This window comes from Parus major, chromosome 1A (genome assembly GCF_001522545.3).
Source record: "Parus major isolate Abel chromosome 1A, Parus_major1.1, whole genome shotgun sequence".
Lineage (NCBI taxonomy): Eukaryota > Metazoa > Chordata > Aves > Passeriformes > Paridae > Parus > Parus major.
In genome coordinates, this window is record NC_031773.1 from 18654200 (window position 1) to 18791321 (window position 137122).

General features: G+C 38.5%; 4 protein-coding genes and 1 long non-coding RNA gene across 8 annotated transcripts in view; all 5 read right to left on the bottom strand.

Moving 5' to 3' along the window:
- Window positions 1–10007: 10007 nt before the first annotated feature.
- On the bottom strand, window positions 10008–50744 carry TUBGCP6 (tubulin gamma complex associated protein 6). The gene is made up of 45 exons (XM_033514236.1): window positions 50645–50744; window positions 50215–50287; window positions 49229–49363; window positions 48773–48869; window positions 48040–48137; window positions 47859–47963; window positions 47603–47671; window positions 46839–46965; window positions 46296–46361; window positions 45871–45930; window positions 45407–45496; window positions 44024–44130; window positions 42367–42434; window positions 41613–41883; window positions 40880–40970; window positions 39442–39527; window positions 38936–38989; window positions 38234–38318; window positions 37596–37781; window positions 35672–35831; window positions 32280–33091; window positions 30594–30757; window positions 29003–29213; window positions 28322–28495; window positions 27177–27298; window positions 26781–26856; window positions 26219–26328; window positions 24334–24425; window positions 24102–24241; window positions 22308–22457; window positions 21590–21671; window positions 21424–21512; window positions 21134–21249; window positions 20395–20533; window positions 20198–20314; window positions 18636–19953; window positions 18158–18213; window positions 17719–17905; window positions 17285–17453; window positions 15882–16023; window positions 14711–14905; window positions 14321–14453; window positions 13879–14092; window positions 12632–12831; window positions 10008–10811 (listed from the first exon to the last, which is right to left on the bottom strand). The coding sequence occupies exons 2-45, from the start codon at window positions 50277–50279 to the stop codon at window positions 10720–10722; spliced, it is 7320 nt and encodes a 2439-aa protein (XP_033370127.1). The 5' UTR covers window positions 50280–50287; window positions 50645–50744; the 3' UTR covers window positions 10008–10719.
- A 544-nt stretch (window positions 50745–51288) lies between these two features.
- Window positions 51289–68749, bottom strand: LOC107204410 (secreted frizzled-related protein 2-like). 3 transcript variants are annotated; one of them, XM_015627469.3, is made up of 6 exons: window positions 67611–68749; window positions 63321–63393; window positions 55086–55322; window positions 54398–54567; window positions 53418–53510; window positions 51290–52369 (listed from the first exon to the last, which is right to left on the bottom strand). In XM_015627469.3, the coding sequence occupies exons 3-6, from the start codon at window positions 55262–55264 to the stop codon at window positions 52059–52061; spliced, it is 753 nt and encodes a 250-aa protein (XP_015482955.1). In that variant the 5' UTR covers window positions 55265–55322; window positions 63321–63393; window positions 67611–68749; the 3' UTR covers window positions 51290–52058. The 3 variants fall into 3 exon arrangements, with proteins under 3 accessions (XP_033370179.1, XP_015482955.1, XP_018862173.1); XM_019006628.2 differs by lacking the exon at window positions 67611–68749 and having other exon boundaries at window positions 63321–63628; XM_033514288.1 differs by lacking the exons at window positions 63321–63393; window positions 67611–68749 and having other exon boundaries at window positions 51289–52369; window positions 55086–61305.
- A 1251-nt stretch (window positions 68750–70000) lies between these two features.
- MAPK12 (mitogen-activated protein kinase 12) lies at window positions 70001–99141 on the bottom strand. The gene is given in 14 exon segments (XM_015627465.3): window positions 70001–71437; window positions 72219–72392; window positions 73912–73990; window positions 74731–74810; window positions 75406–75477; window positions 76109–76223; window positions 79206–79253; window positions 80759–80781; window positions 80784–80823; window positions 80921–80950; window positions 87021–87132; window positions 88426–88484; window positions 98115–98244; window positions 98934–99141. Coding segments are annotated over 14 exon segments (1149 nt in total). The 5' UTR covers window positions 99050–99141; the 3' UTR covers window positions 70001–71366.
- Window positions 99142–107093: 7952 nt separating this feature from the next.
- Window positions 107094–137122, bottom strand: part of MAPK11 (mitogen-activated protein kinase 11) — a 30441-nt gene continuing 412 nt past the window's right edge. Inside the window, exons 2-12 of one of the 2 annotated variants that reach the window (XM_015627466.3) lie at window positions 124255–124384; window positions 123261–123319; window positions 122055–122166; window positions 119795–119824; window positions 119563–119610; window positions 117132–117246; window positions 116937–117008; window positions 115277–115356; window positions 112414–112492; window positions 110878–111051; window positions 107094–107767 (exon numbers count right to left, since the gene is read on the bottom strand). In XM_015627466.3, coding sequence (XP_015482952.1) covers window positions 107694–107767; window positions 110878–111051; window positions 112414–112492; window positions 115277–115356; window positions 116937–117008; window positions 117132–117246; window positions 119563–119610; window positions 119795–119824; window positions 122055–122166; window positions 123261–123319; window positions 124255–124384 — 973 coding nt within the window. In that variant the 3' untranslated portion in view covers window positions 107094–107693. The remainder of the gene's footprint in view (window positions 107768–110877; window positions 111052–112413; window positions 112493–115276; window positions 115357–116936; window positions 117009–117131; window positions 117247–119562; window positions 119611–119794; window positions 119825–122054; window positions 122167–123260; window positions 123320–124254; window positions 124385–137122) is intronic. The other variant, XM_015627467.3, reaches the window with a different exon arrangement.
- LOC117244410 lies at window positions 110071–110871 on the bottom strand. Its single transcript, XR_004497433.1, has 2 exons — window positions 110761–110871; window positions 110071–110594 (listed from the first exon to the last, which is right to left on the bottom strand). It is a non-coding gene; the product is annotated as an uncharacterized LOC117244410 (long non-coding RNA).

Consider the following 137122-nt stretch of genomic DNA (forward strand, 5'->3'; position numbering starts at 1 on the left):
AACTTGCTTGCAAGTTACTTAGAATGTTTCAGTTGAGGTTTCAGGGGAAGGTTGGTTGCCCTTACTGTCACATCATCAAAAGAAAGTTGTTCTGCAGTTAGTTATGTAGCTTTCTGAACTTCTTTTTGAAGGACTGTGTCACTAGTTCAGACATCTGAAAGGTTTGGTTTAATGCAAAGGCCTCTCTTTCCAAAGAGATCGCTGTCCCACACTGTGACTTACGTGTCCTCAAGGAAATCCTTCTACCCCTATGCAAACTTGTTTTCAGCTTGGGTTGAACTGTGGTTTTTTAAGTCTGCCTCAATATGAGCTGTCAGCACACAGGGTGAACAGTTGGACTGTTGCTTATCCATCTGTACTAATAGTCAGTTTGTCCTCCTCACTGTCACAGGACATAGGGCATGCTTTGCATGTAAATATTCACTCTGTCTTGGAGCTGGAGGAATTGATGATCTCTGACAACCACAGCATTTCCTGTGCAATTTTGGAGTCCTTACAGAAAAGGACAAGCTAGGTATATTACCTAGCCCGTGGATGAATGGTGTAGTTGAAAGAGGTCTTTTGGAAATAATCCATTTTTGTGGGAATTTGAGGCTTTCATTGAGAATTATCCTTCCTTTAAAATTGGGTTACTGGAACCAAACCATTTAATGGAAACTAGCAGAAAGTCAGTGCTGGGTTAAACAGGACAGCATCAGGTAGGGGAAGTGTTGGCAATTTGAAATACACTTGAAACATCCCCTTGCAGAACCTGTGGTCTCCTACAGTGCGTCTGGTCAACAAGGGAGTAACAGAGGGAAGAGAAGTTGCTTCAAACTGATCAACACAACTGTGCTGATTTTGTTTCTCAGTTTGTATCTTTTCTGTTGATATGCAGAGGGGAAGAGAGTTTTATAGGAGCTCTGTCCAAGCTTTTTGCTTAACAAAATGGTGTAAAAAGTAATGATTCCTAGCCATGCCTAAGGGATCAAGTCTTTTTAACAGCACTGTGATAATAATTTGGGGGGGTTGAGTAGGTCTCTATTAAAAGTGGTATAGAGAAGGAGAATAATATTATCACTGTGTGTTTGAACATACAAGCATTTTAATTAACTACCAAATTACTTATTATATTGCCAAAATCATGGAAAGAGATACTTTGGAATAATTTACTAGCAGTTACCTTACCCTTAAAAGGGAAAATGAATGTTATAGTGAGAAATGCAAATACAGTGGTATTTGCTACTTTGCAAATATTCTTTGCTTATATGTTGATCAGGTGCAAGAGGCCTAGTAGGGTTGGAATGATTAACGCAGCCCCTTGCTGTGGCTGCTTTGATGTGCTGCTCAGTAAAGTTTTATGTGTAATAGATGTTCACCTACAGGTAGAAACTCAGAAGGTTTTCACATGTTCCAGCTGCACTGACGTCTAACTGCTCGGTTCCCCAGGGCATGCAGTAATATCAGTGCTTTGTTTGGAGAAACATGGTGATACACAAGTGGAATGCTTGTGCTCTTCCAGCACACTCATTTCAGCAGGTGGGTCATAGTTTGATCTCTGATGATAGTTTTTTCTGTTCTTGTTCCTGGAGCAGTGTGGAAGCAGGAGGTTCTTCAGCACAATTAGGCCAAATTTTGTCAAGAATAGAATGTTATCACTTAGTTCTTCAGAGAGAAAGGAGTACAGCTTATATAGCACTTGGGAATCTAAATACTTGAATCATAATTTGCTTCTTGATTTTTACTGGTTGTATTTGCAATAGGCTCTGAAAATAATATTTATTACTGGTCAAATATTCTGCTTATGTAAAACCCATGGAGTTGTGCTCAAAATGAAATGATGACTCTTCTTACCAAAAGCTTTCTGTGGAAGTACTTGATTAGACTTAGCCTGTGGCTAAACTGAAGAGAGAGCCTCCTGGAGATGAATCTCTGGGTAGTTTCAGATGATAGTGGGACTCCTTTCATGACTTGGTAAGATTTCACTATAACTCTGCTTCCTGAGCTTGTAAGCCTACAGTTGCTGAATGTTTGTCAGCTCTTGCTTTGGAATGTTGTGTGGGTTGTTTGAGGGGGTTTTTGTTTGTTTGTGGGAAGTTTTCTTCTTGAGAAGACTGAGCTAGAACAGAGGCTAGACAGAATTAAGAATAAAGTAGGTATTTATTGAAAGGCCTGAAAGAATACACCTTGAGCAGTACAAGAGCCTGGCCAGGGCTACACCCAAGATGTACCCAAAATGGTCACAAAAATGAATTACTGGTCATGAGGTCTCACATTTTTATAAATTTTGGTCCGTCTTCATATTGGGGTTAATTGTATAATTACAGCTTCAGATTATAAACTCCCGTCTTCCTTGTTTTCTCTCTTCAGTCCAACATTGTTTATACTTTTGGGCCTGAAACTTGTACCGATGTTCCTTGGTATCAAGCTAGAAAAGGAATTGCTTTGTCTGCCTACTCTGTGAAGAGAGCTCACTAACACTTCATATGAAGCTCAAAACTACATACCTAGGCAGCACAGAATATGAAAAATATGAAAGCTAAAACTTAAGGCATCAGGATGGGTTTGGATATTTTTTCCAAATAAGTGCTACAGCTTTGATTATGTTATTCAAATTAATAAAAATTGCAATTTTAATATTGTTGTTCATGCCTGTTTCCTCAAAGTTTTACTGTTAACCATGCTGTTTGCAGATATGAACAGGTGTCACATCCAGTGTATGATCATACAGTCTGAATTCTAAGTAGTGCTGCCACTACCTTGCTTACATGGCTACGTCTTGTCATTTGGCTTTTTGCTTCCTGCGTTGGCAGTGGGAGGTTTTTAGTGTGCAGTGATAATTCTCAGTTCCTTTTACCTGTGTACAAATGTTGCATTTGGTCCTGCCACTTCCCCTTAACACCTCTGTTTTCCCTCACCCTGACATCAGCTGTGGAGCTGAAGGATACAGCTACCCTGTGTGGTACAGGTACCATGCCATATAAATCAAAGAACACGAGGAGCTGTGATAAAGCTCCAGACAGACATGACTATAGACTGCACCATTTTTGTTCATGCAATTCTTGCAGCAGATGCCTAATTAACAGGGGAGCAGAAAATCAGGGGGAGAAGTCAGGTTTTTCTAAGCTAAGTGTTCAAAATCTCTTTGTACTCCTTAGATAAAAGACACATCAGCAAGGCTTGATTCTAAGCAAGAAATTTTCACATTCAAGTCTAAAATGGAAAGCTAGCAGAAAAGAAAATCCCATGCTTAGCTCAGGGAGCTGAAAATAATTGCTTGAAAGCTGTCAAGACCTAGAAACAGTTGCATCTTTTCTTAAAACACACATAACATAATGACACGTTACCTTGTTTAAGTTCTTTAGTAATTTTTTTCCATCCAGTTCCTGTAATACCTAGAATTAAACAGAAAATGTACAGTTAAGATATATTACCCAAATGTAACTGAAAACACCTGAAACACTCTTAAGCCCCACAGATACTGTGATAGAACTTAAAAATATCATCCCAAATAGAGATGATGGTCTATGATAGCCAAGAAAACGCTGAAGGCCTTTGACCACATGAGCTATGTGCAAAGGCTGAGAGAGAGCTGTGACTGTTTCTTTCCTGGAGTAGGGGAAGCTCAGCGTGGCCTTATCTGTTAACTACCTGGAATAAAAAGATGGAGACAAACTCTTCTCAGTGGTGCCATGTAAAAGAAGAAAAGGGATGGGTGCAAGTCAAAATGGAGAAAACTTCATTTTCAACATAAGGATTTTTTTGTGTTAAACTGTGTCTCCTAAAGGAGAGCCACCACCCAGTGGTACTGCATTGGAATAGCCTTCATCTTGGCAAACAGGACAGAGGAGCTGACAGAAGTTGAAAGAACAATGAGAAGGACCACCCCCCACCACACTCCACAAATTCCAAAACCAAGTTTTTTCAATCATGTACAAGCAGCAGTAAAATCCTGGGGAAAAGGGGGGGCCCTAGAATATGAATTGAGACACAGTTGCAGAAGGAAGCAGGAAATCTAATGCCTAGAACAAAAAATGACCTAAACATGACTAATCCTAAGCAAAGCTGTTGTAGTCAAGGTGTTGGATGAAACCACTTTCCCTGGCTTGTGAAGCCTTCACAATGACCAGAAGATCCATAGGACCCTCTGCAATGTGTGCAGGTGAATCAAGAGAAGAAAAAGGTCTTGTTTGCCTCTTATTTATTCCAGTAAGATTTTTGTGCTTCCTATCCCTGCCAGAGGAAAGAGAAATAGGTGGAAATAATGCCAACACCTGGATTTCTGAACAGGAAATGAAAAAGCCTTTGAATGAAAATACACCTTTGAGGACTCTGACAGTGTCCCCACTGTTCTCCTGGCCCCCAGCCCTCTGGAGAAGGTATCACTGCTGACTAGCCCAAACCTCCTGGGCAGGCACCTCTCACTGCTTAGCTCTTCAGGCAGTAACATACCGGGTGACTTGCAGCAGTCACTATCTCTGTCATTCTGGTTCAGGAAGTGATGTTGACTTTCTGCTTACCCAGGATGCTTCTTGAGCACAGGGTAATTTGGATCCTCTGAGACTCCATGAGATGACACTAAAGGTCTAGGAGCTCAACTTCAGAGCAGCACTGCTATTCCACACACAACTGCTCTTGCTACCCAGAACTTTTTGACTGTCAGAACAGGCAAGGGCAGTAAAGAGCCTTCTCCTCTAGTTTGACCAAGTTCCATTAGAAGAGATGGAATCCATACATACGGTGCCATCTTACAGAAGCTGAACTACCACAGAAGCCATAACTTCACAAATACGTAAAGCACAGAAGTACTCAACAGAAGTCACTCTTTCACTCAGGGAAACCAGCAACTTCAAAGCATTTCCAGCTTTAGGCCCATGTGAATGCATCAGTAAGTTTCAATCAAAACCTAGCAGCATAGACAAAATATTTCCAGTAGCACTCAAGGTTAAACAGTATGGGCTACAATCCTTGTCACATACCTGACTGCAGAGAGGAGGGAGAAGATTTTTTTATTAAGGAGCTGAAGAAGAAAGAAAAGCAGCCTTGAGTTCAGAGGTTTTCAGGGAGACACAAGAACATGTCATGGCCTACACATAGATGTGGCAAAAAAACCCTAGCAGTTGAAAGACAACTAAAACACAAGAGGTCAGTTGGAAAATGAAATGGTGCAGGGAGCTGACAATCCTTTTCTTACATTATGTAGGGAAACTGGATTAATAAATCCACCAATTCACCCTGGTTGCAGCTAGCAGAGTTCACTATTCTTTTCCGTGTCAAGACACCCACATTCATTTGCAGCAGCCTTTGGCACAGCAGTTAGAATGGAAGCTTGACAGTTTGTAAATATAACAACTGCCCTGAGTCCCAAAATCTTCTTGCAACACTTGCAACAGACAGACATTCCCTGCCTCAAGCTATACACTAAGGCCCTAGTTTTCAAATTCTGCTACACAAATCACTAACAGTACTTCCTATTTATGATGCAGAGAAGCAAGACCAGGTTCTAAGACTTTCCTGAATACATTAAACATTGAGTGATTTGAGGCTACAGACCATGATAATTAGTCTCAGTTCCCCAATTGGTGATTTCAGGAAGATGTCTCACAACAGAATGTGTAGCTCCATTAAGGAAGACAGAGGATAAATTCACAGCAGGAAATCTGAGTCCCAGACACCAGCTTTCTACTTTGATTGAGAGAAATCTGGCATGCTGAGATTTCCAGTTTTCTAAGAGAACCTGGTTGAAATGGTAAGAAATGTGTAAGTTTTCTGTGGATTTAGCAGTCTTTTACTCACCCTTATTCAAGGAAAAAAAACTCTAGAATATGATTCAGTATTAGAGTTCAAAGGGAATCCCAAGAAGACAAACTGTGTATAGTGAAAAGTGAATTATCCTCAGCTCCTCTGATGACAACAAACTAAAAGTCCATAGCTTGTAATCAAGGTCAGCGAGACCTTCAGGGGACTCAGTTGTACCAACAAAACTGCAGTAAGAAGGAGAAATGCTGATATATAAGGAAGCCCCAAAACTAAGAAGCAAAAACCCATGAGACATCAGTAAATGAAGACTGGGGAAATGTCATACATAATGGTTCAACAACTTTCTTGAACGTATGCACAAGGCTGTGAGACACATGCTCTGGAAAGAATCTCTATGGGATATAAAGAATGTTCAGTGAAAACAGGCAGGAGTAGCTTTTCTCATCCCCAGTACACTTGAATATCATGCCCTATTAACCAAAACAGGATTTTTGACTGCCTTCCCACTTCTCTTGACAGTATCAGTACATTACAAAGTTCGACTATCACATGCAGTGGTTTTCAAAATATCTTCAGCTATAATTGACAACTACAGTTGTAACAAGAGCCCTAGTTTACTGGTTACAGTACAAAACTAAACAAAAACCAGCAAAAAAAGCTTAATCCAAGCCACAGATGTAAGCCACATATGTAAGCACCTTAATTGAGCTAAAATCAACCACTGTCTGGAGGTATTGAGAAATTCCAATGCTCTCACTGAATTCTGCAGAGACCACAGGCAGTCCTCTTCACTGTTTCATGAGACAAGATACACAGCAAGTGGCCAAAGGAAAAGGAGTTCTGCACAGCAAAAGATCTGGGGAGTATAATTTTTGTTTCAGTCTGATGATGACAGCCAGGTATTTGTCACAAAGAGCTTGGCATCAATATACCCTGTGGATTTTCCACCAGTTAACTTGATGAATACCTTAAATGAAACACATCACAGTCCCCAAAGCAGCATCTGATGTTATGAAGGGTCTAAAGCAGACAATAGTTACACCAGTGTATTGCTGTCAAATCCTTACTTTTTGGAGTACTGTGTTTGACTTGCTGTAGTAGCATGGGAAAACTCTCAAAAACAGATGGATGGGGAGAGGCTTTTTGAGCAGCCTCTATTCAGAAAAATACAGGAACTGAGCTCCCTTGGCTCTCCAGAAAACCTTATCTTAAAATTTTTCCACAGAAACAGGTAACTAGGTTCAGGAGTCACTTAAAGGAAAATTTATGACCAGCTTACCAAGGCAGAGGCTAGCAGATGTTTCCAGAGGGCTTCAAAGCTATTTTTTTTTTTTGCTGGGCAGTAGCTCCCATTCTGGTCTTTTCAAGTCCAAGGCTTAAAATAAAATACATGTCTGCATTTTTGCCAGAAATCTACCAGAGCATCAATTCCAAAAAGATAGTGCAAAATAAAAACAAGAGCATCCTTCAAAATCATAATCATTTGCTATGATGCAACAAGGTTGTGTATCCATCTCGTGGTTTCCACCCAACCCTTCCAAGTGACAGACACCCCGCCCCACCGTGTTGTTATTTTACCACTGCATGAGTTCTTGCAGTTGGTTTATAGCAGTTTTAATTGCCAAACATACCATCAGCAGGTTCTGCAATTCCCAGGCAAAAGCTGTTGCTTCTCTTTGCATATGATTCCTGACAGTCTTCTAGCCACAAATGCAATGGTCAGACTGAAGATGGTTTTCTTCTTTCTCCCACAACTGTAAAATCACAGTAAGAATCGACAATCTTCAGGCGAGCTTTTATACAGAGGAGTCAGCTGCTGCCTGAGGAGTCACATGCTGCAGATACCTGCCCTCTGCCCAAGGAACTGTAATCATCTCAAGTACCTTCAAAGCTTTGCTTCTGCTAGCAGATGAACACAAGCTGTGTTACTTCACCATCTTTTACAGCAGCCTCTCCCATCCCTCCACAGATTTCCTAGGGCACAGTTCTAAGCACTGACACTGCTGCTCTGACCCTTTTGGTGACTTAGGATGCTTTTTGTACTCACTCGTTGGTTCCTCCATGGAAACATGAATTTAAAAGTTCATATTTCAGTAGTTTTCACAAGTCCCTATCAAGGATCAGATTTTAAATTATTTTTGTTTTAGAACGCCCAGGCCTTCATACCTCAGTTCTCGGAAAAAACAGTGACATGTGGTCCCTGACTCAGAAAGTAGCTTACAGTACCCTTGCAGGAAAACCGTTTAAGCATGGCAAATTAAAGCAGGGACAGAGAGGGGGGGAAATGCAGACAAAGTTACGAAAGCATTCAGACGGGTGCGGCACGGAACGGCTCAGCACGGCGGGCCGCGGCAGGGCACGGCTCGGCTCGGCACGGGGGCGGGCGCGTAGCCACACTTGTGTGGCTGAAGGAGGCTGTTCGTGGTGCTGAAGGAGGTGACGCTCCTCGGCTCGGCTCGGCTCGGCTCGGCTCGGCTCGGCTCGGCTCGGCTCGGCTCGGCTCGGCTCGGCTCGGCTCGGCTCGGCTCGGCTCCACGTGAATCCCCCGCTGGTCGCGGGCTGCGGCTCCGCCCTCCCCGGCACAGCCGCTCCGCCCGGGGCGCGGTGCCGCGGGATTTCGGGGCAGAGGAAGCGCTGTGGGTAAAGGCTGAGGCTGTGGCAGTGGGGAGCGGGAGCGAGGAGCGGGACAAAGAGAGGGGCACCGGCGCGGGCCAGGTGTGTTTAATGCGGTCTCCCCCAGGGTGCGGAGCCTCCATCCCCGTCCCGCCTTCCGCGGGCGGCGGGGTCCCCCGCCACAGGATCGATGACACAGGATAAGATTCCCGACGCTCTCTGTCCCGTCCCCGGTTTTGGCTCGCGGCTCGGATGCCGGGTGGCGGAGCTCCCGTTTCTCCCCCGACACCGGGGAGGTTTCGGCAGCGCGGAGCCAGGGCCGTCCCGGAGGGTAAGGGACACAGCCGGGAGCAGCTCGCCGCAAGGCTCGGGAAGTTTGCTCCGCTCCCAGAGGCTCTGCCCACCACACGAGCGCTGCACAGGGACGCCCCACGCCAGGCGGGAGCGCCCGGGCCGGCCCCGCGGAGCCGCGGGAGCGCAGCCCCGGCGGGGCCGCTCCGCCCGCCCGGGAGCGCCCGCTCAGCCTCGGTGAGAAGGTTCCACCTCGAGGGCGCTGCCCGCAACTGCACCCGCGGCGCCGGCCCCGCACGGCTCGGCCCGGCCCGGCTCGGCCCCGGCCGTGCCACCGGGCTCCAAACCCCACGGGCAGGATGGCTGGTTCGTCAGGCTCCTGACATCAACCAGATCTTTTCCAGCTTCCCATTTCATGCTAGTCTGGACTACTTTCCTTAAAAGGAATAACATTTTTCTTTGCTTTGCCCAGGGCTGTCTCATCATTGAGAACATCACTGCTGGAAGGACGAATTCCAGGAGTTCTCAAATATTTCCAACCGGTGCTTCCATGATCATCTTTGTTGTGTGTTACTGCTTGCCGCAGGACTCAGACAATGCTCGATGGTCTTTCTACAGTAACAGCCTATCACCAAGCAACAAGGTCACAAGCATCAGACACTGCTCCCAAAGACGCTGGGAGGGAAGTCCGGTGGCTTCAGGACAAGACATCAGTTTGCACCAGAAGCCAAGCCTGCACATACATACCCAGTCCTATAATTTCCTGAAGAACAAGTCAGATAAAAATACAGGTCTCTGCCTCCCTGGGCAACAAAACAGCTCAGCCTGCAAGCCACTTGTTCTTGCTATCCCCTTTTCTGTAGAACAAAAGGCAGACAGTTAATGAAATATGGCACAGATAAAGAAACAGCATAGAAGATGTGTTGCAACTGTGCATTACCATGTTTTGACACTGACTTTGGAATCAGAGCAGAAACATTCAGGTCAGCTTCACAGTTGGTATATTCTGTCTCTAAGACTTATTTCTCCTTCAGAAAAAGGCATCATAAACCTATCTATACATCATAACATAATCTTAGTCAATAGTCTATAGTCCTGGTAACATGTTTGGCAGGCCTGTAGCTTTAAATAACTGTCCCCCCATCAGACAATGATCTCATCGTGAATATATCCACATTTTAACCAACCATGACTTCAGAATCTCAAAACCAACATCTTTCAAAGCTGACTGCCTCTCTGTAACATTCTCATATTATGACATTGAAAGTTCAATTGTCTCTTCCCACAATATAAGGGAAAAAAACAAAGGGGGAAATGAAAATTACGCAAATATGATCCTTGAGTTGAAAGCAGTAGTTGGAATATATTGGGAAATACAGCTTTATTTTGCCTTAGTGATGCTGAATTTGTTTTAGGTGTTTTAAATAATCACCACAAAATAAGATGCATAGTTTAAATTAAGGATAAAGAAACTCAGTTTGGCACAAGTGTTCCAGCAATCACCAAGTGCTTGGATAGTCAAATATCGTATCTCCTGGCAGACCACCTTGGCACTCTTCCACTGTGACTAAGAGTCTTAAAGAAATTAGTTATATTTAGATTAAGAATGAATATCAGTTTGAAAATAAACCACATCAAATAACAGCTACTAATATCTCTGGGAACATTTGTACCTCATATTCATCTCTCAACAGTTTTAGAAAGTATCTGTTAATTTATTTCACATACATGTATTTACATTGAAGGAAATTCACACCACTGAAAATACAACATTTACACATTCACAGATATACAGTTTTGCAGTCTCTCCTGTGTTAAGACCAGGCACTCAGTTCTTCCACCTCTGCAATAATGACAATATCAATTTTTACCAGATCAAACAACTGGCAGGTTTAGTGGGTTTTAGGTATCATGCTCTGTATATGGTGGTTATACTCTTCAAGCTTTAAGATGGCAGATTATTTCACTGAAGAAAAATGCCTCCTGTGTGGCATTTGCATAAGCTTCTATAAATCACAAGTGCATACATATAGTTTCTGTTTTACTGGGTTATCAGTGATCCTTACTCTACAGAGTTCAGTTATCCTTGTAGTAGTTATTAAAGTTAATTCGCAGCAGAAAATCCTCCAAATGTGGTTGGTATCCTCTATTTACAAGCTTTGTTACCACTGGAAGAAAATAAAAAAAATAAAGTAAGCTTCAACTAAGATTAATATTGTTAATTCATCCATGACAGCATCTGTGCCTATTAAAAAAAAACAAAAACAAAAACAAAACCAGAGAGGAAAAAAACAACACAAAAAAACCCCATAATGCAGAAATCTGAGAACAATAAACAACAGATGTATATTTTAACATAAGAAAACTCCAGTATTTCTTTCTGGAATTATAAAACATTTCAAATAAATGCAAAAGAAAGACTGTGAGTCAGTTCTCAGTGAAAGTGCATTATTCTAACAAAGCATTTCCCTATCAAGTTGCTTTCAGACAAACATAGAAATCATATAATCTTTCACAGTAAGATGGTGTGTTCCTATCAAAATTTCAACTGACCAGGAAGCATGTTTAGGTCCTCAGGGAACCTAAGGAAAGAAGCAGCTCTGCTGAAGTTTTCTTGAGCAAAGTCCATTGTGGGAGAGAAAACCAAAGAGAAATTCCTAGGACAAACCCCTCACACTCTATGAACGAACAAACTGGCTGCTCTAAGCATTCTTAATTGCAGAGTTAAAAAGCCAATAGAAACTCCCTAAGCTCACAAACATCCCATGCACTAATATCAAGGGAATTAGCAAGCAGCAGCAGCATGCAAGGAAGAAGGGGAGGTGTATTATTGCAAGTTAGGGCATGAGCCAAAGCCATTGAAGTCCAGACAACTTTGTATTGGCTTTCAATGGATTCTGGATCAACCCATTGTGGAAAGAGAGCATTTTACAATACATGGTGACTGAAGGTTCAAGTGGAGATGAACAAGCACATATTTGTTTTTGTAGTGCTTAATAAAGAGGGTGTAAAAAACTGGGTCACTCATCATATTTCCTTACGGAATGGTCTATTAATCTCTGTCCATGAAGCAACCATAGATCTCGTAGTATGGGCTTAGGTGGCTCCCACAGGTGTTCTGACTTCCTGTAGAATTTGGAAGCAGCCATTCTAACTCATCCTGAAATATCTGTTTTTGGTCCTTTGATACCATTTTTGGACACCCTTAAAGAATAAAAAGGGCAGCTCATTTCCTGATTAATATAGTCTGAACTAGAAAATATTCTAGAAAAATAGATCTAAGAAAAGCAGTTGCACCTCTTTCAGGAATTCAAGATTTTCTAAAAAGAAGGAACCCAGACCCCACAAACCACCTTTATATTAGAGGAAGGATAAGTAATGTACTAAACACAAGCAAGATCTGAAAGACAAACAGAAAGTAACCATTTCAGCACATTATAGCCTAAACTGACAGTGAGATGAAATTTTATTATGGTAAAGGAAAAAGCATTTGGCAAATGATCCATGTAGTTGAAAAACTTGCCTGGAGCATGTGGTGGGAGGCTCTCTGAGCTTTAGTCCAACAAGGGGAATCGGAATTTCCAAATTTCATACCAATGGCAAAACTCAACTATTGCATATATATCTAAAATTACTTCTCCATGGTATCTAACTATCTTTCATTGCTGCCAATAAAAAGTTCCAGAACTCAATTCCAGAGAAAAGAAAAAAAAATGTATGCACATAAGTACAGCTAAATAGCAAATACTTATTTTTGTAAACGAGCAAAAACAGTCAGTTTTGAAATATCTGTTAGATTTCTTTTGTGGACATCTTAATTGACATATATGCAGATCTTGGCAAACCAAAATAGTGCAGTTTTTATTTGGGAACTACATTTTCAGCGCTCCCTAAGTATACAAATCTTCCTACTTTTACATTATACTACCAAAACATTCCAATTGCCAGTTGACCTTTTCTTCTATCTAGAATTTATGCAATTTCTTACCTTTGAATAAGAAATGGGAGTAATACTTGAAGGTATTGTATGACTGCTGCATCAGACCAAAGTTGGGATGAACAGCCATTTGCTTCCCTGCATCGAAGCTCCACGACTGAGAGATGAGCTGGCTGCGGAACTTTAAAATAAGGCTGAAGATGCTATGGATGATGTTCATCACAGGGGCTGCCTTCTCTGTCAACAGACCCCTAACAGAACAAAAACAACTTCAGGAATTAGTTGATGTAATTTACTGGTTCTAAGACTACAAATACAAAGGAATCACAATCCTTTAGGTTAAAGATAATTGCTTTAAAAAAATCTCCAAGACTCCAGCCAACAGATTTTAAACAAGGTGCCTAAATCTAACACAGTTTACTTGCACTTCCAAGAAACTTTTCCCTAGATTATATGATTTCTAGAATCACATCTGCCTTTGCAAAAGAGATGACATTTAACAAAATGCTCTGAGTTTCCTTAAACTTTAATTGCCTCTCATCTTACCACCTGCTATCCAAACAGCAGCTCTAGGCAAGTCTTTTCTGATTAAAACTCAAAGAGAGACATGAGAGATTTCTTGTTTATAACTTCTATTCCTTAACATCTCCCTCTATCTCACCACTTCATTATTTCAGTGTACACTCTTCAAGAAGAAACCAAATAAACTCTAGTTCCTTTCCTTTTAGTCACACCACCCCTCTGCCTCACATAGCCTGTGATTCCTAAAAGCCAGGTGTCTCTTGCACTGCTCATAAAGTTAGACAGAGGCATCTTTTTGTCCTTTCCAAGTCCAGCCTTGGTCACTGCACATATATTAAAAGCACATACATTGTACAGGAGATGCATTTTACATCCTTTAGCAAGGCTTACTGTGCACACTACTCATGATGAATGAAATAGAAGTAATTTACAAAGGATGAAGTGAAAGAAAAAGAACTGTGGCATGTGTGCCCTTAGTTTAGGGCTCTTAGTTTAGAGCTGTTCTGAGTAGACTGGAAGCTTGCAGAGGCATGGAGAACAGGAGCAGGATATAACTCAAGGAGTCCAGGGAAATGAAAAGGATGGATAACTGAGAGAAAGTATCAAAGTATAGACCTTGTAAGATGCCATGAACTTTGGTTCCTGCATAAGAATACTTTCATATGTAAAGACTACTTAATGTATAATGTAAAAGTCAATTTTGCACAAATACATCAGGCTAGGACTGGCCACTCCCTTAACATATATTTCAAGTAAAAGTAAGTATGGTAGCTTGCCTGAAGATTGCTTTGTTGAGGTATTCAGCATGTGTTCTATGAATTTCTTCTAGGTTGCCCACAGAAGACAGTTTGTTTCCAAATTCACACCATGTAACATGAAGAATCTGATTAGCAATATAACCTTGAATTACTTTCACAAAATGCTGCATCTCATGTTTATATAACTGGAGCTGTCGAAACTGAACAGAATTCGATGCACGACTCACCAAAGCTGAAAATAGAAGCAGAAATGTATTACCAGCCACAGAGACCACCCAAAATGAGAATTTTTAAAGGAATGAAGGTTTTTGTTAGTAGAGTCTGTTTAAAATGCCAATGAAGATTTTTAAGAGAACTGTGGCTTTTGAAGTTTGACATGATTGTATATAAGCAATTGTCTAGTAGAGGGTGCTGAAGGCATTTTAAATAGGTTGCTCTCTCATTCACAGGCCACACTTACCAGTGCGTTTTAAGTGAAACCAAACATCCTTGAGAGTCCACACCATGTGCTTCAGCTGAAGCAAAAAGGAGAAAATCTTGTTGTATTTATTCATGCAGCTCTCAGTAATGACAATATTCAGAGGCCAGTCAACCTGTAAGAAGTAACAGTGCTGATCATACTACATTTTTTTAGAAATTATAACATTATTTAAAGACAAGTATTTTAACAATTATTATGTATTTTAATAATGCAATGCAATGGTCAGGCTAAGTAAATCCTGCAGTTTCCATTACACATCATTTTACCCCATTCTTAGACACTGCATTCTTATTAACATATTCACTTTACCATTGTACATAAGAACCATGGCATAACTGCAGTATTCCACCTTGTTCCAAACCTTCTTACCTTGTACCTGAGCTCTAAGCAACTCAGAGCATCTGGAGCATTGGGCTTGAACATTTCTGGGAGATACTTGAGGGCAAAAGAAAGATTGGAAGCAAGCTGGGTGTCACCATGAAGACTGTACTGTAGCGCTTTATTTAGGATAGAATTAAGAACCAGTGGATTCAGCAATTCACCAGGTGTTTGTCCTGATCCAAGCTAGGGATAAAAAAAAAATCCTAATTACACCATATTAATAAAGTCTTGGCTCTTGAAGATAGGTGAATTAAAGCACAATGGTAAAGTGGTGACCATCCTGCCTTGATTAGAAGCTTTTACTTCTGCCATAGGGATGCATGAACAGCATAAGAAGCAACTTCTGAACTATTTTCTGTTCAAGCATGAAGGTAATCTTATACCTACACTGATTTATTTTCGTATGTCATATGTGGTTCAGGAGCTACTACAAGTTCTTCCTGCAGGGGATAGAGTCTTTAGAAAGCCAAGGACCCAACAAATTTATCTGACTTGAATCTGCCTATCTCATCACCTCAGCACTCTCAGAGGTTTACAAATAAAGCTATTTGTCAAGTCTAAATCCCCAAGTGCTTTCCCTAGTTGGGTCTAAAGCATTTTCAAGAATCATAGAAAAGCATTAACTCTCCTACAGCTGCCTATCTCTATGGGCAATCATCTATTTCAACCCAGGCTATCTCTCCTACCTTGCTGTCTTTCCCATGAACACATTAGTAAGTAATGAAAATACTGCCTCATCAGAGGGCCCAGAACTCTCTTCACATGCCCTCTCCTCTGCTCTCCATTTGACGATATTTAAGGTAAGAGTAGGTAGCTTGTAACACAGGTCTTTCTGCTGGATTTTAGCAAACAGCAACAGGTTCTTCCAGCCTTACTGCCAGCAGACAGGAGGGGACAGCAATAGTGCAGCAGTTTTCATAGGAAAGACTGAAGTACCCTTCCATGAGTGCTCTTCTGTCCAAGACCGTTTTTCTCCATCCTTACAACATTAATGGAGTTCCTTGCTACAGGCTTCTCAACACAGTACAAAAGAGGGAAAACTCCACAAGCCAGGATTCTAATTCATACCATTCCCCCTCATTCCCATCCAAATCAATGCAGAGGCATCAAGGTAAAGCAGACAACACGAACACTGGGGTTAAGACAACAAAGCAAATACCTTCTCAAACAACAGGTCACTGAGTGACTGAGCAAACTCCCCATCTTCCATTAACAAAAAGTGTCTCAATGCTTCAAAATGCTTCTCTACATTCAGCTCCACAAAGTAGTAATCAACTATTGCTTTGTTCACAAGAGAAACACTAAGAGTAAAAACACAGAAAAGTTATTATACTTACATGCAACCCCCTCCTTACTGTTAACATTCAGCTGTGGCTACATCAGATTAATGCTCCAGTACTTAACTCTTAGACTTAACTCTTAGACATTATTCATACAGGCAAAAAACATGAGACAAAAAAAACTTCATCCATTATATACCAGAGTTAAAACCTACCACTTCAGGTAATTAGGTTCTGAAAAATACTGAGGAAGTATTTTAAGACTGGCTACATACAATGTTATTTAGAATATGCTGCTGGACCTGGAGCAACACTTTATCAATAGCCTTCTTATCTCTGTCACCTACGCAAATTAAAAGACTATTAAAGTGCCAGTGAGAATATACCAATTGAAAAATCTCTGTCACCAAATATTAAGGGCAGATCTATACTGGAGTCTACAGTACTGTGTAGGTATTCACCCTAGCTTTAAATAATTAAACTTGCCTATCAGGGATAGGGAAATTCTGGCAGCACAAAAACTTAGGCTCAGTTTGCTAAATGTGTGAATTTATAAACAAATCATTCTGGTAGCCAACCAGATGTTAAAAATTAAGTTAGACAATAACATCTTTCTACATTGCACCAAATTTTGAGCATAGCATATGGAAACTTACAGGAGAACAGATTCTAAAAAAAGTGTCTGTGAGTAATTGTTTTTCATGACAAAAGCAAATCTTGCACAAAGTAACAAAAACTTTTATTTAAAATATTGTTAGATATACTAATTAAACTGTCCAACATATATGTGATTTCCTTATATATCCCAATAGTAACAAGAACAGCTTCTATTATACCTCCAATCAGCCTTGAAGCTGGAGTTCCCATAGAAATATGAACTATAATCTGATCAGTATGAGATTTCAAGTAATCAAAAGGGTTTTTTTTCTCCCTTAGATTTTCCTCTTTCAAATATAAACTAGCACACATATTATAAACAATACACCTTCTTTTTAAAAGAATAATTAAACTAATGGTGTCAAAATCACTGCTGCATAATCTACAAGACTTCCCTCTGAGCATTTATATTCCAAACAGCATTCAAATTTTTAATTTGCACATAACTGAGTTTATGTTATTATTTATCACGCAGGTCTGAACTTTTTAATTAGTAATGGACCACTTACTGAATTACTTCTAGGAGCTAAGAGCAAATTTAAGAGATCTATGTACAACCCCTGTCTCAAAATAGAATACAACATTAATTGCAAAATTAATGTCAAAATTCTTAACAAATACTCACTGAGATACAAGTGGAGCAGTAATAGAACGTTTCATCAGCACTGGCAGAGACAAGAGCTCACTCAGCTGTACAGCAGTTTCATCTGTTGCAGACTGCACCATAGGATCCACAGGAAATGTGTACGATCTTGGTATCACGTGATGCAAGAGATGAGAAACTGGTGGTTCTGCTACATTTAAAAATACACAAACATTGTAAATTACTATATTTAAGAAGCTTAATAATATTTTCCTACTGAACTATACAAACACCTCTAGATTAGAAAATCATAACATGTCAAAATGTATTTCTCATCTTTGTGCCTAGGAGCAAACTGCTTGGCTATCGCAGTTCATAACATAATTGGTAATTTACTGTTAAGTCATGGCATTCAGTTTTCTTGTTCAAATTTATCACATCTTCTACTGATCTACTGTTCCAACAGTTCTACTCACACATCAAATCATAACTATCTTGATACTTTTCAATACAATACTGATCCGATAAGGCTTTCAAATAAGCTTGTTCTTTCTTCCATGTATCTTCCTCTTTGCCTTCATCCTCCTTGAGAGCATTAGCTTCAGAAGATAAAGTTTCTTGAGGCACAGTATCTTGTGGAATGGCTTTTTCAGGTTCTTCTCTCTATAATTCATAAAATTTTAAGAGAGATGTTGACTTTGTCTGCTCAGGCTTAATGTGTTTCTACAGGTAATTGCCTAGCTGTTCCAAATGAAAAGAGAAGAGCGTACTCATCTGTGTGTATCATATATGTAAAAATAAGATGACTTCACAGTGACTACTACATTAGGAGAGGAATTTATTACCTTAACTACCAGTGTGTTCAGTTCTTCAAAAGATAAATCAGTCCACTCAACAACCACTTTTGTTTCTTACCTGTAAGCTCTGTGAGGAATCTGAAGAAGGGTCCTTATTGACAATATCTGCAATTACTGTAAAAACAATTAAAGACAGAATTTACTTAGACCTACTTATAATACTTGGTTCATACCTCAGATCTGCTCCTAAAGTTCTTCAGAATTCCTGTATAAATTATCACAGAAACAACCACACCAATAACAGTACCTCCCCATAGTCACACCCAGGCAGTTTTAAGCCTCTATTTAAGGACCCTAAAGGTCCTGTTTCACAAAGTTTCAGGCTAGAACTTTTTTAATGCTCTATTTCTTGAATATGGAAGACAAGTGTAAGCTCAAATTCTTTTCTCTGAATTCTAGCACTATATGAAAAGTAATGCAAGGAATTAAGTGGAATAAGTTAGGAAGAAAGTACCCATTTAGAAAATAAACATTCAAGAGTTACATTTACAAGCCCTTAAACAAATGCTGACTGAATAAACCTAATTTTATTTTACCTTCTTGTTTCTTTTCTATTGCATTATCCTTTTTTTCATCTTTAATAGCATCAGGAAAGTCTGTAACACTGTCAGATATCTGTGACTGTGGCAAAGTCTCTTCCTTAACTTGCAGTGGTTTTGCTTCCTTTCTGCTCCCTTCAGCAGGAGATAACTCTTCACTGTAGAGAAGTGTCTGGATTGTGGAGTCAGATGAAGAACCCGAAATGGTTTTACGATGAGGTATGGGATCATTTTCTGTAGATGGAGCCCACTTCCCTATTTGGATGCTCGACTGGGATGCATGTCCAAATGGGCTCCAACGGGATTTCAAAGGCTCTGTATCTGAAACCAGTTCTCCGATTTTGATGTGTGACTGTGAAGCGTGCCCATGGACGTTCCAACGAGGTCTGGCTGAGACCACCTCTGACACATTTTCACCAACCTTGATATTGGAATCAGATGCATGACCATGGCTGCTCCATCGAGGCCTTGTAGGAGCTACATTTGACACATACTCTCCAATCTTAATGTTGGCTTCAGAAGCATGTCCATGGATGTTCCACCTGGGCCTTGAGGTCTCTATCTCTGAAGCATATTCCCCAATTTTAATATGAGCTTCAGAAACATGCCCATGAACATTCCATCGGGGTCGTCTAGATTCAACTTCAGAAGTATAGCTGCTGCTTTTTATATGGGAATCTGAGGAATGCCCATAAGCACTTGAATGTGGCTGGTAAGTGTCCACTTGATGTACATATTCTCCCACTCTAATGCTGGCATCAGATGCATATCCATGAATATTCCACTGAGGCCTTCTGTCATCCTCATCAAATACATTTTCCCCAACTCCAACATGTCCCTGCCAAGCTGCAGATGGTCTGAGAACTGTATTAAAATCATACTCGCTTTGCTGATGAAATGGTGCATTGTCTTCTGATGCTCCCCTCAAGACAGGCTGACTTTCACTCACTTGCAAGGTCTCAGAAAGATCTGAGTTAATATTTTGGAAAGCTTCATCTAGCAAAGATCCTTGCATCCCAACAGCAACATCTCTTGCATGTTCATCTTGTGACTTTGATAAGAAATCTTCTATATTCACATTGGATTCACGCAAGGACTCAGCACTGTATAGAGAACTGCATGCTTTCTCTGAATTTTGGAGACTGCTTTCAGATCCTATTGCTTTAGGCTGAAAATGCTCATCAGCATTATTATTTTCTGGCTCTGGCATGGGCAGTGCTTTGTCAGCAGCAGCAGCAGCAGCATATCCCTGCTCAGGCTCAGATTCTATTCTGGCAACTGTCTCATTAGATTGCAGAGGTTTCACAAAAGACACCTAAAAAAGAAATAATTATTAGACTGTATAGCTGGTCACATATCAACCTACTAATTAAGGTATCACTTTATTACAGGATTAAAAATTCTCAAATTTTTTCTGATGCACTATAAATGATAACTACGCACTTCACTGTTACTGTGAACATTGTGTTTACTGAACCAAAATGAACCATGAAGTTAAGTTTCCCCTTTAGGGAAACTTGGAACAGCAACTTGAAGTTTATGTAAGAAAATAAACTCACTTCTGAAGGTGGATCTTTGTCAACAGGGTTTTTATCCAAAGCCAACTGGCACTGTTTAAAAGGAATAATATCTAATTTTCTCCTGTAGTTTTCATCTGGAAGTTTTTCAAGCATTTCCTACAAGTGAAAAAAAGACAAAAGTCTTTAAGTACCAAGTATCAAATCTTCTACATTACTTAAATCTTTTTAGGAGGTACCTCAATGTGTTTTTGATCTTCTAACAGAAACTTAAGACGGGCTGTTTCCAACTTGTGGCGCTGGATTTTCCATAACGTTCTTTGTTCCCTACGGGCTGCATCATCAGAGAGTTTGCTGTAATGGTCAATTAATTCCTGCCTAAATAAAGGTAAAAAGAAAGCTAAGTTACAGATTTTTGCACACTGATTTTCATCTTCCCTTCTAAAGAATAAGACTTTTTAACACTTCAGAAGTGAGAATTGGTTCTTAAAATGTAGAAGTCAGAGGCTTCAGTCACAGAGAATAAACAGGTAGAAAACAGAGGACTGTAGTTTTAGTCAACATGTATTTCTGTAACTACTTTTAGTAGGCCACTCATTTGGCTTTAGTAATTTTAGATGAAACAGAAGAAAGTGAAATATCTAACTCAAACTGCTTTTTATTTCTGCATGTGACCATTTTTGCTGTGGGCTCTGCTTTTAAATTGTAAGATGCAGTCAAACTTTTTACCTGAAATTTTGATGACAACAAAACTCAAACTGGATAGTGTTGGCACAATTATGTGGGTCACAGATTTTTCGGCCACTAACCATTTGTAACAATAGTGCTCACAGATTACCAAAATCCTTGCATCCATCTTCTAACTGCAACCGTTACCCTTGAACTGTCTGCAAACTACTAGTACCATAAATTTTAGCATAAAATAATTCTTTCCTGAGGTCTTTATGATGGTTTTGAAGACTTCTCAGATACATTTACCTTGCCTTTTTTTCCAGTTCTTCTTCTAAAGCTTTCAGTCTTTTTTCTCTCTCTCTCAGCTCTCGGGCATAGCTGAAATCATCATCAATCTCCTCCTGCCTTATGGCAAGACGACGCTGCATAAATATTTAACACTTGTAAATGCCATTCTCAACACCGGCTGTAACACACACATCTACAAGAAGCTCTTATTTGTACACCATGAACTACTAATTCAACTTCAGTACAACATATCCTTTCATTTATTTTCCAGAGAAATACGGTTTTCCTCTAGAAACACAGAGAGATACCTCTTGGTCCTTTGCAAACTGTTCTTTCAGCTTCTGAAACTGTTCCCGTTTCTTTGCATCCAAAGCCATTCGTTCTGATACTTGCTTGTCTGTATTAAAATAAAGATACTGTTAGCTTACATTAAAAAATCCACTAGAAAACACATAAAATTCCACTATAACTTACCACTAATGGCTTTTAGTACTTTGCTAGCAGTTTCCCGAGCATGAACTATTAATTCTTGTTTGGCTATTTCCATGCGCAAATCCTAAAAAAAACCCGAAACAAAACCAAAAAGCCAAGGTGGAATTTTTTCTATTATTTTAGACTTGAAATACACTGTTGCAAAGACAGACACACATTTTATAATGGTTATTAATCAATTAATACCAAAAAATATGAATAAAACAAATAAGTAAATGCAAAATCTACAAACTAGTATAAAGTTAATACTCCAGATTTTAAAACAAACCAAATCCATCTGATATATACACTAAATTGATGGAATCTGTAGGCCAGAAGTCTCTTTGTAGCTAAAATGTTCAGAAAAAACAATTAGCTATGGAAACGACAAATAGTCTTATCTGGTTACTAATCAGCTTATCTAATTTGTTAAATTAGAATCTAGCAGTCTTTTCAGTAGGAGGACAAATCTCCTAATGCAAAGAACTAAGATTGAAATCTAACACTCATTTAATATATGAAAAGGCCAAAAAATGCCAACACACCATCTATACTTTTAAAAGCTATATTAAGTAAGTTTATTTACTGCAATTAAAAATGCAATTAACCCATGAAAAACTTCTGACTATAAATACAAATTCTTTAGGGGTTATAACAAAAATGAAAATTGACTCTAGTTAAAAAAAATCATAATGAGGTATTTATTCCTTTATCCATTTACCTTTTCCTCCTTGCTTATGGAACTGTATCGGGCAATTCTTTCCATTCGACCTACATACACTGCACAATCTCTCTCTATTTCTTTCAGTTCTTCAAGTGAAAAAATAACTGAAATCCGGGGAACAGGTATATCTGACCAACATATATAATGCTGAAAAATGAGAAATTTCCTTTTACATACATTTTTAAAAGTAAAATTTTATATTATGAATTCACATTGTACGTTTTTTTTTAACTTAGTTGTGCTTCAAAACACTGACACAAACCTCGATACAGGATCTAAAGCTTACATTAGTATCATCTTTTGGCATTTATATAATTCAAAGTAGGAGACAAAGGTACAATGGTCCATGGCTTGGATCACAGGTCAAATTGTTAAGAGTTCTGTCTTTGCTGCTGAAAATCTAATATATACATTTATACTAATCATGTTCTAAGATGTCTCAAATTTTCCTTTTCTAAAAACATCCAAATTAAGTGAGCAACTGATCAAATTAAATGAATGACTCAATGCTGAATGCATCTCTCCTGTCAAAAGTTAGGTTTTGTTCATTTACATCCCCACAGATCCCCACTCAGTAGGAACTCTCTAAGACAGAACTAACACCCCTACTGGAGAGAGCTCCACACACAACAAGACTCTCAAAACCACTGCAAGTGCACACCACAGAGAACCTGTTCTTTGACTATTCCTTGTCTTCATACTCTGCCTCAACATCCCTAAATCGCTTAAGCTATTCTATTCAGTGCAGAAAACAGGTAACTGAGCTTGTAGAAAAAAACCAAATGAGTGCACAAGCACACTGACACTGGATTCCCCCAGTCTACTTGTAAAAGCCATAAGATGGAAGCCCAGGGCTGTATTCCTGGGAATGTACTGGCCTAAGCAGAAGGGAAGACCCAGCTCTTAAGGGCATTATCAGAAAGGGAAATGTGCCTGGCACTCCCAGACCTGGGTGCCATATGGCCTGGGGGAAGATACTGCATTAGTGAGGTGCAAAGCTGAACTTCTCACGGAACTGATGGGTGACACTTTTATGAAGAGTCTAGTACTACTGGCACACCTGAGTCATGGTCTAGAAATGGTTATCAGAGCAGACTGATATTATTTGAGCAGACTGATAGCAGAGGGACATTTCACTTGAGATATTAGGCTTATACCTGACACTACACAGCTCATAACAAGCTGCTCTGCTCTCTGAGACTGAGCAGCTCTGATCTTACAGAGAATACTAGCTACCTGGGAATGTCTATAGACTTTAGAACCTCTCTGGTTGTTTTATTTTATATAGAGAGAAGAGGGAAAAAACAAAGTAGTTAAACCTGTTTTTCTTATCAAGGACAAGAATCATTCTGCAAAATACCAATAAATAGAACTGTTTAAGCACTTCTTGAAAATGCAGTGATCCAGCTGGAAGAACTATGCAGAACTGAGTCACAGTCTGATAAGTGAGGCAGCTTTAAACCAAAAAGGAGTAGTGCAAGAAGTGGAAGGAACTTGCTTGAATGCCTAAAACATTCCTGCTTTCAGTATAAAGAAAATAAATACAGCATGTGCATTGTATACAATAAATCTGATGGTGTTAAAATGTATATTTCTGCAGTGAGGTGGTAACAAGTAGAGTGGATAATCAGCTCACAAGTATCTGAGAGCAAGTAATTAATTGCCTTGCATGATCCTACTTATACAATACTGGATTTTGATAAAGAAGTGAACTTGCTAAAAACCTAGACTCTTGATCTAGAGAGACATGATTTTCTCAATGTAATAGGAAGGAAGCAACCCAAAACTTACCCTAGGACAGCACAATTTCAGCAAGTTTATGGTTTTCCCACATATGTACACATCATTAGCAATATGTTTAAGAAATACAGGGACACAGTCTTCCACTTCTTTTGAAATCAAAACATAACCATGAGTCCAATAATGTTTATCTATGTAACAAAAAGATGGAAGTATATACTTTAGTTATTTAATTAACAGCACAAATTATATAAATTAGAAATGCTCCATATATATACTGTACCTCTGAAACAAAGATAATCCTCATTCACCTGAATCATAAATTCTCCATAAACATCTCTGAATACACCACTGTATACCCAATCATAGATAAATCTGAAAAAAATAAAAATTTACAATATTGAAAATCAATCCTCTTGCATTCTTTCCTTTATTATAACCAAGGAGTTAGTATGTTCTTTAAAATCCCAAAAGACACAAGCTATAGGCAGGATAAAAAAGCCATCAACTAAGTCCTGTGACACTGACATTTAAATATACAGGAGATTGTGGCTCAATATTTTCTTAAACTATATTTAATAGAATATTTCAGCGATGATTAGTTTTGATACAAGAACAGTGCCTCAATTAAAACATTTTTTTTCTACATATCAATTTACTAAATATATATAAAAATGTATAGAAAACTTTGCAGCACATCAAGGGTACAACATGAGAAAAGCAGAAAGGATTTGTTTTAAACAGACATAATTTCAGCAGGAAGAAACTATAAGAGTATAAAACAAAGATGCAATACCAAGCACTTTTTCCCCAAACCCAGAGGCATTTTTAATATACATGCAATGATGAGAACTACTATTTTAGCATATTTATTCATGCTTTTGCATATTTTCTCTGTGTGAGCCAAACTTCTGAAAAAAAAAAAAAACCTCACTATTTTTATACAACACAATTTGAGACTGTAGATAAAAAGGCTCAGAGGTCCAGGAAGATTTTTTTTTTAATTTTTACTTAACACTGTGCAACAAAGAGGGAGCATTTAACATAGCAACCACTGCTCAACCTCAAGGTTCTGAGTTAAGAACTTTTAAATTACAAAATCTGATGCCTCTATGATTTATTTGAGCAACAACTTGTATTGTTTAATTTCTTTCAGGTTAATAAATGAGTGGGAAACACTTTTTGCAAATAAAGAGGCTTCCTTCCAGGGTAGTCCTGATCATGTATAATTGATGCTTCAATGGGTATCTGTAGCAAATTTAGGAATCAATGCAGCAATCAAGATTTTTTTAGGTTCCATGTGATGCCCTTGGTATTTCAGAAATCTGACATCCTTCCATAAATAGCAGGGTAAGAGCTGTGAAGATGTTTCAGTGAGGCTTCTGCTAAATATGAAATTAAATTTCTCTGAAGATCATTTAGAAGGAAGAAAACACAAAAAGAATGGCCATGGGAGGAATCTTAAATTTAGAGCATTTTGACAGACCTTTGTTTTCTCTTCTAAGTATTTTTACATCCATTATTTAACATTGCAAACAGATGATGGGCTACACCTATAATTCCTGTAAATAGCTATTTAAAAAATTGCCCATACCTTCAGATGTCTATAAACTACTAATTTCTAAATTGATGTACACTGCCTAACAAAACTGTTACAATCCAAGGAACTCAACTTTTAATCACTCCTATTATCAGTTAGTTACATGTACTCAATGAACAACAGATATTTTATTCATTTTTTCTTACTAAAAAGCCCAAAACAAAAAGACAGTGGAAAAAAGCATGAACTTTCCCAGTTTGTACAACAAAAGAAGCTTGTTCATTTCCAGTTTCAGGATTTTAACTGAGGTACAAGAAAAGACAAAAAAAAAAAAAAAAAAAGTAGTTTATCCAAATCATATATTCCAGTATGAATTTCCATGACCAGCAGCAAGAAATAAGTCTTATTTTACATATATTTATTTACTAATCTAGCCACACATAACACCTTACATTGTTACTGAGCTAAGAGGAACAGCTAAATTAACTAATTTTAATATATACTGCATATACAGATGTATTTCTTTTCTGAAAATATTAAAAGCCATTGTTAAACACGCAGAGGTTCTCACCAGATTACCAATTCATAACTCTTAAACTCAATAATGCAGAGAACAGTATGGACACACCTTGTGTATGGTTCACAGCTTGTCTTCAACAAAGACAGAAGAACTGGATAATGCTCATTGCTACAATTGTTGAGGGCCTCTTTGTACAGATATGAAAGCAATTTAACACCCTAAACAATGAAAAATATTTTAGCATTAGGCACCAAACTTCACAACAACTTTAACAAAAGTACATGGCTTTACATATTTCACTAGACACAGAAGGCTGGATTCATCTCACTTCCTCCATCTATTTGCAGTTAAGATCACTTTACCTGAGCAAATTACCTCAAGCTCACTTTATCATCTCTAGAGTGAAACAGATATGTTTAGAGTTGGATTCACATGACTAGAAGGATTATTTGAGCCCTCTGCTTATTTTAGGATTGGAAAACACTGGACGGATTTCCAAATTTTCAAATATCTGGAGAAAGGACTATAGTGTTCTAATTGGAGATCCAGAATCATAGCTTTGCTAGCAGGGAGACCAACACTAAGTATTTAATATAAAATCCAACATTATTTGAAGAAGATTAACACTACAACCCAAAACAAACATAAAAACATCAAACAAAAAAATCACCGTAGGAAATGAAGCACCAGCTCCACCACTGATCCCCAGTGCTGTTGTTCCTATGCCACACAGTTCAGCTAAATACCTAAAAAACAGTATTAAAACATACATAAAAATTTCAACCAGAAGTCTCCAAGATCAGTGATGAACTTTGCTGAATTTGAATATTGTTCAACAATTATACTAGATCTGCTGAAGGATAAGAGGGATAACAAAGAAACTGAGTATAAAGACCTTGTATATTTTTCCTAGAATAGCCTGGATACAAAAAAAAATAATCTGTAAAACAGAGGAAAAATACTAGTACATTAAGTAAGAATGCCCATGTAAAATGGCCTTTTTAGTGTATATGAAGAGCATTTTTTCTGCTATGAAAAGCTTAAACATTTAATACCATTCTCTTACCTCAGCTGACGACCTAATTTCCTGAATAAAAAGCTGATTGTTAGAAGACTTAAAGTAGGAGGTGTTGACAAAACACAGGCTCGGTAATATTGAAGATACTTTCTCAGTCCACTTGTGAATGCCTGGTATGAACAGAAAATATTTAAAGTCTTACTGTGAAAGTTGTTAACAGTCTATCAATGTCTCTCATCAGTTGCATCAGCATGAAAACAAACCTCTTAGTAAAATAAATGGCATATGCAGGTAAGAGGGACTTTCACACCAAAATAAGGGGCAAGTGAGGGCCCATGCAACTTCAGACATTCCAATGAACCAGATGACTCCTCTATACTCTTCACACATCCAGTGCACAGAGCCTATGTGCACACAGTGAAATAAAGCATCTTGGTTTAGCTTCTTTGATTTGTCCTTTGAGGAGCTCCTCATTCTCTATAACACCAACCCAGGGTAACCTGTTTCCTTACTTTTATGCCTAAACTGGATACTGCAAAAAACTGTTATAGAACTTTATCTAACAGAGAGACCTTCTTAACAGAATTCGAGTAACATTGCTGTAAATCAAATATTCAGAATGAGTACATTTTCATAACTAATCCTAACTTAATTCTATGCATTAAGAAGAGATTAAATCACCAGGTATTACAGAGTGTACATACAGCTCAACATAATATACAGAGGACTGACATGGAAAATTTGCACTTAATTTTGAACCAAGGAGAAGTAATTAAAGCTATTCAATACCATATTTCTCTACTTCAGTTTTAATTTTTGAAAAATATATATAGAGTGTACTAAGAAAGTTCTTGTATTTTAATTTTATACATCTTTCTGGATAAATTTGTAATGTTTTTAAAGCATTTAAAGATTGTAATTCTTTAGTCCACAACAGAAGAATATGACTAAACAAATCACACTTTGGGTAACAAAGAGATTTTACTATATGTTTCAGAGCAAACCCTCAGCAGAGGGAGCTGTGATTTAAATACAGTGGCACTGTTCCTTGCTGACTTGGGATGGACCATTACACTGAAAATACTTTGCAGTTTTGCAGAATGTGAAGTTCCAGCTTTACATTAAATCAGTCACCTTTTCTACCTCAGATAATTGGTCCATTAAATCTAGTTGATTTAATACAACTGCTTTACCTGAAACACAAGTCCTTTGCTGTATGAGGAATCCAAAACTGGCTGAAGAGAAAAACGACTTAGCCGTGTGTAATAGGTTCCATACTCTGCAACTTCCGAGAGCAAGTTATGCATTGTCTCTGGTGATGTTCCAGATACATACACCCCCTCCTTTATCACAAATGACTGAGCAGACTAAAAGGATATAGGGAGGAAAAAAAAGGCAGATTAAACTATTTCAGAGCTGTATTCTGATTTAAAATAGCAAATATTTACACACAAAAATAACAGCAGACAAATTCTCAGTTCAGATACTCAGATGACTGAGACTATATAGCTAGGACAGTGAGAAAAATATTGAATTGTAGCAAAATTGTAGGAGTAAGAATGATGTCTTCAGAAAGACTCATTATCCAATCTGTTAAAGAAAATACAATCTACAAAATTATTTACACATCTATTTTCAAGTACTCATAAACCTACTTTCCCTTTAGAGAACTACAAATACTCTTAGCCTATTCCAGTAACATAATTATTGCAATATATAAATACTGCCTTGTTGACATTAGGCAACATTCAAGTTCTTAACACTAGCCACAACTGCAAGATCTCAGCTGAAATAAATGTACTGAAGAGGAAACCTCTGTGAAGAAAAAGAACAAAAAGACTTGACTAAGAAGTGCAGAATAAAATCTTCCCTACCTGATTGAGTGAAAATGTAGTGGATACCACACCAATGAGGACATTCAAGACATCCTTAACCAGTTCAGGTTCTTTCACCAGCACAAGCTGAGGAAGCTGAAGTACAGTATTAGTAAAGAGTTGTAACTCCCCTTCTCGAAGTTTATAAAATTTGTCAAAAGCTTCTCTTCCAGCTTCAGTAAGATATGGTTCCTCTTTTTTACCAGGTGGGCTGTGTCAGAATAAACACAACATTATGAGGTGATTATATGAAAAGAAGGAAATACATCTCATACAGGAAGAAAAAAGCATTTCACGGTTTTGTACAGATAGAATTCCTCGCAGAAAAGTTACTTGTAATATACTTGCAATGTACATTTTTAAGGGAATGGGCATACAGTTAATGAAACCATAGCTCAAACTCAGTACAGAGAAGAAGTATGTAGATAATCTGAACATCAGTTCAGAAACAGAATCCTTGACAGAGAACTGCCAGCTGCTTTTATGGCCTTCCCTGGTGCAGTTTTCACACTAGGAAAATGACGCCAATACATTTCCACGGTTCATTTAATGCTAATAGTCAAATAAGTTAAGGAGAAATATGCTCAAAGTGCTAGAATGAACTTCTACTAACACATTTTACCTCTTCACAGTGAAGATTACTATCCCCTCCAAAACAATTTCTATTTCCAATTCTTCCAAACATTCTGAATTCTAGTAGCAGGTATTACACAAAATGACTCTTAGACCCTTACAGTCTAAATAGTAGCAAGAAAAACTGTCTTGTTCTAGGAAAAAAGCTCAAGTGGGCTACAGTGACTTTGAAAAATTAGAACAGGGAACTTCTGAGTTTCTGAGCTTCTAAGGCTCAGAGATGAAAAAACACTGTTTAACCATGCAACAGAACACCACTAGATTATTATTTAAAATTACAGAAAACATACAGAGCAAAGCTTCTCCAAGAATCAGGGACACCACTGTCCATCTGAAATATCAGGATACCTGCTATACCTGCTTTTTCTTCTACTTTCCATTTTGGGGGAGCCAGGAACCCTTAATAGGACTGCAGAGAGCTTTCTCTCAGGAGATGCATCTTCTACTCAAGAGCCAAAAAACCTACAAGTCTAACTAGACCACCAAGAAATCTGTTCTAATTTTCTGGCTTGTCTACAGGATAGGGAAAGGAATACAATACTCTACAATACTGGGAGATATTTGTTTAATTCTTCTACTGCTCTACAATTACCCCTTTCTCTTTTGAAACTGCAAATATGGAATAATTTTAGACTGAGACAAATCACATAGCATATACGAAGTCAAAATCATTAGAAAAATGCTGCATTTCATACACACAGTATTTTCCTAATCCCTTTGTTTCTTGACAAAGATGATTTTATCTTTTCCTATGAAACTGCTGCACTCTAATAAGCAGTTTGTTGAAACCACAAAACCTTTATTCCTTTATCCCTATGAATGCAGTGTACTGAAATCTGTGAATTAAACATGCTCATTTCACTATTAGTACTGAGATCATGTGGAACTAAGATGAAATGCACCTTCACACATTTGCATATAGTGCACAGTAAGTTTACCAGTAAGATCAGACACATACTACCCAATTCTTTCCCAACATCTTCGTTTGCTGGGTCCATATGTAAGCACTGCATCCCATAAGTCTATGTCTGGAGTCATGCTCGGCTCTGACTGAGAATCAGGAGTCAGATTGGATGCTGACTGGAATCCCTCATCTTCTGACTGGTCTATACTTTGAGGAACCTGTCAAAAAGAGTTCAAATGTCAGACATGAAAACATTTTCCTGAAGACACATTTGCTAATGAAAAAGATGTTTTGCTCTAATTTGTGACCAAGTTACTCTATGTGACCCAACCCCTCCCACCTACCCTCCCTTTATATCAATTTTAAGTTTTTACTGTAGGCACTCTTTTCATTTGATGAGTCTTTACAGGTATTATTGCCCGTACATAAAAAGCAAATCACCTTCAAAGTAATATACTATGCTTAAAAAGCAAATCACCTTCAAAGTAATATACTATGCTTGTTGGTGTTAAACTTGAAACTTTGTTGTTTGGCAAGCACATAGTTCTACAAATTGAGAATCTCAGGTATGGACATTCAACAATATGTAGCATCAATAAAATCATACTGCTCTGCCATTTGTTCCAGGCAAATGATCTAGGCCCTTAATCTTCAAATTTGTAATAATTTTGTTAACTATGACTAACATTGTTTGTTCCCTAATTCATATGCAGAAAATCTGTAAGTGTCCAAACAGTGTATATGCCACATCCTCAACTCCCACTCAACAGGAGCCGTATGTGCAGAATTGTCCTCAATTTTAGTAAAAGACAATCATACCCATGTAAAAAGCAGCATCATCCTCAAGAAATTATAAATTTTCCAGAGTGATGGAAAAAGTTCAGCACCATCTCAAAAAGGTTCTGCCTCCTCTAGGTTACATTTACATCCACATGTGAACTGAATGGCATGGGGTTTTTCTATTTAGTGTGTTTGCCTTCAAGTTTCAATTCACACCCTGAATTAATGGAATTGCAAGATCTATCCATATGTTAAGTAAATGGAACAAGATGAGGATCTAAGGGTAGGCTATAAATAAGCCTACCTACACACAGTAAAAATGGAAAGAAAGAAGAAAAACTCTGAAAGTGTATCTAGTATTTCTGTGAGAATATACCAGCAAAAAAATTAAACAGAATGGATGGCAAAAGGGGAAAAAAGATACCGTAGAAACTGTGCACACTGAAAAGGTAAAAGGACAATAGGAACTAGGCCATTCAATGTGAAAAAAAAAAAACCAGAAAAAATGCTTTAAGATATAAAAAGCCAAGACAACAATACAGCAGGTTAGGTAATGCAATGTGAACAGCAAAGCACATATATTCAGACAGGGATGCTTAAGCAGTCAGTCTAAGCACTGACAAGTAAGCAACAATGCAGAGGAGTTCAACAGACAAAGCAGGCAAAAATGCAAGCAAAAGGTTGCTAGGGTGGGGAAGGTATAGATATAGCTGATGGATTAAATTCATAAATCCTATGGCCCATGATGGGCTGTGACACAGCTACAGGGCTAGACCAAGGTTTTTGTCATTATACATCTCCAAAAAGCTTATCTGGTTTTCTGTAAAGGAAAGGATCCCTTAAATTCCAGCGCTGTATGCTTCTATCACCAATTAAACTATTACCTTGGTTTTAAACTATAGCTTCAAAGTGGCACGTGAAAGCATGCATACACTTGTTAATCCAAAACAAATACCGTACTTTAATTGCAAGTCCAGACAGATCTGCATTGTCAGGCACTGGTGGTAAATCCAACTTGATGTCCATATCATACGTACGGCTGTGGACAAGCGCACCGAAGAGTGAGACGCGCGTTTCCTTCTCAAACTTGTCCCCAGCAGGACAGCCCTGTGAGAACAGCCCTATGGCAGGGAGTCCAGTGCCAGGTGCAGCCTCCATTATCTGAAGTGTCTGCTGAATCGTGTCATTGAACTGACACTCTTCGTTTGTTATCAGAGACTGTATGTCAGCTTCAAACACACTTACATCATAATAATCATATCCCTGGTATTTGACATTCCTCCCAACATATTTGTTGTTCAGAAAATAGTCCTTTTTTTGTGGTACCAGCTGAGGAGGACCTGTTCCAGCAAGCTGTACTAAGAGATCTAAGACAGAATTAACTTCAGTAAATGGTAAACATTCAGCTGCTTCCAGCTCCTCCACAAGATTCTCCAGTCTATCTGCTTGAGCACCTAGGCCAGCAACTCTCAAGTTGAAAGACAGCATCAAAATTTTGTTCTTCACTGGGAGTCTGGAAACATTCGATTGCAGCTTACGAGCCTCATCTTGAAAAAGGTTCATGAACAGGGCATTATAAGCAACCCTTTTCAGATTTTGCTTAGCCCTCCTCTTGCTGATCTTCTGCCTGCCTAAGTGAACCTTCCATGGCAAACCTGTCAAGTGTGCTTCACACAAGTCATTGAACAACTGTGTAATGCTCTCCATTTCAAATGAAACTGTCGGGTTTGGGCAGTTACAGTCTGGATATCTGATTTCATGGGAAGGAAGACCTGAAAAATATCAGGAAAAGGAAGAAGCTCATAAGATGTATATGAAATTGCTAAGTATGCTTTAACTTGAACTGAGACAGCCCAAAAGAAAAGAGAACTGGCCTCCCACATATTTAGGACATGAGCTATAAAAAACCCACTTTAACTTTTATCACCAGTGAAGTGATGGTGCAGGAAGCTTAATTCCAGATGCCAAATTTTACTCGGTAGACTGAAATAAAAGTGGTAAGGTTGTCCTGGTCCAATCCCAGATTCCTGCGGGAACATCCTCTACCTTTTTCCGGAGATAACCATCACCTCCCTCCCCACGCGATATTGTTTGTCTTCAGCCGCGGGCGAGAGGACGTGGGCAAGACGCGGGTGGTGATGGTGACCGGAGGCTGGGCTGGAGGGCCATCCCCGGTGCACTCCGCAGCACCAAGGAGAGGCGGGATGTCGGCTCCCCCGGAGGAGCTGACGGCGGCGGGGCTCACCCGGAGCGAACTGCTGGGCCCGAGCACGGCGCGCCAACCCCCCCCGAGCCCCCGCCACCAGCGGCGCCCCGCGTGAGCCGCCCCCCGCCCTTCCCGCCCTTCCCGCCGCCGCCCGGGCCGTACCTGCGGCGCTCCCCGGGACAGCGGGAGCGGGACGGCGCCACCGCCTCCTCCCGGCGCCGCCGACGTCACCCGAGCGCGACCGGGCCCGCCCCGCCCCGTCGCGCGGGGCCGCCCTCAGGCCCGGAGCTGCCGCAGAGCGGCCTCAGCGCCGGCAGCAGCGCACGGAAACAGCCCCGTGCGCTGGTCGGGAATTTTAATCTGTTCCTGCGCTGCCCACCCGAAATGGTGGTGCCACTCAGCTGACAAATACATAACAACACGCTAGTGCCGGAAAGCAATGAAGCACGCTGCTTCATTGAGCTGCGGGCGGCAACTGCAGCCTTGTGACGGTCTTTTTAAACGAAATTGCCTAGAGTACGCTCTTTCCCCTCTTAATTCATCTTTTAATAAAGGCTTACAAAAATACATATCAAAATGCAACATTTCTGTGATTCAAACACTATAAATTCCATTAACCAGGGCAGGGAGAGGGGAAAGCCGAGCTGTTTCTCAGAAAATGCTTTTTCATTGAAAAGGCTGAGTTAAAAAAATAAAAGGGGGAGGGTGAGGCGGCGTTTAGGGGAGACAACGCGAGAGGGGAGAATGGCAAAATTTCCTGTTAGGAAACAAATTTCCTGACAGGAAAAATACCGAAGCTAAAGTTTGGCCATTGAGTTTCCAATTTAAATACCTTTTTGGATTTCAAAGGTCAGTTTAAAGAAACTCTAAACTGAAACAGAACATCTTCATGTTCCTCAGCTCTTCTTTGTGAAAAATCTTTCACATAGCTTTTATTTCCTTTTGAAAGAGATTTTAATTTCAACATGTTCAAGGATGGGTATCATTTCCCCACCAGTAATATCAGAAAACCAAAACAAATGAGAAGGGAAGCACTTTGAACAATTAAAAAAGACAACTGCAAAGACAGATTTATTTATTTATTGCACATGATATAAAGTTGAACACAGTAGGAACACCAGTATAAACATCATTTGAAGTGTCTGAAATCAAAAGGGCAAATTATTGAAGTTACAATAACAGAAAAGTGCCCTCGAAAATGATCCGTAAATCATACCTGGAATACTACAAAACAAGGTATATATATCATGGCTGTTGCCTTGGGATATTTGTTTAATTTTGAGAATTTATATGATGTGGCCTTAGGTCACTACTAAGTCACTGGAGATTTGCAGTTTTTATTTGTTGTATAGACAATTTATGCTTGAAAAGAGGGCTGAGTGAAGTCCTCATATTTTCCTATTTCTCTTCTTTGTAAAATGATTTTGAAGTGAAATCAATTTATTTAAATCCCCTCCTTCACTGAAAAGAACAGCAGTAAGAAAACCAGTCATTAATCAAGCACATACAACAATTCCTGACCACAAAAGAATATTTTTATTGGAACCAGACCCCTGGAATCGGGCATTTCCTCTGAAAGAGAGAATGGCATTTTCTTTTAGAGATGCCCACTTTTATAATTGCTTTTTTTTTTGGTGAAAAACGAGTCATTCAGCAAAAAAACATTTCTAGACAACTATGCTTGAAAATATAGGTACCTGCCTGGTCTGATTCCTATACAAATGCTGTGCCTGATCTTCAGCTCTTTGTGACTGTACTTGCAGCATGACTAATCATTACTGAGTTATTTGTGGACAAGTTAAACATATAAAAATATCACCTGGTTTAGCAGTATATTCAGAAAACACATCAGCCATCAGAGGCAGGGCACATCTTGTTATCCATTCTTTAAGCACATACTTTGGTAATTTCATTCAAAAATTTTGGAGGAACAGTATTCTAAGTCCCAAGGGTACAGTTGTTATGCTATGAAATTTGGTGCTTTCCAGCTCAAGTGGCAGAATTAGAAGTATTCATAACTGTATTTCACCAGTTTCACATTAGATCAGTTTGGTCCCACTGACTTACAGGACCCTGCTGTATTTACATGTCATCTTTTTGGAAACTTACAGTATGTAAGAGTTAAAGATAAAATCAGACAGCTTACCTGAACACTGAAGCATTTTCCATTCCTGCTGAAACTGGTCTCTTAATGCTTTTATTTTATTTACTTTTTCTTGGGTAGGAGGTACATAAATTCCAAAGGGAGGTGTAGAAGCACCCAGTAAGGCTTTGGCTACACTTTGCATTAAACTTATCTCTGTGTCCTAATGGGAAGAAAAAATACCTCTGTGAACCAAGCTCTCTATGTTTCAGTGATACATGAAATATTTTAAAACAAGCTTTTGTAATTAAATTTCTAGCATCAGTAGCAAGAATGAGCAACCTCCCATTTTTGAATAAAAATGTGTTCAAATAGAGGTTTTTACTGAAAAATGTAACTTAATTTTTATCTGTTGTAAAACTTGTTTCTTTCAAATGGAGAAACAATCTCACTTTTCCCTTTATGACTGAAAAAAAAATAATGCTGAGTTAAGGACAGAAAATATTATGAGGTTAAGGGGAATATGGAGCTTGCTTACTTTATGCATCATTTACTTTCTGTGAGAGAAAACTAGTAATATAGTTTGCTTATTCAAGAAATTTACTCTTTTGGACTTCTCACAGTCTAAAGCAGCCTAATTTCCTTTCAGAAACTGTATTTGAAATATTGTGCTATATGAAGATGATATTTATAAGACTGTAACACTTTTGTTTTTAAGAGATATAAGCATTTTTTCAAGTTTTCTAAAAAGTCATGCCCGTGCATTAGAAAATCATGATCCTGTTGTGGAGCTACCTGCAGAGTGCTGATATAGAAGTATCAATCATTTTAAACATGTATGCCTAATATTCTTTTATTGTCTGAGTTTACACTTCAGAATATCACCAAATCTCTCCATTTCATACTCCTAATTAGTAGTGTGCAAATACATTTTTTATGGATACTGCATATCAATGTACAAATTATTTTAGCTTAGACAATTTATGTATCAGCATTGTAAATTAAAACAACAATATGAGAAAACTACAGAAAAAATTAAGTCAAAATCCACTTAATTGGCAGCTTAATGAATAGCATGGCTTTAATTGGGTATTTGCTAGGAAACATTAAAATAAGCATACGTGAACAATTTTTTGTTTCTCATTGTAGAACTAGAAGGCACAAAAATAATCAAAAGTTACTGTTTCACAAATCACACAGAGAAACTGTGTTACAACCACAGGACGCTGGAGAGGCCCAGAGTGTAAGTTGAGTTCTTTATGTGATTAGACAAATTCATGGAAGATGCACTCACTGACACTGATCATTGCTCTGGATACAGCCTCCAACTGTAAATTTTGGCATCCTTAATGTTGTACCATATGGAGAAAGTTAGCCTAGGAAAAGTCCCTATATTCTTTTATTTTCTTTCCCCGTGCTCTCTACCTAAAAAAATAAAGCTGGGTACTCTGGCCCTCAATTAAGTATTATCCCAAGTAAGTTCACTTGAAGGATATGTGCCCGTCTGATTTATGTTCTGCAGGCTGAAAGTTGTGTGTGACAAAGTACAGCACTGGGGAGAGGAGAGAAAATTTAGAGGTCTGTTATGAACAGGACAATGGGCTGCTTGCAATCACATTTGATGGAAAGAGGCCAGACAATTTAACAGACGGGAAGTTCCACTTTTCAGAGATAACTGAGCTGTGGATCCCAGATAAAAACGGAATTTGTGGCAAACTGACAGAACATCTATGATCCATAGATAACCATGAGCTTGCTTTCATGCCTCGGCTTCTCCATTGTGCAGGCTGCAATAGTTGCCTACAGCTTGGTGTGCAACTGTGTCTTGTCTTGTTCTCAGGACAGAAAGAAAATCAGGCAGTTTGTGCTGTGAACTCAGGGGTACCAAAGACAGGATAAATACAGCCATTTTTTTCTACTGGACAGCTTGAAGAAGTTCATACAAGCGTCTCTGCCACAAGTACCACAGCTTAGCACCACTTCTTACCTCAATCACAGCAAAAATTCGAGACTCAGCTAACCCTTGCAGTAAAGCAACAAGGAGAGAAATCCCACTTATTCCAAGGCTCCTGTTTGGTCCAACAGCTATAACTGTTAAGTTTGGTTGGTAACTATATGCTACAGGAAGAATGAATCCAAGTACAGCAGAAAAGAAATCATTTCCTTCAGCATCCTTTAACAACAACAACAACAACAAATTGGTTAGCACAAATATAAAGCCCTAAATTTCCAGATATAAAACAAAACAGAAAGGTGACTCTCAAAAAGCTTTTGATTGTCCTGGGAAACAGGATACTGATCTATTTTCCCAATAGTTATATTTTTTATATTAAACATGCAGGATTATTCATCTTTTCCTCAGTGTCTTTGCAGTGTAACTCTGCCTTGCTGAAGATGAGCTGCAGTAATTTTGGAAGGTTTCCTCAAACCTATGTATTCTAATACACTCTAAAGCTCTGTGAAGGAGAAGTAACCTGGCAAGGACACGAACAGGAAAAAAATTCAAAGACCCAAAGTGGAGTAAGGAGTGTAATTATCAATGTAATTTTATAAATTTCTAAATATATTCTATTATTTGTGTTTTAAAAAAATTCTCCTATGCTGTTTCCAGAAAGTGAATCTTACCTCTTTCCAGTTTAGAGAAATATAGTGTTTGCAGCTGCTCTTTTCAGACTGTTCTTTCTCACAGATGTTTATGATAAGCATTCTTCTGTAAATAAAAACCTCACTTGAGTATTTATTCAATTATTTCCCAATGGGATAAAAATGGGATATCTTCTTTCATCATTCTTTAAATACTAATTCATAATGCAGGAGGAAATAACTATTTGCATTAGTACATTCCAAAATGTAAACAATTAAAACTGAAATATTTTTATGGTATTTTTAAAAAGATGATTAAAGACTATTGGCAAATTACTTTTAAGAAAAAGGGGAAGTGGGAAAAAATGATATATAAGTAAAGAAGACTTTCAATAAGGAACTCTACATCAGCAATATGTGCCTCCTGCAGTTATAGGGGAGATAGGTCCTATTTAATTAATAATTGCCTTATTTATCATATTGTACTTTCAATAACCATCTAAATTTCAATTAATACAGAAGGATTATACTTTAAACCTACTACCAAATGCATGAAATATCATTAGAGACAATAATTTATCTTTGAAGATGTATTTGGGGATGCTTTGTATTATGTCTCAAGCTAAACTTAATAAATGTCAGCTCATGACCGATTCCTTAGTGCAGATCTCATCACACATGCAGACACCTATGAACATTTAAAAACCCTTGGAACTCTAGCCCTAAAGTTAAGGGAGACCTCACCCATCTTCTGTGTTTGGTATCATCTGCATGTCTCCAACAAATACACAAAGCACTCTGCAGGAAACAAAAATTTACATACATTTACAAGTAATTTCTTTTCAGCTAGAACTATTTGTAGATTAGAAGCATTAAACAGAATGTATATTGAATTTGGTCCATTAAAAGTAGAAATAAAACACATTTAGGACAGCTCAAGGGAACCCCATTTTTCCATCAAATACTAGGAAGGAAAAACAAAAAACAAGAAATTGTCCCCAGGCCAAAGCCAATTGAAATGTGACAAAGAAAGTGCAGGCTAGCACAGCCATCATCCTTACAAATTTTTTCCATTTGGAAAGGCAAAAGGTTGTTGCTGGCATACACACTGTTACCTGGATTACAGGTGGAAAATGCTACATGTGTGGGCATGCTATATGTTTCAAAATCAAGGTGCTGTATTTGCCACACTTTGTATTTGATTTTAACATGTTGTCAACGGGCTCTAAACACAAAACATACATATTCACCTTTGTAATCCAAAATGAACAGAATGTCTTAGTGCAACAGCAGCAGAAAGACCAGCTGTGGGTGTTGCTGCAATTCCATTACACACCTACAAAACACATTTTTCATTCAGAAGCAATGCTGTAAAAGATCATGTAATTTTTTAAGTGTCACATCTGTATTAATTAATTTTCTACAGAAAGGCCATATTTTATTACTATGCCATAAACTATACTATTATTTCAAAAGCATAGTGTTATACCAGAAGGCAACTGTAAAAATAGCTTTTCCAGGGGAAGGCCATGTTTACTGGGTCTCTAGATAGTCTGCAAACTGTGCAGAAAAATATACCCTATGAAAAGGAGGTTGTTCCTGAATATTCTGTCTCTTTAACCTAGGAAAGCCATTCTTTTCTGGAAAATACAACTGTTGTATTACTCAGTCAACCCTTCAGTGTTCATCTGTGGTGTGTGCTTTGAGCTCTACCTAAAAGCTAAGCAAAAAGATAAGCTTCCCCTCCACATTCCTCCTCTTTGTCAGCACTAAAAGTTAACTGACATCTGCCTTTCATTAAAAGTTCTGCTTCTTTTTACCAGTAACCATTTTTTAAAATCTATTTTTTTATGTCTATTTATAGGTTCTCCTGGAGCTGTGTGCAGTTTATGTCAGAAATTTGTGGCCAGGATCTTCATATGTGACTTCCAAGAGCAAGATGTCTTAGAAGAAAGAGGCCATTGTGGCAGCTACTCTTCCTTGCACGCCAAGCACCTTAAAGAGGGGTTTTCACTCAAAGGAAGAGTGACTCATTATGATATAGCATTTTTAATTTGTTTCCACTTCTTCTTCTATGTTCATCCAAGTTTTTATACATAAATAGGAAGATGAACCCTCTAAGCCTGCCCTCTCTTCATTCCTGACCCTTCAAGAATCAAATACTGAACTAGAATTACTCTGTTCAGAATCAGAGCATAGAGCAGAGCTGTTGAAAACACCACTAAAGAGTATGTGCATGCACATGTAAGTCAAAATTTACTGTGTAAACTTTGCACATTGAGACAGGAAAAATATGGACATTTCTTCAGATTTCTTGCTGTTGCTTACCGGTGCTTGATACAGCAACTTGTGTTCCCTTTAACTGGAGGACTTAATGCCTGGCTCCCCCCATAAGTCTGAGAGCAATAAGAAGGTTCTTAGGGATGTATATTCTGTGACTACCTAGAGAAAGTCTGGACAATGAGCTGCCCAAAGACAATTAGAAAGATGGATAAGGTTTAACAGCTATCCCTAAATAGTAATTTTCTCATCTTGCATGCTCACTCTCATAGCTAAACACATTCTATCTGAGATCTGTGGACTTGGGAGATAAATAATGTAGTATTTGGACAACAATATAGTAGAAGCAAAAAGACAGAAGAATCTGATTCTACCCCTACCCCCAAGACCAAGGGAATATATTATTACCTCCTTCTTCAGTATTTTATCTAGGATCACAAACATACTGCCAAGAGAGAGCAAAGTTTCATCCTCTTTCACGAGGTCTGCATAAAAGCCACTGTAAAATAAATTATATGAAGAAAAACTAGGTTAGAGGCAATACTGTCTTCAAAAAGGATGCTGATAGAAGTGCTGTGCAGTTAGTATTAATGGGGTACATTTTGTACTAGTGCTACACATTGATTCTCAGAAACCTGCTCTAGCAGGAGGATGACAACACCACTGCTTGACAGTCTTCGGCTCCCTAAACCTGTCTCCATTCTGCACTAGAAGGAAAACAAAAATGTCTGATGATATTCAGGAAACAGAGCTCTGTCAAAATTAAATGAAGACAAGACAAAACATTGAGTTTCTCAAATCAGAGCGGTTTGGCATTTTTTTCTCTGTACTCTCTGAGTACAGAGCTTTAAGACAGCTTCCTAGCAAAACCTCTTTCTAAATTCATACATTCACATTAGCTGTCCTATCTCTATTGAACGAGTTCTAGAGTAAAAGTATTCTTTTTTCTTTCTTTCTTTATTTATTTAAAGGATTTCAGGCTATGAGTGCTATACAACACAAATATCTTTATAAAGGAAGAAATTCTGGCTGTAACTGAGTAGACTAAGGCCAAAAAGATGACCATGGCAGACACAGAGCTAGATGAGGTCTGTACAGAGACCTCTCATGCTCTGTGGAAAATAAAATAAATAGGACCAACCTGACAAGAGCTTTTACTTCACTTTTGTCCATTTCCTTCACAAGCTGAACATGTTCAGGGAGAAAGTGTTCTGAACCTTCTGAGCCAGCTGTTGCTGTTTTGATGGGAGGCACTGGAAATAGAATATTTTTCATGTGCAATTCCAAAAACCTTTCTACTTTGACAGTGTTGTTACTGTTAGTTATCTTAGATTCAAGTTCTGTGGAGGGACTTGAATTAGTCTTCTTTAGTAAGTGTGATTTGGTGCTCAAATTTTGTAAAAATGATGTATCTAGAGAAAAAGAAAGAGGAGTTTCACAGGTATTAGTTTCTAAGCAATGTGTTAATATTTGCCTATATTTATTCACAAAATAGAATACATCTGCATTCATAGTATGCATATTTACTCCCATGCACTAGCTACAATGTTTCCAAACACAGATGTTATTTTTTCAGTGCTACTACATTTGTTTTAATCTAGTGAAAGGTCATATATTGTAATAAAGCTTATGTCCATATTTTTGACACAGAAAACAGCACCCTCAAAGAAAGATATCGAGGTGCTACTTTTTGGCATAGTGTTTGCCAGCTTCAGAAAGTTCTTTTCAGACCAGCTGATACACGACCTCGAATGAAGCCTCATACTTCTTCATCAGTGACTTGATGAGTAACTGCTTGTTCAATTAGTTTAATCCATTGAAATTAATTGTAATAATTTTCTATTTCTGTATAAATCCATTTATGAATAACATTTGCTTGAATGAAGAGAAACTACCTTCATAAGCCAACCATTTCCAGTAGGGTTTATGTGCTGCTCTCACATTTTGAATAGATTCAACAGCACTAAAAAATAAACCAGATTAACAGTATCAGCAATGATGAAAATCATAAGAGGAATCATAATTTACCTCAACAAAAAAGCAAAACAAAAAAATTCAACTGAAAATTAACAAACTTTGATCTCTTCCAAGAATGCAAAACAGAATGAGAGTCAATGGCACATTGCTTGAAAAGATGAGAGAGTCAAAAAGGATAAGTGAAGAACACATACAGCAGGTACACACATTTACATGAGTGAAATCCCAGCCCTGCTGTTGGAGGAAGCACACCTGTATAAGTTCAGGAAAAAATTCTCCTGTCAATGTCTTGTCAAGAGATTTTATCTACGCAATGTAAAGATTTCATCAGACTGACTCAAAAGCAAGACAATCTGTTCAGGAACTAAGCAAATCACATACCCTGCTATTATTTGTGTTGAAGTCTCCTTTTTGTTATCACTGGTGTTTGCAGCACTATGGGCAAACGGTCCCATTGCATTAGCTATCATACAAACATAACTCAGGTCGTATTAAATCCAGAAGAAATTCCGTGTACTTGCAGATTACTTGTAAGGTGTTCAGGAGCTGGACTTGGATAAGTATGTAATCAACTCTCTATGACATAGGATGATAGCAATTTGAGATACCATAGCTGGTAGAGAAGAAAAAGAGGACACAGAGGGCTCATGAGATGTGCTGGAAGCAAAATAACTAGTTTTGCTCCATCAGTTTACTAAATGCAACTCAGCTCACAGTCTATGTAATATCCACACTGATTCCCTGGCTGATCCAAGCTCTGAGTTTTAACTAACACAGGCAACTGGGAGGTGCTGCCACCAAATTGCATGAGGAGCCTTTCTGGTAGAAAAAGCACAGGACAGCTGCTGAGCTGAGAGAAAGATAGAGGACAGAACAGGGAGATGTGAAGGAGATAGTGCAGAGAGGTAGAGAGAAAGACACTGTTTAGATGTGGGACTGAAGGTTGAGAATGCTTTACTAGGTCAGATTCCACTGCAGTACAAACACAGTCTTAGTGTCTCTAAAAAGAAGTTAGACTTGAAAATTAATTATCTTGATACAACTCTACATAGTCAAGTGCTTTTTCACCCCAGGCCTCGATGCTCCAAATTCCAGAAACACAAGTATTCATGAAGACTGGCTCTGCATAGCATCAACTCCCACTGATGAGAGAAAGCTTTGCCCCAGCTGTTGCTGCACTACAGTAACTGAAGTGGCTCTGTGGTCTGAAGCACTAATCCTTGCAGCTGCATATATTCCCAAATACAGACTGTAGTTAACTGCTATTACCTTGATTACAGCAGGATGATCTCAGCCTTGAGTGAGATAGATTTCTACAGGATAAAAAAGCCTAAGGATAAAATGGCCTTTTATGCTATAAAACCTCACAACTTGAAATAATTCCAGAAAAAAAAAGTATATAGAAGTATATAACACTGTACCTTGGTTGACTTTTTAGAAATGCAAGTTATCCAAAGTAGAATATATTATAAACTACCTTATTAAAACATTACTTCAGCAAAATGTTCAAAGCATACATGTTGTTAGTCTCTTTAAAAAACACATTAGTTGTTCTAAAACTCTTTATATCCTTACCTTAGACAAGGTGCCATTTCTCCAGTTATTTGAGGTACAGGATCTCCAAGCAAAGTTTTTACAGTCATGCACACTGATTCACCCAATGATTTCAAGTGGTATCCACCCTGAAAAGTATTTTATGTCAAGCAAGGGACAAGTACTATTAACAGCACTCTAAATTCCAACATGGAAAAAAAACTATCCTTTTGAATCGTGTCTGTATTTACAGAAACAAGATGATATGCAAGTATATCTAAGTCAAAGATTTTTCAATATGAAAACATTAAGTTAGTGGCCACCTGCTGAACTTCACAGGCATCTCATGATTGAACTCACTTCATCATAGTTCAAGTAATTTCAGAAATCAGTCATTACTTTGCCATAAAACCACATGACTTCTCCATTCCCATCTACAACCTGCCATCTTCAACAATCCTTGTGGAAGATCATTAGAAGGCAAATGCTATCACTTTCCTCTAAAAAGGTAGAAATTGGTAAGAGAAATGAGAGAAAATGAGAGAAAACTCCCACAGCCTGACACTTTTCAGATGTGGTTGCCCAATAGTTTGGCACAATTTGGACAACAAGATGGATTTAAGACTGCTAGGTGACATGCAGGAAGCCATCTATCACCTATGGAGCAGTCACACCATCCATGGTAGGAGTGAATGCTTATTTGCACTTAAGCTAATAGACAAAAATATCCATAATAACCTGCTAAAGAGAAGGGTGACAGAAGAACGGTCATGCAAAACAAGAGGTCAAGTGAATCAATTAATATACAGTTCACTCTTAAAGACCTTGTTGGCAGCAATATTACCACACACTTGTTTACCTGAAAAGCCACTATTTTTCTAACACGCAGCAGAAATAAGGAGTTGAAGTCTAGACTTTAAAACGAGAAAACATTTTAATTGTTTAAAAAAAGAATACGAAAGAGCTCCTAAAGAGACTGCATAGAGTCATTAAATCAAAAAAGAGGCTTCTAAGTACTCCATTACTAGGTAAGAGTATTTTTAGGTTAACGGTTTTATAAAATCTCCTTTACTTGGTGAGGTACACTTGTAAAAAACTGGTAATACAGCCTCTTCACTAAATACATTTCAATGAGTTTGGGACTGTCAAGAGCAGTAGACTAAACAATGTTCACAAGAACTAAACAGATTTGTGGAAGATATGTTTTTTTGAATGATGAGCATATGTCTCCTTTGTTTCAAAACTCTAAAGTGTAAGAATGCTGTCAAATCTTAGTCATTTTTGCATTTCTAGTACTCAAAAGAAAGATAAAAATAAGAAATTATTTGGTTAAGAAGTTTCGCATCCTAACTTCTAGTTTGCCCTAATACAAATACTCTAATACAAAGACCTTTCCCCTTGGAATACATTTCAAAATTTCTTTACCTCTAGGATGACACACAGTTTTCCATTAGCTAACTGCATCAGGAAATGGGTAAGGTGGGAAAAAACCTCAGGAGTGGCATTCATCTGACCCTAAACCAAAGAAAACATTTTAAGAGCTAACACCTTGATTCAAAAACACTGGTAAGAAACCCAAACAATCTGAAGTACCCAAGTCTGAGATGGAACACCAGAACACTTGCCTCTCATTATATCAAACAGAATGCTGAACCAACTGCATTTAAGGAAGGTGAAAAAAACCAGCACAGTAATTATACAAATGGGATAATCTGTCTTTACATGTCTTGTTGTAATGTTTAATGAACTTGGGTCAGCCTAAAGACTCAAGCATGTATATTTAGCTTGATCAAAGTGAACTTCACTTAGCAATCACAGAACATTAAAACAGCAGGAATATTTTCATAATAGATTCATGACTGACAGCGTAAAGACCACAATTTACTTACTTCAGGGTCACCAATTCCAGAATCATATCCGGAGGAGACAATTACCAGTTCAGGATCAAACTGTTATAAAAGAGAGACAGTTGTAGCACATCTTTATGTCCTATTTTCAGTTTTGTACGGGATTTCAACTTTACCATGATCAGCTGTTTTTTCAATTAGAATATGAACACAAATAAGGATTCTCCTTGAATACATTACCCTTTTATACTATTTTCATTTCTGCTGGAGAAGTTGCAGATGATTATGTTGAATATTTAAAAGCTAAAATTCCATAAATACTATTCAGTTGATCAGGGCAATGTCATACCAGCAGAATAAATGTATGTATTAACAGTACTACTGGCAATGACTGCATTTCTGTAAAATATTCAATGGTACCTGCTTAAGAAACACTTAGGAAGTACTCTTTGGCAGTAAAAAATTACCTCAAAAGCCATCGGAAGCAACACATGGAAAAATGCAGCAAGGTAATCTGAATTTCCCATCCCAACCTGAAAAGTATGAGAAACACTGGTTATGTTTTCCAGCTGGAATGACTGGAATGGCTGAATGAATGAATGGCTTTAGGGAAAGACAGGAAAAGATGAAGGGATCCTATGAAGTACAGTAAAAACCCCTCTATTTAAGTAAAGTGCATAAATATACACCATTTTTAATCTTAACGAGCTTCAGTTCCCTGCTAAACAAGAATGGATGTAACCGTCTCCTGAAACACTTCTTGATTTGATGGCTAGGCAAGACATTCAAGTAAAAATGAGTGTGTAAATTTTTCTCTCCCTTTTATTTTTCAAACATTATCACATTCTGAACCATAATTTTTCAGCAGACATTCCCCTGACAGGAAGGATATACACTGTGTAAGACATTTGCCAAGCAAGTGAAGCAGCGCACTTACCCAGAAAGTGTTATATAAATGATGAGATACAAAACTATGGTACTTGATTTGTTGTGCTGTAAACAGTATTTACCTTATTCCAAGGCAAATTTATGTTAAAACCTTTTCCTTTTCCCAGACCCACAGCATCATAATCAGATTCTTTGAGTGACGGCCAGAATTCCTGATGTTCATAGCGATGCCAAGAAAAGTACAAAACACTGAAAATAAAAAAAAATAAGAATCCAATTTGACAAAAAGATTGTGGAAATGACTTTATAAACTGAACCTGGTGACTGCATTGCCTGAAAGCAAGAAAATAAAACTATTCTATCTTTTCTTCTTCTCTCAAAGGATTTAGACTGTGAAGATTGGTGCAGTAGGTCTTATGCCAAAATTAACCTAGAAATTAACATGCTAAAAATGTCTTGTAAGCATGCACTCCATACAGATCAAATACAAGGAATTTTCAGAACAGCACACTTGTTTCTAGAATCTACTTATGTCACTTTTCCAAAAAAAATTATGAAGGTCATGTATTTTGTATTTTATCCAACTACTACTTGAAGATTTTAACTGAGAGATTTGTGAACAGAGACTAGATGTATTACCTGAGTACTGGCAAATCAAGGTAATCATATTGCTTATTTTGTTTGTTATTCTTTAAAGTAGAACAGATTTACATTTTATTTTGATTTAGATATTCTATTTTATAACAAATGAAAAACAGAGACTAAAATAGCAAGGTAAATGTTTTGTAAGATTCTAGTTTTAGAAGTTTAAGAAATTGTATTTTCTAGAAAGGTAAGCAATCTTTAAACACCTGGCATTAAAGAAGAAAAAAAAAATCCTTCAAACCTTGGATCTTCTTCAAATATATACTGGGTTCCTTGCCCGTGGTGCACATCCCAGTCAACAATTAGGATTCTGTACAGATCAGTAAAAGAAAACATTCAGAGGAAGAGCCACAGCATCTTAATCTACAGAAGGTATAAATGTTTTTCTGAACCGAAAGGAACGTGACACCCAGAAAGCTCTAGACATTCATCTGAACTAGTACAATATCAAACTGTTTACATACGAAAAGCTTCTCTACAATCAACCATGCACTTACCTCTGCAGACCATATTTCAGTTTTGCATATTCTGCTGCAATAGCAACGTTGTTGAACAAACAGAACCCGTTAGCTGCATTTCTCTGGCTGTGGTGACCTGGAGGTCTGAACCAAAATTTTATAAATTATTCACAACAAAAGAAATTTTGCTAAGTGAAAACTTCCTCACATATTTTCTTACCTGACTAATGCCATTCCATTGCGCACTTTTCCTGACATCACAGCATCCACCAGCTGCAAAGTTGCTCCTACTGCTAATCTGGCACAGTGGAAAGTGCTCTGAGAAAGAGAAACTCATCAGCTGAAACAAGGTGCACATGACATGCTTTAGCATCCCAACAGCAAATTGTCTTGACATAATTCTACCCCACTAATGCTATATGAAAATAGCCGAAACAGAACTTTACAACACAGGTCCCAATGTGCTTTCCCCTGTGATTACCAGTGATCAGCGTAATCTTTATAAGGATGTTCTCTGTGGAGCAGGTAAAAAATGTGAGACGGATGTACTGAATAGAATAACATGGCATCTTTGAAAACAAGGAATTAAACCCTACAGAAACATTACACGGAAGACCTCATCTCCATTTCATGCCACAATATTTAAGAGCAACTGTTACCAAAATGTGATTTGCAGGTCACTAATGGTCTACACAGTGACATTAAGTGACAAAAATAGAGCTAGAATTTGAGTAGTACATTATATTGGTATGATGCAATTACAAAATAGATACTTGGATACTTGGGCAACTTAAATTACAGCATTATACTAAACTAGAAACAGATGATAGTATAATAAATAAACATGAGACTACATCAGTAGCAAAAAATGTATTTTAATCCTCCCCTTCTTAAAAAAATGCTAACACAAATAGTTGTAGCTCCCAACAGCAGAAGCAGTTTAACTTACACACCGGATGAAAGAAAAAAGCATCATAATTTTCAGAGACCCTTTTCAGCTCCTCCTCATTCATTGTCTGAGTACTTTTTGCCACTTCCAGGTGCTCTAAACTGTAGGGGAAGGTGAAATTAACACAACACTTAAGTAGGCAACTATAAAGAGTTTTTAGAAGTTTACTTGTATTCCTTTGTAATAAAATAAAATAAATCATAAATAAATCATAAATAAATCATATATAAATCAGCATTCATTGATTAAGACCCCACAGAGTGAGAATGTAGATTTAGTGGAATAGCAGATTCATAATTCACCACCTATGCCACACTCAACATTGTGACACATTCTCCACTGAAATTAATGGAAGCCATTGAATTTTAGAACACTCTTTTCAAATGGAACAAAATACCATCTGGAGATATGAGATCTGCTGTTTCATTGAAATAATCTGAATAAAAGTTAAGTTTCAGACCTGTGAACCAACAGGATCTCCTCCTCACTTCCTTCTCTGGCAGGTACATGGACACATCTCTCCACAAGATGGTAACTTCTAAGCTGCTCATAGGAGGATGAAAGTCTTTCTGGCACTTCAATATCACAAATGGGACTAAAAATAAGCAATAATGATATTACCATACTATGCCAGCACAGGTAACTAATACACTTAACAAAACCTAGCTTTTAACTCCTCATTTTAAAATTACCCTAAATGAAAGATACATGAGAGTAAAAATATAAAAAAAAAAAAAATCTTTTAAGTATTTTCTGTTTTGGAACTAAGTCAGAAATTGGTTCTAAAAAAATGTAAGCAAAAATTAATCTTAAAAAAAGCCCAAACAAACAATACAATAGCATCATTTTTTGTTTCCTCTCTCACTAGTAAAAAGCTGCAATGCTTAACTAGAGACATGGGAATGCTGCAATTAAAAGTCTAGGTTACAATGAAGGTGAAGAGAGGAGGTTTGGGAGAGAAGACAACAATGGACTGTTAACTCTAAGCACTGCATATGCAAAAGGAACTCCTCTAATTTATGCAAATTTAAGTAATATACCAATTTCTAACTGAATGTAATTGACATCTTTCAGCTGAGTGAGTATATCTACATAGTTTTCCACGGTCAATGATACTTTAGCTTTATAAACAATTTAATTAGCTTAAAACACACTATTTAGGGGGCTACTCAGATGCCTCATCCTAACATCACTTGTTAAGGCGTCCCAGATTGGATGCCTGCAGCTTCTCAAATCCAGTTTCAGATAATCATTACAGTATCTAGATACAAATTGTGAATACAATATTTTTTTTTCCTCCTAAAGGGAAGATCTTCTATTTACACGAAAATGAAAGGAAGTATCACCAGATACTTACTATTACATTTACAGAAAATGCATTTATTTGGTACTGCTCTCACGAGTCCTATTAAGAATCTATTAATAAAAACAACAGCAGCGACTTACTCACTCCAAAGTAGTTTGTGAGTGGTCATCTCCTCATCATAAATCAGCGCTGTTCCTGAAGCCATTGCTACAACTGGGCAGAACAAAAACCCCAAGACACATAATTCACATCAGAAGCAAACTTAAACCAGTTACTATTACACTAGACAGCGAGGATATAAGTACAGAGTATACCTGCTTGCATGAGAGTTTTGTACTTCAGACTTTGTACTTACAGAACAAAATTAAAGAAAAACATTAAGGACTCAGATTCTGACAAAACTGCGCCCAGCGAAACTGGGTGCGGGCAGGCAGGCTTCACAATGGCCGAGTGTTGGCGAGCTGGGCGCTGGCATTCCTGCTGCGGGGGTACCCCCAGCTCCCCGAACCCCGCACAAGCAGCTCAGGCTCCGAGCACGGCCGCCCCTCCCTCCATGGCACACAGACCCACCTGTGCGGCGAGGCCAAACAGCTGCGGGGAGACCTACGAAGCCACAGAGGAGGAACAGCAGGGTTTCGTACACCGCGAGGAGAACAATTTCAGGGATCCCCCCGCGGCCTAGCAGCCCAGGCGCGGCCCGGCAGCCTCTCACCGCCTCACGATAGGGCGGGAGGCGGCACGGCTCGGCCCTGGCTGTGGGCGTGCCGAGCGCGGCCGCGCTCAGGGGGCTCCGCTGAGGGAACTCGGCGGCCGTGCTGAGCTGCTTGTGCACGGTGCCGGTGCCACGGAGCCGGGCGGGGCGGGAGCATCGCGGGGCCGTGCCCGGGGAGCCCCACTGCTGGAAGGGTTTTAGCGTGGAACTGACCCGAGAGCGAAACAACCCACAGCCCCGGGCTGCGTGACATCCTCCGACATAACGAAAAATGAAGTTAGAACCTGGACCTAATACAAAGGCACCTAATACAAACCTGCACTTTTGGGGAATGTATCCGAAACCCAGATCATTACAGGTGCGAATTGTAGAAATCTACTGCCCATGAACTTTCCCCGTATTTGTTTCAAGAAAATAAAATATTTGACACTGTATTATTGAAATTGTTTCTAATTTATGTATTACCATCTGTAACTGTGTTTGTTTTACACATTTATATTTATTATACACATTTATAAAACTAAAATTAAGTCAAGTTCTGTCCATCTTCAAGTAGTCTATACACACCAGTGTATTGCACTGACCATGAGGATGGTAATCATGCGCCTACTGTGATATTTTATTTTTTTTTAATATTTTGACTCCATTAGCTCCCTGCAGACCATTTGGAGAACGGGTAAATTTTATAAACTAAATTTTGTAATGCGTCTGAAAAACTAAAAAGGACTTTTCAGTAACAGGGATCTGATTTATGACACCCAGTAACCAAGTCTTCTTGCGTCTGGGGCCAATCATACCGTGTTTAATTATTTATTCTTCTCTTTATTCCACTCTGATTCCTGCAAAAGCGACCAGCAGAGGGCGGCCTCCTTTCAAAATACTCCGAGGGGAGACGATGAGTATTCATGAAACATTAGACAAGGGAAAGTTTAGGTAACTGGAGAAAATGGTAGAGTGGGTGGTATAGACAAATACATTAAAAGTAGTCAGCTGGATTTGAAAATGGTTTATGCTGGTTTTTTCACATATTACAATTTTTTAAAATCATAACTCAAAGAAACATTTATCCATAGCTGTTGAAGTTCAAACTGGACAAGAGTAGCTGTAACACTACCAAAAGGAAGCCTGATAACACTGGGGTTTGAGTTCAGCTTACAATACAATTTAAAAGGAAATTAAAGCTTTATATTGAACTTATAATACATTCCTATTTACAAGATAGGTTTGGCATGAGAAGCACAATCATCTTTTTACAAATAATATGATAAATATTTACAAGCATTTATGGTATCTCCACTTCTGGGTGGCCAAAGTCAGCTGGGAGTCCTTCCTCTGCCAGCGATAAACCTGTTTTACTAAAATGATGCCTTCCTCAATATTCCCCACAAGGAGATACACCATGGGACGGTGGGTTGGAGTCATCCTCTCTATACATTTTTCATTAATTAGCAGCCACTGTTGTATCATACTCTGAGTTTCGTAGGGCAAGAGTGAGCCCTGGGTAATGAATTCCACCTGGCATTCAATGTTATACTCTTGGTCCTCAAATGCTGTTCTCTTCTTGGACAGCTTTACTTTCACTGCTAAGGAAAAAGCAAAAGGAAATGCAAGTCAGACCATTACTCAAATGCAATAAGAAACAGTACCAGTGAAAACAGGATAATTCTTTTAAAATGTCATCATAACTTATGCTGACAGAATATGGTGAGGCCTTTTCCAGCAGAAGTTTAAAACATTTTTGAAAAATAAATTTTATGTAGTAAAGGGGTTTTTTCCAATTGAATTAGGTGACTAGGAAAAAAATATGAGTAATTTATCTTTACCATCACCATGTAATGTCAGAGTTTGGGTAATTTCATCTGGTAAGCTGTTGGTCTTGTTCTTGTATCACAAAACTGCCCAGCAACTGCCCAAGCAATTATCCTGAAATTCGCCTAGTCCATGTGTAGAATGCCTAGGCAAAAACAGCTTGCTGATACCACTCTTTTAGACATTCCCTTTTCATTATAGTCATCTACCTACCCCACTGGACTCCATCAATACTTTTTAGCATGACATTTGTCTGCATTTCTTCATCTAATGCTTGCTAAAGTCACTGAAAGTCTTTGCACCAGCTATCAAAGGGCTTTCCAAGAAGTCTCTAGGGCAAACTCCACTCATCACTCCAATAAGACAACAGGAGGTAAGAATTCCTTTTACTGATATGATTTTCTGAGTCTCCTTCTGAGTAAATTAGGTATCACAAAAAACTTGTTCACAAAAGTAGTGAAGATACACCATATACTGGTATAACATCAAAGCTTTACTTTCAATTTAAATGCTAATAAAAAGCAAACTTGCTTATTTGGCTGCTTTTGACAGAAATATTTTACATAAAGCATGCTGTACCCAACTAGACCAGCTATTTGGTTGGAAACTAGATCATTAGTAAATCTTTCATGCACAATAAATTCTCCTTATATTTAGATTAGAAAGAATTTATTCTGAAAATCAACCTAAAGCTAAGTTAGCAGCCAAACTCTTAATCCTTTGAAATCCCTGCAAAAACTGTCACTAATTGTAATCCTACTTTTAAAGCATTTAGAAGAAGAGTTAGTCTCTTTAACACCAGGTACATTAGCAAGGACTTACCAAAGTTACTGTCACAGAAAACTTCAAGAACTCTTTTGTGTGTAAAGAATTCCTCCACTGTTGGGCAGGTCTGGCAGGTAGGCTTTGGTAGGACTGATAAGAAATTACAAAGTCTCATTGTTATCTTATGGAATAATTTGTTTTATTTTTCTGCTCTCAAAGCTGAGAACCCACTGTTTAACCACTGGGATGACAGACAAAATACAAATACAGGGCTGGTAATAATAGGTAAAAAGTCAACACACTTCCTGAAAACAAGGCTAGAGATGAAAAGGCATTTCATTTCCCATGCACATTCAGCACTTGTTCAGACCGACAAGATCAATTTTCAGCAACAAATAAAGTAACAAATACAGTATAATTTTTAACACAACTACAGTAGGTGGTAAGGGGTTAGGTGGCTGATTCTGTCAGTCACTCTGAGTTCAGCTGTGCCAAGCCTGTGAATATATATGAATTTGGGTGTGCTAGCAGCAACTTAATCTTACTCTTTTCCATAAAATTAGCAAATGTGAGTGCATTTGAAAATTTGAACATTAATGCCAAGATAGCTCATGTTTCTTTAAGAAAAAATAGATAAAATCATCCCAATTTTCCTAAGCTGATCTGAGAACCAACTTGTATACATAAATTCACCTGTGATAAGGGCCATTGGTAAGTCTATAAAGAGACCTCAAAACAATTCAAACACAGCGTGCTGCAGTGTGTATGGCACTGCCCACAGCTGTGCAGGGTGGTGCCTCCTCCACTATCACAGCATGGCCTGCTGCACTGCTGACTGACAGCACAGGAGGTCTGCTGCAGCTCGCACTGCCAGCACTGGCATCTGTCACCCCTCTGCACAAATACGTGAAGCAGTAAAGGTAGACTTGACTGCATTTACAGAATCACAGAATGCCTGGAAACAGTGTCCCCTGGAATTCCTTGATGCCTGGGAACACAGCATTTGGCCACCCTCCCCTCCACCATCCTCGAGCTACCTTTGTGCAAATATTTATTGTCCTTGGTAAGAGGTGCCAGGCACATGTCCTCGTCTCCAGGGAATCGGTCGCAGTCCAGGCTGGCAGGCCAGGGGTGCCCATGGCAGAGGAGCACGGGGGCACAGCTGTCCCGGACAGCAGCACACATACTCCTGCAAGGATGGATGAACCTGTTGTCGGAGGAAATACCGGGCAGAGTCAGCTCAGTGATAAAAGAAACTATTGCAACAGTGATTCCTGTGCAAAGTACATAGTCTTTGCTGACATTTAACATCCTTCAATAATAATATAATTCCAGAAGCAGCAGCTTTGCAAATTATGCAAGCGGTCTGTGTATGGACTGAGCTTACAATATTTAGTTATGATTTAAAAATCCTGTTTATGACAGCCTGAGAAAAGCTTCAGTATGAGCCTTATTCTATTCCCTGTAGGCGCTTCAACCCCAAATGAATAAGACTAAAGTTCAACTGTAACAAAATAAAACATTATATCCTTTGACAACACCATTCATGTTCCCAAGGCAAACAGAAATTGAATGAGTTACTTTTTTTTCTGATGAATACAAAAAAGCTAACAGAATTACTACAGAAAAAGGGAGATCACCTTTAGATTATGATAAACATATATTTGATTTAATTCCTGTTCTAGCAAATAAAGGCTGGCATTTTGTATTGTGCATGATACTTACGTATCTAAACAGATGGGTGCAAACAGGGAGCACAGGAATGTCCTCACGTGAGGGTGACAGTCTGTGTGTACAAGGTGCTGCCAGGTGGTGGATTTTAGGATAACCTCTGCCATGCTTGTGTGTCCCATCAGGTTGGGAAGTCTCATTTCAGAGTATCCAATCTTGTGACACATGCCCATCTCCTTGGGTATTGCTATGCATTTCGTGGATAATCCAATGTCCAAGCCTGTAGCCACTCTTAGGAAACCATTCATGGCAAAAACAAGGATTTTTGCAGTCAATAACATCTTCCAGTGACTCCTGGGCTGCTGAACAGGGAGCTGTCAAACCACTCAAGTGCAGAGGCATGCTGAAAACCTTGTGGCTTATATATCCCCAGAGCTTAATGAACTGCTGGTTATCAACTGCTTATCAAATCACTCTAGACAAGACCAGGTCTTATTGCCTAATCAAGGGATTGTTGTGACAGCCAGGGAGGTGGAGAAAACTTATAGATGTATGTTCTCCTAGGACACTGACTTGGAACAGCCTTTCACATGTCCCATGGTGTCAGTGGCTGCAGCATGCTATGTAGCATATTAAATTTTGGCACCTGGAAGGTTCACTCTGTTCTTTCAAAAACAAATTAAGAGATCCCCCAGAAACAGGGTTGGGCAGACATGCTGTCTCCTGGGGCATCTGTGTCTCCTTTGTTTTCAGACACTGCTGACATGACAGAAAAAGCCAGCCCAGATTGACTTATCAAGTGAAAATGTTGTGCTTGTGCTAATGGCTCATGTCTTTTCCACTGTTTTACAATGTAGAAGAGACACTTTCTTTTGTCAAGCACTATAAAAGAGACAGACGTCTGCTATTAACCAAGTATTTTGACTGGAAATTTGGATTCCTATTCTGTGATATGCTAAAGGCCCAACTTCTATAAATTTTAATAGACACCTGAAAATACAGAATTGAATTTGTAGCACTGTTCTGACTATCAGTATTTATTCAGGAAAAAAGCAGTTACACATTTTTATTATTTTGTATGAAGCCATCTACATTTAAACATGCTCAAATAATGCATAATTTCAACTATTTATTAATAAGTTATAATTATGTTGAAGTGTATCAAAGCAAAGTGTATAAAGTATCAAAGTGTATCATCATAACAGATGTGTACTTTTTCTGTTCATAGCACAGAAATGGTATTATCACTGTGTACAGCTCTTCGCTATAGAGAAGCTGGGAACCAGTTAAGATGAAGAGGATCTGAATAATGCGTAGCTCACCTATTATGAAAAGTCAGATTATGAGTTTTAAAAGCTGAAGATCTAAACAAAGCATTTTGTGGAGATTTTTTTTTATTTGATGAAAATATTTTTTTCCAATTAGTTATAGGTGTTAATTTTTTATTTCCACATCTGGTTACATTATTTATTAGCAGAAATGTTTAGCTATTAATAATTTGTAGGTCAATCTACTGTAAAATATATCTTGGATATTAAGCTAAAATAAGTATGTTCATAATAGTGTATCATCTAGTGTTACTGATGCTTGATTGAAATACATTTCTTCAGAAACTGTAGTTTATGTGCTTATACTGAGATATAGAGACTTAGACAATGCATCACATATAATTTACATGTTTATACTTAAAGATTAGGTTACTAATCTTAGCATCTTTGAAACCAAAAACAACCCCCTATTGTTCCTCCTTAGCGGCCTTCCTTACTCTAAGCTACAAGTAAAATTACAGTATCTGTTTAAATAAGTAGAAAAAAATGGCAGTTTGCAAGGTCCCAGGAACTAAAAATGTATTTAAAACGATGGCCAGTTTTTCCTGTCATGCTTTGTTGCCAGAATGGTGTTTTTTCCCAGCAAATGTGGTTTTTCTACATCCGTTATCCCATCTCAAAGCAGAGGAACTGAATATCTAACCAGGCTGCCTTAGGCCTCATGATGGCTTCCCTTTGACAGGTGCTCCATGTATTTCTTAAGAAGTTAGAGCCTTCAGTAAAAGTCTTATCCTTGCTAAATCTATGCAAGTGTGTCTGCAGGCCACATTTTCACACAGATGCTCTTGCAGTGAAACAACTTCACGAAGTTGCTTAACCCAAGGAGAGGCAGGTCCAAGCTGAGCCAACTGCACAGCCCTTCATCTTGTAATTTTATGAAATTAATCAAATTCCTCTCTGACTCCAATGATATTCTTCTGTAACACTTCTCTCATCTGATTGCTCTCTAGAATTAGGTGGCAAGATCTCTGGTGAAAGAAACCTTTCTCTTGCATGTGGAACATGGTATTACATGCAGATTTCTAAATGGTCATAGAGTAAGAAAGGGTGTTTGGTCTCTCAATTATTTAGATGTTTTTCTCTGTGTTTTTCTCAGTGACTGTCTCACAACCTACAAGAAAACCTGATTCATCCTGAAACCTGACTCAATGTTGTTACTCCAGCTAATGAGGGGTTGCTGAGTTTCTAGCTGTGCCCTTGGTGCTGCTCTGCAGGAGGAGGGCTGCTGTGCCCCTTCCCAGTGCCTTAAACCAGCCCATGGCAGGCCTGTGCTGGGCTGAGCTCTGGCTGTACCCAAAACCTTGTGTGCTGGCTTGTGAGCCAGTGGAGCTCATTTGAGAAGTCCCCTGCATCACAACTGATGGACAGAACAGAAGCAAGCATAACAAGAGTGTATGAGACAAAGATGATCTAATAAGAGCTGATACCTATCCTGGCAGACTTAGTCTCCATAGGAACTGTCTTAGAAATAAATGTATATCTCGGAGACAGTTTCCTGCCAGGCTTCCCATGGAGGAGGTCATTTATGAGCCACTGCAGGGCTGTGCTTTAAAGTTTCTTTTAGCCTCTCAGAGACATCCAACTACCTTTTGATACTTTATTTTTGGAGAGCTAACTTTTGGTAGGCTCAAGGGCTGAAGAATTGTTACCAGTTTCAAGAGAAGAAATGTGTCTAAATGCCTTTGCTGGACACCCGTGGCTGTACTGGGTCCAAGGGTGGCTCTGAAATGAGATTATTATCCATAATTCAGTAATTTTTGATAGGCATCTTCTGTCAGGAAAGAGAATCATTTACGGGAGCTTCTGATTCCTTTCTGGAATTCAAGTTGACTTGATTCAAGTGGGTCAAATTCCTTACCCTGTGCTATTTTCAGTGTCATATTTTATTAAGGAATTTATCAATTTGACATTCTTTTCACTACACTCCTGGGACACTTTTAAGTAAGAGACAGTGCTTCTGTTCAATAATTGATTGCCTGAATCAATTATTTTGATGTTCTTCATGAGCAGATGTTACCTTTGAACTTGGTTTGACAGCAAGCCTTTATAATTTTATTTTTTAGCAGGAGTCTTGCAGAACAGTTATTAAAAGTGAACATGCAGAGTAGATTGCCATTGGTTGGGGAGTGCTAAAGTTCAGCAGATGTTGGCAGAAGCATAACCTGTGGCACCCATGTTGTGTGCCATAGATTCTCCTTTTTTTTGCAAACACTCAGCTGCTCACTTCATGGTAGGGAAAACACATCAAGCAAATATACACACAGATTGATTTTGTGAACACAGTAAACTGTTTTCCTGTTGCCACACTAGCTAAACATTCAGATTGCACAAATACTGGTGGCTAGGTATTTCTGTTTGTAGTGATATATATCTGTAGAGGATGCTTGAACAAAGACTGACTAAAGTGAAAAAAAAAATTATTTAACAAACTAGCATGGCAATTGCAGTGCCTGCATACAGTTACAGATCTCAAAATCTGGAGTCCAGCTACTGTTCTTTGAGACTTCTGAAGAAAGCTGTGTGGTGGTTCCCTTAGCCACAGGCTGTATTTATTGTTCCTGGATATGAGCAAGGGACACCTGCTGATGGACTGTGATAAGAGGAACAGTGGCTGGAGGCTGCTCCCTGCCCACCTCTGTGTCCTCTCCTTTGACTGTTACCAGGGAGACAGACAGAGATTAACCAGGAGCCACCCATCAGAGCCCAGGAAGAAACAGGATTGAAATTTTCTTCAAAGAAAGCAGGGGGCTGAGTGCAAATTTGCAGATATAGGGATTTTTGGTTTTAATCTAAACATTTGTTGGAATATTTGGATGGAGTAATTTTTAACTGGAGTCAACTGCAGAGATGTAAGGCTCCCAGACTAAGATCAAAGCTTGTAATCATGCAAGAAGGCAGGGGAGAGGTGGTCCTTGCTCTGATGAAAGCTTTGCTGGACTAACATCTGCAGTGCAGGAATTACTTCATAACATTTCCTTTTCTTTATGAAAAAAATAATCAGGCCACATATGGTATCTGTAAAACAGGAGAGAGTCATGGATGCCTTTGAATGCCTTTGAAAAAGCCTCATTAATTTATTTGTCACAATGGCTTTAGCATTGGTTCAATTTTTTTAAAGGACAAAAATTCTGTATTTGCTTATAAATCTGCAATGGAAATTGTTACAGGCTCACTGCTTTGGCATGCTCAGTGCTGCCCTTCTTACTGTCAGTTGATTACCTGAAAGTTTGTATTAACAGTGAAAGAGAAATTCGATGCTTTGGGTGACCCAAATTTAGTTTCTGACAGTGACACATTTCTCCTGGAAGCCTTCACCCTGCTGCACTGTACTCCTGCACACACAGATTGTCCTGGTTAACAATGATGGGGGGGATGCTGGAGTTAAACATGTTCAAATATGAAGTGTTCAGGGGCTACAAGAGTGGGGAGAGGACATCTAAATACCCATGCAGATCCCAAGAGTATCACTCAAAGCACAATATTTGTGCTTTGGATATTGAATACTATACAAAAACTGGGTAAGTAGCATTTTCCAAGTAGGCCAAGTCAGTCAGGGCCAAAAAAAGACACAGGAAGATGAGGTGACTTGCTAACCAGCTAGCAGCTAATGCAGGCATACAAATCTCAGCTTTGACATCAGTGTTCATTGACCCATTCAGCTTTTGGAGGTCCTGCCCAGCAGTGTTTTGTCAATGCAGAGCAGGACAATTTGTGTAAAGTGATTTTAGAGGAAGAACTGAAATCCCATACTGACTAGTGGCACTCACAAAATTGCTTTTAGGCCATGTCCTGTGTGCTGCATGTCAGGGCCTTATGGTGAACACTGCATTGGTTAAATGCTGTGTGCAGCTGTTTGCTTTCAAGGTGTCTGAAAATAGGAAAGAAATGCTCACACTGTTATTGTTAAGAAAGTGAATTTTGTTTTTCAGCCATAAAAACCATGTCAGGATCAACAGTGTTGTTGATTTTGCTCCAGGGGTAAGCAAATTCCATATAATGGCTTTCACGTGGGAGCAAAATACAGTCTGTCTGAATTTAGGGTTTTACACTATTGATCATGTACCAGATGAGCACCCTCCATAAACAGCCAGCAGTAATAGCCTTTCCTCTCTGCTCTCCTCCAGGTAAAAAATTAAATGTCTTAGGGTATTTTTATTCTTTGGTTGGTATTCCTTTGCTTTGGCTAATATATTTCTTTTTAATCTTGAGTCAATTTTACTGGATTTCAATTTTGTTTTGCTCTGATTTAATGTTGTGAAAGAAAGAGTATTTGGCAAATGGAGTATCAGGTATTTCAGGCACAATTTCTGACACAGAAGAGCTCCTCTTTTAGACTCAAGTAGCTTTTGCAGTCTTTTGGCAACTGGGCTGATGTTGGTTTTCCCTCTATCAAATTTCTATCATAGCTGAGGCCCCTGTTATGTGTTGTCTATCACAAACAGCTCCAAATGAAATAAAAAGTGAAGTTAAACACAGAGCTCACTGAAGTGTTTCTAAACTTCTATGAACATAAGGGAATACAAGTAGACTCAAACTCTTCATAGGGAGACAAGGAAACAGCTGTTTGGGCTACAAGTAAACATTACATGCCAACCATTTGTAGTCCATTGAGAAAGTAAACATCGTCACCTTGTCTATTCCCCCTCCCCGATTCTCTCTTTGTCTGTGGTCTGTAGCCGACTAGTGATCATCAAGATAAGAAAAAAACACATTAAGTCTTGAAAATCGTGTCTGGCTTCTAGCTGCCACTGGAGATAGCTCTATCAGTTAAACAAGTAAAACCCCGGGAGAGTGCTCTGCTGACTCCAGCACGCCTGGAGCCCATCCCTTTCATGTCGCTTGGCAGTATTTCGAATTTAACTTCTATGTATCCCAGCCACCCGCAGGAAACGCTATCACAACACATGGCAGGCCAGGCTTGATTCACTTTAACACCATGGGAAGCAGCAGACCTGAAGCCCCTGTTTAAAAGGCAAACTTCAGCCTAAATACTTTGTTGAAGAAGCAAAATTTAAATAATTTCTGTAACGTTTCACAAATACACAGATGTGCTTCAAATACCTGAATTAGATACTATGGCCAAATCTTCTCTAAACAAGATTACCTCTGGCATTTGCATAATTTTTTTCTTGAACAATGTAGATTCATAAAATTATTCATAGAGCCATCAAATCTTTTAGGTTGGAAAAGACCACCAAGTCCAGCCATGAACCTAACCTAAAGTCCCACTACACCACATCTCTAAATGTCACATCTACACGTCTTTTGAATACTCCCAGGGAATGTATTCAACCATTTCCCTGGGCAGCCTGTTCCAACATTTGATAACTCTTTCCATGAAGACGTATTTCCTCACATCCAGTGTAAACCTTCTCTGGCACACCTTGATGGTAAAATGTAATCTTATTCCAGACACTGAATATATATTTAAATCTAAATAAACAAAGCAAATGTTCTTGTTGCAAATGTTCTTGCTGAAACGAAAGACTTGTCAAGAAATATTCAAAGTTACACCCTGGACATGGATTTGGGCTTCTGATCATTAGAATTCTAGCAGCCTTTTTTTTGTTGTTGTTACAAATTTCTGTCCAAACCAGGATTCATATTATTTTTAAGACTATAGAATGAAATTTTAAAATTTCAAAATGAAAATACATTTTCTTGATAAATCCTAGCTTTAGGTTTCTATGTTAGCAAAGTTTTGAAAGAGATTTATTATGTTTTGCTTTCTAACTAAAAAAATTTGCAAACTTTTAAATTCAAATACAGAGGTGTGTACTAAACCCTATTCAAAACAAGTAGGTGCATCCAGAACTCTAATGTGTATACTGACAATATTCAAAAACTTCTCGAGACTCTGAGAAAATATATTTTTGACTGTGGCAATTACAAATTACAAGAGTAACTGCTTCACAAACCAGTGTGTCCATTCATAGGGTATGATATACAATTTTTAGCTGACAGCTATACTAATATGTGATGGGAATAGTTATTTTCTGTTCTGCACCATGAACCATGTGCTCAGAGGCTAAGGATTACTCACTGACAGTGTGAATATTTTTTTTCACTCTCCCAATTTTAGGTATTACCTTACCCACACATTTTGGACAAGGATGACCACAAAAGGGAGCCTTTTGAAGCCTTTAAGGCACCTTCCTATCCTCACAAAAGACACACTTGCTATTGCAGCTGCCACTAATCTACTCTTTTTTCAGTATACCTCATATATCAAGGAACTTAAAACATTTTTCAAGGTTCAATGAATGAAGCAGCTGGCCTTATGTGCAACCTGTTTCAACCACAAATGTTTAGCCAAATCACACCTCTGTGTGAGGAGTGAAGAATTTGAGAGACAGCAGGAGCACAGCATGGTGGCAGACAACTGGCAGGTCCATGCCAGGCATTAGGTGGATTATCATGGGCAGCTCTAGATTTCAAATGTGATAATGGCATCACAGACACTACTTTTTGATTTGAACTTTTATGATTTTCTCTCTGTTGTCATGCAGGGATAGTATCTCTGTAAATACTGTCTAAGTCTTTTTGTCTGTCTGAGGAGACATCTAAAACAGTTTTCTAAATGTAAGTGGATTCTGCATCTTGTATTCTTACTAAATCTTTTTATATGCACTTTAATAGTGAATGCATAGTGCCTTCCTCTAACACTGATGCAGGGCCTGCAAAATCTATAAAACCTCAGCAGTTGTTCCTAAAAAGAAGATTCATATTGCCACAACCATTCCCACAGCAAGCTTGAGAGTTACAGAATCAACCACTTCATCCCCTCCCTTCTGTTTTGTGGGACAGCCCCATTGGTATTCATGAAAGGCTTCAAATTCTAAAGGGGAGAATTCAATTTCTAAAAACCCAGAAACCAAAAGCCAAACTAACCACATATCAGTCTTTAAAGAGAAAGCATAGATGCAATGTGCTATACAAAAAGATAGGGAAGGAAAATTACCTTCTCTTTTTCTGAGCCTTGGGGCAGATGGTAGCGTCCTTTTTCTCTCAGATGTCTTTCGTTGCACACTTGCCTGTTGACATCAAAGACATTTGGTTTCTATTACCCTATCTCGAAGAGAAATTCACTGATAAAAGAGTCTCCACCCTAATGATTAAACTCTATTTGGATTTCAATACCTGGGCAGAGCCCCTGAGCCAGCAGGCCAGGATTAGAGGGTCTGAGACTTCAGGGCCCATTTGCTAATCTGGGTGCAGACTGTGAGGACTGCCTGTGACATGTTATGTCACTTGGTCTTCACAGCCCTTTACCTCGTTCCAGGGCAACAATTTTCTTCCAGTGGAGCTACTGGGAAGTGAAATGTGTGAATCCATCCTAAATAGCTACACAAGAAGAACTGAGTAAATAAGAAAAAATGTAGAGCAATCATTTAGAAGTACCTCAAAATCAAATATTACCTAAATGATTCTAAAACTATGGTTTACTTCTAATTAGTATATGAAGCTCAGGGAGGTACAATCAGAGAAATAAATTTATAGTTAGACAGGAGAGGCTGATTTTTTTTGGGTCTTAGGATCCATTTTCATTCTTTAAATAGCATTAAGGGCTTCATGCTGGTTGCAGTGATCAAAGACTGATAACTGTCTCCACAGGAGGCTCCTTTCATTATGGAAACCATAGAGGAGCAAATAGTTTAGAGGGGAAAGCATTTTGAAATTAGACTAGAGCATCCAGAGAAAAAGGATTTGTGATTGCAGCTCTAGTTTCACACCATAAAAGGCGCACGTTCACCTGACAGTTTCCTCAGCTTTTTTCCTTTGCTCTTACAGCTGTCTGATAAAAGTGATAAAAACTATTGCCACTCCCCATAAGCCTTGTTACATTTACATCTCTACTGCAGCACTATTAATGTTAAATGTACTGGGACAGGAGATCTTTGAATTGTTTGGTGAGAGAGAAAACTACTTTTAGAAACCTTGAGAGAAAATGCTATGTGTTTCTCTTAGTGCTGAGTAGCATTTTTCTCCCTGACATTCTAGCAAAATGAAACAGAGGCACTGCAGTTACTGACAGACAGGTTCTGTACCTAAGGAAAGCAAAGACCATTTCCATAATCCATGACTATACCCTAGAAGGCAATATTCTGCCTGTTTTGCTTATGCTGAGTGTTAGAATACATCCTATTGATGTCAGTGTTTTATGGCAGACCTTTTTGTGAGCAAAACTGACAAAGGTGGCCAAGAGACACAGACCATTCTTTCACTCTTTTTGGTGAATTATCTTCCACAACATTCTATAAAATGTTTGGGTTTGGTCCATTCAGTATAGGAGGTGTTTTCCCTGCCATAGGGTAACCCATCCATACCATAGGTACGTCAGCAAGGGATGCTGCAGATGCATATGCCAGTCTTTAAGGGGAACAAACAACTTCTGCCCCTGTGCTTACTGAAGTCTTTACAGAGTAATTCTGTCCCAATACTCTGGTGGGAGAAGCCAGCTTGGGTCCATGGCCACACATGTGAGGACATTCACCTGTCTACTTTTTTCTTTGAAGATTAGATGTGTTTGATTTTCTTGGTGAGAATACTTCTTGAATAGATAAAACACAGAAAAATGAGGGCAATTAGTGCTTCAAATTCTGCCTACTTCCAAGTTTGCATTTTTCTCCTTTCCAAGAGAAAAGGACCATTTGTCGTAGAGTAACACAACCAGCCCTACTCTTCTGAACATACCCATGTTTACTAAGGTCTAACATTTCTGGATGAGAGAGATTTAGTCTTATTTAAAATCCTAGCTGATCACAAAGGATGTATGGACCAGCAGATGATGTCACAACACCATATTAGAGAAGATTTTATTAACCCTAAGGGAGCCCTGAGGCATCAATTGGTATGAATTTGATACATTAAGGCAAGCCATTGTGTGGGACACAGCGATGCTCTCTGCTTGCTCAGCTCAGCTCCTCAGCCTTTCCTGAGCATTTTCTCATGGGAAGTGATGCTTATCCCCCTGCTAAGATTTGAGGTTACAGCTTAAAGGGAATTTTCCCTGTACATAAATAATTTATGTCTTGAATTACTCTAATGATACCAAACACTAGTTATGGAAAGCAATTCAAAAGCTGGAAGACATGCAGCAAGTTCATAACATTAATCATATCAAATCCAGGTGATCAAATCCCCTAAGCAGCCATAAAGCATAAGAGGCCATAAAACCCATTGAGAAACGTAAGGAAACATAGTTAATGTTCTGTTTTGAAGACTTGCAATGGCAATACTGAGTAGAAAAAGTAATTATAGTTATAGTGAGCTGTTCATTAAGAGAATCACACTTGTTTCATTGAGTCTCCAAATATTCACTAATTTTTGTATGGCCATAGTTCCACATCTGTTCTGAAAATTCAGCAATCTGAATGTAAAGAATTACCAGAATGCTTGAAAGCCATATGGGGAGTCATATTTGAAGTCTGTAAGGCAACATGAGACCTAGAGTTTATGTGTGCCTTGTGAATTACCCTCCCACTCTGCCAGCAGGCAGGACTTAGGTTCTGAGTGTTCACAATACTCTGACTGCTGTGGTTTTACTCTTCTGATGAGTTTGATTGTTTATTTACAATATTAATAATGCCTTCAAGAAAATCTTCCTGCATTATATTTTCCTTCTTTAAATGAAATCTGAACTCTCTTGCAATAATTTTCTTTCCTATCTAATCATTACCTTTTGCACAAATGTGTCATGTATGAAAAATTTCATTAATGATGCTGTCATGACAGTTCAAATGGAGACACACAGCAACCTAGAGTAGCTTTGCCAATGGCACAGAAATAAGTACTCATTTCATTTATTATGGAGCACTGCCAACAAATCTGTTCAACTTGACCCTAATTTAATGTAAACCACTATATCTAGGTCAGAGCAGACGGCAGGGGGCAAGCGGGGCAGCCCCAGCCCTGGGTGTGGGGCACCTCCCTGGGGATGGCAGCAGGCCAGACTGGGACATCAGCCTGTGAGTGGAAGTGGTTTGGTGGGATCCATGCCCAGGGACACGGCTGCGGGGTGGGGTGGGGGGGTGAGGAACTGCATCTCAGCCAGGGCCAAGGCAAGAGCCTCTGCTGGAAGTAGCTCCCCCCATCAGGGTTTTCCCCCACTGTGCCTGGGAGCCTCCTCTCAAGGTCTCTATGGAGAAGGAGCCACCCTTGGCTAGTGGCTCTGAGCTGGCCCCAAGTCCAGCAGCCCAAGCTTCGTGATCTCCTGCAGATGCTCCCATAACCCTTACAGCAGAGCTCACCATCAGGCTTTCCCAAACAACTACCTCACAAAGGCTGCGTTGTTACTCTTCCATGGCAGAAGAACAACAGACAAGAGATGACAGTCACATGCACCCATCAGTTTGGCTGAGCACAATTTTCCAGGCATTGATGGCTCTGTGGCCATATCAGAGTTAGTAAATGGACCATGCCTGCAGCACTTTGCTGGATCTACAGCTCTAGAGAAAACCTGAGTGAATGTTTTTCTGATTATGTTTCTTGTCTGTATTTTTTCTCCTTATAGACGTGCATTACCATTTTTATGAAAAAGAAGTCAACTTGGCTCAAAACCAAAAATGTAAGGAGTTACATAGGAACAGCGAAATAAATGTCTGGGCACATGCCGAAGTGGTACTACTTGGCAGCAGGAACTATCATGTATAAATGGGATTTTAAAAATGCCTAAAGAAAAGCTGCTGTGGCCCAGGCTCCTGTGGGCTAAATGCCCATAGTTTTCCAAGCAGTAAAATTTTACTGTTATCAGCTGTGATAAAGCAATGTTACAGAAATAGTGGATTTCCCATTACTATCAGACTGAAGTGGATTAGGTGTTGGTATTACAAGTGTCACTCTGACAGGAGCCTCATGGCTGCTGGCACCATGCCAACACAGCAAGACTTTATTGGCTCCCCAGGAGCACATGTGCCCAGGACATTGCATGGCAAAACCAAGCATTCTCAAACAGGACTTGAGCAAGTCTTTTCCTTGCATTTCATTTGTTTGACCAGCCATCTATTTTGCTTCTCGAAGATAACATCATATTCAAAATGCTTCAATGAAAGGTGTAAGAGCTGCATGCCTGGCTCACCCTAACTTTGCTGGGAAATGCACCTCATTGCTTACTCATGAAGCAGACCACAGACTAGGAAACTCCTGGTTAGAAAAGTAACAAGGTTAAGCACAAAGGAACTTCAATTACAGAGTAAAACATCAGCAGACAAAAATGATGAATCATTAAAACACTTTCCTTGTCCTCACTCACCTCCTTGTGGGATGCTGCTCCTGGTAGGTAAAAAGCTACCATCAGTCTCGTGCCTCAGAGCTGCAGGTGGTTGCTAGGTGAAAATGCAGTTTTCAGATGTTACTATTCCACAGGCTGCAAATGATCTCTGCACAAGAGCTACTCATTAAGTGGTACTCCATGAAGTTTCAAAGAGTGTCTGTTATGATGGAAGTCCTCCTCTCTTGATCTTTCTCCAACTCAGGCTTCTGAATTCTTATGAAGACTTAGGAGGAGATTTTAAGTGCTGCTGTGCATGAAACTGCTTCTGGTATTGTTTGGCTTATAACAACCAGTTGCCACCAGTGTATGCAGGAGATGGAGAATTAATCAGCAGAGACAGCAGGTGTTTTGAGCCCCTATTATTTTCTGTGGTCCCTGCAGGGACCATCAGAATACATGGCTATTTTATGCCAAGATCCAGTGAATGATAGCATCTAACAGATGCTTCATTCTTTGAGAACCTTAGCTGTAACAGACCAGAAGCATCTGGCATTCACTTTTGAACAGCAGATCAGAAAGTAGGAAACTCAAAGAATCCCACCCAGCTCATATGCCCAGTAATTCCTAATCAAGAACAAAGTGCATCTTCTGAGCACATTATGTGGGATGCATTAGCATGTACCTCAGTGACATCCTATTTAAAAAAATCATCAAGAAAGGAAGTTGTAAACCACATCTGGCTCACAGTAACACATTATCAAAATTCAACATTTGGTGAGTCTTTAATGCGACAAAAACTATTACTGAAAGGGAAAATCTTGTTCTAAAATAGTCAGGGAGCATGTGAACCCCACACATCCTACTGGAACTCTGTTAACTCAAACTTCCCTGTCCAACTCAAAGATATATATATGCTTGATGACCATCAGTCTGACTTTAGCTTTTAAAATCAAGCTGAGAAATGCAACTCCATTTAAGAACCAAAATCCTGTCCTTCAGAACAAAGCAGACATGTCTGGTAAAATCCAAGAAGCTCTTAAAGAATAATTAGGTGGCAGCAGTACAGTCAGATCAGCTCTGTGGTAACTCCAGGTTCAGAAAATGGGAGAAACATTAGCATCTGTGATCTGACTAGCTTCCAAAAGAAACTGTATCAGCAGCTAATATTACATAAAATGTACCTACAATACTAGTTTCATACAGATCCCTTTATCAAAAACAATATTTTCAGTACTGATTATATATCTGGAAATACATCTGGGGAAAATAAGACCATTATTGTGTAAAAAAACAAACTCACAACCTTTATTTGTCACAACACATTTCATGTACATGCAGAATGTATTCACATTTCTCTTTTAAGGCAAATAGGAATTGGGTTCTTATACCTGAGTTGCTTAGCACAAGTAGGAACAGCAAATAAAAACTTAGGAAGTGCTGTCTCTCCCTTTGGAGTAGCAGCTGCTTCCACTGTGAAGTATTTCTGCTTTCACCTAACAGTTCTTTTAATAATACCTACTGCCACTTGAAACCATTTCTGCAGAAATCAATCTCCTCACAGAAACTTCTTGACCAACTTGATGTTGCCTTTGCTGTTTGCTGGCACAGCAGTACTTCTGTCTTTGCTAACATGCATGAAGGTCTTCAGTTACTTTTAAGAGTTCTGTATTTCTTCACTACTTAGAAAAGCTAACAGTATTTTCTTATGTCTTTCTCATGTGTGCTGGCTGCTTTTCCAGTGCTAAGTTAAAATTAAAAGAGCGAAAAGTTCAGCTCAGCCAATGGAGGATTTTAGGGCTTGACTTTGTGGGACTAAGTGTTGGCCTTTAGCAAGAAAATGCAAAGCAGTTTTCGAATTTAAAAAATGCTCTCTCCTAGTCTGACTAACATTTGAGCTATCTGCATTATCTCCAGACTATAGGCATTTGCTAGAATTTAGGATGCTGAAATCCATTTAAAATGTAGAGGCAGAATTTTCAAGTGAGAGACATTTTTCATTTCCCATTGACTTGGTCTATCAACACTAACTTCAATAGGCACTTTTCTTTCATGACTTTTAAGAAGACCACAGAATATGATTCTAAGAGAAAACATCTATTTGTGTAAAAAGTTAAAGTTTCTGCTCAACACAGAAACTAACCAAAACCAAGTAGCAAGTCCATAGCACAAAAGGGGGTATGACTCTTAAGTATGCCTTCCTCTGTGAGGAACCTGTAGCTTGGAAAAATATTTTGATTCAATTTACATTCTCTGCCTTTTTTTTCATGCATTCCTGAAACTGTAGTTTTTAATGACTTGTCAAATACATGAATTTAAGGTTTCTATTACTATTTAGGCTCTCTAGGTGTCCACCTCAGCTAAATCAACTCTCATCACAAACAATTTTTAAACAAATGCTAGTATTTATACGTGTTTAATTCAAACATTCATTGAAAGAAACAGAATAACTGTCTTTATTAAACTTACGGCTTATATTGGATATTATAGCAAAAAACCTCCCAAGCAATTTTTTTTTTGCTCCAGTTACTACCTGCTAAGATCAAATGTCTTCTTTCACAGTCATTTCACTCCATAGTAACACACTACAGTGTGTACTACTACACTGGGAATAACCCACATCCAAACAGTCAATTGTGAAGATACTGCCTTTAAGACAAGCAATTTCACCCAGAAATTCTTCACAGAGGTTTGCCAGCTCTTTTTCCCGTCTCTCAGAGACTTATGGTAAGAGGACAGCAAGAGGAACTCAGGAAGCATCTAAGTAATCTATCCCATCAGGAAGCTGACTTCTGCTAAGGTACCTCTCAACAAAAGGTCTGAAGGTTTTTCCCAGTAATGTAAGTTCAAAAGGGAAAAAAAGGGAATAATTATTATTCTCACCTGGTAAAAGCTTTGTACACCGTGAAAAAGAATAGCTTGCTGCAGGTATTCCAAATGAAGAGCTGCAGTGTGTCATTCTGGTCCTCATTTCATTTTCTATAAAGTGACCTACATGCGGCTTTATTTTTAAAATCAGCACTGCTGACCATCTGAGATAATCAATACTAAGATGTTAGAGAGCTTACAAAATTTTAGAAAATATGAAGAAATTCTTCCTGGAAATCCTTGATCCCATGTCTACTATACAAAGAAAATGTATTCAGAGAAAAATACGATACAGTGATTATATAACCAGTGACTGTTCATCTAGCAAGTTTGTGAAATCTTGTCCTGCTATGCTGGTTACTTTGAAAACAATCTAGGACATCAAAACTTCCACTCACATAGGACAAGGGATGCAGGCACTCATTTGGGCTGTGTCTCTGCTACCCACTGCAGTCCCTGAGGTAACAGAAGATGATTAGCCTTCCCAGGCATCTCAGCAAAGTGAAATATTCCAGAGGAAGTCACATGAATACTTCTTGCATTCAAGATAGTTCAGTGGCCTTGGAGGGCAGTCACAGCACATCAGACATACTGTGTTCTCAGCTTGCCTGGGGTGGTAACTTGTATTCTTCTGATCTCTGAGTTGAAGAATTAGTCCTGCTCTTTTGAGCATGGCACCAGGTTATTGCAGTCTGAGTCCTTTCGTGCAGATAGAAGAAGCTGTAGGCAGAAATAAGTTTCTCGATATTTTTGAAATGCTATTCCCAAAGGCACCAACTTCCACATGTAAAGGACATTGCTCTTTCTTACAGTGCAGATGAAACAGATTACATAGAGCTTACTTATAAAATATTTTATACACTTGAAATGTCACAAACATTTACAACTTTTCTGCTGTCCTCAGAGTTCTGAAAATACTCAGCCATACAATTACACTGCTGTCTCCTTTGAGTCCAATGTCTGTGGTGGCTTGAAGTTCAGTATCTCTTTGTATGTAATGCCTGCAAAACAAAAGAATAGACATAGCATTGCTGTGGTCTAATCAGAAAAGGAGCTGCACAAATAGGAATGAGAAAGGTGCAACTGCACCACGGCTGGGCTCTGATCTAGCTCAGGAAGAGAGAGACCTCTTCAGGCAAAAAGAGAGGAAGAGTAGAGAAAGTAAGGGAATTAAGGATCACTTGTTCACCTTTTCAGATTTGAAAAAGTAGCCCAGTACTGAAATGGTATAGGTGCTTTTAAATGGATGCAAGCACTGACTTTTGAGTATTGTGGGCAATATCCTCAGCAACACCTACTGAACACATTAGATTTAAAAGTCAAGTCCTCACTTAAAAGCCAAACAACAAACCTCTCACCTTAGATGAAAACAAGTTTAGACTTAAATTTCTGCTAACACAGATATGTTTTTTCTCCTTCAGAGCATCTGACTCTAAGGGCACTGCAGTCCTGTAGAGCAGCAGTCAATCTCTTCACCTGTCCTATCCACTGAAATGTAAGTCACAGAAGAGGTTTCTTTCCTATGTTGCAGAAGATGGGAGGACAGAAACATTAGGGAAATGAAGAACAGCCTCTGTTAGGAAGCAGAGAAGAAACCTTCGGAGATCCTTCCACAAGAAATTGCTAAGAGCTGATAAGAACCCTGGTTTATCAGTAGTATTAATGCTATTTATTTACTCTGCTTGATCAAAAGCAGGAGTTAATTTGTAAAGGGAAACGTTTTTATTTCCACATGGGCTTTCAAACTGGTTATTTTTGAAAACATAAAAAAATTAAACTCACGTTTCCACTCATCCAGTGGAAGATCCATGTTATCAAATGTGTCGTCGTATTTCTCAGCTTCAATTTCTTCCTCAGGATCGTGAACTGGTTCAAAATAAGGATGCATCAAAGCCTCAGCTGCCGTGACTCGCTTCTCTGCATCCAGCACTAGCATCTTCTCCAAGAGATTTACAGCTATTGCACAGAAAACCAACAGTGTATTCAAGTCACACACCCAATTCCACTTGTACACAGTAATACTGCCCTGGAGGTATTTCAAATAAATACATGGAGTAATAGAACAGAATCACTGGGTGTCCATCTATAGCCAGTGGGGCCTCTTTGCATGACTACTGTGAGCAAGCTGTCAAGTGTATAAAGCCTGATGCAATGCAGAGGTGCTCCCTTGCTTCTGTATGCAATACAAAAAACATCTCAGCTAATGAGTTCTCAACTTCTGGCTCCAGGGCCACTGTGCCTGGGGCTTTCCCAGGTGTCTTTCATCACTGCCACTCACTGTGGTTCTAAGGTACATAACTGCCTGACAGCAGCTGAATGAAGAGGTGAACACAGAATGAGAACTGTGCTCTGTCACCAAATCCAAACCAAGTACACTCTGAAGTTCACTGAGACAGGTCAGAATCTCAGAGCTAACCTTATCTGCTATGTGGTTTTGACCTCAGCCAAAACAACCCATTAAAATTTTGCATGTTCCCCTTCTGTGGATTTTGGATTCGGTCCACTGCTACTGTCAAGGTGGACAAGTGTAAACAGGTATGATGAATGATTTATTTTCTGTTTTTCTATCCCAAAAGGATGTTCTTGGGTTTGGAGCAGCTGAAGGGAAGTAGAGACAGAAGTGTGGGATAGGATGCTTCAACTCCTGCTTGCCATGTTGTATACTCTCTTAAAACTCCTATTCCAGACCAGAAGCAGCCAGATGGCCACAGAAATAGTAAGAACAGACATCCTAAAAACTAAATGGAAAGCGTAGCTTGCTGTAGCTACCCATCAGTTAACCATGCAGTAAGGTTAAGAGCTGTTCATCAATCAGATTTATTCGTACTGTATCTGAACCTAAAATTTTAACTCCTTAAATTGAGAAAATTCAATTATCCTAATTAATATTCTAATAAAATTGTCTTTGTTAGTGTTTAGGTCCTTGGGGAATTTATAAAGCTTAGGGAGAGTAGTTTCATAGCTCTGGCTGCCTCAGGTCATGTCACAATTATGCACACTAGGTATGCTCTTCTGGCTGTTAATATCTATGGAATCCAAGCCAGTGTTTCTCAGGAATGCACAGATGTTTCTCAGGACGTATTAATTCCATTACTAAAATGTCAGCTTTCCATTTTCTTGTATTTCAACTGCAGATCAGACTGGGCTTTCAGAATTACAGTTCAAATACAGTACAGAGAAAATTTTATTACATATACCTAATCTACCAGGGCTCTTGAGAAAACTGTAAAACCAATAAGTAGGTGCTAGACAGAAACCAAAAACACTAATTTTTTTCATGCTTCTAAGAAACAACTGATTTCTGGCAGGGTTTAAACTCAGCAAAGTTCAGCTGCTACAATTAAACTTATGAATTATGGAAAGCAAGAGACAGAACAGCCCAAGAACCATCACATCACCTGTCATGACTGATACTGCAGCTGCTTCCAGTGCAAGCACAAGAACAAGCTGTACACATCCACACAAACAGCCTTACCCAAAGGATTCGCATACTTCAAGATGGATGCAAAATCTTTCTTCTGGACTTTTGGGAGGCTTTTGATATAGTTTTTTGCCTTAAAAGAAACATGGGTATTAAATTAGATCTTTGCAACCTTTGTAATGTGACAACATTAACTATTTGTTTAATATTTTTCTCAACAATATTTTGACAGCACATTGTAAAAATGCATTTTTTCTGTTGATATTAACTTTCTTCCTCAATGGAATCTTTTTTTTTAATCAAGCTTTAAAACCACAAATTAGAAATTATAATGCAAAGCTTTAATTACTAGTGCTCTGTATTTAATATATTTATTCAAATAAATATGTATGAATTATTTGAAACAGCATCATAGTGAATTTACAGCAATCTCTAGAAGTGAACCTTATATAGTGATTTCTTTATATTTAAATTGTACAGTTAGTCTAATGAATAAATTTAGGTTCTTTATAGTAAGGGCCTCAGGATTCTAGAACAACATCAACACAAAGAAAGAGACATTTGCAAACAACTGGGTTTTCTGAATATCTTCCCATTTTCAGTACCTTTACAATAAAAGTTTCCATATATCAGCTCAGCTGTTTATATGGTATACACTGGAATCCTGAAATATTTAATGTTCTGCTAATTTTCTGTCATTCTAGCCCCCATCTCCAGTAGCTATTGTGGGTGCACAAATCATATCAAGACAGAGAAAGACTATCGGGGCCGTTTCAGTAGTCAATACACATTATCTCAGCCTGTCAAAGAACTGAGTATGCCTTAAAGGAAAATTATGACATGGAAAATCAACTGACAAATCAGAATACTCACATCTTGACTGTGCAATTTTTGAACAAAATCTTGAGTTGGTGTACCTGTTATTTTCATTATTTCTGTGAGTTGGTCCAGATCTGAATACCAGAAATAAGGAACAAATTCTTTCACTATTAGGAAACTAAGCATTCTGCAAAAGTAATGCATTTCTTCGCTGTTGGAGAATAATGTAAAAATCTTAATTTAATGTCTGAACAGAAGATTTATAGAAGATGAAAGTTCTCAATTTTTCTTAGAAAAGGCAAAGAAAACATCCTATAATTTGGGAATACATAACTGAATCATCCACAAAGTTTTCTAATATTATCAGACCTGTTCTGCATTGTTTGGACAAAAATCAGTCCAAAAGTATTAGAGTATCTAAACAATCAACACATATATTGCACGTACTAGGAAAAAAAAAAAGGCTTTTCTACTGTCACAAAGCCTTTTACTTGATGATTTGAGGTATAATTCAAAGATCACCTCTACCAAAAAAAAAATCACTAATACAAGTTTTAATTGGCAGGTATGCAAAAAGTGGCACAGATAAGAAATAATGATTTAACGAGAAAGCTGCAAGCAATTTTACTATTAATTTCAATTTATACTCATCAGTTTTTGAACAGACCTACTGTATCACATAACCTCTCAATTTTCTCGCATCAGTATCATAAATTCACTGAAGGATACGATCATTTCCCTTGAACAGAGGTCTCCCTGTAATCATCTCAGCCATTATACAGCCCACAGACCAGATGTCAACTGAGAAAAAGACCAAGAGGCACATTAACTTGTCTGTTTAAGTGTGCATAAAGTTTAATTTAAAACATATTTTAAATAAATATAAAAATTACCTTTATAGCCTGTTATAAAATAAATGTGTACCTTGCCAAGTATGATGAACAACACAGGTAAAACCAACAGACTTTTTAATGAGCAAACTGGAGATGATCTCGTGATATGCAGAATGAGTTTCTCAGTAACAAGCTCATAGGAAGTAAATTTTCAATGCTTTCAAAAACTTCTGTGGTTATCTTAGTGTTATTTGAATTCCCTCCATTTGCCATTTTCCCCTGCCTGTTCAAATTAAAATCAGCACACCTTTACAGAAACACAAGAACAGAGACCTGACTGTCATGTCTGTATAATTAAAATATTTTTTTTCTAATCACCTTGGCACTTCCTGTTACTCTCAGAAAATATATATTAAAAAAACCCAAACTCACCACCACATGATTACCTGCAATTTATCTACAAGGAAGTGTTGCATAATTATATTGTCATTTCTACCTCCAATTTCTTATTAATTTCAGGAACAAAGTCTTGGTGCACTGTATATTCTGATTCAGTGAATGCTTTAGCTCTGTTAAGATACTTCTGAAGGAACACTGACCTGTCTGAGTATAATGCATCCAGTTAAGTATGACCTCTGGGGCTCTATACCACCTTGTAACCACATAGCCGGTCATCTCACTGTCTGTATGTCTTGCCAATCCAAAATCCAGGATCTGTAGTGAAAGCACAAGGCACATTCACATCAGACAGCTTGTTATCTAGTTCATCCAGTTCTTTACAACTGTAGGGGAAAAAAACCAAAACTGGAGCAAGCTGCAGAGATTAGTTTATTTTTGTATCTTTTTCTTATTGAAATGTCTTGTTCTCATTTTAAAAATCAAGACAGAGGTAGCACAGATAATTGAATAACGTCTTTTCCAGTTACATACTTCTACAGCACCATCAAAAGCTGTAAGACCAGTAAAGAAAATAATAAATTATTCACTTTTTAATTAAAAATATTTACTTTCACACATTTAATGCAAAAAATTTCCTGACCACAGAATCACCATTGTATCAAGTTACAGCTAAAAGAACAGCACCCACTTCAGACAGTGTCCATTGCTCTCACATCCCAGATGGCAGAACTATTCAAGAGTGTGTTCCAACAATACTCTGAATTAAGAGGGTATTGTTATTTCTACTTTATGAGTAACTCATAGTAGAAATAACTACAAGACTTTCACTAGGTCACACTGAAAACTGGGAGCAAGAGTAGGGATTTACCATCATTTAGTCCCATCAGTCTTCTCCAACCTCCAGCATCAACTACAGAAAAACCTTTTGTATGAAATGCAAGATCCATGCAATTTTTTTGAAGTGCTATGCACAACTCAGTGTATTGCTAAGATTCTCTAGATTATCTAGATATTTCTGTCTAGATATAGCAATGTGTACAGCAGCAAGATTAAAAATTAATGTTATAGCCTTTTGTCAACTTCTATAAAATTTGCCTTAAGAAGGCCCACCTGTATGGACTATCAAAAGATGCAGACAACAGCGAGAAAATTCCACTGCTGGAACGACAATTGGTTTGTATTTATTGGAAAGTTCATGCTTCTATCAAGAAATGGGAGGTGTGGGTAAGTCAAGTTCTATTGAAGATAAATCATGGTCACACAGACAACTAAATATGAAGCTTTGCATGAACAGCCAGTTTGTCATGTGAATCCAGCTTCACATGTTTATTGATAGGGCAGGGGTTTTAATAGGGACACATGAGCATTCCTAAACCAAGACTCATGTTTTTGTAATGCACTCTGCAATTAAGCATTCTAAAGCACTTCAGGATAGTTTCATCATTCCCTGGCAAAAATGATGCCTTAACAAAAAGGAAAATTATATTTTCATTCACAAATCAAGACTACAAAATATTATGGCTTATCTTTATTGCCATACTGGAAATATAATTTCCATGTTTTCCCTATAACTGCTGATTACCAATCAAGTTAAAAACAGGAATAGAATGCAAGGGAGACATTTTTTTTTATTCATACCAATTAAATGCACTTGATTGTGCTGATTTTTTGGGTACTGAAGATTTACTAGACTCAAAATTTTTGTAGTGGCAAAGTACACCTTTATGGCTTTTATTGTACATATGCAGCACACAATCTATTTTCCCAGTAAGACAGCAGGAAGAGTGGAAGAAAAAGAAAAAAAAATTATATAACAGGTCAAAGCCAGAAGTGATACAGTCTGTTCTGTCACATTATTTTAGGCATTTTATCTACCAAGGCTTCTGACACACAGAGTTGAAAACAAAAATATAATCTGGTTTTGTAGATCTGTAGAAGTAGAAAATGGCAGAAAGAATTCCTGTGTATTATGCTTTAACTTCATTACTTATTTTCATTTACATTTCATTAAGCTCAAGAACAAGTGTATCCTGTTTGTACTTAATATTAACATGGTACCATTTCAACAACTATCTTCATATAAAACTTTTATATGTCTCACACAACTTCAACTTTTCAGCTGGAACTTCCACAGCAATTTTCAGAACACCTTTGAAAATCCTTTTTATAATTTGTGAATTATGAAAGAATGACCCAATCTCCCCCAGCTCCTCAAGGATAGGTCTCCCTTGACTCAGCCAACTTAATTTTCCTAAATTGCTTCAGTAACTAATGAAAGTAACTTAAAGATTACAGAAAGGGCGGTGACTACCCCCCATACACCCTTTACTGTCACTTTTCTGATACTTACGTAGGAGTTGAGAGCATCAGATGAGGGAAAAATGAGCATCAGAAAGCTCATTGTGAAAAAAATGATAGCTAATTAATTACCCATTCAAGGAATTGTTCCAACTTGCTTACAGTCTCATCATCTGGAGCTGCTGCAAGGGAAGCTGCTGACTGCACAGACATGAGGGAAATGATTGCACTATCCCTGGCAACGTGATACTGTGCCTGCATAAACTGACTTTGAGAGTGTGCAAAAAAACCAAACGTGTTAAGTAGATACAGATCAGGAGACACCTGGCCTGCATCTCAAAATATAATTGTACAGCTGGTGGTGTGGGGGAAGACAACCATATAGAACTGTTTTTTCTAAACTCTCTTCTCTTTTCCCATCACCCTGGGATCCACTCAACATTTGTCCACCTACAAGTCAAGAAAAGTCAATGACTTTTTGTGTTACATAGGAAAACTCTAAAATCACAGGACCCTGGAACATTCAGGTCCGTATCCAAAGATCAAAATTTGTATTACAATGGCTACATTCAAGTATATAGTTTGCATGTTGCATGCTAAAAACCACTTTTGTAGTGCTTTACATCACCTTTTATTTTATTCAGTTTAGGGTGTCCTTCATAACCTTTGATCTCCTGTATCTCCCAGCTTATAGAATTAGACTTTTTCTATTTATTCAAAGCTGAAATTTTCACATAACTGAATCACTCCCATAAACTCTTATGTCTCTTTTACAGATGAAACCTTGGCCATAAGATCTGACGTGTCCTTACACATCAGGACACAAAAAACCCCATTCAAATGCCCTGTTGTTTTGTGAGGACATACAGGCCAATTGTGATTCAAGGGCAAAAAGCCTGGCCCAACACTGAAACCAGCCAGCATAGCATGTCCACAGCTGCTGCACCTGTTGTCTTCTGTCTTCTAACTCATCTGCTTTTTCACACAAACATACCTTACCTTCAATTCACAGTCTTCATTTACTGCCAAGTTTCCAGGCTTCAGATCCTGCAATCAGATTTTAAATGAATGGGTTTTTTTTAATTTATTTTACTGCAAGACAATAAAATACACTTTTTTGCTTTCTTTCTTTCTAGTTTGATAGTTTTTATGTAACTATTTTGAACAGCAACAGGTAAAATGATGTCATAATAAATAACACAATCAAGGATGCAAACTTGCATATATTTGGCTTTTTTCCAGTATATTTTCCCCCCAAGAAAAATAAATTATTTTTTTTTCTGCTAGAAGTCAGGAAAATACTTGCCAGTGAAGGAATTCACTAATTTTTCTATGACAGGGATTTGGACATAAATTTGTTGAATTTAATACTAACACCACAAGGTTAACAATTCACATACATAGTTCTGGACTGTACATGTTGCATATCAAAATAGGCAATTATAAAGGTTGCTTACTCTGACAGACTTAGAAGGAGTACTGAAAGAATCAAACAATATTTTATATAAAACCCTATGCTTTCATCTGTGGAAAATCAATTTCCTAAGAAAATCAATACAGCTGCAAAATGAAAAAGATATTTCCTTAAGTTTCTTAAGCCACCTTAGAGATTTCTAATGATCTTCCACAACTGTAAAGTTTAGCAAATGGAAGAGTATTGGGAAAGACTAAGATGATATTGCAATATCAGTGACTCAGACATACATAATTAGAAATACATTTTCCTTCATGTTTTTCAAACCTTTGTTTGATACACTTCAGCACAAAATCTTTAGAAGTACCTTCTTTCTGAACTTTTTAACAGGGATCCACCTGTTTTATACAGAGTTTTTTTAAGATCAGAGGAGACTTCAGGAGAAACAATTTGGTGCAAAAAGCCATAATGTAACCAAGAAGCTTAAGGGTCATCAAGAGAGACCTTAGAAGAAATCTAAGCAGTGGTAAGTTTAGACCATGATCCCAGCAGTTGCAAAAATAAAAACATCTTACATGATTTTGTCAGTTTGTGTAGTTGCCATGTCCAGCTTAAATCTACTATACAATGTACATTTTCTATGGTTCTCCTGATACTTTATTAAAAATGGACAATTTCTATTGTTCTAATGCAGTTTTGGGGGAAGATATACTGCTTAGTACCACAAAGGCATCATTCAGAACTCCTTCTTCACAGTGCAGAAGTGATTTTAAGTGAACTTTATACAGAGAAGGGAATCAAAAAGAAACAAATGCTTAATTTCTCTCAGAAAAAAATGTAAGTTCTTAAGTCTCTATAATTTTGGACAATTTTTTTCCGTTTCTATTGTTCCTCCAAAACTCTGAACACTGATATAAGGTTTAAAGAAAAACACTAGAAGTTTAATCTTCATTAAAAAAACCAAAACAAACAAAAAATCCTCAAACAACAACAACAAAAAAAAAAGCCAGAAAAAACTCTTATCCATCTCAATTTAGATACTATTTGTTCTTGTGGAGACTTACAACTCAACCTTACAAAGAAAACTAGGAACTCCAAATACAAGTTGTATTCAGTGCAACTTGAGCGGACAGCTTACACTGACATAGCCATGCCAATTTTGCTCCCATTGAAGAAGAAATCAAAGGCACCAACTGAGAAAACCTATGAACAGAATTTCAGGCATATTTATAAGTATGCTTTAACACAAGCATCACTCATATTAACAAAATATAAATATCTTTCATGTTTTTCCACTTACCCTGTGAATTATGCCTGATGAGTGGATATACTGTAAAAAGAGAAAGTATTTTTTAGTTGAGGTTCTGAATTTAAAAGTTGCTTGGGACAGAAGAAAAATAGTTTTTCACAGTGCTAAAGTAAACCGAAATTAGAAAATGTTTATTTATTGCACAGAAGATCCCTTTAGCTATAGTTTTAATGTACAGATAATTATACTAGTATTTTGTCCTTTCCCTCCCCTAATAATGAGAAACCACTAAATCAGTTTGAGTATGATATTTATTTATCAGAATGAAACATGCTATTTTATGTATCAGAAATGCTCTCCTGCAATAGGGGTCTCTGGTGTGCCATCATAGTTTAGATTCATATGCTTCAGCAGCACTGGCTTTCAAGAGACCATTAACACTGGGATGAAGGCCAGTCAAGGTCTTATCTGACAATTCTTGCTACATGCTTCAGTATTTCCGCAATGGAAAGTCAAGTTCAAAGACATTCTCTTTATTTGAATATTTACATCACCCATTCAGTGACCTATTTAAGGGCTCAAAAAAGGCAAACCAACAAACTGAACACCCAGGACTAGTTCTTTTGGGATGATACCTGATAAAATACAGATATTTAGACCCATGACTCACCAAATGCTCCCCACTGAGGTATGCAGTTTCTCTCACCAGCTGAATGAATGAAACCCTAGGACAGACTATTTTCACCACAGTCAAAAGGGAACTTCCAGTAACTAATAGTTCAGATCTACGCATGTCTTGCAAGGATCGAAATGCAGAAAGTTGTTCTGAACTGAGGACATGGTTTCTAAGAGCAGCCTGGGATGTGCTAGTCCCTTCAGGTGTGAGGAACTGATCTGAAACTCCCACAGACCGTACTAGTGATGCTAAGAAACACAAGAACAATAAAGCTTTTAAACAAAAACACTTGAGAAAAGACGAATAAAATGCAAATCCTCCAGCTTCACCTGAAGAACTCATTTTATTTCATCCTGAAGAACAGGACAAGTGGCAACAGTCACTGGGAACTAGCTGGCAGAGCCAGAGAAGACCAACCAGGAATAGTCAGCATAAGGTCAGAGAAATGCACAGTAGAAAGCAGCTTTGCAGGATAATTGCAAATCAGCCACAGCAATGACCATCTCACCCAGCAGCCCTCAGGATGCACCATTAACCTCACAAATGCAACCATCCCTCTGCAAAGGGGTCCTCATAATCCAACTGATGAGAAGCTCCAAGACAAAGAAAGCAAAGCTACAGAACAAAAACCAACTTCTTCAGACAGAACCAAAGTGCCTTTCAGACTTAGATTTCTGAACTTAAAACAAAACCCACACAACCTAAGCAGCACAAGATCTGCATTTAAGGTGCCAAGTTTCTAAAGCAGTGACTGAAAAATTCTCTGACGGTTCTCTCTTACACCTGACTGGTCACACCAGATGTGGTCTCAAAGGTTCTGAAAAGAGAGAGGGGAGAAAAAGCCCCCAATTCCTTTAACCCTGTGCCAACAACTTTACCAGTCCAGCCCAGGCTGTGGTAGAGCCCTGCTACTGCACAGTCACACTACTGACTGCTGTGCCAGAGCCCAGGCCTGTCTTGGCATCTGCAGTAGATCCTGCTGCAGCTTACTTGCAGATTGGGAAAGGTTTAACATCACCCGTAGGAAATAGCAAAGCCCTGCACAGGATTTCCTGGGGCTGACACAAGACATTGAGGGCACATGGCTGCTTCACAGAATGTTGGCTGTAAAACCACTACAGCAAACAAAAAACTAGAAAATGTTCTGTCACGGATGTACACGAAGTGAATTGCAATGGGAGGAGGAGGAGGAAGTTTGTCAATTGTATGTGAATACCATATGTACTTTAGGAAAAAAAAACAAACCCAAGCCAGAAATGTAACTGTAAATAGCTAAACTTCCAATAAATTTAGAAGAATATGTCCTCTATCATAGCTATCTTGATCAAGGATATCACAGTGTCTACTTGCATTCTAAATTATTGCAGTATCTTCTAACTGAAGCCTCTTGATTTTTCAGAGCAGATGCTTAAAATATTCTATAGTCAGTTTTTGCTGCTAAGACTGTACACAGAAAAGAAATAGCTGGCAGACCTAGTCATTTGGCACTTCAGAATGTGGAATGTAGAAACAGGAATTAAAAGGTCTGCACCCTTCACAGTTTCAATTTAAGTAAATCTCACCTGTTTGGGGACAAGAGTATGGTTTTGCTGGCATTCTCACCCCACTGAAGGTTTCGTGAGTGCTCACAGCACCAAAATCATGTTAACACTTTGGGGAAAGCTCTATGTTTTCTTAATGCTCCTCTTAACATAACACTGCTGAGATTATGTGAAACAACAGTTATTCCTGATGGTAATGCACACATCAGGCCTTTCTGTAAGATGAAGTACTGGGGCTGCGCTGCAGTGTTCCTTTAACAATAGCAGTATTTTTTTTAACATTATTTCATAATCTCCTGGCAGGTAGCAACACTGGAACTATGCCAGTCTTCATTTAGAAAGTTTTCCATTTCTGTTCAATAGCCTTCTGAAATGGGATCCTGTTCTTGTTCTACTCATTAAATTATCCATCTATTGACAGATTCGTCATTCTCAACATGGCAAAACAATTCACAACAGAGTAGGCATATCCTTCACAGTGTTTTCACAACTTCACCTGAACCATATTTTATTCAAGAACCCAGTTAACACAACTGAAGTGCCTTGGAGCACAGGAGCTCTCTGTACATTATCTGAAAGACAATTTCTGGTAGCACACAAATCCTGGAATCCAAGCTTCAGATCATGCTAGGAAGTCATCCAACAATCATCTAAATTTTAAGCATTCTTTTCTTTATATGTAATCTCTACACAAAATAAAAAGCTAATCAAAAGGGAATTAGCAAAGACTGAGGAGAATGTGTTCTAAGCAACATGCAAAATGAAACTGAAAAGCATCTTGGCAGGGAAGTAAAAACTGAAGAGGAAATGAGTCAGAGGGGGCAGGGAAAGCAGAGAAGCAGAAAAAAAAACAGCATAAATGTGAACAAAAGACAGTAAATACAGATGAGAAAATGAGAGAACTAGAGTAGGTACATCTTACCATAACTATGGCAAAGGAAGATTGAACAGGTGTCTGTATGGCTCAAGAGCTGTCTGCCCCTTCTCAAGCACTATGAATAAACAGACAGGACTGACAGCCACCTCCCCCAGACCTCTATGAACAAGAGCCCAGCTGGCATTCCGGCAGAACAGGGACCCAAGACTGAAAGCTCCAGTCTCTTTCCACCTACATATACAGACATTTGTGTTTAGCTTGCCTTCTGTACTCTTAGACAATACACAGCCTTTTTGTCAAACAAGAACAAAAAAAGAAATATGAAAGCCCTTCCAAGATGCAAGTTCACACTTAAGTAAAATTTAATGCCAGACTAAGGCTCGACTAGGAAACAGACAAAGGAGAGTCATGTCATTGTTTTTAAGGGGTGGCACATCACATTGAATTCTGATAAATTACAAGGCTCACCAAAGAAAGAAAATGAGTATTTCATTCTCTGTAGAAAAAAAGACAGCAAAATGTTAAGAACTGACAAAAAAGAACTGTACAGACTTGCAGAGAAAAGCCTGAAGAATTGATAAAAATCCTCATGAACTCAGTCTTGACCTCAATTCATACATGTTTTTTAAAAGCAAGGCTGTTGAGCCCATTGTATACAATCAGTCCAGAACCAGCCTACAGACAGAATGTAGATGTGAAGCCTGCGTGAAACAACTGGGGGCTTAGCAAAAATCTCCCTTATCCCTTCACAGTACATCAGTCATGCAGAGTTCTTCCTACATGCGTTTAACTGTCACATGTAAACAGGTTGTTACAGTAGAATGTGCAATGTGACAAAAATTATGAACAGCCTTCTTGCCTTTGACCAGACATAAATACAGATACCATAAAGTTCTTATACACCCTGCAAAGGACAAATGCATATTGCAGGTCACATCTTCAACACAAAAAGAACCCCCTCAGAACAGACACCATCAAAGTTGAAAGGTTAACAACAAAGTCATCATACAAATGAGAAGCTAAGCTTGAGAAGATGAGTTTTACCACAAAGATCTACAATGGCATACTCCCCCCTTTCCCAGGTGCTGCAAACATTTTTCCCTTATAATGCCTCTACTGAATGCCAGCTAAAGTATATGTTTGTTACCCATGCCCCGCCAAAAAAGCAATCCAAGTAAACACAGATGGGTTGTCTTTAACCCAGATACAGCAGACCTTAAAAAGTACAAGATTTTCATGCAAAACTTGGCTAACCCTTTCTTAAACAGCTAATTTACTGATGATATCTGTAAAAGAATAAACAAATTACTGACTCATTTTCTTTTTTTTCTGCATGCTAGCAACACTGCTTTCAGCTTTCACATTTCCCAGCACAGGAAATCTACAAGATTTGAAGGCTACAAGAATGTGCCTCAAACACCTGACCATTCCTATTTCTTAAAAATATTTCCAGATAGGTAGGGGCTGAAATGGTTGGATGAGAATCCAAAATTTAATGGAAGAGATACAGTAAAGACTGTTCTCCAGAGTTTGCTGTGTAGTAAAAAGTGACAAAACAGCCTAGTAGCTGAATAATATTTCATTTTCTGCTGGTAATTTTGAGGTAAGTACAATTGTACTCTCAAAAACATGGGGTAAGAAACTATTCAGGTAAACCACTTCTTACAGAAGATCTATCACAGTTACTATCTCAGAATTCCTGCTGGTAGCTGGTTGCCATGTAACTGCTTTTATTTTTATGTCCCTCCCACAGGAGACAGTCCTTCATGAACTCTTTCAGCACGTGTTCTTTACACAGGATGCAGTCCTTCAGGAGTGGACTGCTCCAGTGTGGGTCCCCCATGGGCCACAGGTCTTTCCACAAAACCTCCCAGGGGCCTGCTTCAGCCTGGCTTTCTGTGGGATGCAGCTTCATTTAGGCCACATCCCTGGGCCCCAGGATGGGGTCCTCCATGGCTGCTGTGTGAATAGTTACTCTGTTGTGTTCCTTCATGGGTTGCAGAGGATCAATCTGCACCACCATGGTCCTCGTGACCTGCTGGGCAATCTCTACTCCAGCACCTGTAGCATCTTCTCCCCCTCTGTCCTCACTGACCCTGGTGCCTGCAGTGCTGCTTCACATTTTCTCACTCCCCTCTCACAGCCGCTTCACAGCATTTTTTTACCCCTCCTTAAATCTATTACCACAGACATGCCATGAATACTACTGATGGGCTCGGTTTTAGCCTGCAGTGGGTCTGCCTTGGAGCCAGCTGGAACTTTGTTCAACATGGAGGCAGTTCCTGGTATCCTCTCACAGAAGCCACTCCTGCAGGCTTCACTAACAAACAAACCTTGCCACAAACCTGCCCAATACATCCTCATAAATTCCTGCTTGTTTTCCTCCCATGTATGTCAACCGTACACAGTTGCTCCATTTGTCTTCCACATTTACTGATCCAACACACTTCAGTGTCAACCTTTGGGGCCGCAAGTTCTGCTCTGCTGGCCTCTGTCATATAGTTTATGTCACTAGGACCAAACTATGTTTCTAAGCCATTTCACTGGAATTCAATTAATTATTCATCCTTTCCATTACACTCCACCTAAGCTAATTATTTACAGTTCACATATTGCTTGCCTGTAAAGCTAGCACAAATGATGTTTTTCATCCCTGGTGAATAGCATGCCTCTCCTGGAAACCTTCTTCCCAGACAGTTACCTGCAACTTAAACAGACCACTCCACTCACACAGTCCTTGAGACAGCACTTATTAAGACATGGCTTTGTGACTAGGGAACTAATTATAAAACTGAAATTGTAACTCAACATTCAAAGTCCAGATTAGACGTGAATTTTTCTCCAGCTTAAACAAATTTCCCCCAAACCTGGCTTTAGTTCCTGCATTTGTAAAATGGGAATTATAGCACTTATAATGATTTAGATTTAATACATATTTTTTACTATACTAGGTGAGATAAATTCCATCCTGCTATTAAATTACAAGTACTTATAGCTCTCCATAACTGTTTACTAGGAAAAAAAGGCTGTGAAATCAAAATAGTAGAACTGGCAAACCTTTAAGCCTTTCAACATCTGATATACTAGGAACTGGATTCGGTCTTCAGTTAATTTCTCATGTTTCATTATCTTACTCAAGTCTGTTCCCATAAATGGCATGACGAGGTAGCTTAAAACAAAACAAAAAAAGGAAAGAAAACCAAACAGATTAACTTGATTAACTTTGTCATGTAAATTTAAACAATTGTATATTATAGTTCAATTACAGTATAAAATTATGGATCATTCCATTTACCAAACAATTCCATCAACATCATCCTCCTACCCTCCAAGCCCATCTGTTTTTATCTAATTGTGTTAAAGAGGTACTGCCCAGTTTTGTCACGGATTATGGAAATTTGATAGTTATCAGAACTAGCTTAGAAAGAAACTGACCAAAAGCCTCATGATATATCAAAGACAGCTACACAGAAAACTAACATATTCATGCAAGACAATGATCTCACAGTCATGACCACCTCATTAGACTAGCAAAATCTGGAGGATGATTTTGTGTCTCATTTAAAAGACAGTGCTTCAATGCTCATCATATACATGTGCATTCTATTACATATGCTGTATAAAATGCTAGCACAATAGACAATACGGACAACATTCCTTTTGGCTCAACGATCAATATGAACATATGCTCCATGTTTCCCATACTTCATTTTCTACATTTTTCTGTCAGATAGCTTTCTTTGTTAACATATAAATACACAAGGTTGTTTAGGAAACATAGATACACTAGATAAAATCCAGAACAGTTCTACTAACACGGGAAACCTACATCAAACCCAAAAGGATTTCTGAGCACTGTTTCTCTAGCAACTCTAATTCATCAGAATTGTAGCAGTAAATAAATAAATCAGCAGACATGTTAAGCATCTTGTGTAAGAGATGGCACCAAAAGGTCAGGGAGATGAGGTAGAAACAACCTGTATCAGATGCTGTTTGGACCACTGACTGGGGAAACAGTCACAGGGCACAACAGACCACAACGCAGACAAACACTAAAAAACTCAGCAGCACCAGCACTTTTGAACTGATCCTTGAATTCGGATGGGTCCCACTGAGATATACCATGTAGTAGGGGTAACTTTCAGCCTACCTGACTGGGTTAAGGATTGTCCTACCATTTGAGCAACCTGGGCCTTAGGATAAGAAATCAGTATATATATGGTGGATTAGGGAATTCACTAAATTGCCATTTACTAAGGGCTGAAAGAAATACACACCTTGCAAGATAGGAAACTGGTTCAAATGACAATCTGAAACTCCAGCCCACCAAAGTTCCATGTAAGAATCACATTAAGATGAAACTCAGAAAAAGAAAGTCCATGAAGCAGAAATTTTGAAATTCTCTATTTTAAAAAAAAAGCAACAATGCTCTGCTCCAAAAAACAAATAACTTGGAACTTACAAGTCATTAAACTTTTCCAGTGTTACATCTGGTGTGAATACATCCAAAATTCCAATGACCTTAAAAAAAAGGAAAAAAAAATTAATGGCTGATTTGGCACAATAAAGCCTAAATTACCTAGTAAGTGAAAAAATATAACCTAAAATATAGTAAGACATTAGCTACAGGCATTAACATGGCAGAAAGAATACCTAAAGTAGTGCCAGGATTTGTTGTGTTAGATTTTATAATTCAGATGGCAGCTTTACCATAAAAAATGTGATAAAAAAATGTAAATATCTACTGGAACTACAAGTTCAGAGGCTAACCATTTTATGTAAGGGGAGACAGTGTTTTATCACTTTAACTACTGAAGTGTTAAAAATAAACCAGAAAAATCAGTTTATAATATGAAGCACTTGTAAGTGCTCTCCACCTAGCTCGGTCTGACGAGTATCAATGAAGTGCACTTTAAATATCTTCTAATTTCAGTAACAGGGTAATTTAGGTATATAGACTACAGTAGCTTCTTGGAAGTCCAAAGAAGAAGCTAGAACTAAACCGTTTTTATTGAGAGAAAATTAGCAAGGACTTTATATGATTTACTATGGCTTATACCTTAGGTTCTCCAAAGCGTTTTTTTTGTCAAACAGAAGCATTCTATCACTGACCAAAGAAATAATAATCTTGTAAAATGTATTTTCTACCACAGCTCTTCCTATAGTATAGTTTTCGGGAGAACTACACAAAGTGACTGGTTGCATTACACTACATACCAATGCTTCTTTCAAGCCCATTGAACACCAGAAAATTAAATATACAGAACTCAATACTCAAAAATAAGTAGCTGGAATGATCTAAAGTCAAATTTTAGTTTAGATGCTGCTTAACACAGGCAGTGCCTAAATAACACAGGCTTTGAGCTGTTTCTTTTCTGAGTTTCTTTTCTACCCCTGCCGTTAACTCATGACCATTTCTGTCTCATCAGAGGAAGACTCCCAAGCCTCAAGAGTGCTTATAGTGTTTCCCAAGAGCAGGCTAGTATGTCACAGAATCACAAAATATACTGAGCTGGACTCATATAGATCATCAAGTACAACTCTTGTGTGAATGGCCTGGAAGGGGATTGAACACACAACTTTGCTGTTATTAGCAACATGACGTTTTGCAGGACTTTGCTAGAAGCAAGCTAAAAGACTAATAAGCTTTATAACTTTGTTGAACCCCATCTTTGTGGCCATACAGACATTAGATTGTACATCAAGAACTCATCCAAATCAGTTATCTTTAAAAAAAAAAAGAAGTGAAAATAAAGAGAAGCATGAGCAGAAATGGAGGGGGGAAATGCAAGAAAAGGTCAAATTATTTAAAGCTTTAAATCCCCAACCACAATGAAATCCTTACTGCACATATTTTTAGTCTTTCCACATTAAGGGCAGACAACTATGGTTAGCCTGGATATTATCAGAATGTTATAATGATGAAGAAGATAAAAAAACTAATAAAGATGAAGGCAGAAAATCACAACTCCCTTTCTTTGTAGCCACATATACCTTTGAAAAAAAGTCACTAATAATATTTACCTGGGATGTTTATATGAAACTAATTAAAGAAAAATAAGTACTATAAAACAATCATTAAACCCACAGAGGATGTGGTTATTATTTGATGCAATACCTCTAGCGTTAATTACAGTAAGAATTTTCTTTTTTACGTCAGTTTTACATTAGGTTTTCCTTCTCTCTGTGGAGGTAGTGAGAGAAAGGAGGACAGGATTACAAAGATATACTCTGCAAAAGTGGAGTATAACACAGCTCTACAGGCATTTCCTAAGGCAGTGTGTGTACACAAACCGAGGCACAGAGCATACAGAGCCACAGAAGTTTTATGCTTTCCTCAGATGTACATATATAAAGAAGGAAGTTAACATTTTAGCAGTAATCTTATTTAATATGTATCCTTCCTTACCAACCCCCACTTTCTCAAAAGTCTTAATTGTTCTCCTTGAGCAGGTATTTCCATGCCCTCATACACCTAGGCACGAACCAGAAGAAAATAAACTCCATCACATCCGAATGTGATGACATTCAGTGAAAGACAGTGGGACACCACAATGAGAAGGGACACAGAGGAGGATCAATTAGTGTGGCTGCTCTATGACATGAACCTGTACACCAAGGCATTATCAGGCACCCCAGTGAAACACAGGAGCATGAAGAACATGTTTCCATGTAGAACATACCAACCCCAAAACTCACTAATGAAGTTCACTAACATTCTAATGCACATCTATTCAAGTAAACAGAGCTCCTGGTACTTACTTAATGCTGCCTGATGTTCATTATTACTGAGGTAAGGCTGCAAACTTATGGAGACAAACCTATCATTGCTGCAAATCCTCTACAGTGAATGAAGCCACCAAGACCAATGCTCAGCTCCCAAAGAAGGGAATTTTAAATAATGAACCAGGAAACGCTTGAAATATCCTAAGGATTTTACAATACTTCTCTTGCTTTACAAACTAAGTTTTCTGAAAGTCCTGAAATCCATTTTGGTGTCCAAAATAAGGCATACTAATAGTTAATCAATTTTAAAATAAAAGTGAAGCACTAATTTCCTTTTCCTCAGTGATCTTTATTTAATAATTGTGGCTTGGATTATTTTCCTGTGCTGAAGCAGAGTCATTCATATTTCCATTTAGGCCAGAGATTTTTTCAGCAATATTAAGCACAAGGAAATATGGGATAAAATAAATCCTCTAAAGATACAACTCCAACTACTTGTTCAGAAAAAGGGAAAGAAACGGACAGTGTAGTCAACTCCCTCCCCTACAATATGATGGAAAATCCTGTTTCTGTTTGAAACCTCTCAATTATTTGTAAAGAACTTTTTGATTTTCCAGCACTAAAATAAAAGCCATAAACAATGAAAAGAATAATTTATTTTTATAGTGTTGCCTATATAAAATGTAACAGAGATATCTGTGAAACCTTCTATAAATACATTTTTGGTGTTAACCAGCACAATTACTGACACTAGCAGATATGGAAGCCCAGCTAAGGAATGAATCCAGTACACTCTGCAATGGTAATGAAAAACATCTGTGGAAATCAGCAGCAGTGCTGCCTTTCAGCACCTTATTTTTACCCCAATTAACTCTGCCAAGAGGCAATGTCTCAAATAAATAAGCCCACAAAGAATATATCTACTGTACATTTGACTTAAAAATAACCTGGATTTCTTCAGCCTGCACTGAAGTACTCTAATAGCTTTTATCTCAAGGACAGGGTGTAATACTGTGTCACTTCCATAGACCTACAGACTGGTTTGGGTTGGAAGGGACCTTTAAGCTCCTGTAGTTCTAATCCCCTACCATCGGCAGGGACACTTTCCACTAGAGCAGGCTGCCCAAAGCCCCATCCAGCTCAGCCTTGGACACTTCTAGGGATGAAGCATCCACACCTTCTTTGAACAACCTGTGCCAGTACCTCACAACCCTCACAGTAAAGAATTTCTTCCTTATGTACAATCTAAATCTACCCTCTTTCAGTTTAAACTGTTGTCCCTTGTCCTGTCACTATGTGTGCTTGTAAAAAGTTCCTCTCCAGCTCTCTTGTAGCCCTGTTTGTGTACTGGAAGGCTGCTCTAAGGTCCTCCAGAGCCTTCTCCAGGTAGAACAACTTCAACCCTCCCAGCCTGTCTTCATAAAAGAGATGCTCCATCTTGCTGAAGTGCAAATCCACAAAACTACGCATCTACTGGTCTAACTGGTTTTCCACAGGCATGCTTTCACCCAATATATTTACTTTGAAGCCAGCAGGGGCTGGGTATCAGCATCCCCAGCCTTTCTTAACTCTACTGTGTGTGTCCCCGACCACACTCACCAACTTCACTGTCGTTAACAAATAAATAACAGGTCCACATTGGTAGGGTGGTTTCTGCCCTTCCTTTCTCCAATGACCTCTTTTCCAAACACTATTCCAACAGCAAAGCACAATGCTGAATAGTTCATTACCTCTACCCCCCCTGCACTTTGATGTATTGGATTACTTCTATTCAAGAACTGACACATTCCATTACTGTAAAAGACAGTTTCTGATATAAGCAGCACTACATCAAGAAAAAACCTGAATCTAGTATAAATTAATAAGTAATGTAGGTTACATCCCTCATACAGTAAGTGCTGCTTTCTCTTGAAGATGTTATGCATGAAAACACAATGAAGTTGAGTGGCTTGAGCACTCAGGCTAAACAAGGAAGTACATTTCTTAAGAGAGTGCCTTGCTGAACTACATATTATGTCACCTTAAATTTTCTATAGGATTAACTTCATGTTCCTGTGCTGTTCTCATCATGGGCACCTGCATCCTTTTATTACACTAAGAACTCTCAATCTTTTTTAAAATTTTTACTATTCATACCAAGGCTTGTACCACAGTCACCTTTCTTCCTCACAGCGATGAGGGATGCCTGCAAGACCTCCTTTTCTCCTGCCAGTCAGCACACTGGCACTCACAAGCCATACCCATGAGCATCACCACACTCTTCCTTCAAAGGATTCATATGTAACACTGGACAGATTCAAATCCTGCAGACAGACTCATCTTCATCTCTAGATTGGATGGCAATCAAAAGAGAAAGTTTGGGTTTCAGTGCTGCTTTTCGTATTTCCATTTCATGGAATGAGCTCATTAGTCTGCTTTACCAGTACCCAAGGCTGGATGTGAATAAATGGCTACCAGCTGAAGCCCAGCCTACGTAAAGAACCTATTAGTCTAGTTAGGAAAATAGGCAGAAATGACTATGCTGACTTACTGACTTTTGAGTACCAAAATTAAATTACTCCAGTGTCCTGTTAGCTCCCTAGATGTGCTTTCAGCCTGCAGAAAAGCAGACAGGAGCATTTCTCCCTTACAAATTTTTGTCAGCAATAAACTGTTCAGTTATAACTGTGTTTTTGCTTTCATAAGGACCAATAAGGAGATCTGCCATTTCCAAACAGGAAATATAGGCGCTTCAGTGGCATAGATGTACCCAAAGAATGTGAATTTTTATTTGGTGCAGTCCTGCAGGACTTGCTGCAGGAAACCCCTTCTAACACAGTGAGCATACTCTCATCCATTACGGCATCACTCATCTACAACTCCCTTGTTGGTCTGATTCTGTACACTGTAGATGCTGTTGCTTTCCACTACTCATGTCAGGCTAGAAGAACTGCAAAGGGTGACAGATTTAAGATTTTTCTCAAGCAAGAACATAGTGTGACCAACTATTTTCTCTGGAACTAATTCTTCCCCTGGTTGACACTCTTTTCATTTTTTCAAAATAAAAAAGAAAACAGAATTAAAAAGCAGCCAACCTAAAAGTGTACCATCCTCAGAAATGTAACTGCAGAGAGACAGATAACTTGGTGTCTGTTGGATATCCAATTCCTTCCAAAGAAGAAGAAAATGCTACATGCTTCTCATAATGCAAAACACACTCTGGTCTTCAGATGTGGGAATACGCCAGAGAATAATTTCCACTCTGAGCAATGAATGAGAGCATAATATAGAGTACCTTTAAACAAATACAGTGGTGGCCTCTTACATACAGACTTTCTAGGAAGTGAAAACATCTGTAGAATATTAACTGACCCAAGAAATGTTTAATGGGCATTTGTCAGAAATTTTACACCAGAAACACATTCAGACTAACTGGTAGAACTGCATCAGGATTCCTGTGGGTGCCTATATGTACACATAGGCATATACCTATGTACAAACACCACACTTTGCAAAAACCCCACTCTGTTCTGACACGAGCCATCAGCATGAGCCATTGCTCTTCTCTTCCTCTCACCAGTGCCATCTCTCCTTACCAGCTATTCTGCATTCCTGCTTGAAAACTTCTCTAAACAAACTGAAGGTGAGGAGAGCACCAGGGATGGACCACTGCAAACAACTGTGCACTTGTTTCAACAAAGCAGGTATCAAGGTATCACTTACAGTCCGAATGTATAAGAAAATCCAAGTTGTTTGCCAAAATAAACTAGAGGTTGTGCACCTCCACTTACTTGTCTGGGTTTCACTCTGCATACACAGACATCTCCATTAACTGCAGAAGAATACACCAATTTAGAGCTATGCAAATGTTTGAGAGCTAAAGCCAGGGCCAGAGTTACGCTGGACATATTTTCACTGCTTTTGGTTTAAAGCCAGAGCTGTAATAGGTAAATTTTAAAGGTCCTCATTTCAAATGAACTCAAAATGGACAGAAACACAGAACAGAAGCAGCATTAATGGAAAATATTTCCTGAAGGTAAAAAGACTGCTCCTCTGTACAAGATTCAGCAGATGTGAATGAAATAATGAAGAGCTGCTAAGACTGTAGTAGGATGAATACTACAAACTAGCATTGATTAAATAAAGGAGAAAAACAACTCCAAGAAGCGCTTTCTTCATTTTGCCTTAACTGTGTTTAATCTTCATTTCCATACCATGCCCTTCCATAGACCAGCTATTTATACAGCTGCAGAGTGATCTAGCAGCATATCCTACTGGAAACAAACTTTTCTTTCTGACAATGTCTCAGGAATTGATCTGGGTTAGACTGCTTCTTTAGCAGAAGAACAGATTATGGAGTTTTGGAAACATCCCGTGTCCTCTCAAATTAAAAGGCCTACAAAAAAAATAAATAAATCATACCAGTGCCATTAAAGACCAATTTATCTCTTAACAGGCAAGTCCCATCCTCTTCACACACAACCTCTGTCCCTTGGCCCTCCACACTTCTTTGGATTTGTTTGCCAAGGGCTGATGAGAAGTCCCATGTGATCAAGTCTGCACAGCTCATATGGAAACATTCCTCAATACATGGTCTACATAGAAATATGCCTCACTACATTTACTTGAGAGATCTTACAGAGAGCAAAGGTCTAATGAAAGGTGGTATGCCAGCAACCAGTCACCTCCTCCTGAAAATGCCTGAATAGATAAGCAAATTAACCTGTGACTTAGCTTCCCTACAAAGTAAAATACAAATCCAATAAAACTCAGTAGAATTACCCCTGTATTTGCTTTTACAGGATTTCTGGTCATCCTACAATCCTTCTACATAAAAAGATGAGTGTATTTCTCGAAGGGGATATAATGGAGGTCATCTAGGGTATAAAACACTAATTTTCCTCCATTTTTCTTCACTGACATGCTGATGAATTGTACCACTGAGACACAGGTTTAATGGTATCTTCTGCTATCTTAATGGAGGATCAGAGCTGCTATTTTTAACACAATGTGTCTGACCATTATAATTTCTTCCATCATTCTGAATACAGCATAAGGTTAAATAAACTGTGATAATGTATTGCTGTATGCTTAACACAAAAATTCCCTGAAAGCTACGAGGGGCAGAGATGGTCCACTGAGAGGTAATCATAGTGAAAAAATAAAACATGAAACTTTCCACAAAAGCGAATATTAAATGCCTCATGATTACAGAAGTAATTTTGAATCAAAAACAGGTCAGAAGAGTGAGATGGATGTAATTTTAACTATCAAATAAACAGAAGTAAAGTCTTAACTGTGACAGTGGTGAGATAGTGGAACAGGCTGCCCAGAGAAGTTGTGGATGCCCCATCCCTGGAAGTGTTCAAGGTCAGGCTGGATGGGGTTCTGAGAAACCTGGTTTAGTGAAAGGTATCCCTGCCCACAGCAGAAGGGTTAGAACTAGATGATCTTTCATATCCCTTTCAATGCAGGCCATTTTGTGGTTCTATGTTTCTATGACATATGCAAAAAGAAGCTCTTTGACAGAGTGACTGCGGGTCAAAAGGGTCGGGCTAAAAATCACAATGAGAAGCAATGCTGCCATTCTGGTTTAATTTTAGATGGGTAGAACAGCTAAAGGAGTACCCTTGAGATCAGCTCATGAACTGAAAATCTTAAAAGGCATTGCTGCTGCTTCTAATTCATCATGGCCAACACAACTGACAAAAGGGAATGAGGCTGGGGTGGCAGACAGGAATTGTCTTAATGGCTGTATTGCCATGTCAATCTCATCACAGATGGGTGGAACAGTCAGTTTCTGCCTCCAATCCCTGCAGGATCATTTATTTTGTCTTTGTTCTCTGATAAGTAAATGCCACAATTCATGCTAAAACTTTTCCTTAGTACATAAATCTCTTCTTTCTGTGGCCCAAACTGTTTCCTAAGATTGTAAATCATTCCCTTCCTTTATATATATTGATCTGTAACTTGTACAGATTGTCCTTAGGTTCCCCAGTGAGCATTTTCTTCTGAACTCTTTAATTACTAATTGATCCCACAGTGGAGTTCTAGGGTATTGCTCAAAAGGGTATACACTGCATAAAACCTGCTAAGAGTGGAAAATGCTACCCAACAGATTATTCTGGGAAGTGGAAGAAAAATAATCTCAAAATTCTGGACACAGTTAGGAGCTTGGCAACTGCATGGGCTGCTCTGCTCCCAAAAGTTCACTAAAGAAAATGCTGAGAGTATTAAAGCCCATATACAGAAGTTTCCTGCAAACATTAACTCCTAAACATATGCAGCAGCGGTTATAAGGCAGTTACTTTGAAGTAATCAGACTACAAGTTTTAGATTAAAACAAGCAGACAGTTTCTTAAGCCTACAAAAAGCTCTTTTTCCTTCTGGACTGTCAGGATAGCCCACAGATTATTCCTCAAACAAACGTAGTTTGTACTCACACAATAATTAATTAGTATTATAATGTTTAATGGCAATGACTAGTTATTGTTATTACCACTTTCTCTCATCCTCACTTTTGATGTCTCAGCTTTTTGTGAAGGCCGTCTGAATGGAGGTATGCTCTAATATTCCACATCAACTAACATTTTAAACTATGTACTTATGCGTAATTTTAACAACTCCCTCCAAACTATACGTTTTTTTTATCCCATATGAATTCTTCATGAACAGCACTTAAAACTACTACTGTGACCCTGGGACTCTTCTCAGCTGGAATCCGTGCTTTCACTCCATAAATACTGTTTTTGCACAAACTTCCTCTTTATTTTTCCTAAACCCCTAAGCAGTATTGGGATTATGAATCTCTCTCCCAATCACACTTTCAGTACTTCTTTCTACAGCTGTTCTTCTTTGATGTTACATGGGAATTACATTCAGAATTCTATTACCTATTCTCTACCTCACAGTAAAGGAATTTTAGTAATTTGCAGACCTTCCCCATTTCCCATTACTATCAGCCTGAAAGGTTCAAATGCTTCATGAAAAATAAAAAAAAGAGAAAAATGCTAACCTATCCCCAAAAATATGTGTATTTGCATCTTCATGCAAGCCCAAGGGAATTAAAAAAAAAAAAAAAAAGAAAAAGAAGAAAAGAAGATGATGGCACCTGAAACCCATGGATCTGTGCTCTGTATTCTCCCACAACACACAGGAACATAGTAATGGAGACTGTAATTTCTGGTCTTTAATCCCTCTCATTAGCACTGAGCATACTGCACTGTGGTCCTAATGCTCCCCACCCAATCTTTCCTACGTGGAAATTAAGTGGTGCTTCCCACAGGATATTCTTGTTTCTGTGAATTGAAGTTTGTAGGATAGGCAGATAAAAAAAAAGGCTGAAAGATTCCATTATTCCATTCAGCTACACATCTGTCTTGTCCAAATCTATATATTTTCTTTGATTTAGAGTGCCTAAGCTGTGGTTTTGAGCTAACAACTCACGTTTTCATGCTTCATGTGTTTCAGGAGACGCAGCTCTCGGTAAGCTCGTTTGGCAAAGAGTTCAGACTGAAACGGCCGGTACAATTTCTTAATGGCCACTTTGGTACCACTTCTTCCATCGACGGCTGAGCTTTAAGGGAAAATAGTCTGGTGAGCAAGGACCGAAGCAAGTCTGCAAACCCCAGCAAACCCGGGCAGCGGCTGCATCCTGCCCCGTGCTGCCGGGCTCTCGGCCCGCAGCCGCCCGTGCCATGGGGGCAGACCACCTCCCCAAAGCACCTCCGCCAGCAGCCATCTCATTTCGATCGTATAAAGCCTGCCAGACTCTGTGATGAAATGTAGACAATTATCAAAAGCTTTAAAGAGGAACATCTGCGGAGTGGAAAAAGAAAAATCCCCAAGCCAAAAGTAAGACAAAAAACCCCATAAAACGCCCAAACGCACCACCAATGCAGAGCCACACCAAGGGGCCCTCGGGGCCCACCCCAAGGGCTACAACACCCCGAGCTTCAGGGACGCTGCCGCTCCGGGGTGCCGCGGGCAGCGCTCCCCGGCAGGGCTGGGGCAGCGCTCCGGGCTCTGCTCGCTCCAGGGACGGAACACGCGAACAGGCCGGTCCGGGGCGGCCCCGCTGTTCACCTGGCCGCCCCTCTGCCCCCGAGGGGCCGACGGCACCGGGCGGGGCCAGCCCGGGTCCGAACAACAACCGGGAAAAGTTGGCAGGGAGCAACAAGCCAGAGGGCCGGGCCCGGCAGCACCCCCCGGGCCGGGACAGAGGCCGCCGCCCGCCCCCGGGCTGCCCCCCGCCGCCCCTCTCACCACACGGCTCCGTAGGCGCCGGACCCCACCGGCTGCAGGTCCCGGTAGCGGTCCCGCACTTCCCAGAGGGTCTTGGTGATCTCCTGCCGGTAGAAGCCATTCTGGGGGGAGGACATGGCGCTGCCGACCCCCGCCGGCACGCGCCGACAAAGAGCCCGGGCCGGGGGAGCGGGAGCGGCCGGCTCCGCCGAGCCGGGCTGCGCTGAGGGGCTGGGCCTGAGCGAGCGGCACCGCCCGCGCCCGCCCCGCGCAGCCCCGCCCGCCGCCCCCCTCAGCGCGGGGGACCGGCACTGGGAGCGGCCCCGGCCCCGCGGCGCCCTGCCTCCCCTCCTTCGCCGGCGTCTGGGGCAGCTCTCCACCGAGGCTGAGGCGGGAGGGTCGCGGTGTCCCGGCGGCGGCCGAGCGGGCCCGGACGGGGAGGCAGGTGCCGAGGCTCACGCTGTCCATGCGAGTCCTTGCGGTGGGGATCAAACCCCTCCCGGCCGTCTCTTCCCCGCCACGGTGCGAACCCTCACGGGGGTCCGTTTTGCGTTTATGCTCAAGTTCCTGTGAGGTGCCATCGGCTGCTGCATCAAAGTGTTAAGGAGTACGAGAAGCTATAGCTGGTAGAGCTGGGAATCCAAAAGTGAGCTTTTGTATGGCCTCTGTCCGGAGATGAACAGCTGGGGGGTCCCCAGATCATCCCAGGGTCAGACCACAAGTTACAACAGTATTTCATATAGTTAAATAAAAGCCAGCATACACTTGGTTCAGGTGCTCAGAGCAAGTGGTCCTGTGCATGGCTGAAGTGAACTGGAATGGAATTGTTGCAACAGTGGTTTGAAATGATTGCAGTACTGGAGTATGGACAAGACCAACCAACCTTCTCACTAGCCCTGTAATAAATAGGCCTGGGTAAGCAACACGTGTAAGGCAAAGATGTAGTTTAAAATACGTTTCATGTGTTCTCTATTTGAATATAATTAAAATTATTGCTCTTCAGGGTCTGGTAAAGCCTTTGTTTTGTTTGACTTCACCCCTGAGCAGTGTTGCTGAGGTTAGATAGTTCAGATTTGCTGTCACTAGAGTTCAATTTGTGGTTTAACTCTAAAGGGGCAATCTGGACAAGTTTCATGGCTCCCAGTGCCATTTTGGTAGTTGCCAGGGGCACAGCCCTTTTCGTGCCTGACTACCAAACGTGGAAGAGCTGCCCTGCCCTTGCTCCTCCGGGGGTACAGGAAGAACACAACCTTCCAGCTGCCAGCCCTGGCTTCCAGTGCTGCTCTCCACTGACCTGTTTGAATCTCCGGTTTAGTGAGAATGGAGAGCACCCTTCTGACATTTAACGGTTAACATGAGGCTTGTGAGAAGTGTTAGGTCAATGGTAGATGTTTACTTTTAAAAATCCACTGCCCCAGGAGATTATTTTTTAATTTCTGGCATCCCTTCTACGCTGTTTGCTATTCAGATATCAGTGCGGTATGTGGTACAGGTAAGATGAAGGATAGAACAGCTTCCTCTTGTTTTGAGCTAGTCCATTAGTTAAATTACTTTTAATGACCATTGTATATGTTTCTAATACATAGGGGATTAGTTCTGCTTGTCATCCCTCATTTACTTTTCCTTTATCCAGTTGTGACAAAGTGGTACTTTTTTACAGCTTGCTTTTTATCAAGGCAGAAATTAGATGATTTTGATACACATAAAAGTACTAACTTAAAATCAAGACAAAGTCACTCTTGTGCAGAAGCTGGGAATATTACAGAGCAACTCTTTAAAAACATTTTAAATTGACAAAGTTATCCATTGCTGGTTTTCCCATATACATTACTTCAAGTAAGTATTTTGGCCTACTTTGCTATAGATGGATGAAGTAGCCTAACTAATGCTGGCTAACAAAGATGTCTGCCATTCAAAATGTCTATGAAGGGAATGATGCAACAAGCTTGGGTCCATCCAAAGCTGGTAGATCTCACAGCAGTGTCACAAACTGCGTGAGTCTCTGTACCCTCATCCTGCTAGGCTCAGCTGGATACATGGTGATGTGTTTTCCCAAAGACAGTTTGTTGCAAGGGGACTAATAGACACTACAGCCCTATCTTATTCTGGGCAATGTGTGCTTGACAGGATAGATTAAAAAAAGAATGCTATCAGATGTTTCTGCTTCTGGCATATGTTTATTGTAAAGTAAATAGGAAAAAAAAAAAAAAGATCTTCTTCAGACATCATTAACAAAAAATAAGAAATGCATTAATGGTGAAAAAATTGCACTTTTCTAATGCTTATCGCATAAAGGGAAGACTTAAAATATACCAGAATGTGGTGGGGTTTTTTTAAAGAGCCAACTTTTGATGTGCTGGACAGTTGTCATCAGCTCCAAAGCATATGAGGTAGATGGGATGGGTACAGTACTCTTTCTAATCCCTCTGGTAACTGAGATCTCAATTTCCCTCCAGCCTGGAGGTGAAGCTTTGGTACTGGAGCAAAAGCTCTACAAGCAAGAAGTGAGAAATCTAACCATATTTTCCTGAGAAATCCTATATGTATGATGTCTGGTAAGAGAGTTTGATGGCAAAGCTGCTCACCACAAACTGTCACTTGGAGATGACAAAATGGCACAGCCCTGTTTGTCAGGGGCTGAACTGTGGGCGAGTTGCTGGGCCCTGGGCATCAATGTGAGCAGGGAGAGGGGACTGACACCTGATCTCCAGTCCAGGCACTGATAATATGCAGGAAAGGAGACCATACAAAGTCCTTTGAAAAATCAAACATCTTCCCACTTTTTTGCCTGTTTATGTCTGTCTTTCATATGATCATTTTATTCTTGATACACTAATTCGCATATGAATAATCTGGCCACATAAAGCATACCTTCAATGTCAACAAACACAAAATATTGCTGAATTGTTGAAAGCTGATTCCTAGAACATTATTATTTTTTGCAAGCTTTCTATATCCCCACCTTCAAAAAATCCTCTGTGCTTGTCTACTTAGATCTGTTGCTGTGGAGGAAGTAAGTTCATCCCATTTATTACAACAAGAAGTGAAGCTTATAAAATAGTAATTAAAAAATCTGTTTTAATTGGATAATACTCTTGTGCTATTTTGTCCCCACCCTTCCCCACTGGAGTCTCTGCCAAGTATTTTGCAGCTTTTCTGATTTTGTCTCTCTGCCCCATGAGCAGGGTGTTTCAGTTCCAGTTTCTGTGACATGTAGCCTTCCTGGGGACTTTGCTATGTTTTAAGGTCACTCAGCCATCAGCAGAAAGGAATAAGTATGTACCACCTAAGTGGTTCTTTTATTTTAAAAAATATTTAAACCTATATGTTTCATTTTTTCAAGAGGTCAAGTGAGAACTTACTTAGTAACTATGTACTACCCCATTATCCCTGCTTGCTGGACGTTGGTGGAGGAAGAGAGGCCAGTTGTAGAGAGTAGTAGACACATCTGTATAAATCAACTACTTTTAACACTCTTCTAACTTACACTCCTCAGAATCCACCAAGTTTTCTCCCACAATAGACTGAAGAAGTTTAATTTTTAAACTATCGCAGATTATTGCAGTATGAGATGCTATAGTCTACAGAGCAAAAAAAAAACAAAACAAAACAAAACTTCTTCAAGTTTCCCAACTTCAATGCAAAAAATCATATGAAAAGAGCATTAATGGATATCACTGATGGATATCTTTACTCATTTGTCAAGGCATAGTTGTGCACATCTCCTGTTTAAACCACCCAAACCATCATGGCATTCTTACCCCTATCTTATCCATCCTACTCAATCCTACCTTAATTTTCTTTGATTCCACCTCAACCTAATGAGAGAGCTGAGCAGGATAGGAGTACTGTATGTAATTTTTGCACAGCATGTAATTTAACTATACGTTCTTGATTTGAGCAATCAGGCTCTAATATTAAGTAGGCATATATTATTGTATCTGAGTGCTAATCCACAGGATATTATTCTATAAGGAACAAAGTATTGCTCAGTGGAGGCTGCCAGTTATGGCAGATTTAGTGTATAGTTGTCTCAGTGCTGCCACTGTGATTCAGTACTTCTATGGTGTTCAGTATTACTTGTGGTCAAATTGAAATCTAAAAGGACTGGCTAAAACCTCTGTGCTATGGTACATATCTTAACTTGTGACAATAATTGGAGCTAGGGAACTACGGGAGTGCAAAATGAAGCATTTATGTCTGCAGGATTGAAGCCTAATTGAAGAGTTTTGCTCATTATGTAGAAATTTCTGGTCTAATGAATTAAATGTCAGATTGGTTAGAAGATCAGTGTTCACATAGAAAGCTCACAATATGTTCCCTCCTTGTAGTGAAAACTTACACCCTTTTAGGTGTATCAGTTCAATATTTTATCTCAGAGCAGAAAGGAAGGCAGTGGCAGCAGCACTCATGCAGCTTTCTAAATCTCTTGGTACTAGTGCCTTAAACCCCCTTACCCAGACTTCAATTAATGACACTCGGTAGTCCCACTTGTGCAGGTGTGCTGAATTTCTGAGGACCAGTGTTTGCATCCATAAACACTAGCAGCAGTACCATCAATGTGTGAGAAGAAAGCAACTGCTTTTAAAGCAAATGGAAGTGTTGCTATTAATTCCTTCCTAAGGAGACTGATCCTGTCGAGGTTGAACCCCTTTCTGCTGCTAACAAAAGACACTGTTTACCCAATTTACAATGCAATTCTCTTTTCATGAGAGCTAAATCTTTACCACTGCTCATTTGTCAGCGATTCTTGGGCCAAGTCAGTAATTTACAGGTGTAGCAAAGGATACTTAAATAATATGTGCTGACAGTTCAGTATGGTACTTTTTGGACATATTCATCTTTGACCAGGCCCCTAGAGTGGGGAAAGTAGAGGTCTGTTTTCTTGTTATGATCCAGGAGCACATGTGACAGGAAGAAAGGAAGGAAGTAACTTTTGTACTGACTGCTTCCCACCTCCGTCAAAGTTTCTTTTTTTTTCTTTTTGCTGCCCACATTTGGTCCTTGAAAAGGTTGCTCCCCTCTTGACACTTAGGGTGAGCTTGCTGTGTCAGATCTTGCAGCACACTGACCCTCCTCCCCTTTTGCTTTCATCTGGTATATCAGATAAAAAAGACACCAAGACCATGACCTAGAACTCTGCAACAATGTTGTCTAAATAATGACTCTTGACCTATTGATAATGATGTATTTCTTTTCATATATCAGTGTTGATTATCCAATTTCCTATTTTTTCCTCTCTATATATTTTTGAACTTACCCGTAACCCTGCTATTTCAGACTCAAGTAGCCACTTTGTATCTTCAGGGTATGATATCCTTTAAAACAGTGCTTTTCCTCTAAACCCTCCTTGGTTTTTCTTTCCATTGGTCCATTGTAGATTAAAAGGTTTTTATTCCTGTCTGCTTTGGCTGTGTTGTATCAATTTCCTGTTGTTGGGTTTCAGTGCTGATGAGGTAAAGAGGTTAGAAAATAAAGAAACAGATTCTAAAAGTGTAGTGTATGCGTAGGCATGTCAAAAGACTGAGATGCTTGCAAAAGATTTTCCTTTTGCAAGACCTTTTGCTGCCAGTGATGATAAAATTACTAGGCTTGGGGTTGCACTAGCCCTGATTATAGAGTGCGATAATAAATACTAGAAGTGATTTCAATTCACTAGGTGGACAGATAAGCTCTTGTTACTGAAAGCTGAAATTAGATAAATTCAGATTAAAAGTAAATTGCTAACAATGTCAGTAATTGATCAGAGAAAGCCCTTGGACAGCTGTGTTCTCCCCACTGGAAGCCTGATCTGCTTCCTCCATGAGCAAAGCCCAGCCATGCTCCTCCGAGCTTCCCCTTTGTGCTTTGCAGGTGGCCAGGGATGAGAGTACCCTAATTTAGTGTGGGCTGAAACCCATGCTGCTCTCCTCAAGCATACATGCAATGTATGGAGCACCTACAAAGGAACAACTGTGCTACTGAAAGTAAGAGTGCTGTCAGGAGATTAAACCCCCACTGTTTAAGCAGGCACCACTACAAGATTTGCAAATAACATTTGGGCCATGCAATCGATGCTTTTATTAAAGACATTTTTAGCAAATAATTTTTTTATAAAAGCTTCATATTTATTTACTCTTAAAATTTACCTTTAAGCCATCTGCCTCACCAAACCTGACAAAGCCCTCTCTCCTCTATATTTACCTCCATCTGCCTGTTTGAGTTGGTTGATAAATGTTTTCTTCCATCTGTGTTCAAATGATAAGCATTGTTAGTGCTAAGCTTTCCACCTTTCTGTCCCATTGGGGTACTGGCTTTCCAATTACCCTCTCCTGCTGTTGTAAACTGATAAAGTTATCAAATTGTAGTTTCATGTTGGGTTGCCACAAGGGAGCTGGTTACCTACTCTATGAAAACACTTTAATTACTGTTTTTTGAGGTCTGAGTAATTGCCTTCATTTTGCACATCTAGGAAAAAGATGTCTGTCTCCCTACTGTTTTTCTTTACATTAAAATGAGATGATTTACAGGTTTTGATGGTAATTCATTAAAAAGGGCTGAGCTATTGTTGCCCATTACTGTCATCTTTGATTAGTTTAAATGTGGCTATGACCATATTCTTCCTACATAATTTATCTCCTAGAAAAAAAATTGCATCTCTGAATGGCAAAGAAAATATTCAAAGGAAGATTCAGAGTTGTAAGAAAAACAAATTTTGGAAGCAACATAAACCTTCTTTTACCTCAAGTGGCAGAGCTATGGCAACTAGTTTTATGCATCCTTTGAAGCATTTGACAATGGCCACCCTCAGAGCCAGGACACCAGAATTAACAAATGAAGGGACAAACCCTATAATAAATTAATTATTGTCAGACATGAAAAGTTCTTGTGAAATCTGTTTACTTCATCCTAGCCCTTACAACTGAAATGGAGCTGCTGAATAGGCTTGTAAGCTCAATATCAGATTCCAGAGAAAATAAAGCACTGAGCTAGTTTTAACTGGCAAATGAACAAATTAAAAAAAAAAAAAAAGTTTAAGATATGACTGAGTCAATATTTTCATTATGTAGTCAGACTAATTTTATTCAGCATGAAATTCAGTCATTGCATGATCATTACAGGCCTCATCCAGCTTCACAGAAAGCCAAAGGAATGATGGCTGACAGCACTGCAGTGGAGTTGCAAGAAATCTATGCAGGCATCACCTCCAGATTAACATGCCCTAGGGAAAGTTGAATACAAGTGGCTGCATTTCATTGGATGCAAGTAATGGATAACTGGGCAATATTACCAAAACAGTCTATCACTTAGTCCACAAATTAGAAGCATGTTTTCTAGATGAAATGCCTATTTCTATTTCTGAAAAAAATCAAAGTTCTTGGTCTTGATTTTTTGTTTTTGAATCTGTTTATTAAGAAAAAGCCTTTATTTTAACATAGAAAAGATACAGAGGAAAGCAAATGCAGTAGAATCCATTACTTTATATTACTGCTATACAGTTGAATATGACAAAAGTTTCAGAGAACCTAAATATCATAAAAAGCTACCGCCCAAATAGGACTCTGACAGAGCAAGAACAAGACACAAATTAAACATTAAACAGCTGTGAATCACAAGTGTGTAGAAAGACACAGCCAATACAATAGATGAGGCCTTGTGCCAAAAGGATGTTCCTGTTACAGCATTATGCATGCTATGTTCCTGTATACAGTATAATGGAGGAATCAGATAAATTTAATCCTTAAAAAATTATTGGTATTTGATGTATCCTGAAATTTTTTATTTAATTTTCCAACTTTTCAGTCAGAAAACCTATAGAATTTTGCTTGGAAAGAAACTCCAATGAGAATGTGTCAAATTCTTGAATCTACTTGTTTTGCCACGTCTTCCAATAGCAGTTTTTAGATTACTTTCCCAAGGATTTTGTGAAGGAAAATAAGACAATGTGGAATATTTAATTCAAAGTTGTGAACTGAACTGAGCACTCCTGCACTGCCATCTGTGACAGCCTTTGCTGAAGCTTGCAGAAGTCTACAGAATTCTGCTGTGGTACCTTCAAGGCACCTTCCTGTAAACCCAGGCAAACTCACCAACAGTCCAGCAATGGCATGGTGAGGAATACCATTGGGTAGTAAAACTGTCTCACAGATGGGTATTGTGCAGATTAAAAAATACCTCTGGAAAATAATGAGAACAGACACATGAATGGCAAGAGAAGAGATTTATTTTTTTACTGACTTTCAACTGGTGTTAAGATTGCTTGAGAGACATCCAGTACATGTGTAGGACCACCACAGATATGACTACATATGCATATTCTGTCTATCTCACTACCACGCCCTCTCTTCATAAAGGCACTAACTATAAATAGTACAAAAACAGACAGATAAAATGCCACAAAAAAAAAAAGATTGTTTGTATGGACTTCTTGTTTATGTTTGTATACATTCATGCTTTAAATGTACAATTTTAAAATTAATTTAAAAGGTCACCTTTATTTTGGCAATACAACTGATAAAATGAAACATGCAGAACACACAGCTTGACAGAACTCAGTGCATAATTTTGTCAGAATGAAGCAGTTCTTTACCACCCTTATTGAGTTGGGAATACATTCATATTACAAGGCAAAAAACCCCCCCACCCAAAACAGACATCTGGCTTCTGTTTAATGCATCTGTGTTTCCACATCTCCTCCAACATCTTTGGATAGTAAAATCTATGTCTGACCACAGGTTAAATTGTATGGTTATATTTTAACAGTCTTCATAGTGCAGCAAGGCAAGACAGAGCTGCCTGTATTCACTGTTCTATCTCCAGGCTGTCCATTTTTAAGTCAGGTGGTTTAAAGCTATTCACTTCTTCATAGGTAAGTTCTGTGGAGGGGGTGTAAGGAAGAGAGAAGAGTTAGGTGATATTTTCTTCAAAAGAAAAAGATTCCAGACAAAACAGTTCTACAGATACACATGACTTGTAGTTTGTTTCCAGCCTTTTTAGCATCCAGATCCAAAACCAGACTGAATTCACTAGGAATCCTCCTCTTAACCTCAGATACAAATTAGATTCACAAACACTATTATTATTGTACAACATGACTGTCCCCTTCAACTAATTACTAAAACACACAGGCCCTGAAATGAAAACATCAATTATGCTGCCAGATGACCTGCCAAAATGATGTAATGAAAGACATTATGTAATGGAAAATGGAATATTTAAAAGAACCTAGATAGGTTTTAAAATGTACACTTTTAACTGTGGAGAACATTCTTTATCATCTCTCAGTCAGTTCAATTATATATCATTTGCAATTCTGTGCTTATTCCTTGGGATCCCATTTTTTTGCTGTTTTGGTTTGGTTTTTTTAATGTGTTACTATAGCTGACTTAATTTTACAGTATTCTGAAAAAAATTTTCTTTTTGTCTTAGAAGCATGTAACAGCTTTTATCAAGAAATTCTGTATTCATCAATAACTAGAAACATGGGTTACTTGCTGTTTAACCCTGCTTTGGGAATAACCCTTTATCTTTTAATGCTAATAGTCACATCCTGTTTTCTGCCTTAGACATTAATGGAATATGTTCTCAGTGGATACCTTTTCCGTATTTTCTCAAATTAGATGCTGCTTTTTAAGGACCAAGTCCTGTTAGCATATGGTTAATTTCAGGTTATGGCATTACTTCATGTTCTGTTTTCCAAACAGTGATGTTTAAATCATATCAAACTCATGCCTATAACTTGTTTATTAAGTAATTCTGTCTGAGACAGCTGCTATGCCTGCAAGCATACCAAGGAATCCTCTACATAGTATGTAAAAGATCTTGGGACTGAATTTTGCTTATGCTCTGGTTGTGTTATGCTGTACCACTATGTACAGTGATGTGTGTACCAGTTTCAGTGAGGGATTTCTCTGAAGGAAATTCTGTGTGCAGAACAGCAGGCATTGGAGGACTTGTTAGGTGACATTGAGTGACTGATTTATGACTATTACATAGAATTACAGGCAGCCAGGGAGGAGCTACAGCTGACTGAACTTGGAGAAGCCAGTGTCCTCACAAATTGGACACCTGGAACTGCATTAGGAATTGTTCTCACTGGCTGCATGGTTTATGTTTATTAAGCTCTTTACACTTCTCACTGTACCTACTCAGCAGAGATATGTGCAACTGGAGCAACATCTAAGGAGAGAATGTATAGCATTCAGCTCTGAATAGCATACTCTTGGCCTCTGAAATGTTGAAATATTTTCTAACTGATTAAACATGTCAGTAAGAGATCTATCTATCATCTTGGGCTGCAAGCCTTAGCAGTGTGCAATGGAGACCAAGAAAACTCTGAAGTGCATAATGTAGAGATCAGGCACCGCTGGTATTTAACTTGAACAGAAAAAGAGCAGAAACATGCCACTGACATCTTGAGAAATTGGGTCAATATTTCATCAACACTACATCAACTTACTTAAATGTGGCACATGCTGTACTTGAAAATAAAACATTTATTCCCCAAGATAAAAATACGGCCAGAGGGAAGAAGGAAAAGAAGCAAACCCTGCTGTGCAAGTTTGGAGATTTTTGTCTCAGGACTTTTTTCAAACCTGAATAAAGAAGGAATTTGACTTGTAGTTCCATCAAAGTCAATGATGTAAAAAACGATACATGATAAATGCAGTGATAAATAATATGATACTGCCCTTCCAAGAGAATTCACCTTTATGTCTTCATTTCAGTTTAGAAAGTGTTAAGCTACAATGGTTCCTGAAATAATTTCAATGGAATTTCATCACAAACAGAAATTCACTTCATGACTCAGAAATTGTGAAACTTTCCTGTTAAAGACTCAGGCATCTAAAAAAGCAGCAGAAGTAAAATCATCCACTCCTAAGTACAGCAGCAAATGAACAACAAGCAACATGTATGGGTGGTCCTGTAGGCTGCCAGGTTTTGCAAAGGAGATATGTACAGAGTAAGTGATGCCAGTCAATTCTCCTTGTTTGTCAGACCACTCAGCTTCTACTAAAGCCTTTCCAGGGCTCTAGGACGTTGATTTATTGTAGAGAGAGCCATGACCCCACTATCATATTTCTTTAAGATACATTTGCTGTAGACAGCCTGCTTTCTCCCCTGTGATGCCCAGAATAAAACATGGCACAAGTGGATAGACATGAGTAAGACATGAGAGTATTCTTCATCATAAACATAACCACTATGATAATACATTTTTATTGAATCTTCGCTGAGTAAAAGTTACAGAAAATGCAAATAGAAACAAAAGGACATTTATTTTATAGAAGACATATTTCATCTTAAGCCAAGGAAAGACTGTTATTGATAAACAAAAACAATTAGTTTTCTACATTAGTCTCAATTTAAAATCTCTAGTAAGGAATTTTTAGAATCATATGTCCTCATTAGACAGTGGTGAAATTGGACTCTACTTTTCAATGTACTTGCAATCTAATGTTGTGCCACTTTACTTCCATGATACTGCAGTGCAATATGATTATGTTGCAAGCATCTCAAACAGGACCAATAGCATGGTGTAGTTATTAATCCCAATTCCTTTGCTATTGAAAAAAGTATTAACAAAATACACATTTATGTGGACAATATTACTTTCCAGTTCTGATCAGAACTAAACCAGAATCCCAAGTAGTGTCACCTGCCCCAGGACAGTTACTTCAGCTGGGGGTCTGACCTAGAAAACTAAAAGGAAAACAGAATGCGTGATTACCTGGTAGCTAGCATAAGCTTTTAGTTAAGCTTTCACTGGTACAGGGAATCTAGTAAAGAGATGACAGAAGGGGAGAGTGGGCAAAATCCAGAAAGCCTTTCTGCCTGTCTACTCCCACAAGCACCCATATGAACTTACCTTGTTTGCCTGAGGCTTAAAAGTTCAAATTCCTCTGGCTAGAAATGGAGGAAAACTTTTATTTAAGTAAGGCTTTTTTCTGCTACATGTCTAAACTAGTGCATGCAGTTCTGATACCTTTCCATTCATCTATGGTTCGCTCCTTGTTCTCTATGGACTCGTCATACAGCTCAGCCTCGGGTTCATCGTCTGGATCGTGATACTGTACAAAGTAGGGATGTGCAAGCGCTTCCGAGGCTGTGATCCTTTTATCACTGTCTAAAATAAGCATCTTCTCAAGAAGATCTACAGCTAAGGCAAAAACAGAAACACAGTTCAAAACTAGAAGAGACCATAAAAGGCAACTGTTTACACACAACCTATTCTCACTCACCTTAAACATAATTAATGTTTCTTGCAAAATTTAGGCAATATAACAAGTAAGTTTAGAAGATTTTGTACTGTGAGTACAAAAGAACTGAAGGAAGCTTCTGGTTTCCTTGTGGCATACACAGAGGTTCAATATAGTCAACTGGAGATCTGATTCACCTCTTCAGATATCCAAGGACATAATTCTAAAAAGATCCACGTACGCTTATAGGGTATTATCTTGTGTTGTGCATCGTGTGCTTAAGTATGCACTAATCAGGACCAAGCTAAGTGACTTGTGTATAATAAAGTGTGAGATTACACTTCTAATATGCTGCACCAATGAAACGATCAGATGAAAACCCCAAAGCAACTTCACAGGACCTAGCATAAACAAAATGTGTTTGAAGTTGACATTTGAAGTATACTAGAAAGGAGAAAGAGGTGTATGGCTGAAAGTAGGTTTTATGGAAATTTTACCATAACTATTTAAAATACTGTGTTTTTTACTGCTTTCATATAAGCATTGGCATTAATTTGCCTTTATGCTATTAATATGTGGCATGCTCTCATGTACTTCAGGCAAATAAATCCCATATTTTAATATTAAAGTGTTCTAAACTACTTGTAAGAATAAAATTTATATTAATACACAAAATGAATTCAATGCATTTTAACTCACAATACTACCCTATATTGTACACTTGATGGAACTGACCTGCTACTGCAGTGAGATGGCTCTGATGACTCAAGTGTCTCCTTTTTATGTCAAAAGAAAATGTTCATAAAACATCTCTTTTTCACAGGCAGAACCAATTGATTACACTTTACAATTGTAAAGTAGTACAATTATACAGGATCAGATCAAAGGTCTGCCTCAGCCCAGTATCCTGTGTCCAACAATGGCTCATATCTTCCTAGGAAATAATACTCCAAAGGTTCACTCAAACAGCTATACTTCCTGGTATGTTCTTCTGCTTGCCAGCAATTTACAGGTCATTGCCTTCCTGAGCCAAAAGTGATGTCTCTAATCTAGACCCCGTGACATTTTTATTTATTTCTGCTATGTACAGCTGACTTTTGCTTTTCACCTATGGACCATTTCCCTTTAGGAGGTTCCTGTAATCTCCATCAGAAACAAAAAGACACAGGCTTCATGAAAACAGTCTCAAGTTGAAAGGTTAAGCAATGCTTTTCTCACTGGTCTGATCATTGTTATATGGGAACATACAGCATGGAATTCAAGGAATGCTTGAGTTCCTATGTTAGTGAAAAATTTTATCCGTGTCAGTCTGACTTTCTTACCTAATGGATTGGCACCTCGAAACACTGCTTTCAAATCCTGTTGAGGCATATGTGGAAGAGATTCGATGTATTTTCTTGCCTAGAAATAAGTCAATACACATACCGTATCCAGAGGGTTAAATATTGCTCAACAGTAACCACATCAACTCTAAAAAACCAGACATTATTTTGATGTTTCTTATACATGGGAAATCCTCTTTACATAAAACCACATGTGTGACCTTGTTTCAAACACCTGCTCCTGTATACTGGAAAATAAGCAAGGTAGTTTTAAGCAGGCACATTTTGGTTTAAGGCTTGAGTGTTAAGTACTTTAGTTTTCACCTGTGCTTTTACTGGTTCACTGCAGTATATCCCCAGGGAACACATACATGTAATGCTCAATCAGAAACTGCACCCTAAATCATCTTTCAGTCACCCTCAGCAAAGCGGCATATTTCAACCTGCAGCCTTCCTTCCTCTCTCTTCTCTGGCAAGATGTAGCTTCACTAACCAAAGAACAAATTCTGATACTCCATGGGAACAGATTTTCAGATGTTTAACAGAATTTAGACCTCGCCTTTTCACTGTGGCTGTGAAAGGCTCATCCAAACTGAGCTAGTAAAAGCCTGCCTGGATATAGGACCCACAAATGTCAGCCTGACACTACATGAACTAGGAATTTTTAGGCTGAGGTAGATAGGTTGGCAAGAGGTTGCATACTTGGATCAGAAAGAACAGGGAATTCTGAAAATGAATTGTCAAAAAAGAAGCAGGTGACTATTCCTTAAATCCATAAAAAACTTCAGCTGGTCTTTGGACAAATCCTAACCTTTTAAAAATGTGTTTGTCTTACACAAACTTCTCTCCACATTTAGCAGTCCTGTCAGGACACTATCTGCAGAAGGCTAACTAAGCATCCTTGGCCTATAGAAAACAGCAACTAATCAACAACTAATCCTAACATGACTGAACAAGATGCACTGAAAATTACCTCCAACCTTGCCCAGAAATCCTTTGAAAACAACACAGACCTACCCAAGTTAAATTACTAGGCTTTCCCCTCTGCTTATACACTCACACAGAAACCTGACCAAGAGAATCCCAATGTTTAAATTATTCTGAAATTCAATTACCATTTAAACTTATATTAATGTGAAACACTGACAAAGACCTCGGTATCTTGTGCTGAAACATCCAAGGAGGTTGATCTTTTAGTTTCCAATTCTTTAATCCTGTACTTATAACTGAAAATAGACTTGGCATTTCAGCAAATCTCTGACATTGCTGTTACAGGAATGTTAAAAAATTGTCCATGTCTGCAAGCTGCATTAAGAAATACTTAAACAGTAAGGCTAAACTACATGATAAAGAAGAACTAGAATGAAGAAACTCCCTTGCAGCTGGAAATTACCTCCAAGCAAGCTATGCCTTCTCCTTTGACATTGCTCCTCTAATCAGGTAGCAGCAGCCCAGAGATAACGTAGCAGGGCTCTTGTTCATTAACCTGGCTTTTGTGTTCTGCCTGTGCTCTAAAGGTACAATTAGCCCAAATAAAATAGTTTCAGGATTCCTGTACCTCACTGAGGTATGCTCTGAAACACAAGAAATTAAAAGAACAAAGCACATACTATTTCCAGTAAGTATTTAGGGTGTTACTCTCACAATCAAAAAAGCTCACTAGTTGTGGGTAAATAACACATTTGTATACACCACTGTGAATGTGTTACAGCAAAACCTGCAGGATCTTAATAACACATGAAGGCTACAAAAGGACCTGCGAGACTACACAAAGATCTATGTTTGAGACAGCATGGTCTGAGATTTGTTGGTTGATGCAGTGCCTGGAAAAAGGATGGATGCTTAGCTAGCCTCCTGCCCCAGCCATTCCTAGGTGCTGGGTACCCAAAAACTGGGACTGTCTATTGGCCTGTGATGATGAAGTTTCATTATGCTTGGACCTTCCAGAACTAAAGGGTCTGGCTCTCCCACTGCTCCTGCTTACTTAACCTGCTAGAGCATTCATTAGCAAGGTCAAAGGAAACCTGTCAATATATACAAAAGCTGAGAAACAGCCATTAATATTAGTCTGAGGTGTATACAGAAGAGGTTTAAGAAAACAACTGCAGCTCAGGAGGTATCTGTGTGCTGGTGTTTACCTGAAGTCTTACACTGTGCCCATCACCTATCTTTATCAAACGATACTACACCTCATTCCTCATCTGGCTATCCCCAGTTACTCTTAAAATGAATCTTTTAAGTGCCACTTTTGCAGAGAAATTAAGTGGAAATTGTTCATTTACTAGATAACTATTTTAAAGAAGACACATGGAAAGTTAAAAAGCCCACTCTTAACTACAAACATGAAGAAATTGGAAGTCACACAAACATTTAGAGAGATTAATAAAATTATTTCAAATTATGGATCTAAATAGAGCACTCATGCAGAACACATTATTTGCTTCAGATACATCTCTGTCTAGAAGCCTTACAACAATGGAAAGCATAAAAATTACACAGACATCAGATTTAATAGCAACAATATAATGCTCTGAGCTGAGCACTGGTTTGATTTTTTTTTAATTATATGAATAATTTAATTATAAGCCATTTAAAAGATCATCAGGACTAATTTCTTAACTCTTCACAAAAACTGAGTACATGAGAACAAGTATGAAAATTTATCCAGGTGACACTCAAGGCATCTGGATGCCTCCAAAAGCATATCTTTTGAATGGTGGCATTCTAGCAGCAAAACCCAGACATCATTTTAAGGTATTCATCTCCAAATCAGAGTGTCTGTGTAACAAAGGCAGTGATATACAATGCCAGTTAGAGAAAGAATGACAGGAAGTCAGTTAAGTAGATGAAGCTGTGAACTCACGTGTTCTGATGATATCTTCTTCAGAAGTTCTGAACTGGGCGTACCCACAACCTCCATTATTCTCTTTAGTTGATCAATATCTGTATAATTTCAGGGAAATAAACAGCACACAGTCCTTCTGGGTTTAAACAATTAATGAGCTTCCATGCATTTAACTAAGACACTTAAAACCATTCAGCAAGACAATTCCACCATGGCTCATGGAAGGGTATCAATTCATACCTGCTTAAGCCTAGTCCTGGAGTACCAAATTCTCTAATGTACTATATTAACTTGTTAGGTATGTCAGCTGCATGAAAAATATCACTTTTCTGTCCAAATTCCCAATTTAATATATTCTTAAGCTTAATCTTAATAGCATATTTATGTTTCAGCGATCTGAGGGATTTCTGAAGATCAGTCTAATATGATACACAGCTCATAGGCCTAGATTACTAATCTAAAGATTGGCAAGTGAAAAATTCTCATTTGGTACCTTTAAAAATTTGTTTTATATAGGTCTCAAGATTAAAAACTTTGAAAATATTAATTTTTCATTGTCATCTTGGACCTGTAAATTATATTACATTTTTATAGAAACTCAAGATTATTTTACAGCTTTATTTAAATTAATATCATCATATAGTTGTAGACAGTATTTTATAACAACAAAAAGATCTTATTTCTTGCAAACTAGGTATATTGATTTTCTAAAATACCACATATCATGTAATCAAACAGTCTGAGGACAGTCTTCTCCCAGTGATGGTACACCTGGAGAATGCCTATGGTTACAATAGAGTCTAATGATGCTGAACACAACAGAAAGGCCAGTGGGGAGACTTGGTCTCAGCTCTCTCAAGATTATTTCAGGCAATTCTCATGTCATGATGCTTAGTATTAACAGAAGTGTTTGTTTTTTGAAGGGTTTCAGAGTAGTAACAAATGTCAATATTCAATACAGAAGAATGTGCTTTTGTTTCTCATAATAAAAGCTTGATGCAGTTGTTTCTTCATTCCTTATATTGTTTTGTTCTTCAGTTTTCTTTTATTATTTTACTGCTCTCCTCAGAAAGGTCTCTTTTTTGCTCCTGCCAGCACAGGAAATGCCAATGGAAATCCCTGATGCTCCATCAGGGACCACGGCACAGTGCTGCAGAAAAGGGCTTTGTTGTTCCTGTGGCATTTCTGGAACTACTGGCTTCTTTTAATATAACAGGACACAATAGACCTATTAATTCACTTATTATTTAAAAGTTAACTCATTTGCATTTTCCGGAAATTTCAGCCTAAAAGGAGTTCTCAAAAGAAGTATTTTGTTAAAAAAAAAATAGTACCTTTACTCAGCTTCAGTTTTAGCATATGTTATTTCAATAAGATCCACACATGGAAGAAATCTACCTTGTTGTAACTAAGTTATTATTTAAATACAGATATACAAAAGAATAAATGTAACTTTTTGTTGTTTAGGAACATCTGTTACTGGCTTTTATCCTACCAGTGGGTCTCACATTCAGTTGTCATTTTCACTGAACTGAAAGATTAGCAAATTGTTTATTCTTTTACAAGTTTGTTACCTCAAAACCATGTCCATAGAAACACTCAAGTCCTTAGGGGAAAAGAAGAGGAAGAATTAGAGAGTATTTTTTTAGTTGCACTTTAAGTTTTATATTAAGGATACAATCATTTCCTGGAAATAGAGCCTTTCCCTTCAATAGCTCTGCCATGATACATCCAACCGACCATATGTCAACTGCCAAAAAACAGAGACATAAATGTGCACAATGAATCAAAGAGATCCTTAAACACAGCTGCTTCTTGGTTTAAAAACATCACTACACCCAGCTGTAGCAAAACACAAGCCTTCACAGTTTACCTGTTTGATTATAGTGCATCCAGTTTAACATAATTTCTGGAGCTCTGTACCATCTTGTTGCAACATATCCAGTCATTTCATCATCAGTTTGACGAGCTAAACCGAAGTCTAAAATCTACAGAATAAAAATAAAATAATATTTTTAAAAAAAACCTTTTACTTTTATTACAGGTCCTGATTTTCCCATTACTCATTTCTGAGTTTTCTGTAATCTCTCGCTATTGGTGAAGTAAAACATCGGCACTCTGCAGACGAGCTCATCTGTTCTCCCTGCTGTATCCGTGCAGCCTCTGGTGCTGCATAAAGATATTTCCACTGCAATGAACCTGGCATTTTGTTCTCCAAGGCAGACTTTATACTTTGCCTTGAGTTCAGTTTTCCACTCACATTCATTTACTAAAAATAAACTGTTGCTATAAAAAAATGAAATACTATAACAAATGGGAGCGTTTGTGTAAAATGCTAACAGCAAGTGCCAGTGGCCATTAAAGACCAAATAAACTGATCACAAATCTGCTAAATTTCTGTTGTCTAATTTTCTTAAGCATTTACTCAAATCACACATTATCCTGATGCTACTAGGAGAGAAACAGATATCCTGTCTAACAATGTAAATTTAAATCACACCCCATTTGTTTTCAGTAGAACTTGCCCACCAAAACAAACAAAGGAGCTCTGTTTATGTACACAGAGGCTTGACTGCAAAGTGCTCCCCTCCAGATGCTTTCCCTTGCTAAGTTTACATTGATGGGAAATTATTTCAACTGAACTTTCTCAGCTTGATTCTTTGCTTTCTGTTGTATTCTCTGGTTAGTCAATGTCCCACTAATTATGGAGCCTTGCTCTAAGAGAGACTGCCTTGAAAGGGCACCATCTGAGCCTCAGTGTGTTAAGTCAGTCATCTGAGCCAGCCAGCACTCTTCACATAGATATGTGAGTAACATCATTGAGTATCTCCTGTGATGAGATCCAGGATTATTTATTAAGCTGATGGCTAATTCTTTTCATAGGGAATAAGAAAATTTCAAGAGTATAATTCAAAATTTCTCAGTTATAATCCAATTAAAAGATATAAAAAGCCTAAAGAAAAATATTAAGATATAAATAATTAAGATCTTTACTTCCAATATAGCTTAAAAGCATAATTTATTTCTTAAGTAAGGGAAGAAAAATGCATGGGGCAAACAAGAACAAGTAATGGCACAAAACTCAAACACTAATGCCCTTATTTTTATTAAGATTTTGGCAATATTCATCCTTAACAGCATGGTCCCTTCCATCAAATGTGGACACACGCTTTCCTTTTTTTTTTTTTTTTTTTGCTTCTATTTCCTTTTTGCTAGTACTTGGAAATATCTACTAGTTTGTCCTATTAAAAATAATTTGAGGAAGTAAAGCTATAAATATAAACAAAGCAGAGAGCAGTGTAACAAATGCTAGACAGGGAGGTGTACAGATTTCATAATAATAGAAAAAACCAGTCTCCTTTACTTACAGTACAAAAATACAGTACACATTTTAGAGTACACGATCAAAGACAGATGACCCACAAAATTTTACAGATGCTGAACATACATGCATGAAGACATTAAAGAGATAATAATGAAACTTGCTGAGCATCTGCAAGTGTCACTAAATCAAACAGGAACTACAGTTTCTCACCACAGATCCGCATTAGTGCAAGAACCTAACTGCACTACTCTTACTCATTATTGTGATTTTTTGCTGATCTTGTGGTATTTGGAGTCTTTTCTTAAATCCCTTGCAGCTGGAATAAAGTGATTACATCAGAGTCTTAGAAACAGGAATAAAGATGTTTCTGGCAGTCATAGAGAAGTGTTTAACTTCTCATTCTTAAGCTTAAAGGCTTAGAAAGCTACAAGACATCATTTCCTTCAGAGTCTCACGCTTACTATGTAGTATCATATCACACAGACACACCACAAGATGCATTTATATAGATGTGTACAACAAAATAGCATTTGGGAAGCAAGGATTATAGAGTTCTTTCTGGTTGGTAGGGGTTTTTTGTTTGTTTCTCTTACTGCCTGTAACTGGTAATACTGGTATATATAATTTAATTTACCTTGTACGTTCTGTAGATACAAAAATGATAATTGTTACAAGATACATGGCAGATGCAGATACATATCACAGGTCAGACTCTCAAGATATACTCAGTTAAGTACTCACTCAGGGGCCGAACTATTATCTATGTACCATCTGTGGGGTACATAGGGATTTGGCAAAGATATTTTCATACATATTAAATTAACATTTGGGAGAAAACTCATGTTCACTGGAAATGGGCAAGTAGAAAACAGTTGAAATTAATGGAATAAGCCATAAGAACGGTAACTAACATTTTCTTAGAAAACTGTCATCTTGAGAGTTTCTACAATACTCTTTGTTACAACAGCATGATACCCACCCTCAATTCACAGTCTTCATTTACAGCTAGGTTACTGGGCTTCAGGTCCTGTAGCAGAACACAGAGTTAGTCAAGTACTATTTCAACCTTTTAAAATATATTGTAACTATTTGTGTGTGTATATATATATATATATATATATATATATATATATTTAAAATACATTGTAACACATTTGATGTGCAGAGGGACACACTCCACTCATTTTCATTACCTCAAAGACTGAACTCACCCGATGGATGATTCCAGCTGAGTGAATATACTGTGAAACAAAACAAAACAAGGGTAAGATTTGAAGATGAAGGGAGGTTGAAGCCACTTGTCTTATTTTTTGCTTCTGAGACTGACTGTTCTATATACAGAAAGTACTTATGTCAAGCCATGTTTTCAGATCAGAGGTATGTCAAACTTCAAAACCTCCCTGTTTTGAATTTGGGTATTTCAAGAAATGTAACAATGAAATCTAGATTCTACCATGAAAGGCAGCACTTACAGTGATTCTTCTGTATAAAGACTCTTACCAACTTGGAATTTGTTCTAGCCTTCCCTGGATGTCCATAGCCACTGTTCATTGGTCAGCTAGTGGCTAGTGAAATCAGTGGCCTAGGGAGCAGCATGGTTGGCTCCTACATGATGTAAGTCACCTTCCCATACTGTGAACACTGATGTGAGTGAAAGCAGCCACACCTGTTCTCTGGGACAGGTTAGTGACCAAAATACCACCAAAGCCACAGCATTACTTCAGGTCCACTTTCAAAGTGGTATTTCAGCAGCTATTTTATGTCTCTGTTATTCTACATAAAACATTTAAAATAAAAAATTGAGAACCGCTTACTCTGTCCTTGCCTATCATCCTCTAGTTAGCATTAACAGCAAGTTTATCTATGATCTTATCAACCAGCATGAGGAGGGCCTTGAAAACCTTCTATTCTCCAGAGGTGAATTCACCTCTTTTAGGAGAAGGGGTTATACACAAAACCTGTATAGGAACTGGGAAAACTCAAAGAGAATGCAAGGGCATTCTTTGTGTTCCAGACCTAAGAACTGTTTATCAGAAGGCAGTGTCACCTCTCAATGTTTCTCACAGCAGCTGCAAGCAGCTGAATGAACAGGAAGCTAAAACACTGCTATCAACAGAAGGAACTGCATCCCTGCTCTGCTGAGACAACCACAGCAGCCCCTCCTGGTGCCACCAAGCAGTCATATACAGGATCAAATGTTCTTTGACTAATGAGACATGAGAATTTAATAAGAATTTCAATTCCGGAAGAGAGGAGCCACTAGCAACCCCTCCCCTTTGAAACAGAGCCAAAAATGCACCTGAGTGCATTTCTGAAATTAATATTCACTTAGAGCAGATTCTTACTATTATTTAGCTTTGACACAACTTAGACTTATATTCAAAACCACAAGCAGGATAATTAATGCCAGAATCCATCTTCCTAAATAAGCTATTAACTCACATAAATGAGACAAAGCAATTAAGGGCTCAGTTGTACAATTTTTATTCACTGCAATCTGTACCTTAAATGACAGAACCTGCATGCATGAATAAGAATTACTGTCTCAGACACAAGGTGACTTGCTGAAAATCATGTAATAAGTATATTTCAGAGCCAGTATTTACCATGGCTTGCTTTCAAACATATAATTATTTTTCATGTCTAAAATATCAATTACTGTTAAGTTAGCTAGTAAAAATGCTGACCTCTCTCTTTTCTGTTTGCTTATACCTCAAGAAAACCCATACTGGTCTAAGAAAAAGCTTAGCACCTAGTAATGGGAAGCATTACTATACCTTCTGTTTATAGACACATGTTAAACATCAGCAAATTTACACGTATTTTGATTCTTTTGGAGGAAAATTTTGATGTAGAGTCAATTGCCTGTGTTATTAAAGTGTATAAATTTTAACTGATACGATTAAAGGAAATAATGGCTTTACAGGCAGACTAAATCCTAAGTGATTGTGTGCAGCATTATACAATGCTGGGATAAATTTCTACTTCCAGGCATTTCCCAAAGGACCCAACTAACTTGGTTATCTCTTCATCCATGTGACACTCTCTACAAAAATCAGGACTGTGGTTTTTCAAACTGACTCATGTCTTTCAAAGCCCAAATGTAAGTTACTTTCCATTATTGTTCTTTATCCACTTCTATCCACTTCACATTCTAAAGTATTTTTGAGATATTATATAGCATGTTACTGTCCTGCAATAGGAACTGAAATAGACACTGATCTAAAATTAACTTTCAAGGGGAGTATTCACATGTATTGTGCATGTAAACATTGGTAGGGTTGGGGGTTTATTTCTGGTTAGAAAAATTATCTGATAATTTCTGAAATGATTGCTACTATTTGCACACTTTTAAGACATAAAAAAAAAAAAAAAGTGTTTAAGTATGCTCATTGCAACCAACCAGTCCTTACAACATTTAGATTGCTGACTCATTACTACAACATTTAGGTTCTTGGACTCAGACTGTACCTTAAGACCTCGAAGTAACTGATAGATGAGAAACTGTATATGATCATCCGTTAACTTCTGGCACTTCACTATGTTATTCAGGTCAGCACCCATTAAATTTGTCACAAGATATCTGTGAAAATAAAGAAGTGAGGAAAAAAACAACACACAGTGGCAGAATATAAATTCTTTTCTAGGAGAGTATCCACACAGGACATATAGGTTTCTTTTCCACTGTCTACTAACACATTTTATATCCTTTAAATCAGCGATGAGATCTAATAATGTAATCACTGCTATGAAAATATAATAAAAAAGAAAAATCCTTGCAGTATATTAGAAGCTTTTATCTCTGTTTTTTCCACACTACAGCAGTGATAAATGCAACATATATTTTGATGAAGAGGAAGCTTCACAAAACATCAAAGTGGAAGCCCGAGGCACCAAAACTAAAGGACCTGCAAGGCCCTGGAATATCTGATGATAGAGGGTAATATTAGAGCAGTAGAAATAAGAGTGTTTTGTGTAACTTCCCTTTCTGTTCCCACTCAAGTTTTCTTTTTTGACAAAGTTTGCAGAAATATTGATTCTTTTCCAAATACAGTGCTGGAGCAAAAGTATGTATCTGTCATACCCAATTCCCATTTCTGTAATTTTGCCCCAGATTCAAAGGGGTTTGGTCGCTAATTTCCATGGAGACAAAAACATGTTAATTACTATTTCTTCTGCTACAGTCTTTACTTAAGTGCTTATACAATTATGTAAACCAGAAGGAAATCAGCATAAATCATATGTTTGAGTCACATCAAAATATACCTAGTTTTAGGTTAGCCAGGACTCTAGCCTAAATTTACCTTGTCTCAGTTAACTAACAGAATATTTTCCTGCAATCCTGAACTCTGCTATCTGTGTATGAACAAATAATCTACAGGTCACAAACACACAACTGAACTGAAAAAATTTCAAGTTCATTGCCATTTATGCAGCATTAAATAATTTACCATATACCTTTATAGCTAATTTAAATAATTTAAATTTTCATTTAGAAAAGTACAAAAATTAAGTCCATCTCTCTGCCTCCTCTTTTATAGGAAAGTTGCAAAAAGATTTTTACAAAGCTGACTGTGGCTCAAAGTCTTTTAAGAATGTATGTTCTTCCTTTTTAAAACCAGAATGGTATTTACTTAGTTAGCAACTAGTCAGAATTATTTAAAAAATTTTACTTACACTTCGTTAAAGTTTTCTATTGATGTTGCAGGTGTAAAAACATCTAGCAGTCCTATAACCTGTAAAATGAAAGAAGGGGAAGGAAGTGACATTTTTACAAACCTGCAAAGCAACATGTAATTTGTATTGACAATGCTCAGCATTTTTGGGATGAAATTTACAAAAATATGACATATGGTCATACTGAAAACTGACATAGTAGGTGATCTATAAAGGTATCACCACAGCCATCTTAATTACAATCTTAATTACAAAGAGTAAATAAAATAAAGGCAGAAAAAGTAATGTTTCATTACAGAAAAATTAACACACGCCTTATACAATTGTTAGACTTTAGATTATGCATGCTTTCATGAGTTTTCTTGGTCTGTTTTTGTTAACTTTTTTATCCTTTCTCTGGGATACTTTTCAATCAATCATATTTTATTCAGGCTTCAAGTTATCAAGCTACCTTTAAGCAAGAGGAGGCTCCACTGAAATCAATCGTTTGCCACATAAACTCAGACCAGTACTCAGTTATGTGGGATCTGAAGGTCTACTGTCTTTCATTTAGCCATTACACTCTTGTCAATTTTAACAAGAGTAATCTGCCCTTAATTCTCAACAGAATCCACATTCAGTAAAAGCAGGTTTGAGGTGTGGGGTCTTTTTTTTTTCCTGGGCTGATTTTTCAATGTGTTTCAACACTAGTAATTAGAATACTTTTAGAATACTAGTAAATAGAACACTTTTATTGCTTTATTGGAGTACGATGACTTGTTTTGAGTTCCATTAACCTCACCTTCAAGATTTACTTAGCTATTTTTAAAATAAAAATGCAGCCTGTTACTGAAAGTTTCTGAAGTCCAGTGACTTCACTACATCTAAGGTGGCTAGGTCCAGGTATCTTGGGTAGCTAGACAGTTGCACACACCTTTTGGAAAAACTGAAATTAAGCCTATATTGTAAACTTTTGTAATAGAAATCCAAAAGGAAGAACTCACTCTCCACTTACATTCTCATGCTTCATGTGCTTAAGCAACCGAAGCTCTCGGTAGGTCCTCCGGGCATGGATAAGTGATTGAAAAGGTCTTGAAAGCTTTTTCACTGCCACCTTCTGTCTTGTTTTGGTATCATAAGCTGAGCTGGAAGAGGGAAAGAAAAAGCCAACATTGATGGCATGTTCTACAGCAAAGCTCTCAACCAGTTCACAGAAGGAACATACACTCTCCTGAGGGCTCTTACCCCTTCCTTTACCCTCTTTCACCTTCTACTCAGGGACTGCAACCAGGGAGCTAGTCAGTAGTAACTCCCAAGTATTCAAACACAGGTGCTTTGTTTCCCATCTAGCAAATTACTAATGCTTATGGTGCAGTTCAGGACTCATCCCCAGGCAATCCTTTCCCCAAATGGCAGGAAAAGTAACCAGACAATTAGCTCCGTTCATGCAGCTCCAGCCTCCAGCTCCAAGGCAAGACTTGTAGGGAATACAGGGATTCAAAATGAAGTTTGCTTTTACTGAGCAAATTGGAACCTTTACTAATTGGAGGAACACTGCCTTTGAATCTATGAATATTAATTATTATGTAACCATTAGCTTGACAGATGATAATGTCCCCAAACTGGTATCAAGTTAGGATGATGACATAACCATGGCCATGCCTTTCCCAACAAGTAAAGAATGAGCATGTCTTGTACTCCACCCCACATATCCACAGCATGTGCTTAACATCCCACACGTAGAGGAGCTCTGCTGAAGAGGACACTAAATATACAAGTCAGTATTTGCAAGCAAGGGAAGACCCACTCTTTTTTAGGCATTAGAAAGATAAGACAAGCAGAAGCCACAGTTAAATGTAACACAAGGATAAAAAGTGATCCCTGTATGTATTACTTCATGACACTACATAGTACAATTACAAAAAGGTTCTGTTTGTTACCTCCTCTTAAGAAGAAAAAAATTCTTTCAGTTGTTACTCTTACCTATTAAGTAATTGTGTTCAATTAAAATACCTGGTTTTTAGAAGTTTTTAAAGAGTTTAAACAGTGGATAACACTATGTGTACTTGCTAGAGAGCACTAACAAAGCCTTCCCACACACTTATCTTCGTTTTTGGAGTTACAAACACAAAAATTAAACAACATGAAAAATGCATGGAGTAGAATGCCAGTGGTCAGCAGTCACATCAAATGCTATTAACTTTTTCTGCACAGTGTTTTAAACACTCCCATAAATGGTAGAGCACATCTGGTAGAGACAAAAAACATTGATGGTGCCTGGAGTTGCTTCCAAACAAATACACTGAACCTACAGTCAGCTCCAAATAGGTGGACTCTGACACACATTTGGTGCTATGATAAAGTCATGAAGAGCCAAGTGAAGAGCAAAGCCTCTATCTGCAGGACAAGGTGGTGTTTCTAATCAGAAGAAACAAAGGAAACAATTAACAAATGTGGAGGAAGAACAGTGGCATCCGAAATGTGATTGTCCTAAAGTTAACCCAGCCTCCATGAGGCAAATCCAGAATTTCATAAAGACAGAATTGAAGCAAATAGATTTAATCAAAAAGCTTCCTGCAGGCTCTGTGGAAGGAGGGAGTCACTCATGAGATAAATGACATAGATAATCAGATTACTTAGCTAGTTTTTTGTAAGCATAGAAGCTGATCTTCTGGCAAGTTTTAAAGGTGAAGAGTGCTGTGGTTTTGCAAAGCACCTCCAAAAGGGCATTTCCTGAGCAGAAGAAAGAATGCATAGGAAGGAGAAGACTGGTATGATTCTGATGAGTGGATGGAAGGGATACAACAGAGAAACTTGTTCCAACAGTGGGGCAGGACAGAATTATTCAGGATATGAAGATGCTTAATTACGTAGATCAGCTCAAGGAACAAATGGTGTGAGAAGAACTGACAACAGAAATATCTTAAATTTCACATGACCAGCTACAAGGACAACATGAAGGTTGCACAAATAAATCTAAAGAAATTAAAAGGAAGCCAATGCTTAGCTTCTAATATAACAAAGATTAGATGTAATTGTCTTGTGTTTAGTCATGGGCAACAAAACCACTGGAGAACACTGCCAAGTCTCACAAATGCACACTGTCTTTCCAATTTTTGGGTGAAAGGAAACGTTTATCCAGGTAAATAATAACATCACTCAAAACAGCAGTTTTCTTAACATCTCAGCTTTTCTGGTAATTCACAAGCCTTCCCACTCATGCTTGTACCAGTTTGTGAAATACTGTACACATTATACAAGGCTAGGAAGAATTAGATTTTAAATCCCATTATCATGATAAACATCACTCTCCTCCCAGTCCTAAGTTCAAATGTGAGTTTCAGTGGTTAAAAAACCACTGATCTTCAAGATGAATTGCTTTTTATCCTCTGTATGACTCAAGGCTGCAAAGCCTTCAGATGGTACAAAGCACAATATTTTTAGCTTCAGTAATTCTTATGACAGCAGCTTTTTAGACCCAAGATGGAACTGCATAAGGAGGGAGGAGGAAAAGGAAAAGGAAAAAAAGGAAAAGGAAGAAAAAGGAAAAGGAAGAAAAAGGAAAAGGAAGAAAAAGGAAAAGGAAGAAAAAGGAAAAGGAAAAGGCAAGATGAGTCCTGAGACCTCCAACAGGAAATCATGAAGCTGCAAAGGCCAGGGAGTGACTTGGTTTAAATGAATGCTTCCACGCTCAACTAACTGTACCAAATTATAATCAGAGCTAATGCCTTTAGACTCCTTCCTTGCCTGGTGTACCATCATCATAATTCAAGTTATTAGCAGTAAAGCATTCAAAAATATGTTTCATGTTTCATGTTGTTTGAACTGTCTTGTTTGTCAGATTCAAGGAGGACTTGCATATGTGATCTCTGCTACTGCCTCTGTGATCACATTTTAAGACTAGATGTCTCTGTCTTGCTATTATATCATCATAGCTACAATCTGGTGTGTCCCCTGAATCCCCCATCAGCTGCTGACTAAACTATTAGGTGGCAGGATGCGTTGCTTCTTTTTCTGTGTGATTTCCCCATGAACTCTCAGCTTTCAAAGTAGTCCCTGGAGAGGACATCTCTAGCTCCAGTCACATCAAAAGTATGGGCCCACCTGTGCTTGGCACCTGTAAATCCTTCCTTGGGAGGCCTGTAACCAGCATGATTAAAATGACTGAAAATTTCTTCTTAAAAATCCCCCAAACCCATGCTGTTAACTAGTTTGATTTAACAGGGAAGAAAAGGAGTAGAGGCCCTTTGTCATAGTTTAACTGCAGCTGGCAACTAAGTGCTACACTGCTGCTTTCTCACTCCTGTCTACCTCCACCTCAGAAAGAAAAAGTAAACCTTAGGTGTTGGTATAAGAACAATTTAATACTTGAAACAAAATATAATAAAATTTAATCATAATGTCAAATAGCACTACTTTAGGCTTTCTATCATAATTTAGAAAGAAATAGAACTACCACTATCAAGAAGCAAATTTGTAACAATCATGGCAATAGCTTTTCCAGATATATCATTCTTGACCCAGAACCCATCAGAGTTATGACACATTTTTTGCTGTCTCTCCTTTTCAAGATCAAGGATAAAAAGCCATTACTCTGCCAGGATGGCATCATTTTCACACAGATTAGAGACTTTGGTTTAGTGTGATTTTCAATCATTGCTTAAATTAGACTCACTTTTTTAGTGTTGTCAACTCCTATAGTTAATAATTCTATTGAAGTTCCACTAGATGAAATATCAATTTTTAGTTATATGCACACTTTTCCCAGTTCTTAAGATTTCAGAGAAAAGTTTGAATGTAGGAAGCTACTGCAGTCCAAAAACTCGAGGCAGAAAGCATGGGAGTTAAACAGCCTCAAGATAACTTTATAACTTTTGATGAGATATGGATTTTGGTAGCTGATGTTTATAACTTATAAACAAAAAAACTGTACATACAGTAATTTCCCTAGTATCAATGGAGTTTATCCTCTGTGGTTGCAGAGCAGTAAAACTGGACAGACATGCCATTCATGTGTGCAGCCTGCTCAGACCCCTCAGGGATTTTGGGACTAGAAGCACATTGTTCACCTGTGGCTACTTAGTCTTTGGGATCAAATTTTCTCCAGCAGCTGGAGGACTGTTTGTAGGAGCCTGATCTTAAAAACCACACATGGAGCCAACTTGTATCCTATTCAGTAAACTCCAGTATCCAATGCAGGAAGAATCCTTCCTGGAATCAGCTGGTCCCCTTGAATTACAGCCAGTGCCTGAAATTCCTAATGCTTTGGGCTCAGACAGGGCTTACTAGCTGGGCACAGCACTACCCACAGTGCCTGGAAAAACTACATCTTGAATGCAGCGTTCAGTCTATGAGTTCTCTTCCTTCCTCAGCTCGCTAGCTCAGGTGTAGCTGATGCAGAATGAAGGCATGACCCAAAGCTGGTTGTACATGGTGTCAGTCTTATGTCTCCAGCAACATTCCCATTTGCTGTATGTTACCTGTGTGAGACAATATTCCATCTCCATCACTCTGGATAACCACAAGATTTTGATTGTCTATAAAGTCTTTCACAAACATAGCTGTAAAAATTATTTAGGTATATGCAGTCTAAGCAACTGATTTGGAGTTAGGTGCAAAACCCAGAAGACTAACTTTTCTGATCTTTTTTTAATATAATTCAGTGTCTCAGCTTGTGAGGCTGTTACCTTTACATAATCAGAAGTTTGAAACTGGCTGGACTATACCAAAACTTGGACAGAATGCTGGACACAGCACATGTGACAGTGACACTGGGTCTGGTGTTTCTCCACATTGTTCCAGGATTCTATTTTTGTTTCTTTCACTGCAGCACGCATTTCTTTCCTTCACTGGGTCACATTCCTCCAAAACATGCAAAAAAATCCCCATTACATGTAACTGTTAAGAGAAAGACAACAACAAAAAAGAAAAACCCCAAAAATGCAATTCATGCTCAAAACACAGGCTCACAATTTTGAATTCTTATCTGGATATCTCAGCACCTTTCAAGTACCCACTAACTCCTTCCACTGGAGGAAACATGAACTTTCTTGTGGACAGATGTCCTCTTAATTTGTAAAAGCCTAAATTTCTGAGAAAAAACAAGCAACAACAGTCGATCTATGTGATTAGGTATTGAAGGGGAAAGAACTGAAGAAGGGTCAACACTCAGGGAATCTCATCACTAATAGAGGCAGCCCTTACTGCACCAGGCACTGCCAAGTCAGATAGAAAAGAGGGACCATGGGAACCCTGCCCTGGGACATTTTCTAGTAATTGCATGTCATTTGGGTTCCTACAACCCAAATAACATCCTGTTATTTGTGAATAACAACCCTTTTTTACACATCTCATAAATGTCATGTAAGTGAAAGAAAGCCACCACATGAAAAACATGGATTTATTTTTTATTTGCAAGGTTTAGTTTGTGGGTTTTTTCATCTGGGATTTATCTATCTTGTTCTTCTTCCTCAAAATACAAATTTTTATTTATTTTTAATTTAAATAAAGAGCCTTTTTTTTATTGAGATATGGAGTAGTCATGAAAAAAGCCACACATAGCAAACATTGAATACCAGCAAATGGACCATATCAGCTACTGGCAGTGAAACAAGAGGAAAGGAAACAGCTATCTGCAGCCATTTTAAGTTAAGGAGTAAAGTAAACCCAGGAAATGGTTCATTTGGTTCTTCTTTATAAATGTTTTGTTACTGTTTTGCAAGTTCATGTTGGTGATTTTCACTCGTGAAGAGCTAGCTGTAAGGTTTCTTTGCTAAACCACACAAATCACAACATATATGTGCATCAAATGGAAACCATAAAGAAAAACTAGATGGTAGTAAGAAAAAACAGCATTAGGATGAGTAATGGGAAGCTCTGAAACTACATGTTAATCTGCTCATTAGACAAAAAAATCGACTTGCTTGATGATGACAGGTTACTGTACTGTAAAAATTACATCCCCTAACTTGGATATTATTCCAACACACCATCCTGAGCACTAGCAGCAATGGTTTTGGTTTTAGTCCAATGAATGTTAATTATCTCAGATTAATTTACCCTAAATCGAAATATAAACCCACAAAATATCTCTTACATATGCAACATAATTGTTCTATAACCAACATAAAAATATGCTGTTTTTTTGTTTTAAGCAGACATTGAAAATACTAAAAAATAATCACTCTCCACATATTTATGTGAATACATCACCAGTTTTCATTCAATGGAACGTGATCATGAAAGTCCTGTATCAGCCTCTGAATCCACAAGCCATATTTTATTTTTTTGATCTGTCTCCCATGCCTCCACAGTGACTTAAGCATTTAAATAACTTTACAGAGGAGCAGTCACACCTTTTTAGGTGAAGCTACAGACAGCACAGCTTCTATGAGTGCGAATGATGCATTTAAAATCATGGTAGTGAGAAAAACGTACAGAAGGTTAGGGCCATAAGCTGTTAGCTCCCTCAACATGTGCAACCAGCTCATGGATACTAAAATAATCATGTACTCTACACAGCCTAAGCCAAATGTCAGGAAGTAAACAAGAATATCAGTCAGCTACCACTAAGCCAGTACACTGCTAGTGACAAATGTGTTCCATTCAGTATTTAAAAAAAAAGACTGGCAGGTACTTATACATTGTGGCCATTGAAACTTCAGTTAGAAATGCTTACAGTTAATCTGGAAATAAAGTTTAACGTGAAAAATATTGGTGCTTTCAAAAGCATTAAACAAACCTATACAGACAAAATCGCACATATTTTGTCCTTCTTTTTCCTATTCCTCCTCCCACCTCTTCACATTTCCTGTTTCCTCTCTGTAACAGCCAAAATATGAAATGGTAGCAATTTATTCCCAGGTTACATAGGGGTTTGAAATGGCCTCTTCCTTTCCAACCGTATGGGCAGAACCAAGATACTGCATTTTTGGTATCAATCAAAAAATAGGTTCTGAAATTGCAAACAGCTCCTTCTGAAGCTGTACTGAACCAAGCAACCAGGCCCTAAGACTTTCAGGTCTTTGGGACAGGGACTGTGTCCCCAGCTGTAACCATGGCTTACAGCAGGACAGGAAAGGAGGCAGCTAAGCCACTGCTGCCTCATGTAGTCAGGCAGGTATGTATCATAAAAAAATATATTGAAGTAAGGATGGAGGAGACCTGCAGAGAATACCCTCTGTTAATGTATTCTTAGAGACACACTGAAGGCTGCCATTCCATGACCCTTGTTGCCTCTTTGCCACAACTGGTTCAACTCATGCCTCTCATCTCTCTACCATCCCATGCCTACCCTTTCTCTAAGAAAGATCTCATTAATTCCCTGTGAAAGAAAACCTGCACAATACAAAGTCCCCGCTTCTTAACCTTGTCTTTTTTTTCACCTTTCCTACAAATCCCTCTATCACCCTCCTCGAACACACTCAGATGTCATCTGCTCCCAAGCTATTCCACAAGCGCCCTACACAGAAATCTTTATCACAGCAATTCTCAGCCTTTCTCATCCTTCTTCACAAACATCTCCCTCATTAAAAGAGTTATTAGACATTCTCATTTAAAATAGGGACCTTGACACCACTAATTACCATCCTGCTTCCCTTTCCTTTTCCAAGTCAGTTAACTACACTGTTCCAACAGCTGGAAAATACTCAGGATGAACCCAGACAAAGGAATGACATGTAATCAGCATTCCACCCCTAGCACTCCACAAAACCATCTCAACAAACTCTCTAGTGATGTCTCCCCAGCCAGTGCCCAGAAACACCCTTCCATATTCATATTTCTTCATGTATCTTTCACAAAAATTCCTAAATTCTTGACCTTCCTTGGCTTTGCAGCCACAAATCCCACCATGTCCTTATTTCTAATGGCTATTTCTTTATGTTCCTCTGAGGGTCTTTTTCACTCTGTAACATTTTTTTGTTGCTTCGTTTATTTTCCTCCATTCATTTCAGCAATACTGCTGCAAAAATCCTCCTTCTAGTCAGTAACATTGACCCTGCAACCCCTTTTATTTAGTTCTCTCTGTTGCAACCTCACATTCAAGGCCTTGTTTCTAAATATTGATATTACATATACTGACTTTTAAGACATGTCCTCCTCTGACTGGGCTCTCATATCAGCCTATGAAACTTCATCTTAGTTTTCAAGCAAGTGTTTGAATATGCTTAGAGGGGTCCATTGTAAATATCTGCACAATTAAAGAAAGACTTCAACACTTTCTTTCTAAATGCTGCATACCAAAAATAGACAACTCCTATCAGATCTTGGACTGCAGAATTTTAACAACGTTGTGTGAAAAGTTTATAATAATTATAACCATTTGTAAGATGAAATTCAGCCCCTGTGTTTATATTGAAAACAAAAGACTTAATCAGAAAGATGTTCAAAGGGAGTCCACTAAAATCCACACATACCTGGGATTGTGCATTTAGCCTGTAAAGATCTATACCATCTTCAGTTTCCAGCTGTATTTACATACAGCAGTTGTGTGTTTCTACTATTCTCAAAGTTTATCTCAGCATTTACTATTTAATGTAGCATGCAGTGCTACACTGATACACACCATAACTCCAGCAACCTGATCTCACAGTTGAAATCATAGACTTAGTATCACTACAGCTAACTAAATGGATACTTTAAAAAACACTCCTGAAATCATCAAGTACAGTCTTGGATGAAGGAATTTTTTTCTTTGTTGCCTAAAATCAATTTATACCAGCTTTTAATGACCCTCAAACGCTACTGAGTTGTCTTAGCATCTTCTTAGAGTTCCTCAATGTAAAAAGGATGGTAGCAGCAGTGTTATGTTCCAGTATTGCAAGCCAATGCCCTCAAAACATTTGTGAGTACCATCTAACCAGAAGCATAAAATGGAATAAATGGCAGGAAAGAAGGGGTTAAACTTCAAGATTAGAGCCTTCTGCTTCTATTTTTCCACTTTTACTTCCTCAAAGCAAAACTGTAGGCTAAACACCATTTCATCTTCCCCGATTTTTACCCAAAATTAGCCAGGACAAAAACCAAATTAAGCATATGCTTAAAGTTAACAGGATAGAGGGATGCTGAGGTGTTGTCAATGACTTAAGGCAGGCTTTGCTTTCCTGCTTTTTTTGAACTGAGGCCTGTGCCATTACACTCTGACTTAGCAGGCCTCTTCTTAAAAATGTGTTAGGTCACTGAGTTGGTGTTAGGCATTGTGTAGTCTTAAAATCAAAAGATACTGAATGTAAATACTATTGATGCCAACAGACTGAGAAAACCGTGCAGAAGTTTATGGTTATGAAGAAACCCTGAATTCAGCTTGGTTCATCTTACAAGGTCTGTTCTTTCCAAAGAAAGCGGAACACAGAGCCTGCAATATGCTGATGGAAACAACCTGTTGGAGAGATCAGAGACAGCATGCTGCAGAATGCCGTCAATCCCTCCCAGGCAAAAATAGGACTAAATAGGTTAGAAGGCAGTTTACAAAAGCTGGCATAAAAAGAGGCATACTGGCTTTAAAAAGATCCAAAGAACAGCAAACCAAAAATCTGTACATGTTACATAATTTTTGGTATAATAAGAAGTTTTTTTAAAAGATGAAGCTCTTTCTCAAGCAGGTAACAATGCTACCTCCCAGAGGAAAAGGTGGTCAGGTACCAAACCACAGTAGAACTACCAGGGCAACACAGCTGAAAGCACAGATGCTCCAGGCTAAAGGTTCCTTTTATAAGCAATATCACTGGGACAGTTAGAAGACTCAAATATAGACAGAATTCTTATTTTAAAAAGCAGAACCATAAGGAATAAGAATTTAAAATTCAGTTTGACTTAGACAGTTGCTTTTCTCTAGAACTGAAAAGAAAGGGTTGTAGAAGTATGAAAGGAAGCAATCTTGCTTCCTTTCTAAATGGCATAATATAACTTAAATGGGGCAAAACTCTCAATTAGCAGGTCTGGTGTCAGGTCCCTTAAGAGTCAACCAGCTCTTTAACCTCTGTGAGAGGTAAATCCAACTACAATGGCTGGACACCAAAAATGTATTTTTTCAAGAAAACTTTAAATTTAACCAAATTTTAGCCTGAGAAGTTAAAATAATTGTCTAATAATAAACCCCTCCCCTCAATAGGCAAAGCTATAGCACAAAACCAATTCCAGACCAAACCAGTTGTGCATGTAAATTTAATACTTGTTAATAAAACCCAAGGTTTAGAAAAAAAGAGAAATTAAGTAAAATGTACTGCTGAAAATGCCAGTGATAATTTTACTTGTAACTAAACTACAGACTCCCCCCCCAACCCAGCTTTAATTTTTTTTTTCTAAACTTATAAAATCAGATCTGACTGGCAAATGACAGAACATACAGGAGCTTGAATGGCCATAGGAAAAAGTTCAGGTTAAAGGAAGCTTTGCACAGAGCTGAAGTAAAAGAGTAACACAAAAAGTACTGCAAGGATTAACCACTTGAGAGAAAGACCTCACAGTTCTCTCTGTGATTCACATATATGCTAAGGTGCAACTCTGCTTGGCAGTGCAGCTGAGTTTGGAGGATTTCCAAAACCAAATATTCTTTGTGATATGTCATTTAAAAAGTGAGAAAAGCAATAGAGCTCTTTATATAAGGGAAGATTTGGGGTTTCTACCTATTCCGTGTGTATAAACAACAACATCAAAAAAACCCCCAAAGCACTGTGCTTGGTGCAGATCTCTCTCTAAAAGTGAATCTGTTTTAAACCAGTAATATCTATCCACAGCAGATATGGTGCATCTGCAGCTAACTCAGACACAAATTCTCTTGGACATATGAAATGTTAATAAATTGGGCCAAAACACAGCCTCCTGACACAAACCATTCTACTGGTTTTGAGCTGCCAGCAAAAGATGCTTAAATGCAAGTATTTACAATATGTTTCTTATTACCAGTTATCAATTCAGTACCCAAGTCTACAGGCTATGACGAATAATTTACTGTAAAAAAAAAAAAGGGTAGGCCAAGAGAACAGTTTCACTGAGGTAGAAAAAATTTGTTAGAGCAACTCTGTTCTCATTTAAAAGCCAGCATTTGGAGTTCAGGGCTTTAGCTTCTATTTATCAAAGCCCTTAAGAATTTGTTTAATTCCAGTAGTTTCTGTAAGACTTGAATATGTTTTTAGATATTTTACTGAACAGGAGTACAACTATTCACAGAAGTAATACAGCATATTTCTCAAGGGAATGGCTGCATTTCGTAGGTCTCCTGGGTAAAGCACATGCACACAGACAGAAAAGAAATCAATTTCAATAGACACTAAAAATAGATGGCTTTTCTCAGAGAGATGCATACCTTTTCCACACATTCAAGCTTCTGTTTGGGTTTATACTTCATTGATGTTAACAAGGCTATTAATACAGAGCAATGTTTTATTGCTATATTCTATTTTTAAATGTCTATTTTTGAGTAAACCTTTCTCATAGCATCTTCCAGTCTCCATTTTACTTCTCAGTTCATAGGCTTTGCAATTGATAAAAATTACTAGGATTTCCTTGGCTGTGCAGTTTCAAAAACCAAAGCACCAGCTGTGCAGCAAGAGAACCACAACGTTTTCACTTCCTTTGCAATTTCTCAAAAGTCTTGACATCTTATTACAAAATTCAGTAAAGTAGGTCTTTCCCTCAAAACTATGTCAGCATAAATATGAATAGAATTCATAACTGGAAATGCAGTTTCAATTGGAACACAAAAGTAGTTACTCTGCTACTGTATAAACATCCAGCTCTTAGTTTACTTTCTCCTCTTTTATTTCACAAACTAAGATTTTTATAGTGTAAATAAATTAAGTCGTTGTGGAATTATTCCCAGCAGATCATCACATGCTAGCTGCAACGGCAGGTATTGACATTCACATAGTATTTGCCTAGACCTCCCAGGTGCAAGCACAAATTAGAAATAATAAAAAAGAGAAGAATTCAAAGATAACTTCACACCAGTCCCAAGTGTTTCTGCTGATAGATTTTTTTAAATGCATATTCCTAGTTTATGTATAAACTTGGACATTTCACAGAGCTAGAGAATGAAGTAACTGATACAAAACTTCAGAAGTGTTCTCTGGTATCTGACTGTGGAGAAAAAGTGAAACTACTACATGAGTTTAGAGCATGGCAAAAAACAGTTCTAAAGAATTTTTTTACAATATTTTTATTTCAAGTAGTACTTCTATTTAAAGGCCCATTATGGATTGTTTTACATAATTCCACTCACACAGCATACAAAAGAAACACGACTCTTTCTCAAAAACCCCTTAAACGCCACTCTTATTTCCAAAAATTGATTCAAAGCTATTATAAGCATAGTAAAAGTGTGCATCAAATACTAAAGTAACAGCCCAACCTGCACTGGGAGTTCCCGAGGGGGCAAGCCTGACGAAGGAATTACCAAAGAAAGAGAAACGTTTTATGACATGTGGCCAACGCTTCTAAACCCTTAAGACGAGGGCGCCCTTGGGCGGCAATCTGTCCCAATTTGCGATCCCCCCGAAAACAGCGGGTGGGCATCCCGTCTTCTCCCTCAGCCTGCCCCTCTCCAGGGGCTGCTCCCATTGTCTCGGCGGACAGGACTCTCCCCGCGCCGTGGCTGCCCGGGGCCTGGCGGGATGTCCCGCTATAGCCCCGGCTGGAACGGCCGCGGCCGCCGGGAGCCCTCCCGGCCAGCGGCGGACCCGGCTCGGACAGCCCTTCCGAGCCCCGCCGCCGCCAGCCCGTCCTCCCCTCTCGGGACCGCCATGACTGTGCAGGATTCCCGGCTTCGGGGCAATTCTCCCTCGGGCGGGAGCAGCACCAGGCGGCAGCGGTCCAGGGGCGGGCGGTCACTCGGTGCCCGGAGCCCGGGGGACGGCCCCAGGAGGGCGGGCAGGGGCTGCCCCGGG

Excerpts from the sequence above, each read along its gene's own strand:
- TUBGCP6 (XM_033514236.1), bottom strand. The coding sequence starts at position 50,279 with ATGGCTTCAGGAACAGCGCTGATTTATGATGAGGAGATGACCACTCAC. Across the intron at positions 17,454-17,718 it reads AGATAGTTATGATTTGATGT|CAGAACCACCAGTTTCTCAT; the intron begins GTGAGTAGAACT and ends TTTTAAATGTAG. Across the intron at positions 12,832-13,878 it reads CTCAACAAAGCAATCTTCAG|GGGTCTGTTGACAGAGAAGG; the intron begins GCAAGCTACCAT and ends TTGTTCTGTTAG.
- LOC107204410 (XM_033514288.1), bottom strand. The coding sequence starts at position 55,372 with ATGTTATTGACTGCAAAAATCCTTGTTTTTGCCATGAATGGTTTCCTA. Across the intron at positions 54,568-55,085 it reads GCACCCATCTGTTTAGATAC|GTTCATCCATCCTTGCAGGA; the intron begins GTAAGTATCATG and ends CTCCGACAACAG. Across the intron at positions 52,370-53,417 it reads TTTCTGTGACAGTAACTTTG|CAGTGAAAGTAAAGCTGTCC; the intron begins GTAAGTCCTTGC and ends CTTTTTCCTTAG.